General features: G+C 36.9%; 2 long non-coding RNA genes and 1 other non-coding gene across 3 annotated transcripts; 2 read left to right on the plus strand and 1 right to left on the minus strand.

The window, feature by feature from the left end:
* Positions 1-5,170: 5,170 nt before the first annotated feature.
* On the plus strand, positions 5,171-112,132 carry LOC141602688 (uncharacterized). The gene is made up of 3 exons (XR_012524612.1): positions 5,171-5,293; positions 111,743-111,949; positions 112,041-112,132. It is a non-coding gene; the product is annotated as an uncharacterized LOC141602688 (long non-coding RNA).
* LOC141603636 (small nucleolar RNA R71) lies at positions 61,677-61,785 on the minus strand. Its single transcript, XR_012525498.1, has one exon. It is a non-coding gene; the product is annotated as a small nucleolar RNA R71 (small nucleolar RNA).
* Positions 112,133-115,547: 3,415 nt separating the features above from the next.
* LOC141602689 (uncharacterized) lies at positions 115,548-116,095 on the plus strand. Its single transcript, XR_012524613.1, has 3 exons — positions 115,548-115,727; positions 115,833-115,940; positions 116,043-116,095. It is a non-coding gene; the product is annotated as an uncharacterized LOC141602689 (long non-coding RNA).
* The last annotated feature ends 28,084 nt before the right edge of the window (positions 116,096-144,179 follow it).

A 144,179-nucleotide genomic window follows, 5' to 3' on the forward strand; every position in this document is an offset into this window, starting at 1 on the left:
CTCTAAATTAAACCACGGAAATTAACATCGTCAGACCGGATACTCGGTCGAGTATAGAGTATACTCGGCCGAGTATACCTTACTCGGTCAAGTATTCCCAAACTCGGTTGGGTATTCTTGGACAGTAGCCTGACCAGAAATACATGACGCATTACTCGGCCGAGTAAGCCATATTCGGCCGAGTAATAGACTTAGAAAACCGTAGTATTACACCAAACATGAGTCGGTTCGGTTCCTAGTCCATTCGCACGAGTAGTGAAGGCTCTTGATACAAACATGAGTAAGCATCGTGGTATGGTTGACGTCAATTTTTATCCATCTTTGGATGCAAAAAGGAACTTGCGTCGTCCAGACGGGTCGATTGGTCGAATGGGTTGGGTTAAGCATATGAAGGCTGGCTAAAACGACCTAAGATGGTCCAATAATGAAAACTGACAACTGTCTCATATAAACTATTCCCTAACCTTGTTTAAGTTTCATCCTAGGTAACACTAGACTTAGTCTAAGTGTATCATCCCCAGCGGAGTCGCCAAACTAAGGACACAGCCACCCGCGAGTTGGTTTTGAGGCGGCGACACTTCTCCCACGGAACTCCTGCGCGAGGCCGAGGCACGTCATGGGCCGTTACCTATTTGTAAGGCATTAAAATAGGTGAAAGGTTTGACAAGCCTGCATTTGTGGAGTCGCCACCAATTTTCATGAAAAATTGGAACCGTTCGAATACTTCGCGTCATGTCAAGACACAAACTAGTGACATGAACACTAAGAAACTCGTTACCCTTAGAATTCTATGTCTAGAATGACTATCGTGATGCCAATGAACACGGATGTTCACAGAGATCTTGAGTAAGGGGTGAGGGTACATATTAGGAAGCTCGTTTATTTGAACACCTAATCCCGCCCGCCTCGATAGCGGCCTCTACTAATAATTAGGGAAGTTGTTTATATTTGATATGTCGTCAGTTGTATGCATGAAATGCATCATCCATAGATTAATCCTAGCATGTGAAATTAGACAAAGTCAGTGAACAAACAATTTAGCAATCAATTAGGTCAAAGTTGGAATTTAGATTCATTACATGTGAATTGTCAAGTAAGTAAATCATACAAGATAAATATGAAATATTATAAATTATAATGAAATTACAAGTGACAAACGATCTATGTTATAAACATGCTAAAATATTTTAGAAAAGAAACAAAAAAGATAAAAGAAATGAAGAAATGAAGAAATGAGGAAATTAAAAGAAAATAGGAAATAGAAAGAAATAAGGAAATTGGAAAAAATAAGGAAATTGGAAAAAATAAGGAAAGGAAATTGAAAAAAATAAGGAAATTGGAAAAAAAATAAGGAAATTGGAAAAAATAGGGAAATTGGAAAAAAATAAGGAAATTGGAAAAATAAGAAAATTGGAAAAATAAGGAAATTGGAAAAAAATAAGGAAATGGGATAAGCTTGATCATTTTACAATATTGACAAAGTAGTCTATATGAGTCATCATGCCCACCATTAATTTCTTTCAATGCAATATCTTTCATCTTGTACAAGGAGGAGTTAGGCATTTTCAGTCCATACCTCTTCATCAACAAGTCATTGCATGAATGGGCAGTAATTGCAGGGTTAGCTCTTATGTCTTCCATTAATTTCTTTGCCACTCATTTACCATTTGCCATTGGATTGTTGTTTCTGACACCATCACACCCATGCTCAGGATTTTTTTTTTCTTGATTGCCCATGTTTGTCCATCATTCAGAACACTTGAATGTATTCTCCATCCACAGTTTGCAGTAGCAGAATTTGCTGTATACCTATTACATTCAGCTTTCACCACCACCAAATTAAACCCTTCATGGACACAATAGTCTCTTAAAACATCCTTGAAATGGTCCTTGTCCAAGAATATTTGCCAAGGTTTCAATCTAATTGCCCCAAACACTTTGTTCTAATATAACTCACCATTTTTAAACAGTTTTGCATGGTATCCTCCATCCTCTTTATCTAGCCATCCTTCTTCCTCATATGGATTATAGTCATCATCAATGAACTCCAAGGTGGATATCACAACATTGTCCTGTTTCTCAAGGTCAGACAAACCCTGCTCATCATCAATCTCATCATCAAGCTCATCTTCAACAGATGGATTATAGGACCCATCACTATCTTCTCCATCAGAATCACAAGTCACTACTATCCTCAAACCCCTTGACCTAGAACCCCTTGTCACTCTTGAATTACTCTCTTGAGTCTCAATAGAAGTTTCTTTATATTTAGGGATATATACTCCTTTCCTCATAGTTGTTGTTCTGGGAATGTTACACTTTGAAACCTTAGATGAAGAAGCTTGAACAGTTGGAGGTGGTTTAAACCTGGGAGATGTCGTCCTAGTAGTAGTGGCTAGGGATGTCATAATAGGTTAAGCAAGCTCATTGGGTTGAACAGATCCCACAATAGGTGAAATAGGTGAAATGGGTTGATTGACTTGCCTTGTATTAAACCTTCCACTTCTCCTTTGTGAAATAACAACAGTAACATTGGACAATGGAATACACAACTCATCATCTTCTATTATTTGAATAGGTTCAATAAAGACAGCATCCTCTATTGTTTTAATAGGTTCAACAAACACAACATCTTCTAATTTATCAGGTTCAGGAATAGGTTTAGGGTCAGGTTTAGGAATAGGCTTTAACACACTTCTCTTACAAGGTATTTTTTCAGGCAACTACAACGCCCCTTTAACAACGCTTATTCACGAAAATCACCATAAGACGTTGTTTAAACGGATGGCGCAAATTTTACTAAAATTAATTACAACGGTTATGGTTAGATAACCGTTGTTATAAGTTTTAACAACGGGTCAAACATGCACAACCATTGTTAATAATTTGGCGCAAAGTTAGTGAAAAGTAATTAAAACGGTTATTTTTTAAACCCGTTGTTAATACTTTTTAACAACGGTTTTTTTAACAACCGTTGTCAATACTTTCCATACTATAAACCACACAAACACAGATCAGCTACAGACACAAACCTAACACAAACACAAACACAAACACAAACACAAACACAAACACAAACACAAACACAAACACAAACACAAACACAAACACAAACACAAACACAAACACAAACACAAACACAAACACAAACACAAACACAAACACAAACACAAACATACACTTTCTCATCGTCTCTTTCTCTCTTTCTCATCGTCGCTTTATCATCTCGCCGTCACTGTTGGTTTCATCGTCTCTTACTTTCTCTAATTATCAGGTAAATATGCATGGTTTAATTTAGGTTTTGTCATCTCAGTCATTATTTTCTTTTTCTAATTATTTCATTTGCATGTGTTTTTATCGATCATTATGTTATTTCTCTAAATATTATTCGCTTAATTAGTTTTGTCACTGTTGTTTTTCTGTGTTTATTAGCTTGTAAAACAAATTAAATAAAATAAAACAAAGAAAAAGCAAGATGATAGAGAGGAATAATGCATGATAAACTTAATTAATTAATATATATATATATATATATATATATATATATATATATATATATATATACATAAATTCAAAAACGAATTACATTGATAAAAATGCAATTCTTAGATATCTATAGAGAGTCTTATTCTCTTCTATGATATACATCCTCTCCTCCTTAGCTATTTAGAGGTTTCGTTCAGCAGTTGCTATATTGTCATATATCTGCAACAACTGCTGCTCTGTCAAGCCATTTTTTTGGCGTCCTTGAGTACGGATCGAGCATCCACAAGGTAGCTCCTGAAACTGTCCTCGATGTGGAGCAACCGGCGGATGAAACTATTTTTGTGCTCGGTCAGTAACTGTCTTACGGATGGTATCATTCATTTTGTTGATGAAGTTTGGAGTTTGTTTTAAAGATTTAGGGTTTGGAGTCTGTTTTAGCAGTTAGGGTTTGGAGATAGTGAGATAATGCAATGGTGGTTGAGATAATGCATGTATTTATACTAAGTAATGTGTCGTTTGAGTTGTTTTTTAATTAATATATGTTTAGGAAGTTGTGCCATCATATCTCTACTTCAAATCTTATAACCCTCTCATTCCATATATTGTCCATTCATATGCAGGGATGGTAGTAATAATGCATGCATCGGAATTATAACGGGCCATAATTATGCTTGCATCTAGTAATATTTAATATAATTTTTTTTTAAAAAAAAAAAACAACGGTTATTTAGAAAAACCCCGTTGTCTTTAGTTATAAGAACGGTTTTTTATACTGTAACCGTTGTTATAACTTTCCCACCAAAATTTAGTCACCCTTTCCACAATGGTTTTTTATACTTAAAACCGTTGTTAATAGTTTTCACAATGGGTTTCTTAAGAAAACCAACCGTTGTTAAAACCTTTAACAACGGATGCTTTAACAGCGTCCGCTTTTTTATATAACAACGATTTTTAACCGTTGTTATAGCCTGTATCTGTAGTAGTGTGATGTCCCCTGTTTTTTATTCTCTAAAGTCACCTCAACCTCATCAACATTATCTTATTTCTTATAAGACCTAACTTATCTTGCTATAAGAAGAACATGACAAAGTTTTACCTCAGAGCCAATCCATATATCAATTATTTTCTTCCCCTCTAACCTATTGAACATTTGCATAAGATCAGTGTCATCCCTTAACCACACTAATCTCATTGTATAGGAATATTTCAATGAAGGGTTTGTAGGCCATTCAATCTTTTCTGCTTCCACCTCATCAAACGTGTCGTTATAAAAATCAATAAGCAAGATCTTATCACTATCTTCAACTAAATCCTCAACAAAATTAGCCCTATAATGTAGTTTCAAGACAGTATTCTCCATACTGCATTCAAAATTCAACATTTACAAAGCTTCAGTTTAGAAAACATCATCAATAACATAATATGATCTAAACACTACTACAAATATGACCTTAGGAGACGAGGCATAAGGAACGAATTATTTCGCAACCATCTAAAATTTTCACCAATACTGCGTCCCAATTGTGATATAGAGATAGAAGACGGGTCCTTTTACCAACCGTCTTGGATATTTTAGAAAAAAACATGAGAAACTTAACCGGTCTAGAAAACCATAAACAGAGACGGTTTTCTATTTAATCGTCCTCCTTCTTCTTCATAATTTAGATATACACAACCTATATTCAAATTCGTTCTCAACTTTTCAATCACGCATCACTCAAACCCTAGCTAATTGAATTCTGCACACTCATCGGCCATTGCTCGTCCTTCACTGCGACATTCACCCTCATTCCAAGCACCAGCAATCGTACGCCCTGTTTCTGATCAACTATTGTTATCTTTCTTTCTTGTAAATTTTATGAATTACCCATTGATTAATTAATATTTGTCCATTTGATTTGGGTTTACTGCTCATTGAATTTGTTTGGTTTTGCTTCTCCTTGCTTAATCTTGCTTTATTTTTATATTAATCGTGATTTACTTGTATTTGTGGGTTTAGGATTTAATCCAATTTTTTATGATTTGTGTATAATCTCAGCCTTTATATGTTAATTTTTACATGACTCTCCTATTTGTTGCCCAAATTCCGTGTACCATTGAATGTTAATCCATCAACTACTGTTAGTCTTGTTAGTCTGGTACAGACAGTGAGCCTTTATGTTTTACGGAGTACACATAAACTAAGGATATTCTTGCTGAGGTTAGTGGGTCTTTTGAAAAAATAACCATTATAACAATAGTCAAAGTTAAATAAGAAAATTATATTATGTGGCCAAAGACTCTAATTTCGTCAATCAGAGTGTTATGATTCTTATCATTGTTTTTTTTCCTTGCATAATCAAAGTTTCTTATTTATGTTTTACGGAGTACAAAATCCTATAAAGATACTTAATTAACCATTTTCAAAGCAAGGCTAACATATAATTATTTATATAGTCGATTAGTCGTTCGTGTATAATTCGGGTAAGAAGAACCTATTTAACAACCTCAATAAAAAATTTATGTAATTTATGTGGAGTAAATATATGCAGTTTGAACGTTTGTTTAGGATGATTGTGGATAGTGGTTAAGAGCTTCTTTTTTGGTTTTCGCTATTTCAACCAGCCAAATAAAAGATCTAATCTTAAGATTGCTAATTTAAGCTATTTTAGTAGCTAATTAGAGAGGATGAAGGCCTTGTGGCTTGTGCAATTGTGTTCTATAAGGGCATCAAGAATAATGGACAAAAATCAATGGAGGACACGGAAATAAAATTTGATTTTCTTTAAGTTAAATGGATTAATCAATAGAATGGTCAGTTTGGGAATAAGTTTTACTACACGGATATTTTGGAAAATACTTTCTCTATAATGGTCATTTGGCGTTTTCCCCCTGGGTTCATGGGTTCAATTGAACCCCCATTGAAAAATATATTTACAATTTAGAAAACTAAACTGACAGTGAAAGCAACTAAGTGTAGTGGTAAAGATGAGAGTATTCTTCTCTAAGGTTGAGGGTGTCGAATCCCAGTAATTTTTTTTGCAATTTTCCTTTTTTAATTTGTTCTTTTCTTTAAATTCGTAAAAGTTCTCTTTGGCATTTATCGTTAAAACTTAACTTTTTAATTTCATTTTTACTTACCTATGAAATTTTGGGTTACCTTGTTTGAAATTTTACCATATAAAATATCCAAGTCATTTCATTTTATTGTCACTTCTCCTTTCTAAAATTTTTGCAAAATTTATTTCTACCGCAAAAACATCGTTGTCAAAACTTGAACTGCCATTATTCAACTCCTAAAAACGCCCCTGAGCGTGAGGTGAACCAACCTGGAGTCATTTCTAAAATAATTCACAACAACTTACTCCTTTGTCCCGATCATTGGTTTACCTAGCTTTGATTAATTACTCCGTTTAAATTTGTATATGGATAAATCTCATAATAAATTATTATTTCTATTACAAGACCTCATAATAAATTATGATTACCTTATTTAAGAATAAAAATTTTTAGGGCTTTTGTTTTCTATTACAAGACCTCATAATAAAAAGTTTAGAAGCCGAGTTGAATTTTCGAAATAGCTGAAATGGTGTACTAAATTTTTAGGTCTTTTGTTTTATTTCTTCTTTTAAGTATTAAGTATTTTGTTTTTGTGATGTTTTCTCGTTTTACATCATCTTGCTGCAGTTTTTTTGGGGTTATAGTGCATTTTTTCTGCTGTAGTCTGGTTTTTAGTTCTTCTTGCTGCTTTTTTTAGAATTAAAATGTTTTTTACTGCTGTTTTCGGATTTTTGAATTGTCTTGCTGCCTTTTTTTTGGATTAAAGTGTGTTTTTGCTACTGTTTTCTTGTTTTTGCATTGTCTTGATGCTGTTTTTGGGGTAAAAGCGTGTTTTTGCTGTTGTTTTCTTGTGTTTGAATTATCTTGCTGCTGTTTTTTTGGGGTTTAAGTCCCTTTTTGCTGCTATTTTCTGGTTTTTAAATCATCATGCTGTTGTTTTCTATCTTTTAAGTGCTTTTCGGCGCTGGTTTCTGTTTTATATTGTGGTTTTCCGGGGGGGGGGGGGGGGGTGTCAACGATGGGTTTAGGGTGACGTATAAGGACCTAATTTTCACAAGACTTCAATATATACCCTTGACGAGTTTCTAATGTGTTGTATGTACATGTTATGATTATATAGACGAATATGGCTCATACTTGGATGATTGGTGGTAAAAAAGGTGACCTAGAATATGATGTCGGGGTAGCTGAATTTTATGACTTCGTAAGAACGAATGTGAAAGACAAATCAAGTATGGAGTGCCCTTGTGATATGTGTCGGAATATTAGGTATATGAGTTTCGAAGATGTCAGAATACATTTAGAGAAGACAAATTTTAATCCAAAGTATAACCGTTGGATTTTCCATGGAGAATCAAAAATTATAGACCATATGGAAGAAAATGTAGATGTCCAATTTGGGGAGATTCAGAGAGAAACATTCTTGAGTGATGATGAAGATCCATATGAGTCTAATTCATCACTAGAAGGTTTAGGTTGTGAGAATTTTGAGTCTGGTGATGGGCGTGATGATATGTCGGATAAATCATGGGGAGATGTGTTCAGAGGTGATGAACAAGAAGGGAATATGTATGAAATTTTTGATGATATCCTAAACGAAACTGATGAAGATCCTGATGAAACTGATTTGGAGGATACAAGTGTTGTATTGGAGAAATTGAAAGATTCTGAAATGCCTTTGTATAGTAGTTGTAAGCACACAAAATTGGTAGCTATTGTTAAACTATATAATTTAAAAGCAACAAATGGATGGAGTGACAAAAGTTTCACTGACCTCCTGCAATTATTGAAGGACATGCTTCTCGAAGATAATGTACTTCCTAATCGTACATATGAGGCAAACAAGATACTTAGGGGGATTGACATAAAATATGAAAAGATCCATGCATGTCCTAATGATTGCATATTGTATCGCAACGAATATGCTAATCTCACTAATTGTCCAGTTTGTAAAGAATGGCGATACAAAAAGAAGGAGGGGATCCCAGCCAATGTTTTGTGGTTCTTTCCAATAATTCCTAGACTGATATGATTATTTGCGAATAAAGAAGATGCCAAATTGCTCACATGGCATAGAACATCAAAAGCAAATGATGGGAAGTTGAGACATCCGGCTGATGGGATAGATTGGAAATCTATTGATGCAAAATATCCCGAGTTTGGTAAAGAACCTAGAAATCTTCGCCTTGCACTCTCCACCGACGGGATGAATCCCTTTTGATATTTGAGTAGTTAACATAGTACTTGGCCGGTGTTTTTAGCTATTTATAATTTGCCTCCCTATCTTTACATGAAGCGAAAGTATTTGATGTTGTCTTTATTGATTTCTGGTCCTAAAGAACCTGGTAATGACATAGATGTCTACTTGGTGCCTCTTCTGGATGATTTGAGATTATTGTAGGATAAAGGAATAGAAGTCTTTGATGCCTACCAGAATAGTAATTTAATTTGAAAGCAATGTTACTATGTACTATTTCTGACTTTCCTGCGTATGGTAATCTATGTGGACATACTGTGCACGGGAAAGAGGCTTACCCCTTGTGCGGAGAAGATGTCGATTCTTGTTATTTGAAGTTTTCTCGCAAACAAGCGTATTTGGGATATCGTAGGTTCTTGGAAGATGGTCATTCATATCGTAAGCAACAAAAGGCGTTCAATGGAAAACCTGAACATCGATCCCCTCCTAAGATATTGACCGATCATGAAGTATATCAGAGAGTGAAAGATATAAAGATAACTTATGGCAAGAAGGGTTCTAAATTAGCGTCTCGTGGATATAAGAAGATGTCTCCTCTTTTTGAGCAACTTCCATATTTGTGTGACCTTTCTATAAGACATTGCTTAGATGTTATGCATATTGAGAAAAATGTCTGTGACAATATAATAAACACTCTTCTCAATGTTCCGAATAAGTCAAAAGACAACACATCGGCTAGGAAAGACATGGTGGATATGAAAATTAGACCCGAGTTGGCACCACAAGAAAAGGGAACACGATATTATTTGCCTCCGGCCGCTCATACACTTTCAAGAAAGGAGACAATAGAGTTTTGTGAGTGCTTGCGTGGTGTTAAAGTGCCTGAGGGATATTCTTCCAATATCAGCAGCCTTGTATCAATGAAATATCTAAGGCTTATTGGTTCAAAGTCTCACGATTATCATACTTTGATGCAACAATTACTACCAGTGGCTATACGGTCGATTTTACCTAAAAACGTTCGGTATGCCATCACTAGGTTATGCTTTTTCTTCAATTCCATATGCAATAAAGTGTTAGATCCCACTGAGTTAGAGTCTTTGGAAAAACTAATTGCCACTTCTCTTTGTCAATTAGAAATGTACTTTCCTCCTTCATTTTTCACAATAATGGTGCATTTAACTGTACACTTGGTTAGAGAAATCAAATATCTTGGCCCAGTTTATCTAAGGTATCAATATCCTTTTGAAAGATTAATGAAAGTGTACAAGGACTATAAATCTAATAGATATCGTCCTGAAGGGTGTATTGTTGAGCGTGCAATCACGGATGAAGCACTTTCGTATTGCTATACACACTTATCAAATTCTGAGTTACTTGGGGTTCCTAAGAATAGGCATAGTGAGTGGATGATGGGAAAAGGTCTTATAGGCATGTTCGTCGAGATATGACAACTGAGAAGTGGCATATAGCACATACATATGTTCTTCATAACGAGGAAGAGGTACAACCATACATTGAGGAGTACATGGTATATTTGAGGCAGATCCATCGAATTAAAACAAAGAAGTGGATCGCAAGTGAGCACAACAAGTCATTTAGAGTTTGGTTCAAGGTTCGAGTGATATAAGACTTGTAACAATATCCAGATTATATTTCTTCCAGATTATGGAGACTTTGTTTCGGGCCAAAGACTTGTGCATCGTCTTATAGTGGTTATGCCATTAATGGATGCACCTTTTACACTCGTGAGCAAGATGACTTGAGCACGATGCAAAATAGTGGGGTTTGTGTAGAGGCAGAAGCAAAGTATTTTGCTAGTTCAAAAGATAAGAATCCAGGTTTAAGTAAAATGCATTATTATGGAGATATTGAAGAGATTTGGGAGTTAGATTACACAGATTTTCTAATACCTATATTTGGATGCAAGTTGATTGAAAGTAATAATGGCGTTCGTAAGGATGAATTAGGATTCACCTTGGTAAATCTTAATAAGTTTGGTCATAAGGAAGATCCCTTTATAATAGGCACACAAGGGAAACAAGTGTTTTATGTCACCGACCCGTCGGATAAAAAGTGGTTAGTTGCTCTATCTGTAAGGTGTAGACCCACATTGGACAGTTGCGACGGCGATGTGGTATTTGAAGGCTTTGATCCTCATGTATCACGGTTAGATGATATGGATATAGTCGACCCTCCTAGTTTATACATCCGTGATGATCACGATGAAGGGATATGGATCACTACTGAGTCTACTTCAAAAAAACGCCCTCGCGGTTTTGATGCATGATAAGTATGATTTATTATTATTGTTATTACATGCTTTTATTCTAGTTTTACTATATATATATATATATATATATATATATATATTGTTGGAAAATGTGTCCTCAACAAAAGTGCGATCACATGATTTAATATCATAATAAATCTCATACTAAGAATACGTGAGGGATGATTCTTTATATAGTCAACTGATCGTCATTAATCGGTAATGATTGGCTAACTAGAGTTTCACATTACTGTCGTATGACGGTGGTGGTCAGTTGATCCCTTTAGGTCACACCTATAGGATGAGGCCCAAATAGGTGTTTAATTAATTGTATGCGATACAGATTGATTAATTCCTTAATTATGGGAGTGCGATTTTACGTCTTCTTGTAATGTGATTAAATAAGATTTAATTTAGTAATTAAGTGTTAAATTACTAAATTAGTTGAGGTTTTATATAAGTTTTGAGGTATAGGTAATTAGTTATTTAAAGTTACAAGAAGTTGTAATTTTAACTAACTAGTAATTATATGACCCATTATATATTGATATAATGGTAGTATACTACTCAAAAAGTGGAGTGTATATTATATTATTAATTGTAATATTTAAGTGTTAAATGATTATATTAATAATTAATTATGTAAGATAGTTAAACATATGACTTATAAGCATTTGTGGGACAAATGACAAAAGGCAAAAATGGACCAAAATGGTTTCATAATTCCGGCCAAAAGAGAGAGCAAAAGATGCTCCTTTTGTCTTTTGTTTATTTTGGTTAGAGTGTGATAGTGACATATCACATTAACTTTAATCATGCTAATTCTTACACTACTCTATCTACACTAAACAAATAAGTAAAAATAAAAGGAAAAGATTCCCCCCCCCCCATGCATCAAACCCACCGGTTTTGTGCTCTTCAAATAGAACATTTGTTGCTCAATTTTTCCTACTTGTATTTGCTTGTTTTCACTTCATCTTTCCTCACATGCAAAATCATAAAAGCACTCTAAAATACTAATAATCTGTAACTATTACTAGAGGTAGTAATAATAGAAATATTAGTAATATTAAGGTAACATTTCTACTACATATCTAGTTAATATTAGTAGGAATTTTTGGGATTAATCTTGGGTTCAACTTATTGGAGTGTCTTCTATACTTGGAGTCTTAGGAGGATCATCCATCATATTAAGCTAAAGAACAAGTGAAGGAAGGTCACCTTACTTGTGCCCATATTTTCGAACCAATAATCAATGTAAGGAACATTGTTTTTCTTATAAATCTCTTATTTTGTTATGCATGCACTAGATCTAAAGAACAAATAATTAACAAGTTAATTATTTCACTATTAGAGGAGTCTAATAATAGGTATATGAATCTAATAAGTGGTATCAGAGCATAAGGATGTTGCATGCATAATCGGTTATTGTTTTTCCGAGTTAAAAAGTTAACATATAAAACTAAAAATTTGTGATTTATAAGTATAAGCCACGAAATCATCATGCATGTTATATTTTATGGTCCTAAAATGTTTTCAGGTCATTTTTATGATTTATGAAATTTATTGCTCATTTTAATAATTTTTGTTCATTTTATTACATTTTTATGACTAAAATGGGAATTAAAATGCTAAAAATAGTTAAGCTAAGTCTATGACCTTAAAAATTTTATATGACCTCACATGCATATTTTACAAGTTGTATGTAAAATCTCATATTAATTGGATTAATATTGCATGATTTATGATTTTTATGAGATAAAAATGGATTAAAAGAGATTAAATGGTTAAAAATAGTTATATTTCGAATTGGGCATGAAATTTTAATATGTTGTTACATGCATAATTTACAGAGTGTATTTAAATTTCTAGATTAAATGATCTCATTTAGCATGATTTATGAATTTTTAGAGTAAAAATAGCATAAATAGTGACTATTTTGGCATAAATAGCTAAAACGTATTGCATGGCATGAGAAAATTATTTTAGGTTACATAAATATCCCACTAATCAGATATAAGGTTGTAAAAATTATTGGATTAATTTTTGGATACTTTAAATATTTTATGAGATAAAACCGATAAAATGCAACTATATTTTCTCAAAACTAATTCGAAAATTTTAGCCATGATTTTTGATATTATTAGTGTCATTGAATTATTCTAGAATGTTCAAAAATTTAAAATTCAAATTTTAAAAATTTTTATAATTTAATTTGGATTTATTTCATAAATATTATGATTGAAAGGTAAAAAATGAGAATAAAATTAAATCAAGTTGAATTATTGTCAAAAATTGAGTGATGACTAATTTTTGAGTCCTAAAAAGTGTTAGGATAATTAACTTGAGCTTAGATGTGATTTAAGTGTTAATTAGTGATTTTAAAAGGTTATTATCACGCATTTCCATAAAACCGGGTTATATGTACCACATAAGTTAAATAGGGTGATTTGGCACATCATTTGGCATGATAGGTACATATTATAATGCTGTATATTTCAATTGTTGAATGTTTTTATTTATATAATTTTGAATTATGTAATTTTGTCTTAGTATGGCCTTAATTTTAATCGATATTACCCGTAATGAAAGGGAATATTGATTTGGTTATAATTTAATGTGATTACATATCACTTTTATTTTATTATTATTTGTAATTATGGAGTATCTTCAAAGACGGTGCCATTCGGAAAGGTGATCCGACAAAGACGGAGTTCTTGGAAGGCGCGCCACTTGAAGATTCAAGGGACCAAAGGAGTTGGTTTCCGAATATGTAATAGATTATTAGATTTTCTATTTTAGGAAGGCCATACTAGGAATTTTTATTTATTGCTTAGCATTTCTTTTAATATGTTACATGCATTGCCAAATCGCCATAACTACACATGCATATCATATCGAATCATCGACCTTGTCAATTAAAATTATCGTAGTTCACTGCTTTGGTTCACTTAAAACGTGATAGATAATAAATTGACAAGACCTCTCACATATAATAATTGAGAAATAGCCTTACCAAATAGTAGAAACCATAAATCCCAATTTCATAAAGGAGTTAAGCCGGCTTCACAGTAATACAAACCTTGTTACGTTGGGTAAGTGGGTAATAAAATGTTATTACATCGAAATTTGGATTGAACTCAACGGAAGTATTCGTGACCGTAGTGGCATGTGTTCCGGGCTAAAGATGAGAATTAGAGTAATTTTTTATCAACCGAAAGTTCTAGATGTAGAATCGATTAAAAGGTTAATCCACCGAGTTATATTAATAAGGGATAACTCGGCTCACCGTACCCGTATTAATATGAATTTGGATCTCGGAATCATTTATATTAGTTGGGTGGAGGTCACTATATAAATGTTAAAACTTATTTAAAAATGTTTACAAGTTTGATTAAAATGACAAATGTTAATATTTCCTTTACCTCCATATTTGTAGTTGATATATATCACAATGGATCCATCACAAGAAACAACACCAATTACCATTGAGTCATGTCACAACTTGTTTGACGAAATTTGCTCCAACAACCACCCCGATACTACTAGAGAGCTTCATTTTGGGATCGGTTCTGATGGAAACCTCAATTTCATCACTTCCTCCATAACTCCTACTATAACTAGGCCTTGTGTGAATGCGTCCTGGTAGACCATGTCACTAAGTCTATGAGATCCCTATCTTTGGAAGAAAGGGATGCAAAAGTAAGTGGGAGTTCAAGCAAGCAAGTTCTTGCTACAAAAGGGAAATGGTTCAAGAGGAAGGGAAAGAAAAGGAGAAAAATCAACTATGGTAACAAAAGGACTAGTGGGACTAGTAGAGGAGCCAAAGTTGATGATGAATGCCATTATTGTCAAGGCATGGGACATTGGATGAGGAATTGCCCCATATATTTAGGAAATATAAGGGATGGACTTGTCATTCCACTTGGTAAAACTCCTTCTGAGATTTATGTTATTGATGTAAATTTCACTTCCACCACAACATGGGTACTAGATACTGGTTACGATTCTCACCTTTGTAATCATTTACAGAGGCTAAGAAACATGGAAAGGCTGAGCAAAGGCGATGTTGATCTCCGACATGGGAATGGAGCTAGGGTAGCGGCCACGTCCAAGGGTACTTATGTACTTGTTCTAGCAAATGGATTTGAGTTGTATTTGCATAACTGTTTTTATGTGCCTACTCTATCTAAGAACATTATTTCAGTTGCTATGTTAGACATAGAGGGCTTTAATTTTGCCATTAAGAACAATTATTGTACTATTTCTAGAAATGACTAGGTCATAGGCCGAGGTTCATCTATTAATGGCATTTATGTTCTAGAGACATCAAATTCAAAGAATGACATCTATAATATACAAACCAAGAAACTCACATCAAGTGATCCAAATGAGTCGTACATTTGTCATTGTCGATTAGGTCATATCAATGAGAATTGCATTAAAAGATTAGTTTCTACTAACGTGATTAATCCATTTGATTTCCAATCTTATGGTATACGCGAATCTTGCCTCCTAGGCAAAATGACTCGTAGTCCTTTTAGTAGTAAAGGGACACGAGCTAGTGATCTTTTGGGCCTTATACATACCGATGTGTGTGGACCAATGAGTGTCACCACTAGGGGTAATTATGATTACTTCATTACCTTCACCGATGATTTAAGCAGATATGGGTATATCTACTTAATGAAGTATAAGAGTGAAGCTTTTGAGAAATTTAAAGAATTTCCGAATGAAGTTGAGAACCAATTGAACAAATGGATAAAGACACTACGATCGGATCGTGGTGGAGAATATCTCAGTAATGAATTTGATTCACACTTGAAAGATTGTGGCATTGTGTCATAACTTACTCCACCAGGTACACCACAACTAAATGGTGTAGCCGAGAGGAGAAATCGAACCCTACTAGATATGGTTTGATCTATGATGAGTGAAACCGAGTTACCTGACTCGTTTTGGGGTTTTGCAATCCAAACCGCAATCAAATCATTGAATTATAGTCCATTAAAAGCAACCGAAAAGACACCATATGAGATGTGGAAAGGAAGGGTTCCTAATATATCCTACATGAAAGTTTGGGGATGTGATGCTTACGTCAAGGTAAAGACCAACAACAAGCTAGCCCCGCGATTCATAAAAATGCATCTGTAGGTTACCCTACCACCTCCCGAGGCTACTACTTCTACAAACCTCATGAAAACAAAGTGTTTGTGTCTTATGAGGTTGTCTTCTTAGAAAGTGATTTTATTTCTAAGAGACAAAGTGGGAGAAATTTTGAACTTAATGAAGTTCAAGAGACACAAACCGAAGTAGAGACAAATGGAGAAGCACGTGAAGACGTTCCTTCCTCATCTAATTCGAAAGTAATTCCTCAATTGAGGAGGTCGGGTTGAGAAATTCGCCATCCTGATAGATACGTGGGACTTATTGAAGAGGATGGGAGTCTTGATGTGTTGCTTCTAGAAAGCGACGAACCCGCCACCTACAAAACTGCAATCTCTAGTCCTGATGTGACTCATAATTGCGCACATTTAGTCCCTTAATTTAGCCTATTTTGCATACTATTATAACATTCCATAGCCATTTTATCCGTCAAAAGCTTTCTATTTTGCTTTCCTAGTGCATTTTGTATGTTTTGTAGGAAGGAAGATAATTCGGCGTAAATTCCTGTCTCCCGTGCATATTTGGAAGCTTTTTGATGATATTTGATGGACTAGTATGAAGAGGAGGCAAGAATAATGACCAAGGATGTAGGAATAAAGAGTATATAGAAGGATCATAGGGTTAAAAGTAAGGATGAAGAGAAGGAAGGCATTACAAGAAGAAATTGATCGGAAAAAAATTGAGAGTTGCTCCTTTGGCTCTGAAAGTATGCTAGATGAAACGGCGTCGCAAAATCAAGTGATCTAGGCTTTTGAATCACTCCAATAGGAGTCCGGATGAGAAAATGACGTCCGTTTTACAATCCGAGCTCAAATAAACAAGCTGTCCGCCAGGACGAGCGTCCCGAGACCCAATTCGCTCGTCTCCTGCAGGACGAGCGTCTCCCCTTCAAAGACGCTCGGATTGTTTGACAGACAAGAATGAAGAAGAACACTGCCTTAAGATCCGAGCATCCCGTGCATGATCTGCTCGTCTCCCCTACTACAGTCCGAGCGTCCCGACCCCCAATCCGCTCGGATTCCTGCCCAGTACAGCACGTCTCTTCCTTGTTCCGCTCGGGATGCACACATTTATGAAAGACTAGCAAAAAGGAGACTAGCATCTTCCTTGGAGAGGAGCACTTCCTCAACTCAACAATTAACATTGTTATTTACTAATCTACCCTTGCTTAACCTAATAATGCACTACTATATATACCCCATTTTTGTAATAATCAAAGGGGGCTTCCACATTAGAAACTCTTCTTAGAATAGATTAGGAGTAGATTAGAATAGATTATCCTTTAATCTTTCCACAAATTTCACATTAATCTTTCCTTAATTATTGTTCAAGTTTATTACTTTTGGGTAATTGAAAATTATTGGGTTATTATTGGAGGATTGACAACCCTTCATGAATCAATCAAGTTCTCTTCTTTTATTCTTTACTTTATTTTTTGGAATCATCTCAAGTTGGTATAATTCCTTTGCTATTTACTCTTTATTGTTTATTTCCTTAAGCTCTTATCATGTTTATACTTGTTGTAATGATTGACACCATTAAAGACATGTTTTTCATGATAATGATTGAGTAGTTTCTTAACTAGGATTAGTGGGCAATTAAGGGAGGTAAACATGGGGAATAATCATGCTTAATCCAATGTGTTTCCATCATTAAATTGCTAGTTTGTTGTAATGTCAACCTATGCACATGTTATGTTTGATGAAATGCTAAGCTTATGAATCCTTGCATTTACAACCATCTCTATCTATTTAACTTCACTTGTAAGATATAAACCAACTCGAGTCTTGTTAAACCATGCATAGAAGTGATTAGGAGGAAAATAAGTCGACTTGTAGGTGTTGTACAATCTAATCGATTCGGCTCCGGGACCCAACTCTTCCTAAGAACCGTAAGACATAAACCAACTCGGTTCCTTTGCAACAACAATTGCTTGCAACTTTGTGTAACACCGCCATTTATTTAGGAGCCTTTAGCTAGACATTCCCAAATAAATAGGACCGTTACCATCTCGGTTTCCCGATGTAGTGAATAACAAAGACCAACTCACCAAAGTACTTTAAATTAAAAACTTTAATGATTACATGTTTATTACAAATTAACCAACTAAAACTTAATATAAGATATTTACAACTCGCAGCGGAAAATAAATAAGTGATATAACTATATATGTGATCTAGACTTCATCTAAGGTTCCAAGTTTGGCTCTCATCCCAATGCTCCCAAGTCAGATAATCTTTGGTACCTGTCAAATCTGCTCCCCATAAAATGGTTCACCGCAGGTGTTCACGAATACGCAGTCAACCACGAGGTTGAGTAGGAATAACCAACAACAAGTCAAAGTGAATTGATATGATATATAATGCAAACACAATTGTGCTCATCACCCGAAACACCCGTTCATCCCGCCAATCCCTGGCCCGGGGTATTCATCCTTCCAACCGATGTTGAAGTATTCACCATCCCAACCGAAGTTGAGTTATTCATCATCCCAACCGAAATTGAGGTATTCACCATCCCAACCGAAGTTGAGGTATCCAATTATACACCATGCCAATTATAAAAACCATCTCAGACACGAGCTGAGGTATCCAATGCAAACGAAATTCCAATATAAATAATCAATAATAAACCATCCAATGATATATAATCCACATACATTAATCCATCCAATTTCACAATACTTTTATAAATTCCACAAACCAACAAAGACAAGACGAGTTTAGTAGTTATCCTACCTTTTTGAAGGGTTATATCCGTATAAGACCCTTTAAATTTAAGGATTATAACGTAAATTAAATATGCGATTATCCTCATAAAACATAAATACAATGAAACGTTAAAGATTAAGTAATCAACCTCGGGTCCTTTGTAGTGCGGCGTAAAGAACAGAAATCAACAGAGATTTCCTCCTAACTGTTGCACCCAAGATTTTCCGAGAAATGCCCTTGTGCTAGAATTAATCCTCTAATTGCCTTGCAATATTGAGAGGTTTGTTTTGTGAATTTTTGGTTAGATGAGAGATCTAGAATTTTGAGAGAGACAATTCCCAAAACCCTAATTTGTTTTAGCAAATGACAATTAGGTTAAGCAAAAGGAGAAACTCTCCTTTTGATCTCCTAATCTCGGCCAAACCGAGTGAGAGGAAGAGAAATGGGCTTTTCCATTTCCTCTTCACTTAAACTCGTGGTACGACCCGAAATGCGCTAAATGTATATGACACGGTTTAATTATAAATCGTCATCGGTTATCGGTTATTAAAGCATCAACTAATAATACGGATTAGTTGAATTATTAATACATGTCCGACAAAGACAATATTGTATAATAATATTCAATATACATTTAATTAAATATAAAACGCTTATATTCAAATTTACGAATTAACTGCTTAATTCGCCTTAGCCATTTTTATTTAATCCGTATTAAATAAAATATCTCAACATCACATTTTGACTTATTATTAGTCAAATAACTCGGACTAACTGGTTAGTCAAAATTGGCATCTACATGATGTATTTTCATCTTTTGTCACGTCTCTCAAACGTATCCTATAGGTGTGACTTTTAGGGACCAGTTGATCACCGCCATCTGTATGACAATAACGTCAAACATATCTAGCAAGCCAACCGTTATTGATAAACGTGGATCAACTGATAATAATACCAAAAGTATGCCCTTTGATCCTTTTAGAGATTTATAAGTCCTTGCACTAACTGTTAAGGACACCAACCCCAACAAGCTCCCACTTGTCCGTACAAGTGTATGTGCAATGACGTTATCCGCACTAACTGGAGGACACAAGCTCCAACAAACTCCCACTTGTCCGTACAAGTGTATGTGCGATAACCGATTCTCATATTCATTTAAAAATTTCTCCCACTCAATGTAAAACAATTTGCAGATCCGGATCCGCAAAGGTCGTATTTTACAATCGATCTGTATCAAGAGTGGTTTCCCCGACTAGAGAGTAACTTAACTGATAAAACGAATCCGTATCCGAGCATGGCCATGCATTTCGATTCTGACTCCTCGAGTGGCCCTGAGAAATATCGAGTACCTGATAAAGGCTGAATATTTCCTTCAACTCGACTCATTCCGATCTAAGCACAGCATGAAATGACCCAGAAAAAATCTACTTGGCCCCCTGTTACGGATGATCGTGAGAAAGAAACCAAAGTCACCCAAAATCTGCCGTAGTCTCAAGAGACAGTCGATAGTCAAAAGAATCGACTCTTAGGATCACCATGGAGGTCCTATCCACGACCGGGCAGCGAATGTTATAAAACATTTAGGACTCCACGTCGATGTCACAATGGTGTCCTACGAGATATCCGTATAACTCGCCTCTGTGATTGGTCAGTCAACCGGTTGACTTATGGCTCGTTGAACCCACCATCAACCAACGTCACAAAATAATTGCCAGAGTTATCAGCTCATGTGGGCAATTAAGGACAAAAATATAATGTTTGTTCAGTTCACTTTGTGGTGTTCAAAATTGTCGTACAATTCCACATGAAAAACAATATATATATAAATATCAAAACGATGATGTCGTATAGAGTACAAACGAGAATGAATCTAGTCCAGAAAAGGTACTACAACTCAGGAACACGTTTAATTCCCATGGAATTAACATGCCCTTCATGCTTATCTTGTCGTAATGGTTTAGTGAGAGGATCTGCTATGTTATCATCTGTAGCAATCTTTTCTATCACTACTTCCTTTTGCTCCACGTAATCTCGGATTAGATGAGCTTTCCGTTGTACATGTCTAGACTTGTTGCTAGACTTTGGTTCCTTAGCTTGGAAGATGGCACCACTATTGTCGCAATAGATGGTGATCGGGTCATTCGAACTAGGCACTACAGATAGTCCATGTAAGAATTGACGCATCCATATCGCTTCCTTTGTAGCTTCAGACGCGGCATAGTACTCGGACTCGTCGTAGAATTGTAATGATTTGTTTGGAACTCTTCCGGTGATCGCAGCGCCATTAAGAGTAAAGACGAATCCAGACTGAGATTTCGAGTCATCTCGATCCGTTTGGAAGCTAGCATCTGCGTAACCGGTTGCGCATAGCATTTGTTCGCCTCCATAAGTCAATGCCCAATCTTTAGTCCTCCGTAGGTACTTAAGAATGTTCTTGACACCATCCAATGTGATTCACCCGGATCTTTGTTGGAATCGACTTGTCATACTCAATGCATATGCCACGTCCGGACGTGTGCATATCATGGCATACATGATTGATCCTATAGCCGAAGCATAAGGAATCCGTGTCATGCGCTCTTTCTCTTCCGGTGTCTCTGGTGCCTGAGACTTGCTCAAATGCACCCCTGGAGCCATAGGAAGAAACCCCTTCTTGGAGTTAGTCATGCTGAATCTCTCTAGAACTTTTTCTATGTAAGACTCCTGACTGAGAGATAACATCCGACGTGATCTATCTCGATAGATACGGATGCCCAAAATTCTTTGTGCCTCACCCAGATCTTTCATCTGGAAATGGTTCTTCAACCATACTTTCACCGAAGTTAAGAGAGGTATGTCATTCCCAATCAGGAGTATGTCGTCAACATACAATATTAGGAAGACAATCTTGCTCCCACTCGACTTGATATATAGACATGGTTCCTCGACCGATCGAGTGAATCCATTTTCTTTTATCACTTGGTCGAAGCGATGATTCCAACTCCTTGATGCTTGCTTAAGTCCATAAATGGAACGCTTAAGCTTTCACACTTTCTTAGGATTTTGTGGATCGATGAAACCTTCGGGTTGTACCATGTACAACTCTTCCTCCAAAAAACCGTTTAAGAAGGCGTTTTTCACGTCCATTTGCCAAATTTCATAGTCATGAAAGGCGGCAATCGCTAAGATAATCCGAATGGAACGCAGCATGACTACGGGTGCAAAAATCTCATCGTAGTGCAAACCTGGCACTTGGGTGAAACCTTTAGCAACTAGTCGTGCTTTGTAGATATCTTTTGACCTTCCACGAATGCTTTATCTTGTAAAGCCATTTGCATTGAAGGGGACGAACCTTAGCAGGTAAGTCAACAAGATCCCACACGTTGTTCTCGTACATGGAGTCCATCTCGGATTGCATGGCCTCAAGCCATAGCTTTGAGTCAGAACTAGTCATAGCACCTTTATAGGTTGCGGGTTCACTACTCGTTAAGAGTAGAACGTCATCTATGTCATGTTCCTCGACCATACCAATGTATCTGTCCGAAGGAATAGAGACTCTTCCCGACCTCCTAGGTTCCTCAGGAATATTAACCGCAGCCGGGGTTGAAGGAACTGGTTCCTCCAATGGTTGCTCGGTACTTGGTTCTGGAATCTCCGACAGTTCGAAGGTTCTATCACTCTTTGCATTCTCGAGAAATTCCTTCTCTAAGAATGTCGCACTAGCCGCAACAAAAACACGTTGATCGGTTGGCGAATAAAAGTAATGACCAAGCGTTCCTTTAGGATAACCTATAAAGTATGTCTTGACCGATCGCGGGCCGAGCTTATCCTCGTGTCTCCACTTGACATAAGCCTCGCAGCCCCAAACCCGTATAAAGGACAAGTTAGGGACCGTTCCCTTCCATAGTTCATATGGAGTCTTGTCATGAGCTTTAGACGGACTTTGTTAAGTATTAGAGCGGCCGACATAAGAGCATAACCCCATAATGAATCAGGTAATACCGTGTGACTCATCATGGATCGAACCATATCAAGAAGTGTTCGATTTCTCCGTTCGGACACACCGTTCAACCGAGGTGTTCTGGTGGAGTTAGCGTAGGGCAATCCCACGAGTCCTTTAGGTGTTGATCAAACTCGTGAGAAAGATACTCGCCACCACGATCCGAACGTAGTGTTTTAATCTTTCTACCCAATAGGGTTCGCACCCTATTCTCGGTATTCCTTGAATTTCTCAAAGGATTCACTTTTGTGCTTCATTAAGTAGACATAGCCATATCTACTTAAATCGTCCGTGAAAGTGATGAAATACCTATAGCCTTCTCGTGCGGTGATTGACATAGGTCCACATACATCCGTGTGTATGAGTCCTAATAGGTCAGCAGCGCGCATTCCAACACCTTTGAAGGAAATTCGAGTCATCTTACCGATGAGACATGATTCACACGTGCCAAATGATTGAAAATCAAAGGCCGATATAACTCCATTCTTTATGAGCTGTTTTACGCGTTTCTCATTAATGTGTCCCATGCGGCAGTGCCATAGATACGTTTGATCTTTGTCACCAACCTTTAACTTTTTATTCATTACGTGTAATATTTATTTGTCCGATCTAAAACATAAATTCCATTCATGGAGACCGCCTTGTCAGTAAATCATATCGTGTAATGAGAAAATGCAAGTATTATTCTCTATTACAAATGAAAAACCAAGTTTGTCAAGTGCGTAAACCGAAATAATGTTTTTCGAAAGACTAGGTACATAATAGCAGTCATATAATGACAACTCAAATCCGCTAGGAAGCTGGATCACATATGTCCCCTTTGAGATGGCAGCCACTCTTGCTCCATTCCCAACACGCAGGTCCACCTCACCCTTTACGAGGGGTTCGATGTTTCGGAGCCCCTGCACATGATTACACAGATGAGAACCACAACCAGTATCAAGTACCCAAGTTCCGTAACTTGCGTGGTTAATCTCAATCATATGAATAAAAGTAGAAGAAGAAGAAGACATACCAACAGGTTTAACACGACCTGCTTTTAAGTCCTCATGATAAACAGGACATGTGCGTCTCCAATGCCCAGTCTTGTGGCAATGATGGCATTCCATGTTTTCATTCTTGCTCTTTGTCGCGCCTGATGAGTTACTCGACTCACCAGGACCACTCTTACCTGAACCCGACTTCTTAAACTTCGGTTTACCTACTGCTAGGTTTGCCTGAGCTTTGCCCTTACCCTTTCCTTTGTTTGTCACAACGAGAACATCTTGTTTCATGCTCCCACTGAACTTCATGTCCTTCTCGGTCTGTACGAGAAGGGAGTGCAGTTCATGGGGAGTTTTCTTCAAATCATTCATATAGTAATTCGCTCTAAAGAGCGCAAAACCATCGTGGAGTGAATGAAGCATGCGGTCGATCACAATGTTCTCGCTGATCTTACAATTAAAGGTCTCCAGCTTCTCGACATTCTCAATCATGCTGAGAATGTGTGGGCTAACTGGTTGGCCCTTCTGGAGTCTCGCATCAAAGAAGCGAGTGGTATGCTCATAGGTCACGATTCTCGGTGCTTTGGAGAATTCCTTAGTGAGCGTGGTGAAAATCTTGTTTGCACCATGGGCTATGAAGCGTTTCTGCAAATTGGGTTCCATTGCAAAAATGAGTACGTTTTTAATCGCACCCGCTTCCATACAGAAATCATTAAACTTGGTGATTTCAGCAGCTCTAGCCGTGGGACCTGGGTTTGCCGGGATGGGCTCTAATAGATATTTGAGCTTCCCGTCAGCAGTGGCAGCATTCCGTAATGCCGCCTCCCAGTCCGCGAAGTTTGATCCATCATTCTTCAGTCGAGTAGACTGATTCATCTGATTCATGAAGATCCGAAGCCAGGACTCATGGTCCAATGTGGCACTTGGCATTGGGTTATCAGTAGAACCAGCCATTTGTTATTAGCAGTTTAAAAATTCGTGATCTACACTGAAAAAGAAAGAAAAACAAAACGAAATAAGCAACTCATCGAGGTGATTTAAGTCTATTTAAAATTCATTTTAACATGTAGACTCTCGCACTTGCATAATTGATCTCCCTCAAGAATGATACAAGTGATCCCAAGACTCAATTTCCGTAAATTGATAAGCCAACTGTTTAGCTAATTCTTCCGTAAGAACTCTTGGTCGATAGATTTCCGTAAATCCTATCTATAGTCCACCATGATCACAGGATCGTACGAGTGACCATAGTGTTGAGATAAAATAGGTCAATCGGTTCCAACTTACCCGACGTAGAAGGGGTCATATTATGCCTACCGACGAAGAAGGGACTCATTGGAGTTTGACCTATAAAGACCGTTCTCAATTTTGGTTTATACGGGGAAGATCCCATCAACTAAATTATAATTCATATTAAGTGAACGAAAAACTAGCGTCTGCGTGAATGAATTAATTTGGGTGATGGCTTAAAAATCCTGTGACATGAGAATGTCAAAGAAAACTAACTCGTGACCTCTATATGTGTCAGTTTTCATGCAATAATTAGGTGGTTTGGTTTTTAGGCGGAATATGATGCATATTATCGTTACGAAAAATAAATAAATGAATGTAATACGTAAAAAAAAATTCCTAGTGTGGCCTATCCTAATAAAAAGAACATAAAACAACTTTGGAATCCACCGTTGGACCCGAGAAGCTTGTCTTGATGTTCCATCTTGATCCATGTAGCGGGAGTGAGCATTCGGTCTCCATCTTTGGTCTTCTCAAAAATTACATTTAAAATTACAAAATATAAACCTATTTACATTCTAATTAAAAACTGTAATTACAAGTGAAAAATCCAAAACGGAGATACGAGATCTCAAAATACAACCAAGACCGTGTTCCATCATTACGGTAACACGTTCTACTAAGGCCACACTAAGTTACAACTGATTGTAAAATTAAATACGTAATAAAAGGCATTCACAAGCATTCAAAATTAACGATAAATAAAAATGCATCAACTAAAAACAAATTCATTCGTGACATAATTCCGTAATTATGTTAAATTTATCCAAACCACCTTTTAATGATTAAAATTCATGTGATAAAACCGCTTCTATCATTTAATTTTAATCAAATACAATCCGTTACTTTAAATACGCTTTAAAATAACTTAATGGTACGTGTGTGAACCGTTTCACAATCATAGCGAGTGTACAATATCCGTATAATGTACATTTTATGGCCAAAAGAGAATTTTTAGACAAAAAGAGTAAAATTCAAAACTGCCAAAACAAAATCCCTCGATCCAGGGACAAAAGTGCTCGATCGAGGAATTAAAGGGCTCGATCGACTGAACTGCTAGTCGATCGAGAGGTATTCTAATCAGGAAGTACTCGGTCGACAGAACTGGTGGTCGATCGAGGACTTTTATCAGCAATACTGCTCGATCGAGTACGAGGACTTCTCGATCGAGCAGTGGGGTTTTAAAAGTGGTCGATCGAGTACAGCAAGGACTCGATCGAGTAACAACAAGACAGAAAAACCTCTCGATCGATTGAAAACTTGGTCGATCGAGAACAAAAGTTTCTGGAAAACAGAAAACCCTCGTGAAAACAGTTTTGTCGAAACAAAACAATTTCAATTTTGATCAAAAACGCATAAAATCAATTTTATAATTTGACAAAACTTGACATATTATTATAATCTCCGTATAAAATAACAATATGTAAAAGAACAAAACGGAAAAAGTGAATCAACCGTGTAAAACATGTCACGGTTTCAACAAAAAACGCAAACATCCGTGTATACAAGGCACGGATTTCGAGACAAAAGCAACTGTTTCAAAACCGTTTTATGAAAAACACATAGAAAAATTTACGTGGCCTGTCTCTGATACCACTTGAAGGGTTATATCCGTATAAGACCCTTTAAATTTAAGGATTATAACGTAAATTAAATATGCGATTATCGTCATAAAACATAAATACAATGAAACGTTAAAGATTAAGTAATCAACCTCGGGTCCTTTGTAGTGCGGCGTAAAGAACAGAAATCAACTGAGATTTCCTCCTAATTGTTGCACCCAAGATTGTCCGAGAAATGCCCTTGTGCTAGAATTAATCCTCTAATTGCCTTGCAATATTGAGAGGATTGTTTTGTGAATTTTTGGTTAGATGAGAGATCTAGAATTTTGAGAGAGACAATTCCCAAAACCCTAATTTGTTTTAGCAAATGACAATTAGGTTAAGCAAAAGGAGAAACTCTCTTTTGATCTCCTAATCTCGGCCAAACCGAGTGAGAGGAAGAGAAATGGGCTTTTCCATTTCCTCTTCACTTAAACTCGTGGTACGACCCGAAATGCGCTAAATGTATATGACACGGTTTAATTATAAATCGTCATCGGTTATCGGTTATTAAAGCATCAACTAATAATACGGATTAGTTGAATTATTAATACATGTCCGACAAAGACAATATTGTATAATAATATTCAATATACATTTAATTAAATATAAAACGCTTATATTCAATTTTACGAATTAACTGCTTAATTCGCCTTAGCCATTTTTATTTAATCCGTATTAAATAAAATATCTCAACATCACATTTTGACTTATTATTAGTCAAATAACTCGGACTAACTGGTTAGTCAAAATTGGCATCTACATGACTGTATTTTCATACTGTCACGTCTCTCAAACGTATCATATAGGTGTGACTTTTAGGGACCAGTTGATCACCGCCATCTGTATGACAATAACGTCAAACTTATCTAGCAAGCCAACCGTTATTGATATACGTGGATCAACTGATAATAATACCAAAAGTATGCCCTTTGATCCTTTTAGAGATTTATAAGTCCTTGCACTAACTGTTAAGGACACAAGCAATCAAAATTGATTCTTTACCAATTCATAACTTACATAACATAATTATGTACAATTACTATATAACCAATAATCAACCAACTAATCATGCACTTATCCTATGCCCATCAATTCATAATCCTTTTGACAACTTCAATGCTAAATCTCTAATTCTACCGTTTTACAGCAATGTTCAGTCTCGCTATAAAATTCATAATTAATTCATCAAAAATCAAAACGATGCAAGACCAGTGAGGTTGGAACCCTAAGAAACATATCTACAATTCTTTTGAAATAGACTTTCTTCAAATTCCAGATTTATCAGGGGTTTCTTGAAGGAATCATAAATACTGACGAATTCCGTCGCATAAAAAGTATTGACCTCTAAAATAAGTTTAACAAATCCTTTTCAAGTGAAACAAAAGCCTAACATCATCTATACTCTCCAACTTTAATGTTTGCAAAAGACGCAACTCAATTTCAATTTATAAATTAGGTTTGCAAAATAAACTTTAGACCACTAGTGCATTCGCGGATTCTCAGTCGACATGTTCATAACGAATTTATTCTGGAAAATCTACACGTTCAATTGCTACGGAATTTTATTGGCATGAACAAAACTTGAAAATAACCTAAGTCTATTCTTTACGTTTTTGAAGACAACGACGATAGTCTGGTAGTTCGTTTAAGACAACTTACAGATTTATTGAATTGCTGTAACTTTATTCTAAATATTGAAAGATTAAAGATGAACTTACAAAATAAAAGATGATGAACTTCTCTTGTTTTTTTCCCTTTTAATTCTCTCTCTCTCTCTCTCTCTCTCTCTCTTTTATGTGATATTATGAGTTTTTATATGAAATAAGGATTTATGGTTAGGTTAGCCTTGCTTATATACTAGTAAGGTAGTATTATTTTAGGAAAGTTTCTCTCTATTATTATTATACTAGTCTTACCATAAGTAGGAGTACCATACATCTCTTTTACTAATTTAATTATTAAGATATTAATATAATTATTATTACTTTCCCCATATTATTATTATTTCCATATTATTTATTATTAATTCCCGATATAAATTCCCGATCACACCCATACTATACTAAAAAATTTCGGTCCATATAATAATGGCACACGGCCCAAAGCACAAATATAAGCTAAGACCAATTCCCGACTTGGATGCTTAATTTATTATTTAATTAACGTCTTACCTATACTTATTATTAGAAATGTCTTTAATCAATTATTAATGTGCATAAATTATTCTCAGAAATTATTATCAAAATACGGGGTATTACAGTTTTCCCCCCTTAAAGTGAACTTCGTCCCGAAGTTCGTCTATAACTACTACAACAACACCTATAAACATCCACACAACTGAGCACTATCCAACTGATGATAACACAATTATCCTTTTACGTTTATCAACCACACCAATCTTATCACAAGGTATCACAACAATAACTCAAAACATTCGTAGTATTACATTCCTTCCCCCTAAAAATAAACTTCGTCCTCGAAGTTCGAGATAACAACCAACGGAAATAATTAGACCATTTATCACCAGAACATATAATACACATTGTAACATAAGATGACTATTATTTTCAACAGAACATCGATTGATGGCATAATTAATTTTAAACAGCAAAACCACATTGTATAGTATATTCGAACCAATCTTTATTTAAACTCAACTACTTTACTTAACTACCGACGAATACATTGCCAGACTAAATAATAATCTATAACAAAATACGCCTAATTATTTAGTATAATGATCACTTAAGCCAATGAGGTACTATCTACCCTTCCTTCATAATTGATTTAATTTTATTTTTCATTCCTTTTAATCCGTACCTAACGTCATCTAACTTAAGCATGGATGCAATTATCGTGAACATATATATGGCTTAGGGCAACACATTCCGCATATCACTAGACATGTTATTCTACTTCACATAATTGACAAAATCAAATATAATGTTCAAGAGATCAAAAACAAAACTTGTTATACATTTTACATGTTATAACTTCTAACAATCTTCAAGGCTAGGAAAACACGTCATAACTCCTAACAATCAATAATACATAATAACATAACTACTTATTGAGAACATATAATTTTTAAAAAAATACAGAAAGTTAATAAACCATGAGAAAAAGAATGAAGGCCAAAGCTCATAAGATCAATTTATAATGCATTTTACAAACTACTTGGTCGAAACAGAAATTTTACAGCAACTTGTCAGAAACTTAGGTCAACTTGTAAAAATCACTATTAATTGTCAAAAATTTAAATTGCGATGTGGCTTATCAATTTGAAAACTTACATGAGTCTATTAAACAATGGAGTTAGAATTATAATAAATCATTAAGTATTTTGTAAATGACAATTTTAACAAAAACATGGGGCGAAATTATAACTGTACAGGAATATTCCGATCAGTGCCCATTAAAATATTTATTTCTCCTAAACCGTATATTATTTGAACATGATACCAGTGGCATATGAAAGCTAACTCACAAAGGTATCACACATAAAACTCTCGGGCATGAATTTTAAACAAACAGTAAATGGCAGCAAAAACAATCAAGGGTAAAAATCTTGTGAAATCAACCAAAATCGCATTCTTCACAATTTTACACAACAATTAATACCTCACATGCTTAATCATATTCACTCCTTCCACATACTTCCTCATATCAACATGCTTAAAAAAATGCTTAAAAGAAATCATGTCACACCCCACCTCCGTAAAATAAGGTTACGCCCCCGTAACCGCAACCATTAATGACAACAATACGCAACCAAGACAAACAAAATTCCTAAGAGAAATATACTATATTCATTTTAAATTACCCCACACTCTCAAGTATTCTCTCAAGGTTCCCGGTTCAAAATTGGAAGGGCCAAGGTACGAATTAAGGCTAGCTTCTTAACCGCACTAAGAGGGGCTCCTAACAGTTTCTACCCGGGGTTCATTTTATTTAGATACATCCTAAGTTCATTTTTATTCATTGGTTAGGCCTGAGGATCGTTTTGCTCTGATACCACTTTGTAACACCCCCATTTATTTAGGACCCTTTAGCTAGACATTCCCAAATAAATAGGACCGTTACCATCTCGGTTTCCCACGGTAGTAAATAACAAATACCAACTCACCAATGTACTTTAAATTAAAAACTTTAATGATTACATGTTTATTACAAATTAACCAACTAAAACTTAATAGATATTTACAACTCGCAGCGGAAAATAAATAAGTGATATAACTATATATGTGATCTAGACTTCATCTAAGGTTCCAAGTTTGGCCCTCATCCCAATGCTCCCAAGTCAGCTAATCTTTGGTACCTGTTAAATCTGCTCCCCATAAAACGGTTCACCGCAGGTGTTCGCGAATACACAGTCAACCATGAGGTTGAGTAGGAATAACCAACAACAAGTCAAAGTTAAATGATATGATATATAATGCATACATAATTGTGCTCATCACCCGAAACACCCGTTCATCCCGCCAATCCCTGGCCCGGGCCGGGGTATTCATCATTCCAACCGAAGTTGAAGTATTCACCATCCCAACCGAAGTTGAGGTATTCATCATCCCAACCGAAGTTGAGGTATTCACCATCCCAACCGAAGTTGAGGTATCCAATTATACACCATGCTAGTTATAAAAACCATCTCAGGCACGAGTTGAGGTATCCAATGCAAACGAAATTCCAATATAAATAATCAATAATAAACAATCCAATGATATATAATCCACATCCATTAATCCATCCAATTTCACAATACTTTTATAAATTCCACAAACCAACAAAGACAAGACGAGTTAGTAGTTATCCTACCTTTTCGCAAATCTTCGAGTCGCGCGAGTCACACAAGCAATCAAAATTGATTCTTTACCAATTCATAACCTACATAACATAATTATGTACAATTACTATATAACCAATAATCAACAAACTAATCATGCACTTATCCTATGCCCATCACGTCCTAATCCTTTTAACAACTTCAATGCTAAATCTCTAATTCTACCGTTTTACAGCACTGTTCAGTCTCGCTATAAAATTCATAATTAATTCATCAAAAATCAAAATGATGCAAGACCAGTAAGGTTGGAACCCTAAGATACATATCTACAATTATTGTGAAATAGACTTTCTTCAAATTCCAGACTTATCAGGGATTTCTTGTAGGAATCATAAATACTGACGAATTTCGTCGCATAAAAAGTATTGACCTCTAAAATAAGTTTAACAAATCCTTTTCAAGTGAAATAAAATCCTAACATCATCTAAACTCTCCAATTTTAATGTTTGCAAAAGACTCACCTCAATTTCAATTTATAAATTAGGTTTGCTAAATAAACTTTAGACCACTAGTGCATTCGCGGATTCTCAGTCGACATGTTCATAACGAATTTATTCTGGAAAATCTACACGTTCATTAGCTACGGAATTTTATAGGCATCAAAAAGACTTGAAAATAACCTAAGTCTATTATTTAAGTTTTTGAAGACAACGACTTTAAGATAGTCTGGTAGTTCGTTTATAACAACTTACAGATTTATTGAATTGCTGTAACTTTATTCTAAACATTGAAAGATTAAAGATGAACTTACAAAATAAAAGATGATGAACTTCTCTTCTTTTTTTCCCTTTTAATTCTCTCTCTCTCTCTCTCTCTCTCTCTCTCTCTCTCTCTCTCTCTCTCTCTCTCTCTCTCTCTTTTTTATGTGATATTATGAGTTTTTATGTGGAATAAGGATTTATGGTTAGGTTAGGAAAGTTTCTCTATATTATTATTATACTAGTCTTACCATAAGTAGGATTACCATACATCTCTTTTACTAATATAATTATTAAGATATTAATATAATTATTATTACTTTCCCCATATTATTATTATTATTATTATTATTTCCATATTATTTATTATTAATTCCCGATATAAATTCCCGATCACACCCATACTATACTAATAAATTTTGGTCCATATATTAATGGCACACGGCCCAAAGCACAAATATAAGCTAAGCCCAATTCCCGACTTGGATGCTTAATTTATTATTTAAATAACGTCTTACCTATACTTATTATTAGAAATGTCTTTAATCAATTATTAATGTACATAAATTATTCTCAGAAATTATTATCAAAATACGGGGTATTACACTTTGTGAACATGTTCGTATGATCAACTCCCATGTATCCCCTATGACCCCATGATATCCTAGCATAAATTGAGATAGATAGACTTAGAACCCAAAGCACACCGTCCCATGGATCGACCTCGACTTACCGCTAACTAGTTGTTTGTTGAGAATTATAAATGTGTTTGATTGGATGTGTGATGACCAACTCTTTGTCCATCAAAATGGAGCCATTGCCGGGGATGGTGTTATGTGATTAAGTTCTTACTTGTTTGTCTATTTTGATTGTGCTTTCACCTTGAGGAACTTGTTCCTCAAGGTTCGTTCTTACCGTTTTTGTGTAGTTTCCATGCTTGTAGTTGTTTCCTTGTCTTAGCTATGATGGCTCAAGACTTGACATATGGATTATGTGGTAGATTCTTTGAGTATGACTATGCGTACGGGGAGTTTGAGAAGCAAGTCAACACAAACCTACCTTACTGCTCATACAATGAAAATCATAACTACTACCCCAACTTTTCCCACCAAAATCACCACATCCAATATCCACAACAACCACCCACCCAATACCCACTTCATAATGAGCTTCAATTGCCACAATACAACCACTTTCACACCTACACACAACAAAAAGATGAACTCGTTCAAAATATGATTCTCTAAATGATGGGAGATCAACAAAACTTCTTCAACCAAATGCTAGAGGAGAGCCAAAAGAGGGACAATGTTCTTCAAGGCATTGTTACCCAAGGTGAGGAATTGGAGATTCAAATTGCCCAAATGAAAGAATCCCAAGCAATCACTCCCCACCACTCCTTCGATATTGATAATAAATGTGAATCTGAAGTAGTAACCTTTGATATAGAAAATGAGAAGTGGGAAGAGCCAACCTCTTTGAGCTCTTGTGAGTATGAAAGTGTGGTATTTGATGAAGAAGATATGAGGTTGAGTAATCCAAATACTCTTAACCTTTGTGAGTATGAGGGTGTGACTTTTGATGTGGACATTAAGGTGTTGGAGAAAGAGTTAATGAAGAGGAGTGAAGCCCCTATCTATGATTCGTATGAAGATAGCGATGATGACAAGCCTAAGGAAGGAGATTATACGGAATATGTGTCTTACAAGGACTTATGTAATGAAGAAGAGGAATGGAGTTGTGATATTGCTTCACTTGAGGATCCCATCCTTGAGAAGTTTGAGGTATGCTTCCATGAGGAAGATGGATGTCTCTTTCCTATTGACCATGAAGACCTTTTCGCAACTACCATGGAACCTGTGATTATTGGAGATGATATGGTGGACCTTCTCCAAAAGGTCAAAACATCATATAAAGGGTACTTGGTGGAAAAGCTCAAGAACAAACTTGCGAATGAACTTACTTGTAGATATTTGGCACCGACAATTTCAGCTCCAAAGGTACCCCGTCATCAATTCCATGAGAATTCTCCTTCTACTCTTGAAGGATTGATAAATCCAAATGCTATCATCACCACCAAAATTGGAGGAGAAGGTGGTGAGTTTAAGTCTCCGAACGAATATGAACCATACTTCATACCTTATGTTGACGAAAATCATGGACTTGTTGGTTTGAAGCATTTCAAAGGCTCAAGTGCTAAGGGCAAGGTGAATGAGAGAGTAAGTGGCAAGCTACCTTGGCCAAGCTTTATTTTGAATTGGAACAAACCATATTTATGCTTATTTGAGGATTGTGCCCAAGCATTTGACCGGTTATTGAGAGCATTGAGCAACATGGACAACATCAATAACCATGGCAACAAGGAATGAATGTGGTGGAGTCCTCCCTCAAACCACCATTTGTAAGATATCCTTTCCTTTGACTTTGCATTACATTTACACTTGCATTTATTATATCCATATAAATTTAGCTTGCATTTGTATTATATTTCATGTTGCATTTACATTAGTTAGTTCATATAGTATAGTTGCATTGTAATATATCTCACATGGTTCATGTAGCTAGTTGCATATAGACTAGAACTCATGCATAGTCACTAATGACCAAACCTATTCTTTTCTACACTAGAAATAGTGCTTAAATCGGTTTTGGGAGGTGTGATCATAGGTGACCATAGTTTACTAAAAATCATGCATCATTTAGTATAATCTAGATTGCATTCATTTGTTATATATGTCATATAGAATTGCATTTAGTTAGAGAATGCATTCATTCATATCATTGCATTTAATAAAAAATCCAAAAAACATGTACTTTCTTTTTCATTCCTACTCCTACATGTACATTTAGGACAATGTCCAAAATAAAGTGGGGGATGGGAATTTATATTCCAAAATGCATAAAAAATGAGAAATTTTTAAATATACAAAAACGTGTCTTTTTATTTCATAAACAAAACACATAAAAATTTCAAAAATTTCAAAAATCCAAAAACATGTTCATTTCCTTTGTAGTGTAGTCTTGTATATATTGTCTTGTATATATATTGTGTTTGTTCATCCTTTTTCACATTGATTGACTACGCCACATCCGAGACATGAGGATATAGAAGACCGCATGGTATGATATTTCCAATCTCCTTTTTCCTGTTTATGTTAATGACTATGTGACTTTATTTTGATTGATGCGGTAAAAACAATGTGATTATAGGATTGTATCTAGATTATTTGGCATACTAGTTGGTAGAATCATATGCATTAGGATGTATAAAAGTTAGTTGATTCATGGCATATAGTTGCATTTAGGAAAAATTTTGTGAAAACATCTATTTGGGAAGCTTGACAAGTGTATATAAGACCCTTGTAGATGCTTTTTCTTCTTAAGACTTTGCTTGTTAGAATACTTGTAAAACACCCTAGGATGTTGATACGTGCATATTCTATACACTTTATTTGCAGTTTTGGCACGTATTTCCATGCGTATTTGTTAGCTTTAAGCTATTATTTCTCCCGAAACGGTTTACTTTGCATTTTCTATGATTTATTGTAGGAATGAGTGGAAGTAAGCTAAATCAAGCCTAAATCGTCCTCCGGAGGCAACATCAGGGAAGCTTGGAAGAAGGGAGTTCGGATTCACTCACCTTGGGATGCGTGCAATGGAGTGAAGAGCTGATTTGAAGAGAGAAAGAAGCCACTACACAGCTCAGTTGGTCGATCGACCAACATCACCGTCGATCGACCAAGGAATTTCATCAGACGCTACTGTACAGCACTCAGCAGTCGATCGACTGTGCCCCTTAGTCGATCGACCAAGCCGCGCAGCTGAGATTTATTTTTCGTGTTAAGACTTTTAAAAGCCCAATTTGTAATTAACTTTTGGCATCGTTTATCAGTAGAACGCAGCTACAATTTTAGGTTATGCTTTTGATTATTCAGAAACACAAGTTTTAGATCTAGTTTTGGGAGAGACGACGGAATTCGAATCTCAATACTTTTGTTCATCAATCCTTAGTAAGCTTTAATTCAATTTACTTCTTCTTTTATTTCTTGTTAATTCAATTCTTGTTTTTACTAGTTTTTATTCAAGTATTTCAGTTTTATTCTTCTATCTTAAATTCAATTTTAATTATGTCAATTTCATTGTATGTCTTTAATTTTGCAATTGTTATAGTTTTAATTATGCGTAGCTAAATTTTATTGATTGGGAACGAGGTGAGCCATGGCATAAATTACGGTCGATTTATTAGTGTGACATTCTTTCGTATCGATCTTGTTGTCTTTTGATAAACCTTTTTACTAGATTGAAAGATTAGTAATTTAAATTATCATTAGATTGGAATTTCCTTTGAGCGAAAGCTTTGAGAAATTCTTGGGAACTAGAAGACCGTAAGGTTAATTTGAGCATTGATCGAAAGGCTTGCTCATATTCCCTGAGACCGTATTATAGGACCTCTGCTACCTTATTGACCTGACCTTAGCCATGGTGAACCGAAGTTCCCGATCTCTCTTTTATCTTGTTGAGAAATTTCATATTTAGCAATTAGTCATTAGAATCAACCAAATTCAAAACCCCCATTTAATTGTTACTTTTATAGACTGAAAATAGCAAACAAAATTGATCTTGTCTCTCTGTGGTTCGACCCTTAATATCACTAGCTATAGTTTTAGTTTGGAATTATAAATTTAATTTTGATACAAAACGACGGTATCAAATTTTGGCGCCGTTGCCGGGGAGACGGTGTAATTCTGTTTGCTTTATTTTTAGTTTATTTTTCTTGTCTCAAGGAACTTTGGTTCCTTGAGGCCGTTGCTTACCTTTGCTTCTAGTTGTAACACCCCGTATTTTGGACCGTTATTTTATTGCGAAAGTAATTTATTAATCAAGTTGAATTTAATATTAATGTATTTGAAGTAATAATAATTCAATGAAATATAATTCTATTATATTTTGAAGTAAAGTATTTATTTTGATAGTTTCGAAATGTTTAAAAATAGTTTAAACCATGTAAAACCTTTTATTTCGAAATAAGGGCATATCGGGAAAAATGGCAATTCTTTTGAAAATTGGGCAAACGATTTTGGAAATGGGTCATATGAGTACTCAATCTTCTTGTAATCTCGTGTTTAAGAACTTTGGCATTGTCGGAATTTGTATTTGACAAACGGTTCTAATTATCGTCGAAACGAGCCAAAACCGACTAATGAAATTCCGCCAAATCCCGCTCCTCTTTCTCCTTTCTCGGCACACCTCCTCTTCCTCCTTCCCATTCCTTCCTAGAACTTCCTTTGTTCTTCTTTTGTGCCTCTTGACCGAAATCCAAAAAAAAAAAAAAAAAAAAAAAAAATCTTACAATCGTAATTTCATCATAACTTCTTCGTTTCTAGTCCGATTTTCGCAAAATTTATATTTTCGGAATCCTCTCTTCAAGATCTACATCCTAGTATGTTTTAATTTCAGTTTTCATTATGTTGATTTAAGATGATTTTGGGGCATAATTCGGTTTTAGTGATTATTGTTGTGTTTTTGTTGTTTTTAATAGGTGAAGATTATGAGGATGATATAGGGGACTCCTATATAGTAGAGGATGATGGGTAGCTACTGTTTTTAGGGTTTTCTCAAGGGTTATTTGCCTTTTTCTAGCTTAAGGTAACATATTTCGAGTTACTCGACGATTAAATGTCACATTCTTTGCTTTTTGTATGATTTTTGTGAAGGTTATTTGAGTAGTTTATTTCACATGAAAATATAGGTTAAATTCATGTCTTTTGTATGTTAAGTTCACTTATTAGTATGGAAATGAAATGGGAATGATTAATTGATGCTTCAGACGATGTTAAACTGAACAAAAATGGAAAAATGGAGGGTTTGGGGTGGCGGCCAGCAGGCCCAGGCAGGGCCCACGACAGGGCCCTGGGTTGGCCCGGGTTGGCCCGTTGCTTGTTTCGCGGTTTTTCATGCATTATTTGTCGTTTCGGGTTTATTAATGTTATATTTAGTATAAGTAACAAATGGGCAATCTTTTGAAATGAATCATTTTAGTAGGAAATATAATGTTGATGGTAAAATTATGTTTATATTGGTAGTTGCACATATTAGGATAGGTTATGATATGAAATTGTAAAGAATAGGCTTAAAATGAATTTTATAGCGATAATTGCAATGTTTTGGTGATTAAGCCGAAAACTGAGCCTTGGTCCCTTTGACTGAATCGATGTCAGTCAACTGTGTGATTGGTCAGCCGCGATTTAACCCGTACCTGTCGCAGGACTGGGGTTGCGGGTAAAAATTCGGTTGAATGGAAATTATTGTGAAAAATGGATAATTGGCCTTATTCTTGTTTTAGGCCATTTATTATGTTTTTAGTTCACATGTGTTTTTTTTTTGGTGTAAGGTTAGAAATTCTCATTAAGCTCATAAACAAACTACTACAAACACTACAATTCATAAAACAAGGATAAATCAATCATATTTGAATTGATTTTATCCAAGTTTCATCACCAACTCTTTTAGTACATTTGAGCCAATACATAGTACGAAATTTGAGAATGCTACTAATATGTTGAATGGCTACATCAGGATGCATAACACACCCATTGAGTCTTGCACAATTCCGCTGAATCCATACAGTATAGAAAACGGCATGGATCCAAGCAGTAGTAACCCATTTCTTCACCTTAGCCCAAGGTTTGGAGGAAATCCATCCAAGAACATTAACAGCAGGCAGGGAAATCTTCAATTTGCTGCTCAGTAATTGCATCAGTCTTCGTGTATACACACATTGACTAAATAAGTGTGCATGAGTCTCAGTAGCAGCACCACACAGACAACAAGCTGCATCAGGAGAGACTCCAAGTTGGAAGAGCCTATCCTTGAGCAGTAAAGCTTCACGAGTTATCAGCTAGTTAATGAACATGTGCTTGGGAACAGACCAGGAATTCCAGACAGTATGCTCCCAATGGACCACAGGCTGCTTCTTCCTGATCCAATTATATCCACTAGCAGGTGTGTAATCATGAGAACTAGGCAACCATTGACCAGAGGGGGAGAAAGCCAACTCAAACTTCTGCCTAACTCTAGAAATGGTTTTCCAGCTCCAAGGAGTATCAGTTTTTGGAGTATAAACATGCCAGTGAACTCCTTTCATATACACATGATGAACCCACTGAACCCACAAGCTATCAGGCTTTGTATAGATCCACCAAGATAACTTGCAAATAGCAGCAAGGTTCCATGCATAACTATTCCTAATCCCTAAACCACCTTCACTTTTAGGGACACAAACTTTCTCCCATCCAACCAAGGGAACTCTCATATATTCAGTAGAACCATCCCACAGATAGTTCCTACATAGAGCATCAATTTTATTCAAGACCCCCTTGGGAATAATAAAGATTGTTGCCCAATAGGTATAAAGAGTAGTGAGGACAGCATTCACCAGAGTTAGCCTGCCTGAATAAGAGAGCTTCTTAGCAGCATACCCTCGAATTCTATCAGTGACTTTTTCAATGAGGCAAGCATAATCTTTGACAGGGACTCTACCAGCAGAAATAGGTACTCCCAAGTACTTAAATGGCAAAGACCCTTCACTGAATCCAGAAACTTGCATAATATCAGCTTTGACACTAGAAGAAACACCATTAAAATAAATATTGGACTTCATGGTGTTCATCTGCAGACCAGTGGCCACAGAGAAAGTTGCAAAGGCTCTCAAGAGAATCATTATGGAAGTTATATCACCCTTGGAAAACAATAGAAGATCATCAGCAAACATTAGGTGAGAAATTTTGAGGTGACTGCAGAGAGGATGATACTTGAAAGGCATAGTAGTGGTCACATGCTTAAGAATCCTACTCAAATATTCCATTGTGATAGTAAACAGCAAGGGTGAAATGGGATCACCCTGCCTTAGTCCTTTTGCTCCTTTAAAGTAACCAAAATTCTCTCCATTGAGAACCAGAGAGTAGGAAGCAGATCTAATACAAACCATGACTAGCTTAATAAACTTGTCAGGGAACTGCAAAGCAATGAGCATATGTTCTACAAAATCCCAATGCACAGAATCATATGCTTTCTTTAAATCAATTTTCATCAGACATCTAGGGGAGATAGATTTTCTATTGTAGAATCTGACAAGGTCTTGACAAATTAAGATATTCTCAACTATACTCCTGCCTTTGACAAAACCACCCTGACTCTTATCAATGATGTCAGGCAACACAGCAGCTAATCTAGTACACAAAATCTTAGAAATAGCTTTATAAAGAACATTACAGCAGGAGATGGGTCTAAATTGAGTGACATTTTGGGGGATTTCAATTTTTGGTATAAGAGTGATGAAGGTATGGTTCACTTGCTGCAAAAGCTTGCCAGTGTGAAAAAAGTCCAAAATAGCATTACATACCTCCTCTCCAAGGATAGGCCATGCATCTTTAAAGAATGCACTTGAAAAACCATCAGGCCCAGGGGCCTTATGAGTAGGAATAGAAAAAATGGCCTCCTTGATTTCTTTTCGAGTAACAGGTGACAAGAGTATGGCAATATGCTCTTGAGAGCAAACGGGCCCCAATTCAACAACACTAGTACTGACAGTAGTGACAGTTCCAGTTTTACCAAGAAGCTCCTCATAGTATTGCAAGAAAGCATTTTGGATATCACTCCCATTAGAATGTGCAACACAATTAATATCTTCAATAAGGAATATCTTATTCCTAACACTCTTACTTTTCAAAAGACTATGGAAATACTTGGTGTTATTGTCACCTTGATTAACCCAAGTAGCTTTAGTTTTCTGCATAAGGAAACTGTCACAAGCAATCTGCAAGTTCCTATAGATGTTAGCAGCTTCTTTTTCTTGAATAATGAGATCATGATTAGCAGGGCAAATCTTTAGTTGATCTTGAATGTTAGACAAAATTTTCCAGGCATGAACAGTGCTATTCTCAATATCACCAAAAAGATGCTTATTAAGTGCTTTCAAAGGATATTTCAAACTCTTCAATTTCATGACAACTTGAAACATTCTAGTTCCCTGCCAGACTTTATTCCAGTAAAGAGCCACACAAGTATGGAATTCTGGAACCTGACTCCACATGTTGTAATATTTAAAACTTTTCCTCCCTGCTGTTTGATTGGTAGCATCCTGAATAATGCAGGGGGAGTATGATCAAAAAGACCTTCATTGTAGAAATGAGCATGAGAAGAAGGTCTCCACTGAAGCCATTCACTGTTAACAAGAACTCTATCCAGCCTGGAATAAACTCTAGTCTGAGGGTCCTGCTTGTTATTCCAGGTGTAAAAGGAACCAACAGCAGGGCTATCCACTAGATGACAATGATCAATACAGGCCTGGAAATCCACCATTTCTTCTTCAGTTGTTTGACCCCCCAATCTTTCAGAAGGGCTCAATACACAATTAAAATCTCCACAAAGAATCCAAGGAATATGAATTCCACTTGAAAGCAGGTTCAAATCATGCCAAAGAGCCTTCCTTCCAGCAGTGTCATTAAAGGCATAAATCATGGAACAATAGAAATGGAATTTTGTACTAATCTCAGTAATCTCCATATGAATGAGCTGAGCACTATAATGGACAAAATGGACATGAAAAATGCTAGGATTCCAGAGCACCCAGACTCTTCCTCCAATGTGACAAGAAGTGTTAGTAGACACAGACCAACCATCACATACATTAGTTCTAACAGCATTTAGAGACAAAGGTTTTACCTTTGTCTCAAGGAGCCCAAATAAACCCACCTGATGAGAATGTAGGAACCATTTAACTTGTTTTTGTTTAGATGGATTATTCAGGCCCCTAATGTTCCAGAAACCAAGATTATGCATTACTCCCAGGAGGGAGTAACACACTACCAATTGTACCAATCCCCACCCTGTTAGTATTACCAGTCAAAGCAGTGCCAATCCCAGGTTTGGGAGTTGCATTATTCAAAGCATCCTGGAAAGTATATTGACTGAGGTGAGTATTGGTTTTTCCTGCTCTAATAATTTCCTGCCTGCTTATAGTGATAGGTGGTTTTGCAGGAGTTTGAACTTGACTGTAAGTACCATCCTTAGACCAAGTAACCTGCAACTTATGCTGGACTTCCTCAGGGGTCCTAGTCCCAGCAGGGGTCACAGGTAGTATGACTACAGGAGCCACAGACTTAGCTGGTTGTGGAGTGGGCACAATGACAGTGGGTGAGTTAACAGTCACAACAGGAGCAGTGGTCTTTTTTGGGATCCACTGTTGTTGAACAGGTTTCTCAGTTGATTTTGGTTTAGGTTTCCTGCATTTCTCACTCTCATGACCAATACCCCCACACACAGAGCATGAAATTGGTTGCCATTCACACTCAACCACAATCTTAACTATGTTACCATCTTCATCAAGGAATTTAACAAAAGTAGGTAACTTTTTACCAAAGGGTACTTCAAGTAACACACGGGCAAAACCAAGACGAGTTTTTTCCATAGTAGAAACATCACTGCGTATGTACTTACCCAAAAGTCCTGCAATTTTTGGGAGACACTTACCCCAGAATTTTAAAGGTAAGTTCATCAGTTTAAACCACACAGGGACAGCTTTCACATCATCCTTTGTTAATTCAACATTCTCAGTCTAGTTTCTCACAATAAGGGGCTTATTATCAAACAAAAAATGACCTTGCCTGAGAACAGCATCCTTACTCTGTACAGACTGAAAACGAACCAGGAAAATACCACTGGGTAGGAAGGATACCTTATCAATGGGATAGTTCGTCCAGATACGCCTGATAAACCCCTCAACAACATCCAAAGGGGGATTCGCACCTAGGATGAAGCAGTAAACAGAGGGCTTCCAGAAATTAAGCTCTTCCTGAATATCCTCTCTAGTAACCTGCATCAAATCCTTAGGTTCCTCCTCTATAGTCGCTAAAGTTGCTTTCTTTCTCTTACCCTGAACCAACCATGCTTCACCACTTTCATTGATTTCAACCGATTCAAGGTCAAAAGGAGCCAAACCAGTAATTTCATTAACGTTCTTCGTTTTAGTAGCAGTTGATGCAGAAGGACCAGTTTTCTTTTGATTATTTATAACAGGAGATGAAGATTTAGACATGTTTTTGGTGTTTTGTGTAGATTTATTTGCAGAATTTGAGGTGGACGCAGTAGCTCGCATCATTATTGCAGTAGAAAACGGCGCACAAAAAACCTAGCAAATCTTCCTATTTTTCAGAGCTTTCTCTCTCTCTAGTTTCTCTCTCTTCATTATGAGTGGAAGTTGTTTTAATAGAGCTAGTTAATCAAGTACCTGAATTTCACATGTGTTTTTGGTTGAATTGAATGGTTTCTTATATTGTAGAAACGGCCTTAGATCCCCTGAAACCTTTAATATTGTTAATAGTGCTTGAAATGGAATTGGTATTGAATTCTTCTTGCAGGTTGTTGTGTTTGTCATAGATAGGTCTTTATAGTCTTTGACGAGTATATGTTCACTGCTTAATAGCCTTTGTGTTCCTGACTTGGTGGGATTATATCCAATTTGGGGCATGACCTCGTTACTTATTTTGATAGTAAGTGGTCAGCTTAAGTACTAGCCAACCCTTTGGTGGACTCCTTAGGGTACTCACTTTGTTTTAGAAAAATTGTGAGTCTTGGGTGCGGTGGTGTGTATCCGCATGTCTAGGTCTGCGCAGATTTTAGGCTAGGGTTGTGTTGTGTCTTGGCCATGTTTTGATAGAACCTCTGAGCCAAGATACCGGTTCGATTACCTTCCCTACCTCGTGGTATAGACTTGAGTTACAGAGTGACTATTGACCGTACTAAGAACTTATGCCTGTCTTTGATATATTGTCCTTTCTTGTATGGTGATTTTTTGAGTTGTAATAGGTGAGATGCAAGCCGGTTACAATTGATAAAGTTTGGATTACTGCTTGTTATATGTTTCACATGATAGTTTAATTTGGTCAGTTTAGTGTTCATATGTTAGAATACTTGATATCTAGATTATTTGTGATGTTGTTTACATGTTACATTACATGTTACATTAAATATGACATTTCGTGGCTGGGAGGACTCGAAGTTACTCCCCACTGAATTGTGGCTTTCGTGTTTGTATAAAATGCGATTGACAGGTTGATTATGATTAGATGGGGTCACAGACGAGCTAGTGAGCAAAAGAACCTTGGACTTAGTTTGGTTATTTTGTAGTAAACCTTTAAACATTTGGTTGTGTTTATATTTTGAAGGGACATATGTCTCCCTCTCTTACTTTGGTTTGTATCACGTTATTCTCGTGACTTTAGTTATGTTATGTAAATTAGTGTGTTATTATTTGCAGGTTTTGGCACTCTTCATTTGGAAGTGTTTGTGATTGGTTTAGAAAAGTTTTTGAAATTACAGGTTTTATCTAGTTGAACCAATTACAAACATACCCTGTCAGTTTTTCTGTAGAATTTACGTGTTTATTTATCGCTAAAAATGAGGGTGTCACAGTTGGTATTAGAGCTTGTTGCTCCCGACGCACGTTTGTGCACCCCACTTAAAATCACTTGACCTTTAAGTAATAAACTTGAGAGATGGGTAGGATGGGTAGATTTAGGATTTCATGTGGTAGCCTGTTTGTGGTTGCTAATTGTTAGGTACTAATTAAATTCTCTCTTTTGCAAGATGGCTCCACCAAGGAGAGTTGATGATGCTATTTTACTAGCTCTTACTCAAATCCTCCAAAACCAACAAAATCAGCAGAATCAACAAGCTCCTCCTCCTCCTCCGCCACTTGAGGGTACTCCAGGCACCTATACTTGGGTGGCTAATCAATTAACCCGAAACAACACTCCCACTTATGGTTGAGAAATTGATCCAATTGCTCTTGCGGGGTGGTTTCGAGAGTTAGAGAAAAGCTTCACTTTGTATGATGTCAAGAAGGAAGATAAGGTGAAGCTGGCATCTCACTTCCTAGTACGAGAAGCAGATCGATGGTGGGCTATGACTGGGCCTACTGTTTCAGCTGAACCGGGTTTTGACTGGGAACGTTTCAAGGAGTTAGTGGAGGCCCGATTCTATCCGCAAGAACTTAAACAGCAGAAGTTGAAGGAATTCATGGAGTTAAAGCAAGGACGCCTTCCTGTTCAGGCCTTCACTGATAAATACAACGAGTTGGCTCATTATGCTACTAGATTGGTGAAGGATGACAATGAAAAAGCCTTCTTTTATCTTGAAAAGCTCTCTCCTAAAATCAAAAGCATGGTCCGCCGAGACTCCACTAGCTTTGTTTCAATTTACAATGATGCTTTGTGGGCTGAGAATTCATTGAAAGAGATTGAAAATGAAGCTCGTGCAACCAGTTCCAGTCTTGGCAAGAGGCCTTTATATCCATCTTCTGGGCCCTATACTCCTTCACCCAGATTCATCTCTTCTCCCTCTGACTCAAACAAGAGGAGATTTGTTCCTACTATGCAAGTTAACCGGGGTGGTCAATCTTCAGCCTTTAACAACAATAAAGGTGCTAAAGACCGAGTGTGCTATAACTGCAAGAAACCAGCACATCCTGGTAAATGCTTCGTTGATCGTATCATATGCTTTTCTTGCAACAAACCGGGCCACAAGGCTAATGTTTGCCCGGAGAAGAAGGTGACGGCTCCTACTACTCCTGCTGCCCCTGAGAGGCCGAAAGGCCGGATGTTTGTCATGAGTCGAGCAGAAGCTGAGGCACAGCTGATATCATTACTGGTACATTTTCTGTTTTTGATGTTCCTTGTTTGGTACTATTTGATACGGGCGCCTCTTTATCTTTTATTTCAATGAAACTCTCCGATAAGTTATCACTTGAATCATCACATGAAGAAAGCACATCTATATCCTTACCCTCTGGTGATGTCTTTTCCTGTTCTAAAATCTATCCGGGAGTTCCTATATCTATCGCGGGATCTATATTTCCAGCAAATCTCTTCCGATTTCCGCTTGAAGAATTTGATGTCATTTTGGGCATGGATTGGTTACATACTTACCATGCTCGATTTGAATGTCGGGATCAGAAAATAATTCTTACAAGCCCTTCCGGTCACCGTGTGTCTTATCAAGTGGTTAAAAGACAAACCGGTGCTAAATTAATTTCTGCTATGAAGTTTGTCAGTGCAATGAAAAAGGGTTATCAAGCCTTCTTGTGTATGGTGACTCCTTCATATTCTTCCTCTCTGCCTCCTAAACAGAATGTTCCTGTGGTATGTGATTTTCCCGATGTTTTTCCTGATGAGCTACCGGGAATTCCTCCTGAAAGAGAAGTGGAATTTACTATTGATCTTATTCCTGGTACCGGCCCTATTGCTAAAACTCCTTATAGGCTGGCACCGTCTGAAATGAAAGAGCTGAAGACTCAGCTGGATGATTTGATTGCCAAAGGTTTTATCCGACCTAGCTCTTCACCTTGGGGTGCTCCTGTTCTCTTTGTAAGAAAGAAGGATGGATCTATGCGGTTATGCATAGATTATCGTGAACTTAACCGGGTTACTATCAAGAATAAATATCCTCTTCCTAGAATTGATGATCTTTTCGACCAACTCCGAGGTGCTTCCACTTTTTCAAAAATTGACCTTCGTTCGGGCTATCATCAAATTCCAGTCCGAGAAGCTGACATTCCTAAAACCGCTTTCAGTACGAGATATGGTCATTTCGAGTTTACAGTGATGCCATTCGGATTGACCAATGCTCCAGCAGTATTCATGGATCAGATGAACCGTACTTTCAGAGAACACCTTGACAAATGCGTTGTGGTGTTCATTGATGACATCCTGATCTATTCTAAATCTGAAGAAGAACATGCCAAACACCTTCATGCTATTTTGGGGATTCTGCGCCGTGAAAAATGGTATGCTAAATTCTCTAAGTGTGAATTCTGGTTATCTAAAGTGACCTTCCTTGGGCATGTCATTTCGAAAGAGGGCGTTATGGTAGATCCTGCCAAAATTGAAGCCGTTGTTAATTGGAAAAGTCAGACCAATGTTTCTGAAATCCGTAGTTTCCTTGGCTTGGCGGGTTACTATCGGCGGTTTGTGAAGGATTTTTCAAAGATTGTTAGGCCGATGACTCAGTTGCTGAAGAAAGAGTCCAAATTTGTGTGGTCTGAGGAGTGTGAAAATGCCTTCTAGGAATTGAAAAAGAGGTTGACTACCGCTCCGGTGTTGACCTTACCTGAAGAAGGAGCGGACTTTGATGTTTATTGTGATGCTTCTTGAAAGAAATGTAGATTCATATACATGTTAACATACTCATATATGTTAAAATTAATTTGTCATAAAATTAAATATGGATTTTATGCATGCAAACATTAAAATAAAATAAGGAAGAAACATTGTTCTTACAATGGATTTTCGGTTTAAATGGGCACAAAAGAAATCTCCTTTTCTTTTGTTCTTGAGCTTTTCCTTTTGGATGAACAAAGATCCAAGTGTAGGATCTCTCCCTAAGCTTTATACCCAAGGCTTACTCTTAATTAAAATTAATATCATAAGATCTAGTACAATATTAATTTAGTAGAAAAATGACCCAAAATAATTTGGTATTTTGATCCCCAAAAACCGGTTGGGAGAGAATAGGAGAGGAAGTATTTTTATCTTTCTAAAATCTTATTTTTGATGAGTTGAAATGAATGAATTAAAACACACATTAGCATATGGTGTTTAACAAAAATTAAGACAAAAATCCATTTTGCCTTTTCTTTTGTGGAGCCGTGTAGAAGGGGAGAGGAGGAAGAAAAAGATCCAATGCATGCCCTTGTTTGCCTTCACAATGCAAACTAGGGTTGCATGCTACTAAAGTAAGTAATTATTGTGTTTTCCACTAATAATACAAACACAATATTTAGCTTATTTCTCCTCCAATTTTCGGCACATGGATAATATGGTATCCATTTTATTTTTGTCAATTTTGTCTTATGTCACATGTCATATGTCACACAAATTTGTTATGCATTTTTAACGTATTAAAAATCAACGTATTAGTAAAAATACGTCATATACAAAATCGACTTAGTAATTCATAATTACTTGTACCAAAATATTTTATCGTTTATAAATCGCATTTATAATAATTCATTCAAATTTAATTGTTTCCTTAAACAATAATTTCATCCGAGTAATGATACAATTCGATTACTCGGATCGTATCTCATTTAATCACATTTCAATTTGATACGTAAATTTTACTTCCAAAATCGTCCGTCAATTTTTCAAGTAATTTAATTAACTCGTAACATTATACGATTAATTAAATAATCAATTAAGAGTATTGCCCTATAGGTATGACCTAGGGGGTCAATTGATCACCACCGTCACACACGACGCAGTAGTAATGTCAAACTCTAGTCACCAATCATTACCGATATATGTTGACCAGTTGACAGTAACAAAATTACTTCCCAATTGTATTCTTTAAAATGAGATTTAATAATGATATTTAAATCACATGATCGCACTATTGTTGAGGACACATTTCCCAACAATCTCCCACTTGTCCTCGACAAGTGTGCGTCACCAATTCTCTTGTCCTATTACTATCTCCCACTCAATGCAAGGTGTCTTTTTGGTCGTACTTGCAAGTGATCATATCGAGAGTGGTTTCCTCGATCTGGAGAATAACTGATTGACCGGATTTATCCACTCGGGATACCTTCCGAGCGTGGCCACGCATTTCCAATTCATTACTCCTCGAGTGGCCCCGAGATATTGTTATAACCCCGACAAGGGGATGGACAATTCCTATCGCACTCATTCCCTTCGACTAGCCACACCATCATAACCCAAAATATGCCCATTTGACCCCATTTACGAAGGTCGTAGTAACACAAATCAAAGTTAATCAGAATCGAGCCATCTTAGGTGAATAGTCTTTAGTCAAAAGAATCGACTCATTAGAATACTATAGCAGCTCTCGCCACGACCAGGCTATATAAATTTGCCAGAACTCTATAAGCGGTCATAAGGCCCGACAAGGTGTTCCTAACATCTGCCTATGTGATCGACTAGTCATCTCACATGACTGTATGGCACTTGAACTTGCCATCAATCGCATCACACTCTAGTCACTTCGAGACGTCACCTCATATAAGTGACTATGGGCGAATACAATGTTAATCCGTGTTCACTTTAACGGGGTTCAATTGTCTCCACAACCCGTTTGGATGTAACAAAGTATAATAAAAGAGTTTTAAAAATAAAACTCGAACGACAAATGCGATTATCACACATGTATAGTCAATGCCTGATTACTATTTCATGTTCTATAATCTAATTTGATCTTGTACATAGTTGTTCATTTCAATTCAATTGAAATAACATGACTCATCATGTTTTAGCCTTTGAGAAGGCTTTGGTTAGTAGGTTTTATCAACTTCTTGTACCTTACTCAACCTTACTACATACTCGTTTTCCTTTGTAATGTATACATTTGCATTACAAAACTTTTCGAGTACGTGTCGAGATCCAATCAAGACATAGGTCCTCTAGCCTAAGAATAGCTCCCACTGTTTTCACAGTGTGCGGGACTCATCCTTCTTGCACATCTCATGATCGCAAGTGTACTCAATTTCCGTTATAAATATCTCTCATTGTTCTTTATTGCCTAGAACGATTCTAGAAAATCTACTTCTTAATTATCATATCCACAATGGTATCTTAACCATCCTAATGTGTTTTGATTATGGTTTTGTCGGAAACCATGCGCAACCTCAATTGTCAATTGTCACTTGTGTAACACACTTACACAAAATTGCATCATAAACACTTTGCTTTACTTCCTTAATACTTCTACAAGCACTTAAGGGTAATCTTTATCACTTACTTGGTAAAGATTACTTAAATTCGATTTTGAAACAATTCATCATACTCAAAGTATATGAAGTGTTATACATCATTACTCTTTTAATTGATCCGGCAGCGGAAGCAAATGGAATCAATCAAATATGTTCAATTTAATTGAACTAGTCATGAATCTTATCAACATAAGACTTCTTACTGACGCTAGTATCATGTGGATTTATCTTCATAAATCTGGATATTAAAGATGTATTATAATACTCCAAAAGTCTTAAATCATTCTCAATGATCAATATGTCATCCACATATCGGACTAATTAAAATTTCCGTAACTCCCACTAAACTCCATGTATAAACACAACTTCTCGACTTATCGAGAAATGTTTTATCACATGATCAAAATGTTGATTCTAACTCATTGATGTCCTACTTAAGACCCTCTCTTAAGTTTCACATTATCTTAGGATTGCAAGAATCTTCAAAACTCAAGACATGTATTGAATACATTCCTTCTAATTGAAGAAGTGGGTTTTAGATTCACTTGCTATGTAGATCCCTAAGAAGATCCAAATAGACTTAATCATTTCAATTAGTGCAAAACCCTTTGCAACCAATCTTGCTTTGAAATATCTCTTTATTAGCGCAAAACCCTTTGTCACTAATCAAGTCTTGAAATCTCTCTTTATTAGTGCAAAACCCTTTGCAACTAATCAAGCCTTTTTTTTTTTTTTTTTTTTTTTTTTTTTTTTTTTTTTTTTTTTTCGGATCTTCATGGCTCTAAGCCTTGTATTGAGTTGTGACTTGAACACTCTTATGTGAGTCATATGCTCATTACTTCTTGAATCAAACAATTTCTTTGTAAGTTATAAGCTCTTTACTTTCTTAAAAGTAGCATGAATTCATCATTTTTAACAAGTGATGAATTTAACCTCCTAGGTTATAAAGAAACAACATCTTACACAAAACGTTTCATGTAGCCAAGAAAGACCAGTTTCTTGCGACATAACATTCTTTGTGGCTCTTGAATAAATTCTCCCACTCTGTCTTCTAAAAATAAACTTGTATTTTAGAAAGACAGCTTCACGAGCCGCAAACCCGTCGTACTCGTGATAATTGAAAAGGGAAAAATGAGCATTTGTTTCTTGTGAAAACTTACAACCATGGTATCCTTACCATTTCATATCTCATATGATTCGATTTAGTGGAAAATAAATTAGACAAAATGATAAATTCCCCAAAAGGATCAAGTAACTCAAAGTAACTTGATTGAAGTCCAAACCATATCAAATAGCGTTTGAATTCATATCCAACCACACATTATTCCATAATGCGTGTTTAAGAGAGATTAATTTGTGATACTATATCACATTTCCTTTGGCTTATGTCAAAGTCTTCACTTTGATAATCCCATCACGACTAAATCGTGATTCCTTGAACTTTTGAACTTCTTCAAAAATTTCTCTATTTACCTTATTAAGTGAACACACACTAGTGTCAACTTAAATCGTTGGTAAAAGAAAATGATCAACCTATTTTGGATCAATGATTTATAACCTCGATCTCCTTTTCAACCAAAAGGCACGAGACATCTTGCTTTGAATACAAGATACGCATATACCATTAACAATCTAATGGTTTCAAGAGTACTCGATAACTCTTTGCGTTCATCATTCCAAAATTTTAAGGTTTAATCTTGGGTTACCAATTTTGAGTCTTGCATCATCTTCATGATATATTATTCTAGTTTGGTTTAGAATATAATCACCTTGATAATGGGCTAGCCATACATCAAATCGTGGTGTATAGGGTCACAAAAGTGAAACCTCTTTTGTATCGTAACAAGTTTATATTCTTATTTAGAGTTTATGCACTTAATAGTCATAATTAAGTACAACTTTAAATCCAAAAACTAGATTGAGTACACAATTACTCTATCTCTCGACATTATTGTTGCTAGTCGTCATATTCTAATCATCCTATGTATCAAGTACAATGATGAAAACCTCCACTGGTTTCTAATATTGACGGAGTAATACTAGCAAAATTTATGTTTAATCAAATAAACATTTAAAGAAGAAGGTTCAATTAGATGTCCCACAACTAACTTGTTGATTCTTCAATAATTTGGGGTAGTTTCCTTTCTCGTGTCTAACATTTAAGACAATGGAAACTTTATCGGTCGGGATTGATAGGTTTAGTATCGTCATTCTCAACAACTTTACCTTTAACATTACCTTGTATCAATTCCATTATAATCTTTACTTCTTGAACCTCGTTCTCGTCTTAACGGTTTAAGAGAATGCTCCCACTTAATTCAATGAGTCTTTGCTTTGAGAAGCAAAATTGAATTCATGAAGATTCACTCTTCATTTGTTCGTTTTAGTCTTAAAACTTTCATTGAAGTGGTTGCGTTATTTTGGTCAATTACTTAATTTCGACAAAACTAATTACCAAAACAATTTATCGCTTCAAGGTACTTAATTCATTTAAGTACATGAAAAATAATCCATTGTAAGTAGATGTGTTAGTCAAGAATCAAAAACCTGTTTGATAATGAATAACTTTAATCTATACTCTTAACAAGAGATCCTTAGCAATGGTTCGTTTGAGGTTTTAGAAGCAAATTCAAATTTTGTCTTTAGTTACGATGTTTTAATGGAGATTTGAATCAAAAACGAAATGATATCGTATATGAATTGTGGTAAAGAAATAGAACAATATAATAACGGAATGGTGGAAAACTTAACATTTATCGTTTTATTAATACTTGAAAAACAAGTAAAGCATTTACATAGTGACCTCTACCCAACTATGATAAATGATTCCAAGACCCAAATTCATATCGACTTAGGCACGGGGTAGCCGATGAAACCTTCATCAATATAACTCGGTGGATTAACCTTTTAATCGATTCTACTTTTAGAACTCTCGGTCGATAAAATTACTCTAATATTTATCTATAGCCCAAAACACATCAACAAGGGCACGGGGTAGCCGATGAAACCCTTATCAATTACTTTTGTTGAGTTCAATCCAAATTTCGAATAAATGTGTCCATTATCCAAACCCATATTAACTTAGGCACGGGGTAGCCGATGAAACCCTCATCAACATGAATTCGGTGGATTAGACATTTATCACCCACTTCCCCTACGTAACAAGGTTTGTACCCCGGGGTAGCCGAGTGCACTCCCTCGCGAAATAGGTTTTCATGGTTTCTACTATTTGGTAAGGCTATGTCTCAATTAATTGTTTTAGCGAGAGGTCATGTCAATTTATTATCTATCACGTTTTAAGTGAACTAAAGCGGTGAACTACGATAATTCTAATTGACACGGTCGATGAACTCGATAAGATAAAAATGCATGTTTTAGTTATGGCGATTTAGCGATGCATGTGACATAAAATAAAATGCAATGCAAGCATAAAGATAAATAAATCCTAGTATGGCCTTTCCTAAAAAATAGAAAAACTATTTAACTATTACATATTCGGAAACCAACTCCATTGGTCCCTTGAACTTCGGTTGTGGCACGCATCTCTAGGTAACACCGTCTTTATGTATCGCCATTCTTGAAGTAATCCGTCTTTTGGAACTCCGGAATAAATAAAATTACATAATAAATTACATAATTTCCTATTATACATTTGTAACTAAAATAAAATAAATCTATTAAATTACAAAACGGTGATACGAGATCACAATAAAATTACAACCGAATCGATATTCCCATACATTTCGGGAAATATCAATTAAAATCTAAGGCCATACTAAGTAAAATTACATAATTCAAAATTACATAAATTAAAATTATGACAATCATAAAGAAAATGCAGCATTATATTATGTATGAACATGCTCAATTTTATGCTAAATCGCCTTTTAATTAGCCAATATCGTATATTACTCGGTTTTTACGGATTTGCGTGATTTCAACATTTTATAATCACAAAAATGCACAAACTCATATTTATGCATAAGTTAATTACCCTAACCTCTTAGGACTCAAAATATAGTCTCCACTAGTAATTTGACCATAATTAACTTTTATTTACAAAATTGTTCATAAATGGACAAAAATTACAAAAATAAGCTATTAAACTTCAAATAAATCCAAAAATTTCAAATAAATTCAAAATTTGAAATTTAAATTCATGAACATTCTGGAAAAATTCCATGACACTCATAATGTTCAAAATCTTAGGTTAAAAATTTCGAAATTTTTCCGGAAAAACAATGTTGCGGTTTATCGATATTTAATAAAATAATCATAAAAACATGGAAAAATTATTTTCATTAACTTTTCAATTTTAGATCTGAAAAATATAATAAAATGCAACATTAGACGTTTTTCCTAAGTCATAGGTTATGTTTTATTAATTTTCAACTAATAATGTCACTATTTATGCCATTTTTCTTCAAAAATTCATAAATCATGCTAAAAGGCTTCTTTATAGCCAATTATTTTACACACATCTTGTAAAATTGCATGTGACAACATATTAATTTTCTATGACCAGATTCGAAATTTAACTCATATTAACCTATTTTTCTCTTAAATCCGAATTTAATGATGAAAAATCCATTTTCCGAGCATAACAAGTCCAAAAATTATGAAAATTTACAGGTTATCTCAAAATAATATATGTGACAACATATCCAAAAACCAAGTGAAAATTCGAAGTATAGCTAATTTTCGACCAAAAATGACATTTTTACTCATAAAATCACATTTAAATGCCATTATTGTTAAATATGAACAATAAAAATCCGAAAAATTAACCAAAAAATCCTAAAACACTTTAGGACCAGAAATATTAACATGCATGTAATTATTTCGTGATATATCATAATAACACAAATTTTTCAAGTTTTATTTTGTTATTCATATAACTCGGAAAAACTTTTAACCAATTTGCATGCAAACAACCGTGGCTCATGATACCGATTGAAAGAAATGTAGATTCATATACATGTTAACATACTCATATATGTTAAAATTAATTTGTCATAAAATTAAATATGGATTTTATGCATGCAAACATTAAAATAAAATAAGGAAGAAACATTGTTCTTACAATGGATTTTCGGTTTAAATGGGCACAAAAGAAATCTCCTTTTCTTTTGTTCTTGAGCTTTTCCTTTTGGATGAACAAAGATCCAAGTGTAGGATCTCTCCCTAAGCTTTATACCCAAGGCTTACTCTTAATTAAAATTAATATCATAAGATCTAGTACAATATTAATTTAGTAGAAAAATGACCCAAAATAATTTGGTATTTTGATCCCCAAAAACCGGTTGGGAGAGAATAGGAGAGGAAGTATTTTTATCTTTCTAAAATCTTATTTTTGATGAGTTGAAATGAATGAATTAAAACACACATTAGCATATGGTGTTTAACAAAAATTAAGACAAAAATCCATTTTGCCTTTTCTTTTGTGGAGCCGTGTAGAAGGGGAGAGGAGGAAGAAAAAGATCCAATGCATGCCCTTGTTTGCCTTCACAATGCAAACTAGGGTTGCATGCTACTAAAGTAAGTAATTATTGTGTTTTCCACTAATAATACAAACACAATATTTAGCTTATTTCTCCTCCAATTTTCGGCACATGGATAATATGGTATCCATTTTATTTTTGTCAATTTTGTCTTATGTCACATGTCATATGTCACACAAATTTGTTATGCATTTTTAACGTATTAAAAATCAACGTATTAGTAAAAATACGTCATATACAAAATCGACTTAGTAATTCATAATTACTTGTACCAAAATATTTTATCGTTTATAAATCGCATTTATAATAATTCATTCAAATTTAATTGTTTCCTTAAACAATAATTTCATCCGAGTAATGATACAATTCGATTACTCAGACCGTATCTCATTTAATCACATTTCAATTTGATACGTAAATTTTACTTCCAAAATCGTCCGTCAATTTTTCAAGTAATTTAATTAACTCGTAACATTATACGATTAATTAAATAATCAATTAAGAGTATTGCCCTATAGGTATGACCTAGGGGGTCAACTGATCACCACCGTCACACGACAGTAATGTCAAACTCTAGTCAGCCAATCATTACCGATATATGTTGACCAGTTGACAGTAACAAAATTACTTCCCAATTGTATTCTTTAAAATGAGATTTAATAATGATATTTAAATCACATGATCGCACTATTGTTGAGGACACATTTCCCAACACTTCTAAGCATGGTATAGGTTGTGTCTTGATGCAAAAAGGGAAAGTCATTGCGTATGCCTCTCGACAGCTTAGAGTTCATGAAGTTAACTACCCGACTCATGATCTTGAATTAGCTGCGGTGGTGCATGCTTTGAAGATTTGGAGACACTACCTCATTGGAGTCCATTGCAACATCTACACCGACCACAAAAGTCTGAAATACCTCTTTACCCAAAAAGATCTGAACATGAGGCAAAGAAGATGGTTAGAATTGGTGAATGACTATGATCCGATCTTTTATCACGAAGGAAAAGCTAATGTGGTGGCTGATGCTCTTAGCAGAAAATCCTGTCATTCTTTGAATTCTTTTCGGGAACTACCTCCTGAACTTGCTTTAGAACTTCAAAAATTGGGAATAAGCCTTGTAAAAAGGGGCTCTAATCATCTTAATGCCATGTCAGCCGAACCTGACTTCTACCGTGAGATCCGTGCTTGCCTTCCTGATGATCCTACTTTCAAATCCATCCGAGCTAAAATTCAACTTGGGCAAGCTAAGGATTGTAAGATTGATGATGGGTATCTTCGTTATCATGGTAGAATCTATGTTCCGAGTGCAGCCGATTTGAGAAAAAGAGTTCTTGATGAAGCACACCTCTCTCCTTACTCCATTCATCCGGGAGGTACCAAAATGTACAAAGATTTGAGATTACAATTCTGGTGGCCTAGGATGAAGATTGAAGTTATGGAGTATGTCAGTAAATGCCTCACCTGCCAGAAAGTAAAGATAGAGCATCAAAAGCCCGGGGGTTTGCTTCAACCCTTGGATGTTCCTCTTTGGAAATGGGAGTCTATTTCCATGGATTTTGTGATGGCTTTACCTAGGACTTCCACTGGGAAGAATGCTGTTTGGGTGGTTGCGGACCGATTGACTAAGTGTGCTCGGTTTATTCCTATCAAAGAGACCTGGAGATTAGAAGTTCTAGCTGGTGCCTATGTGAATGAAGTAGTGCGCTATCATGGGGTTCCTAAAGATATAGTTTCAGATCGAGACCCTCGATTTTGTTCTCGTTTCTGGACTGCATTACAGGAGGCCTTGGGTAGTAAACTATTGATGAGCACTGCTTTTCACGCCGCCACTGATGGTCAAACCGAGAGAACAATTCAAACTTTAGAGGATCTTCTTCGTGCCTGTGCCTTAGATTTCCAAACTTCCTGGGAGAAATGTTTACCTGTGGTTGAGTTCTCTTACAATAACAGCTTTCAAGCCTCCATTAAAATGGCATCATATGAAGCTCTGTACGGTAGAAAATGCCGTACTCCAGTCTGTTGGGATCAAACCCAAAATGTTCCAATGTTAGGACCTGATTTGGTGACTGAGTCCATTGAACAAGTTAAAATCATTCGGGAGCGGATGAAAGCCGCTCAGGACCGTCAAAAATCATATGCTGATGTCCGTCGTCGACCACTTTCTTTTGAGGTTGATGATCAAGTATTCCTTAAAGTGTCACCTATGAAAGGGGTGAAACGGTTTGGCGTAAAAGGGAAGCTGAGCCCTAAATATATTGGACCTTTCCGGGTGATTGAAAAGATTGGTCCTGCTGCTTACCGTTTAGAATTGCCCCCAAATCTGAGCAAGGTTCACAATGTCTTCCATGTTTCTCAATTGAGGAAGTACATTAGTGACCCTAGCCATATCATCCAAGAAGAGATTCCTGAATTGGAGCCTAACTTGGCGGTTGAAGAAAGGCCAATTCGGATTCTTGAAAAAGCCAACAAGCAACTTAGGAGCAAGGTCGTACCTCTAGTCCGTGTTCTTTGGCGTTGTGGAAATGTCGAAGAAGAGACTTGGGAGACTGAAGCTTCTATGTTAGCTAAATATCCTGAATTATTCTCGTAAGGTATTCCTTTTTCTTACTCTTTTTCCGCGTTACTAAGCCGTATTTAATCATAATTTGTAAAGATATTATTCTTATTATAGAATTTTAAACTAAAAATTTTGAAAGGCTTTTATGATTTTTAATGGTTTTAACATTAATGAGTGTTAAATCTCGTTATTGGTGACGTCCCAATAATGGGTTTTCTCATTTATTGGTGTAGAAATATTTTTTATATCTTGATATGAAATATGGATGTTCTTGTCTGATCAACAAGAGTATCATCGTTTCATTGAAAAGATACCTATATTTTTCCTATGATTATATTATTAAGATGTTGTTTACTATAATTTCTCCTTCTAAGTTTCGAGGACGAAACTTTTTAAAAGGATGGGTGATTGTAACACCCCGTAATTTCGGACCGTTATTTTATTGCGAAAGTAATTTATTAATCAAGTTGAATTTAATATTAATGTATTTGAAGTAATAATAATTCAATGAAATATAATTCTATTATATTTTGAAGTAAAGTATTTATTTTGATAGTTTCGAAATGTTTAAAAATAGTTTAAACCATGTAAAAACCTTTAATTTCGAAATAAGGGCATATCGGGAAAAATGGCAATTCTTTTGAAAATTAGGCAAACGATTTTGGAAATGGGTCATATGAGTACTCAATCTTCTTGTAATCTCGTGTTTAAGAACTTTGGCATTGTCGGAATTTGTATTTGACAAACGGTTCTAACTATTGTCGAAACGAGCCAAAACCGACTAATGAAATTCCGCCAAATCCCGCTCCTCTTTTTTCTTTCTCGGCACACCTCCTCTTCCTCCTTCCCATTCCTTCCTAGAACTTCCTTTGTTCTTATTTTGTGCCTCTTGACCGAAATCCAAAAAAAAAAAAAAAAAATAATCTTACAATCGTAATTTCATCATAACTTCTTCCTTTCTAGTCCGATTTTCGCAAAATTTATATTTTCGGAATCCTCTCTTCACGATCTACATCCTAGTATGTTTTAATTTCAGTTTTCATTATGTTGATTTAAGATGATTTTGGGGCATAATTTCGGTTTTAGTGATTATTGTTGTGTTTTTGTTGTTTTTAATAGGTGAAGATTATGAGGATGATATAGGGGACTCCTATATAGTAGAGGATGATGGGTAGCTACTGTTTTTAGGGGTTTCTCAAGGGTTATTTGCCTTTTTCTAGCTTAAGGTAACATATTTCGAGTTACTCGACGATTAAATGTCACATTCTTTGCTTTTTGTATGATTTTTGTGAAGGTTATTTGAGTAGTTTATTTCACATGAAAATATAGGTTAAATTCATGTCTTTTGTATGTTAAGTTCACTTATTAGTATGGAAATGAAATGGGAATGATTAATTGATGCTTCAGACGATGTTAAACTGAACAAAAATGGAAAAATGGAGGGTTTGGGGTGGCGGCCAAAGAGTCAAAGAGCCGGGAAGGCCCAGCAGCCCACGACAGGCCCTGTGTTGGCCCGGGTTGGCCCGTTGCTTGTTTTGCGGTTTTTCATGCATTATTTGTCGTTTCGGGTTTATTAATGTTTTATTTAGTATAAGTAACAAATGGGCAATCTTTTGAAATGAATCATTTTAGTAGTAAATATAATGTTGATGGTAAAATTATGTTTATATTGGTAATTGCACATATTAGGATAGGTTATGATATGAAATTGTAAAGAATAGGCTTAAAATGAATTTTATAGCGATAATTGCAATGTTTTGGTGATTAAGCCGAAAACTGAGCCTTGGTCCCTTTGACTGAATCGATGTCAGTCAACTGTGTGATTGGTCAGCCGCGATTTAACCCGTATCTGTCGCAGGACTGGGGTTGCGAGTAAAAATTCGGTTGAATGGAAATTATTGTGAAAAATGGATAATTGGCCTTATTCTTGTTTTAGGCCATTTATTATGTTTTTAGTTCACATGTGTTTTTGGTTGAATTGAATGGTTTCTTATATTGTAGAAACGGCCTTAGATCCCCTGAAACCTTTAATATTGTTAATATTGCTTGAAATGGAATTGGTATTGAATTCTTCTTGCAGGTTGTTGTGTTTGTCATAGATAGGTCTTTATAGTCTTTGACGAGTATATGTTCACTGCTTAATAGCCTTTGTGTTCCTGACTTGGTGGGATTATATCCAATTTGGGGCATGACCTCGTTACTTATTTTGATAGTAAGTGGTCAGCTTAAGTACTAGCCATCCCTTTGGTGGACTCCTTAGGGTACTCACTTTGTTTTAGAAAAATTGTGAGTCTTGGGTGCGGTGGTGTGTATCCGCATGTCTAGGTCTACGCAGATTTTAGGTTAGGGTTGTGTTGTGTCTTGGCCATGTTTTGATAGAACCTCTGAGCCAAGATACCGGTTCGATTACCTTCCCTACCTCGTGGTATAGACTCGAGTTACAGAGTGACTATTGACTATACTAAGAACTTATGCCTGTCTTTGATATATTGTCCTTTCTTGTATGGTGATTTTATGAGTTGTAATAGGTGAGATGCAAGCCGGTTACAATTGATAAAGTTTGGATTACTGCTTGTTATATGTTTCACATGATAGTTTAATTTGGTCAGTTTAGTGTTCATATGTTAGAATACTTGATATCTAGATTATTTGTGATGTTGTTTACATGTTACATTAAATATGACATTTCGTGGCTGGGAGGACTCGAAGTTACTCCCCACTGAATTGTGGCTTTCGTGTTTGTATAAAATGCGATTGACAGGTTGATGATGATTAGATGGGGCACAGACGAGCTAGTGAGCAAAAGAACCTTGGACTTAGTTTGGTTATTTTGTAGTAAACCTTTAAACATTTGGTTGTGTTTATATTTTGAAGGGACATATGTCTCTCTCTCTCTTACTTTGGTTTGTATCACGTTATTCTCGTGACTTTAGTTATGTTATGTAAATTAGTGTGTTAGTATTTGCAGGTTTTGGCACTCTTCATTTGGAAGTGTTTGTGATTGTTTTAGAAAAGTTTTTGAAATTACAGGTTTTATCTAGTTGAACCAATTACAAACATACCCTGTCAGTTTTTCTGTAGAATTTACGTGTTTATTTATCGCTAAAAATGAGGGTGTCACACTAGTTTTGCTTTTGCACAGTTAGAAGATAGGTTTTTGAGAGGAAGGCTTGAGTACTCTCAGTTTTGCGAACAAGACTACGATATATGACAATCTTCAACCAAAAGAGCACCACCTTCCAAAGGGGCACGTGTTGCCTACCCTTACTACCGGTAACTTCGAATTTCGTTCCTCTTATATCGATATAGTGGAGCGAAATCAGTTTGCTGGTCTGCCGGATGAGGATCCTTTGAAGCATATGGAAATTTTCACATACTACTGCTGTTCCATACCTATACCAGCTGGGGTGACTCAGGATGAAGTAAAGGGGGTGATGTTCTTATACTCCTTGAAGGATTCGGCGCGAGATTGGTACCGCTACCTTGATAGGGTAGCAGCTGGAGTCACAGATTGGACATCTCTAGCATTAGCCTTTTACAAGAAATACTTCCCACTCGCAAAGACTGATGCCTTGAGAAGTAAAATTACAAATTTCCAGCAAGGACCTGATGAGGGCTTTTGTGAAGCATGGGGACGTTTCAAAAGTTTGGTCCGAGCTGTCCCTCACCATGGTTTCCAGCAGTGGTACCTTTGCAACTTATTCTACAATTCCTTGTATGATGATTACAAGGTCATCCTGGATGCAGTTGCGAATGGTAGGTTCCAAAATAATACCGGTCAGAATAAAGGTTGGAATACTATTGAGGAGATGGTGGTCCATAGAGCTGAGTTTGGGAGTTCACGTGGAAAATAACGAAAGCAAAGTGATGAAATGAGTGCCGTTGTGACACTCATTACTTCTATTACTGCCCGTCTCGAGAAGCTCGAGGCCTCTGAAGCTTCCAAGGAACGAGTTGAAATTCATGTCCATAATTCAGATGAGACCGCGAAATTGAGAGAAATGGTCCAAACTCTTTTGGTTCAAGTGGCGAAAATAGAAGCAGCCGGGATTGAGTCCTCAAAGAATTTTGTGAAGCAATTGGAGAATATAGAGGCTAAGCAAGTCGCCAATTCTTCAAGCAAAGGTGAAGGGCCAATTGAAACGATCAATGCCATTAATCTCAGAAGTGGCATCTCTTATGAAGGTCCCGATAAGCCAAGAGGAGACTCGGAAAATGATGAAGAGGCTAGTTTAAATTCTGGTGGGAGAACGAGTTTTATTGCCAGTACTACCAGTCGATCGACCAACAACACCAGTCGATCGACTGGGGTGTCAGATAAAAAAGTTTCTGATCAGAAACTATTCACACCCAGCATAAGCAGTCGATCGACCAACATTGCCAGTCGATCGAGCTGACGAAGAAGTTTCTGTCCAGGAACTGTTCACGCCCAGCTAGAGTGGTCGATCGACTGTGACCAATGGTCGATCGACTGGGATTCCAGCGCAGGATGCAAATCCGTCAACTAGTTTGCATGATTCTACACTTATTGATGATTTGACGGACGTTTTAAACTTACGGAAGATGAAGGTTACTGATCCTACGGCCAGTGTTGCAGTCCCGTATCCAGAGCGTTTAAAGAATACTAAGCTGGAGCGCAAGTTTGGTAAGTTTTTGGAGATGGTCCAGAATCTCGAGGTAACAATTCCTTTCACTGATCTAATTACCCAGGTACCCTTTTACGCTAAATTTATGAAAGACATTCTGAATCGTAAGAGAAATTTTCGTGATGATGGTAATGTTGCTTTTGTGGAAGAATGTAATGCTCTTTCGCAAATTAATATACCACCTAAATTAAAGGACCCGGGTAGTTTTTCAATTCCTTGCACTATAGGTAACCACGAAATTGGAAAGGCCCTTTGTGATTTAGGGGCCAGCGTCAGTGTCATGCCATATTCCGTTTGCGAAAGGTTAGATATTGGTAGACTTAAGGTGACCGATATTACCGTTCAGATGGCAAACAAATCGACTCAGAGACCTATAGGAGTTCTAGAGGATGTACCCGTTCGAGTGGGAAAGTTTTTTATCCCTGTCGATTTCATTGTTTTGGACATTGCAGAGGACAGTCAGATACATATGATTTTAGGTAGACCATTTTTACATACAACTGGAGCTGTAATAGATGTCAAACGCGGAATCATTACCTTAGAGGTAGGGGATGACACCATTGAGTCCAGTCTTGCTCGTAAGGCGACTGAACCTGCTGATGATGATACGTGTTATTCCATTGATATTGTTGACGAGGATGTTAGTTATATTTGGAGGGAATCCTTAGCCAAGGATCCCTTAGCTGATCTAACTAGTTCAGATGAGTGTGCAGGAAATACAGCGGAGAATGCCGAGGAGCCAGGTGCTTTGGTAGCCTCAATGGAAAGCTACGAGCTCACAGAGGAAGAAGATGAGATGCTCTTGAGCCTGGCCAATGAGAATTTGGTAAACACCTGCTATTCCATTGAAGCTGATTCCGTTTGCGCTGTAGAGGTAAAGGTGCCTGAGCGTAAGCCACTTCCTCCTAATCTGAAGTATGTTTTTCTAGATGATACTGAGAGCAAGACCAGCCTATTGTTAGTGCTAAGCTTAATGATGACCAGCTGTCTGCTTTGATGTGTGTGCTTAAGAAAAATAGGAAGGCTCTAGGTTACTCTTTGGATGATATAAAGGGCATCAGCCCTGATATTTGTATGCACAGGATAGAGCTGGAGGAAGGCCACAAGCCTTACAGACAGGGTCAAAGCAAGTTTAACCCGAAGATGCAGGAAGTTGTTATGGTTGAGGTGATGAAACTACTCGATGCAGGTATTATTTATACAGTTGGCAACTCCTAGTGGGTTAGCCCAGTTCAGGTAGTTCCGAAGAAAGGAGGGACTACCGTGGTTAAAAATGATAAAAATGAATTAATACCAACACGAGTTGTGACAGGGTGGCGGATGTGCATTGATTATAGACAGTTGAATGCCTCCACCAAGAAAGACCATTTCCCCCTCCCTTTTGTTGACCAAATGACTGAAAGACTTGCCTCTAACAATTTTTTCTGTTTTCTAGACGGATATTCAGGGTTCTTTCAGATCCCTATTCATCCAGATGATCAGAGTAAGACCACTTTTACATGTCCACGGTGTGTTTTTGCATACCGTAGAATGCATTTTGGATTGTGTAACGCCCCTGCTACCTTTCAGAGGTGCATGATGGGGATTTTTTCTGATTATATAGAGAACATTATGGAGGTATTTATGGATGATTTCTCAGTTTATGGTAATGACTTTGATCGTTGTTTAGCTAACCTTGATAAAGTCATGCAGCGCTGTATTGATGTTAATCTTGTTTTAAACTGGGAAAAGTGTCAGTTTATGGTCAATGAGGGAGTTGTGTTAGGGCATCTGATTTCTGATAAAGGTATACATGTTGACAAAGCAAAAGTGCAGGTGATTGAGCAATTGCCTCCTCCCGTGAATGTTAAAGGAGTGAGGAGTTTCCTTGGTCACGCTGGTTTCTATCCGCGTTTCATTAAAGGATTTTTCAAAAATTGCTAAACCACTTACACAATTGCTCCTTATGGATGATGTCTTTGAGTTTACTGATGAGTGCCTTTCAGCTTTTAACAGGTTAAAGGAGGCTCTAGTTTCTGCACCTATCATTCAGCCACCTGATTGGGATCTCCCATTTGAGATTATGTGTGATGCCAACGATTATGAGATCGGTGCAGTTTTGGGACAGCGGAAGAATAAAGCTTTGAATGCCATATACTTTGCGAGCCGAACTCTGGATGAGGCTCAAGTCAATTATTATACCACTGAGAAGGAGTTTTTAGCTGTAGTTTTTGCCTTAGACAAATTTCGGTCTTATTTGTTAGGTTCTAAGGTAATCGTTTTATCGACCATGCAAATCAAGACTCTCTTTCTCAAGAAGGATGCAAAGCCGAGGCTTTTGAGGTGGATACTCCTTTTGCAGGAGTTTGATTTGGAGATCAAAGATAAGAAAGGGGCAGAGAATGTGGTGGCTGACCATTTATCTCGCCCTGCGGTGTGTGTAAAGGGAGGATTCGTTACCTATTAATGATTCTTTTCCCGATGAGAGTCTGTTAGCTATTACTACTTCGGTGGTCTTATCGACCTCCGTGGTTTCTTGATTTTGCTAACTTTTCTTTGTGACAGGTAGGATACCACCCGAGCTTTCATGGCGCGAGGAAGAAGCGGTTCGCTTATGATGCTAGACAATACTTTTGGGATGATCCTTATGTTTTCAAGGAATGCGCAGACGGTCTTATCCGGAGATGTGTGCCTCAATGGGAGGTGAAGGATATCCTAGAAGCTTGCCACTCTTCTGCCTATGGTGGTCACCATGGTCCGTCCCGGACTATAGCAAAGGTACTCCAATCTGATTTCTATTGGCCAACTTTGCATGCAGATAGTCGCAATTTTGTTGCTGAGTGCGATGCTTGTCAAAGATCGGGGAATATTTCCAAGAGACATGAGATGCCACAGGTAGGCATTCTTGAGGTTGAGATTTTCGATGTCTGGGGCATTGATTATCAAGGACCTTTTCCGAGCAGTCAAGGTAATAAATATATCCTCGTAGCTGTAGATTATGTGTCCAAATGGGTAGAAGCTATTGCTACTCCCCATTGCGATGCGAAGGCCGTGATTAAACTGTTTAAAAAGAATATTTTCCCTCGTTTTGGTGTCCCTAGGGTTGTCATTAGCGATGGGGGAATGCATTTCAAAGAGAAACAACTTAGTGCTTTATTGACTAAATTCAGTGTCCAACATCGTAGAGGTTTGGGGTATCATCCCCAAACTAGTGGTTAGGTTGAGGTTTCTAACAGAGAATTGAAAGAAGTCTTAGCTAAATTTATTTCTAAATCACGGAAAGATTGGAGTCTTAAGTTAGATGATGTCTTATGGGCTTATAGGACCGCGTTTAAAACGCCAATCGGGATGTGACCATACCGATTGATTTATGGTAAGACATGTCATTTGCCTGTTGAGTTAGAGCGTAAGTCTTGGTGGTCTATATGTGATTTGAATTTGGATCCTAATCTCTCTCATGAGAAACGCATGACACAGCTGAATGAGCTGGAGGAATTTAGGCTGCTGGCCTATGACAATGTTAGGATCTACAAGGAGAAAACAAAGCGCTGGCACGACCAGAGAATTATTAAGCGCGAGTTTCATATTGGCGATAAGGTACTCCTTTTTAATGCCCGTATCCGTTTATTTCTGGTAAGTGAAATCCGGTGGATCGGCCCTTATACGGTCACAAAGAAGCGATTTACAAAGTTCGGATCAATTGAACTGGAGACCTCTGCTGGAGAAAGGTTCAAAGTTAATGGCCAATATGTGAAGCATTATCACGGAACAGAATAATTTGTTGGGAAAGTCGAGGATTTGTACTTCGACCCGTTATCGGATGATGTAAAGTGAGGTAAAAAGGTCGTGCGTGACCTCTTAAACCAGCGCTAACCGGGAGGCAACCCGGCTTGTAAATATTTTTGTAATTAGGAATTTAATGGTTTTATTTCTTTTAATTCGCATTAGGACCATTAGCTTGTTTCTTTTTAATTTGCAATTTCTTGGTTTGAAAAAAAATGTGCGCCTTTGATAATTTTTTGCAGGAATATATTTTATGCAAAGTGCATAAAATTAGAGGAAAAGACAAAGAAATTTAAGTTGGCAAGCAATTTTTAACGTAATTAAGAATAATTGCCAGCGCAAGCAGTCGATCGACCGTGTTCATCAGTCGATCGACTGAGGAGAAAAGTCCAGAATCTGTTTTAAGTGAAGACTGGTCGATCGATCGGGTCAGGTGGTCGATCGACCACAGCACGAGTCCAGATTGCATTTTAATAAGGGAGTCTTCCTTCTTTTCTCATTCATTCATTCATATTCATAAAATCAAAAAATCAGAGGACAAACCCTATTTTCTTCCCCTTCCTTGCGATTTTCTTGCTAATCCATCCCTTCATCTCGATTTTTTCTTGCTTAATCTTCAAGTTCTCGTCAAAGGTATGTCTGTAATCTTATTTCCATCCTTTAAACTTGATTCTTGCTGCACTGTCATGCCAAATTTTCGAGCATTGTCCCTTTGAAACGGAAAAATCGATTTGGGATAATCGGTTTAGGGGTTGATTTCTTGTCGTTTTTATGCTTTAATTGCTTTTTTCTACCCCTTTCCCTTGATTTTCGAAACAAATTAGCAACTAGGAGGTGTTTAATGCAATTTTTCCCCAAATTTTCGAAACCCTAATTCGGTTTCCAACTTCTGATTGTTGGTTAAGGTTTCATAAATTGATGTTGTTAATGGCCAATATGTGAAGCATTATCACGGAACAGAAGAATTTGTTGGGAAAGTCGAGGATTTGTACTTCGACCCATTATCGGATGATGTAAAGTGAGGTAAAAAGGTCGTGCGGGACCTCTTAAACCAGCGCTAACCGGGAGGCAACCCGGCTTGTAAATATTTTTGTAATTAGGAATTTAATGGTTTTATTTCTTTTAATTCGCATTAGGACCTTTAGCTTGTTTCTTTTTAATTTGCAATTTCTTGGTTTGAAAAAATATGTGCGCCTTTGATAATTTTTTGCAGGAATATATTTTATGCAAAGTGCGTAAAATTAGAGGAAAAGACAAAGCAATTTAAGTTGGCAAGCAATTTTTAACGTAATTAAGACTAATTGCCAGCGCAAGCAGTCGATCGACCGTGTTCATCAGTCGATCGACTGAGGAGAAAAGTCCAGAATCTGTTTTAAGTGAAGACTGGTCGATCGACCAGGTCAGGTGGTCGATCGACCACAGCGCAAGTCCAGATTGCATTTTAATAAGGGAGTCTTCCTTCTTTTCTCATTCATTCATTCATATTCATAAAATCAAAAAATCAGAGGACAAACCCTATTTTCTTCCCCTTCCTTGCGATTTTCTTGCTAATCCATCTCTTCATCTCGATTTTTTCTTGCTTAATCTTCAAGTTCTCGTCAAAGGTATGTCTGTAATCTTATTTCCATCCTTTAAACTTGATTCTCGCTGCACTGTCATGCCAAATTTTCGAGCATTGTCCCTTTGAGACGGAAAAATCGATTTGGGATAATCGGTTTAGGGGTTGATTTCTTGTCGTTTTTATGCTTTAATTGCTTTTTTCTACCCCTTTCCCTTGATTTTCGAAACAAATTAGCAACTAGGAGGTGTTTAATGCAATTATTCCCCAAATTTTCGAAACCCTAATTCGGTTTCCAACTTCTGATTGTTGGTTAGGGTTTCATAAATTGATGTTGTTAATGGTTATGGGAATCTAGTTGTTAATTTTGTTCATTTTGTAGGATGCCTAGATGACAAAGGGAAAGCAGGCGATGTACGCGGGTCAGTCTAGTCAGGGAGCTCCCAAGCGGCCGTGAGGTCCGCCATTGATGATCGAGGCAACTACGGATAGTCTACCTGACTATCCGCAGGTTATTTTTTCTAATTCTACTCAGCGAGCCAAGTTCGCTCTTTTTGTCGCGAGAATGAAAGTAACAGCCACCCGATTTCTTCACAAACCTACTTTAGAGAAATTAGGCTATTATGAGTCTGTTGTGTCCCTGCTAAATGGGACAGGAATGACGGGTCTAGTGGACATGGCTGAGTTCACTTATTACATTTTGACCTTTGAATTTTTCTCGTCCTATGCTTTTGACCAGGCTTCTTTAGAAGCCAACAGGAGTAACCCTTGCATTTCTTTTCGGCTTTTCAATGTCAACTACTCCCTGACATTAGCCGACTTTGCTGGATTTTTGGGTCTTTATTTCGACGGTAACACCTCGGAAACTTCTGATGTTCACCGAGTCATGTGGTCTTGCATTAGTGACTGGAACGGGCTTAGGAGGACGGGCACTTCCGTCCACTTGCCCCCTTTTCGCTATTTTCTACGGCTAATGGGTAATACCATTTTTGGCCGTAAAGAGTCAAATAATGTGAATAACATTGAACTGTCTATCTTGGCGGGCTATCTGAACATTAAAAGTCGGTTAGCCCGTATCTATAACATCGCTTTTTTGACTGCCGCTCACTTTCAGTCTATAAGTGAGGGCACTTTGGCCACTATTGCTTGTGGCGGGTTGGTGACGCGTATCGCCAACCGTCTAGTTATACTTTTCCCTCGAGAGGAGGCCCCCATTGACCCTGACCTACGTTTCATGGATCTTGCCTATGCGAGGTCTGTGAAGTGGGTCGATTGACGGAGTCGATGGAAGATTGATTCTTTCATCTGCGACCCCATCCCTGTCCTTGGCCTCTCTCCTATCCCGCCCCCTACCACTGTTTCGGGGGCAGCTCGCCCGCCCTTGCCTAGCTACAGGCTCCCTATTAGGGCGGGCACCACTACTGCTAGCACCTCGAGGAGAGCTCGTGCCTCCTCTTCACATGCACCCTCTTCCACCACTCTTGCTCCCACCGGTTACCCGGCCACTTTCCGACCACCTACACCTTTGGTTATCCCTCCGGTCATGGACCAAAGAGGGATGTCACGTGTGTTGAGTGATTTGTGCAGGAGCTTTGATCAGCACCGACTAGACACTGCCTTGGCCCTGTACCCCGTCTACGAGGAGTACGGTCGTGGAGGGATGCTCCCACAGGGTGTCTGGACTCACCCGTCTTTCTTTGTCCCTCCGGTGGGCGGTTACCCTCAGCCTGCCAGGAGACCTCCTCCCACGACTACTACTGCCGCTGCTGCTGAGGAGGAGGAGGAGGAGAGCGATTCGGGGTCTGGAGAGTCTAGTGGTTCCGAGTACGACGGTGGCGATTAGATGCTTGTGACCTCCCCGTTTTTGGCTGGTTTGGGGAGGTCGTCTTTTGTGAGTTTCTGAACCCTCTTTCTTAGTTTCCCTTTATTTTGTTGTGCTTTTATTCTTCCCTATTTCTGCTGGTGATTTGCTGCTGAGCACAATGGGGGCATTGTGCGTTTTGGTTTGGGCAGGGTATTTGCATATGTCTTTTGCATCTGCATTTGTTTTTTATTGCATTTCAGTCACACGTTTATTGCATTTCAGCTTGCATTTGCTTTTCCATTCAAAAAAAAAATTTTTACAAAAACAAAGAAAAAATTGAAAAAATTCATAAAAAAATAAAAAATATCACGTTTACTTTTGCATATAGTCGAGTCGGATTGGAGTTTATTAATGATGACATTGCACTATTAGTCAAATATGCCATTCCTTGCCTTTTCACAGCTGCTTAGCGAGAATTAAAAGTGATTTCTCAAATTTTGTTGTGGAATTTACTTCGGGTTATTAGACTTGACTCATTACTTTTGGCAAACTACTTATACTTTCTGAGATATAGAGCCTATAACTGGTGACATTCATGACCGGTTAATTTAGGATTGAGAGTAGTACTCCCTTCATTTCATGTTTTGCCCGTGTATGAGTTTTGATTGCTTATTGCCTATACGCATTGGTTTGTGGTCGGTATTACATGTTTTGAGAACTATTGCATCTTCCCCTTTCTCATTTTTGCCCCACTTAACTCCACTATAAGCCATATCTGTCAGTTGCCCTAAACTACATCCCATACTTAGCTTACCATCGTGCCAAGCTAGGTAGTAGTAGAGGAATTTGTCGAATTATAGCAGTTTTGGTTCGTTTCTGCACTGTTGGAGTGGGTATTCATGAGAATTGCTGGTAATGTGTCAGCCTGGAAAAGGAGAAAATCAGGAGAGAAAAAGTAAGAAAGAAAAAACTCAGAAGAAATGAAAAAAAAAAGAGAAGAAGCTGATCTGGGCAGAGGGCACTAGAATTGCAGGGGTGGTCGATCGACTGCTATTTCTGGTCGATCGACTGCCCATTCCAGAAAAGGAAAATGAAAAAAACAAACAGAAAGAATGAAAAAAAAAAAGAAAAGAATTTGAAAAAAATAATAAGAAAAATCTCGGCGGAGTTGAGAATAAACCTCATGTGCTTATTTTATGATTTGGAGGTGTCGGTTTTTGGGATAGTGTGTTGCCTAGACTTTTAAAGGCATTGTTTATTTTTCTAGTTGGAAGAACGGGATGCGGTTTCTGATGGTTTGTTAGGTACTAGCATGGCTCTTACCCTCACATTTCCATACTTGTTTTGCCCTTTCTTTCCCACTTAACCTCACATATCCAAATTTTGCAATAGTTCGGCATGTAATAGTCCTTGACGGTGGTTATGCGTGTGTACGGTAGCTAGAATCATTATTCATACTAGTCAAGCATACATGTTTTGTCGGTCGCAGTCTAGGTGAGAGTCTGTATTTTCTTCCCTCTCTTTTACATATATTCTTACCATTTGCTTTGCTGAGAGAAGAGTGACCCGGGAGAGTCCAAATTTATGAGTCTTGCAAGGTCGAACACCCGATTTAATTCCATGATATGCATAAATTTGTTCACTTGATTTGAGCTTTGCGGTAGTTGACTATGTGCATTAAACGGTTTGGCATTGATTTGTAGTTGGCTCTGAGGTATACTCCTTTCCATTAGGTTTTTATATGGGTCATAGTGCTTGCTTGGGGACAAGCAAGGTTTGGTTTGGGGAGATTTGATACGTGCATATTCTATACACTTTATTTGCAGTTTTGGCACGTATTTCCATGCGTATTTGTTAGCTTTAAGCTATTATTTCTCCCGAAACGGTTTACTTTGCATTTTCTATGATTTATTGTAGGAATGAGTGGAAGTAAGCTAAATCAAGCCTAAATCGTCCTCCGGAGGCAACATCAGGGAAGCTTGGAAGAAGGGAGTTCGGATTCACTCACCTTGGGATGCGTGCAATGGAGTGAAGAGCTGATTTGAAGAGAGAAAGAAGCCACTACACAGCTCAGTTGGTCGATCGACCAACATCACCGTCGATCGACCAAGGAATTTCATCAGACGCTACTGTACAGCACTCAACAGTCGATCGACTGTGCCCCTTAGTCGATCGACCAAGCCGCGCAGCTGAGATTTATTTTTCGTGTTAGACTTTTAAAAGCCCAATTTGTAATTAACTTTTGGCATCGTTTATCAGTAGAACGCAGCTACAATTTTAGGTTATGCTTTTGATTATTCAGAAACACAAGTTTTAGATCTAGTTTTGGGAGAGACGACAGAATTCGAATCTCAATACTTTTGTTCATCAATCCTTAGTAAGCTTTAATTCAATTTACTTCTTCTTTTATTTCTTGTTAATTCAATTCTTGTTTTTACTAGTTTTTATTCAAGTATTTCAGTTTTATTCTTCTATCTTAAATTCAATTTTAATTATGTCAATTTCATTGTATGTCTTTAATTTTGCAATTGTTATAGTTTTAATTATGCGTAGCTAAATTTTATTGATTGGGAACGAGGTGAGCCATGGCATAAATTAGGGTCGATTTATTAGTGTGACATTCTTTCGTATCGATCTTGTTGTCTTTTGATAAACCTTTTTACTAGATTGAAAGATTAGTAATTTAAATTATCATTAGATTGGAATTTCCTTTGAGCGAAAGCTTTGAGAAATTCTTGGGAACTAGAAGACCGTAAGGTTAATTTGAGCATTGATCGAAAGGCTTGCTCATATTCCCTGAGACCGTATTATAGGACCTCTGCTACCTTATTGACCTGACCTTAGCCATTGTGAACCGAAGTTCCCGATCTCTCTTTTATCTTGTTGAGAAATTTCATATTTAGCAATTAGTCATTAGAATCAACCAAATTAAAAACCCCCATTTAATTGTTACTTTTATAGAGTGAAAATAGCAAACAAAATTGATCTTGTCTCTCTGTGGTTCGACCCTTACTATCACTAGCTATAGTTTTAGTTTGGAATTATAAATTTAATTTTGATACAAAACGACGGTATCAGATGTGTCATTCTAGTATCCTTTGACCCATGGATTAAGGCCTAGTCAAGAGTACCTTGTGGTGTGATAACTCCTTGGCTACCGTTTATTCCAAGGTGACCCTTGAAAGCATGTAACCATCATCCATATTCTACCACATTTTGTCATCAAAAAGGGAATGGGCACAAAAATAGTTTGAAATTTGAGTTCAAGAATTGAAATGAAAAGTTGAAAAAGTTTGCAAAATGCATCAAAAGAAAAGAGGAGTAAAATTAGACTCCTATGCTTCAAATATAAGAACCCTCCCTACAAATGGAGTGACTTTGAAAATGTTCAAAAAGAAATGCAAATGTTGAAAAATTGTTAAGTATTGAAATGCCAAAAATAAAAAAGATATGGCAAAAGAAAATGTCCTCAAAATGTCAAATGCCACAAATTGGGGGGAAAAACAAACAACAAAAGCAAACTCCCATATGAAACTCAAAATCTATTGATCCCTTTTCCATCGAATCCACTTTTGTGCATGGTAAAGAGGGGACGACCCTTCTTCTTGTCTAGGCAAAAAGGGGAATTCCACGATCCTCCAGTGTTTCTAACACCATAGCGAGTCTATTCTTGACAAAAGTATTTAACGATTGAGGACAAAGGTACCCTAGCTTGACACAACATGGAGGTGATTTATTGGTATCCTTCTAGGCTTAGTAGTTTGAAGAAACCATATCTACAATGGAATGTGTACCCTTAGATTGCTTCCCCTTTAGATAATTTTCGCCACTTAGATGAGGAAAGTGGCTATTCAATTTTGTAGATGTATCCATTACTTGTTTTGTGTGCTTAATGCTTGGATGTGTCGCCATTTTGGCAATACCCACCTTGCCTTGCAAGAAGGCATCCTACCTCATGGTTGTCTTGTTGTGAGTTGAAGGGGCGGAGTGAGACTCGCTAATTGTCTCACATCGGCTATATTATTAGGATAGTTTAAATAATGGTCTAGTTTTTGTCACCTCTTTACTCGGGACGAGTCAATGTTCAGTTTGGGGATATTTGATGTGACTCATAATTGCGCACATTTAGTCTTCTAATTGAGCCTATTTTGCATACTATTATAACATACCATAGCCATTTTATCCGTCAAATGCTTTCTATTTTGCTTTCCTTGTGCATTTCGTATGTTTTGTAGGAAGGAAGATAATTAGGCGTAATTTCCCATCTCCCGTGCATATTTGGAAGCTTTTTTATGATATTGGATGGACTAGTATGAAGAGGAGGCAAGAATGATGACCAAGGATGTAATAATAAAGAGTATATAGAAGGATCATAGGGTTAAAAATAAGGATGAAGAGAAGGAAGGCATTACAAGAAGAAATTGCTCGGAACAAAACTGAGCGTTGCCCCTTTGGCTCTGAACGTATGCTAGATGAAACGGCGTCGAAAAATCAAGTGATATAGGCTTTTGAATCACTCCAATAGGAGTACGGATGAGAAAATGACGTCCGTTTTACAATCCGAGCTCAAATAGACAAGCTGTCCGCCAGGACGAGCGTCCCGAGACCCAATCCGCTCGTCTCCTGCAGGACGAGCGTCTCCCCTTCAAAGACGCTCGGATTGTTTGACAGACAAGAATGAAGAAAAACACTGCCTTAAGATCCGAGCGTCCCGTGCTTGATCCGCTCGTCTCCCCCTGCTACTGTCCGAGCGTCCCGACCCCCAATCCGCTCGGATTCCTGACCAGTAAAGCACGTCTCTTCCTTGTTCCACTCGGGATGCACACATTTTTGAAAGACTAGCAAAAAGGAGAATAGCATCTTCCTTGGAGAGGAGCACTTCCTCAACTCAACAATCAACATTGTTATTTACTAATCTACCCTTACTTAACCTAATGATGCACTACTATATATATCCCATTCTTGTAATAATCAAAGGGGGCTTCCACATTAGAAAATTTTCTTAGAATAGATTAGGAGTAGATTAGAATAGATTATCCTTTAATCTTTCCACAAATTTCACATTAATCTTTCCTTAATTATTGTTCAAGTTTATTATTTTTGGGTAATTGAAGATTATTGGGTTATTATTGGAAGATTGACAACTCTTCAACAATCAATCAAGTTCTCTTCTTTTATTCTTTGCTTTATTTTTTGGAATCATCTCAAGTTGGTATAATTCCTTTCCTCTTTACTCTTTATTGTTTATTTCCTTAAGCTCTTATCATTTTTATACTTGTTGTAATGATTGACACCATTAATGACATGTTTTCCATGATAATGAGTGAGTAGTTTCTTAACTAGGATTAGTGGGCAATTAAGGGAGGTAAACATAGGGAATAATCATGCTTAATCCAATATATTTCCATAATTAAATTGCTAGTTTGTTGTAATGTCAACCTATGCACATGTTATGTTTGATGAAATGCTAAGCCTATGAATCCTTGCATTTACAACCATCTCTTATCTATTCAACTTCACTTATAAGATATAAACCAACTCGAGTCTTGTTAGACCATGCATAGAAGTAATTAGGAGGAAAGTAAGTCGACTTGTAGGTGTTGTACAATCTAATCGATTCGGCTCAGGGACCCAACTTTTCCTAAGAACCGTAAGACATAAACCAACTCGGTTCCTTTACAACAACAATTGCTTGCAACTTTGTGAACATGTTCGTATAATCAACTCCCATTTATCCCCTATGACCCCATGATATCCTAGCATAAATTGAGATAGATAGACTTAAAACCCAAAGCACACCATCCCATGGATCGACCTCGACTTACCGCTAACTAGTTGTTTTTTGAGAATTATAAATGTGTTTGATTGGATGTGTGACGACCAACTCTTTGTCCATCAAGTCCTAATTCAGCTTTATGGCTTCAAGCCATGGAATCCGAAATTAGTTCTATGCATGAAAATCAAGTTTGGAACTTGGTGGATTTGCCTGAAGGAGTGAGACCTCTTCAATTCAAATGGATCTTCAAAATAAAGAATGGCATAGAAGGATATGATGATGTCAACAAGGCTAGGCTAGTTGCGAAGGGTTTTACCCAAGTTCAGGGTCTTTACTATGATGAAACCGTTGCCTCTGTAGCCATGCTAAGTGATGTGACAAATATTTGAGCATATTTAGTCCCCGAATTAGCCTTGTTCCTATGCGTTTTAGTGCATATTTGGGTCATTTACTATATTTAGTCCTTTGTTTTGCATATTCTTTGAGGTTTTATTTCCTTGGTAGGAGAGGAGTGCAAACCTTGCATTTTCATGGCAAAATAGAGTTAAATTGATCGAATCTAATGACCAAGCATCAAAGTGAAGACAAGACTAGAAGGCCTATGCAAATAATTTAGTAGATGGGAAATGATGAAGAAGATCCTTGCATCTCCGACAAGATCCTTGAGGATTGTTGGAAGAAGAAAAGAAGGAAAGAAGAAAAAGCTTGCTGGACTGGAATCCGCCGGTCGCAGCATCGGGACGCTCGTCCAAGAGCTGTACAATCCAAGCGTCCCACCTTCCTGGCCGCTCGTCTTCCACTTGCACAATTCGCTCGTCCCGACCCTTTGGCCGCTCGGATTGTCATCTAGTGCTGCACGGCTTCTCCTTGTTCCACTCGGGATGCGCATATTTTTGAAAGACTAGCAAAAAGGAGACTCGCATCTTTCTTCGAGAGGAGCATTTCCTTAACTTTTATTAAGGGACTTAATCGTCATTTAAGCCCTTAGTACCCTTAATTTATGTACCTAATCCCCATTATAAATACCCCATTGTACTATTTAGATTACCATGTTCTTCTTATCAATCCTTAATATAGTTTATATTCTTCTAATCTCTCTTTAATCTTGTAATCAACTTTTAATTAAGCATTAATACAAATCTCATTTCCTTAATTTCTCTATTGTTCATCCTTTATTTTGGGTAATTGAAGATTATTTGGGGTTTATTTGGAGGATTGACAACCTTCCAATCATTCATCAAGTACTTCTATTATTCTCTGCTTATTATTTTGGAATCATGATTAGGTATAATTCACTTAATCCCTTTTTAACTATTGTTAATCATCTTCATTTATTCATCATGTTTTGCTTTGTTAGTATGATTGACAACCTTGCTAGCATGTTAAACTTGATAATGAGTGAGTAGTTTCCTTAACTAGAGTTAATGGGGAATTAGGGGAAACCAACATGGGGATTGATTCATGCTTAATCTAATATGCTTTCATAATTAATTTACTTGCTTGTTGTGATTTCAACTTATGCACATGTTATGTTTGATGAAATGCGAGTCTATGAATCCTTGAATTTTTTACCCATCACTTATCTTTTCAATGAGACTTGTAAGATATAAACCAACTCGAGTCTCATTAGACCATCCATATTATTCGATAGGGAGGATTAAGTTGACTTGTAGGTGTTGTACAATCTAATCGATTCGGCTCCGGGACCCAAACCTTCCTAGGGATTGTAAGATATACACTAACTCGATCCCATCACAACAATAATTCCTTGTATCTAGTTGAAAACATGTTTATATGATCAAATCCCATGAATCCCCTATGAACCCATGACACCCTAGTGCTTTTAATCAATTGTTTACATCTCATTTTAATCACATTGCTTGTTTATTTACATTGCTATTTAGTGGAGCATATATTTTGCAACTTACGATGATTTGAGTGGATTAAATTCAGAATAAATATGAACAATAAAAACTGAAGTTTTTGTCCATAAGAACAATAAACAAACAAGAAGAAAGATTGTTTTTGTGAGACGGATTTTCTGATTTTAATGAACAAGTAAATGTAAAGATATGAAAGACTTAATCTTCCTACTTAATCTAGCCACACAGGTCGAGATTAAGGTTACTCCACAAAGGTAGTAAGCTCCACGAAGGAAGACGGGTTTTTGCACAAAGCAAGGTTTTTTCATTTATCAAATTCTATCCTTTACAATCGATGGTGAAGCCTTTATATAGGCAAATAAAATCGAAATCCTAAGAAAGATAAGAACCATCCAAGGGTTGAGAACTAACTAGTACAATGTGTTAATAAACTAACAATAAAGATAAATCTTGGAGAGCAAGGTGAGTTGTTATTGGTTGCTTCAAGGCCTCCTCTTTTGTCCTCCAGTGTAGGATAGTTGGTGAGCTTTATTTGGCAGCTCAAGGTCTCTGAAATAAGGTGTAGGAATCAGTATTTGTCGAGGTCAAGGACAGGTGCAGCTGTAGTAGTAGAAGGAGGAGCAACAATCCAAAAACAGGACCACTATGATGTCGCTTTCACATGCTCAGGTTATGTTGGTTGCATTTATCACTTCAAAAAGGCCTTCTTTCACCTAAACATTGATTCATACCATCATAGATTCATCATATGATCATTTACCATCCTTGAATGTGCACCTTAAGGCTTAAAAGATAGTCTGAAAAGCCCTTGTTGCATACAAGTGTCAGTTAGGTCGTTCCAAAAACATTCTGGAATCAGACCTATCTTGCAGATTCTATATCTCGCTCCTTAGGATGAATTAGAATGCCCCATAGGTACCAAATGAAAGCTAAACGAGTTAGCTTTCATCTCAAAACAAGAATCAGTTGAAAATATTAGCTGAATCTCGAGTTATGATCGCTTGAGTACTAGCAGGTCAGGCCTGCAATGATCAGCATTCAGCCGTGTTCCAGCAGGAACTTTGAGGTGTCATATCTCTCTGCTAGAGTTGAACCAATGTATGAGCCATATACCAAAAGAAAGCTAATTGAGTTAGCTACCACCTCCAAAAACAATTACCCCAAGGTGTTTCTTGGTTTGGGAGATATGATCCGTTTAGTACTGACAGGTCAGAACTGCTGCAGTTGAAACAAGAAATCGTGCCAGTCTTTGAGAGCTTACTGAGGAAAATCCACACGGTGAAACTTGACCATTCCAAGTCCATGAGAAAGATGTCATTCTCAAGATTTTATACATATAAAGAACATAATTTTTGACCTAGTAAAACTCAAGATATGGAGCAAACAAAAAGACCATAATTCTGCAATCAAAACAGAAATGCTATGTTGATGTTCTTTGCTTTAAGTAATTTCTTTCTTGGATTGTCATTATCATTTTCCCTTTAATTGATCACAAAAATGGCATGCCCATATTTGAACTCCTGTTGCAAATCCCCTTTCTTCAAAAGAATTTGCCTCAAATTCCGTTTGATCAAAAACCATAACCAACATCAACTCCTTTAATTATTGAAAGCATGTAAATCCTAATTTTTCTATGATGTACCCCTTGAAGCCATTCAGAAAAATTCTCATTAGGGTATGAAAATGAACGACCCTAGTTTGTAGCTCCTGCTGCAAACCCCCCAACTTGAAAGAATTTGACCTCAAATTTGATAAACAAAATCAATATAAAGGACCTATGAACCATCATCTTTGCTTTAAGCTCATTAGTGCCCAGCCATAGGAGATTGTATACATAAAATTTGGCTCCCTTACTCAGCTGCAACTTCAGGGGTGGTTCATTGTCAATTCCACCCGGATCAAACACCAACATGGTGTACCTAGGGGTAATGACAACAACAACCAGTACACCACACCCAAACCCAAGGCTGTAACACACCTTAAGATATATCAGCTCAACTCCTTTGCTTCTTACATGCTTGGGTTCCTTCCTTACTTCAAGTACATGAATATCTAATGCATTGCATTCAGAATACTCAAGTGGTCCACGCAACAGTTCCCTTTGGTGATACACAAGTTCAAACGTGCATGATTTCAGATTTTGTGGCACAATGGAATTATTGAAATGAGTGAGCCATGAAAAGGGCCTATCACAAATGGGTTTTTGCTTTGTTATTTCAGAATTATGCCCAACACTCAAGGAAAGAATATCACATATCACTTCATTATTACTGAAGTATGTGCTTCGGATAGCTCCAATGCCATATTTAAAAAGCATTTCCTTTGATTCACCCTCTTCACTATAGTCCTTAAATTTTGAATGCAATTCCGGAATATAATCTTGAGCCCAATGGCCTGACTCACGCCTCTGGAAAGTTTCACAAATACCAAATGACAGTTCAGTCATGAGGGACGTTCCAGAAACTATACTCTCTTCGGGTTTCATGGAGGTAGCACCTATAGACTCCACCAAAACACCCCCCAACTTGCCCTTAAGGTCATATGTTATTGCAACAAGTAGGTCACTAGTCTTACTGAAGTATTTAGCATAGACCTTAACTCCATTAATCAATTTTTCAGCATACATAGCTAGAACACACATCACATTTTTTTTTGGTGAAATGGTAAGTAATATATTAGCTCAAAACAACAAGATACATCATCATAGGCATCGCATACTCTAACTAGGACATGTAACCCCTAATTAGAGCTGAATGCTTCTCTTTCATCTCTGAACTAACATTACAATTAAGCCTATTACAAACCACATACTTAACATTCTGCACAATCACCCCAGGTCTCTTCATATAGTGCTCATGAAGGCTGACATTCCGAGCCTGCCAAATCTGGTAAATGAGGACGCAAATAGCAGCTCCAACAATGTGTTTCTTCAAGAGAGGACGCATTCTACACTTAGTCCACCACTGCAACGGTAATTGCCTGGGGAATTTGGATCCTGACCAATTGGACACCAGTTGAAGACAACATCTACTGTACCCACACTCAAAAAACAAGTGAGGGTGTGACTCAGTATCATTCTCACATAGCACACAACTGGTATCAAGGCAAACTCCACGTCTCCTCAATTTATCTCTGGTGAGAAGCCTACCTTGAGCAGCTACCCAAGCAATAACATTGTGTTTACTCATGCCATACCTAGTCCAAACTAGAGCTCTCCATTGGGTCTTAGCATGATCATTCTGCAGCCAAGAATACCCAGCCTGGATAGAGTACGTAGAAGCAGTACCCCAGCCATTCTGACTGAACCCCAGATGCATCCTATCCTTCACCCAACAAATTCTTTTCCAAGCCCAACTCGCACTAGCAGGAGGTTGATACGTCCACTAATCCATTTGCTTTATATAAATGTTGTGCACCCACTTTACCCACATGTGGTCCTTCTTAGTAGCTATCCACCACACATACTTACAAATAACAGCTATGTTCCAAAGTTCAGAGTTAAGGATACCCAAACCTCCAAACTCCTTGGCTTTACAAACCTTAGACCAGGCCACAGGAGGAGACTTTTCATAAGTACTATGACCCTGCCACAAAAAATTTCTACAGATATCATCAATTTGCTTGAGCACTTTCTTAGGAAGCAGGAAAATCCTAGCCCATTAGTTATGCAGTTGTGTAAGGACCGCCTGCACCAATGTCAGTCTCCCACCATAGGAAAGCTTCCTTGCACCCAATGCCCTTATTCTGCACACCACTCTCTCCACCAACACAGCACAATCAAGCACACTAAGTTTTTTTGTTGCAATTGGGACACCTAGATACCTGAAAGGCAATTTAGCCAGCTGCATACCAGTCCTAGCAATGAGCATAGCCTGAGCTGCTGGGTCCACTCTATTCAGAAAGACATTAGACTTCCCAACATTCATTTTAAGCTCAGAACCTTTAGAGAAAACATCAAAGCTATTGAGCAAGATATCCACAGAAGTTAAATTGCCATGACAGAATAACAGGAGGTCGTCTGCAAAGCACATATGTGAAAGCTTGGATTTCTTACAAAGAGAATGAAACTTAAACCCCTGAACCTCCTGAGTCACACAAATGATTCTACTGAGATACTCCATGCATAAGGTAAAGAGGAGAGGGGACATGGGGTCCCCTTGCCTCAACCCTCTCCTACCCTTAAAGAAACCAAAAATTCCCCCATTAAGAGACAGAGAGAAAGTGGGTGAGCACACACATTCCATAACTCTGCTGATAAACAAATCAGGGAACCCCAAAGCCTCCATCATACCCCTAACAAAAGACCATTCTATAGAGTCGTATGCCTTCTGCAAGTCAATCTTCATCAAAATTCTTGGAGAGCAGCTCTTACGTTTGTACAGTTTGACAAGATCCTGGCACACAAGAATGTTCTCCACTATATCCCTATTCTTCACAAAGGCGCTCTGATTAACACTCACCAAGTCAGGTAAGACCAAACTTAGTCTATTACAAAGCAACTTTGTGATGCATTTATAAACCACGTTACAGCACGCAATGGGTCTAAACTGAGCCACCTGGGTAGGCAACTCAACTTTGGGTATCAAAGTCAGAATGGTATGGTTCACCTGCTTTAATAACTTCCCAGTGTTGAAAAAATCCATCACTGCTGCAATAACAGAATCCCCTACAACCCCCCACGCATCCTTGAAAAATTGGCTTGAAAAACCATCAGGCCCAGCAGCTTTGCTTCCAGGAATAGAGAACATAGCTTCTTTTATTTCAGGCCCTGTAACTGATCGTAAAAGCCCAGATAAATGAGATGGCTGGACCACCTTCCCAACAGTCACCAGAGGAGCCTAGACCTTCTCAACTTCTTGAGCAGTCCCAAGCAGATCCTTGTAAAACAACTCAAAGGCTTTAGCCACACCTGCAGGATCAGAATGCAGCACACCCTCCATATCAGTGATCTGAAACACTTTATTACTGGCTCTTCTCTTCTTAATAACTGAGTGGAAATAGGCAGAGTTATCCTCCCCCTCCAACACCCAATGCAGATTAGCTTTCTGACTTAGGAACAGCTACTTAGCTTTTAAAAGTTTTTGGACCTCCTGACTAGCCACCTTCTCATTTTCATTCAAACAAGCATCATTAGGATTTCTGTTAAGCTGCTCCTGAATACAAAAAAGAGCTTTTTCAGCAACATGGAAAGTATGCTCAATATTATGGAAACCCTCCTTATTTAACCCTTTCAAAGGCCTCTTCAGGTTTTTTAATTTCACCACCATTTGATACATACAAGTGCCAGGTACCTGCTGCTGCCACACTCTCTGTACCAACATCTGAAACTCCTCATCCAGAGACCACATATTAAAGTACCTGAAAGCCTTGGGTCTACTAACAGGCCTATCCCTCAAGCTAATAATGCAAGGGGAATGGTCATATAAACCCGCAGGCAGAAAATTGGCCACACTATCAGGATAATCAAGCATCCAATCATCATTATGCAACACCCTATCAATCCTACTAAAAACTCTGGTCCCTACATCATGTTTGTTGTTCCACGTAAAAAAAGCCCCCACAGTTTTCATAGTTTGAAGATTACTCCTATTACAAGTATCTTGGAAATGCTTGATCTCAGCCCAACTAATATCTGTACCAATCCTCTCATCAGGGTACAACACATTGTTAAAATCCCCATGAACCATCCAAGGACCCTTCCCCCAATGAGCATACTTAAGAATAGAGCTCCAAAGATCCTTCCTATCAGCCAACTTGTTAAAGCCATACACTACTGTCAGCTTAAACTTAAGCCCCCTCACATTATCAGTCACCTCAGAGAAGATACTTTGAGCAGTAACATCAAAAATATTGATAGTAAACAAACTAGGATTCCACATCAGCCAAATCCTCCCACCTTTATGACTAGAATTATTCGTACAAATAGACTAATCACTACAAATATTATTATGCACCTTATTCCACCTACTACACCTAACCCTAGTCTCAAGAAGGCTAAATAATCCAACATTATTCTTGTGAAGAAACCATCTAATGTCCTTCTGTTTTGTTAGACTATTTAACCCTCTTACGTTCCAAAAACCAAGATTAACCATTGTCAAGGGTTGGTATCACAGCCCCCTACCATCCAATTTCCTGAGAGACCTCTGCACAGCTGCATTCAGAGAATCCATAAAGGACAAACCAGGCAATACACTTGATGTACTCGCAATATCAGGCCCTTGCCTTGAGAACCTGGTAAACACTCTAGCAGGTGTAGGCAAAGTGGATTTGTCCTTACCAGGAGGGGGTACAGGAGTAACCACAGAAGAGCTCACCTGCACAACTACAGGGGTAGTAGAAGTAGGGGAGGTATTCTGGCCAACTACCTTAACAGGAGTTTTCCTGGCAACCGGCTTGGTTACCACAGGCTGGGTTGCCATAGGCTTGGGTACCATAGGCTTCCAAACCCGTCTAGGAACCTTCTGTTGCTGCCCCCTACCTTGTTCCAAAGAATGCCCAATTCCATTTCACTTCCCACAGGTAATGGGCAAGCATTCATACTCCAATCTGACAGACTGTTCTTTAGCAGATTCATCCAAAAACTCAATCACCTTAGGAAAATTCTGACCCATTTCCACCTCCACCAAGAGCCGAGGAAAGCTCAGAAAATTCCTGTTGGCAGTGTTAGCATCACATTTAAGAAATTTGCCCAAGGGAGCAATGATCTTCCTAAGACACCGTTCACCCCAGAACTTAATATCCAGTTCATGAATCTTAACCCAAATTGGGATTTGCTTAACATCATGTTTAACCAAGCAAGAGTCAGGAAGCCATTCCTTGATGATAACAGGCTTACTGTCAAACATTAAGGGGCCATAATCCAAAGCCTTCTTCTGATGTTCCTTTGTCTTAAAGCGAACCAGAAATATACCATTCGTCATGAATGATATCTTGTCAATATCAAACCCAGCCCAAACCCTCTTTAGAAATCCATTAACAACAGACCAGGGAGGTCGCGCCCCCAAAATATATCCATAAACAGCCGTAGACCAAAAATTGATCTCACCTGACACATCCTCTATCGAGATTTGAGGTTTCCTGGAATTGGACGAGGAAGACTCAGCACCCTTCCCTTTGCGACTCCGAGAAACTTCACTCCAATCACCATCAGCAGTCACTTGTTCACCATCAACAATTTCCTGTTCTGCAATCAAATCCTGAGTGATCTGATCATCTAAAGTAGTATCAATTATCGTATTTTTGTGTTTTTGTGAATTTTTGGGATTATTATTGTGTTTTTTAGGTCGAGCCATTGCGTCGGGAAACCCTAGAACACGAGAATTGGAGACGTATCCTCTCTCTACCTTCTCTCATCCCTCAAGACCAACACACATCACATTAGACGACTCATTTGCCTCAATATTTATCCAACAAGCAATTTCTGAATATAAGCTACTGTAAAGATTGATTCTTTTCAGAATGCCACCTTGGTTCACTTTTTCCAACTTAGTTTTTAAATCAAGCATGAATGATTTCGTAATAAAGTTGTTCTTCACAACAGATCTCAATCTTCGCTCATGTTTCATTTTACTCATCACACTATTCTTATTTGGAGGAGTAATATCATTGAACCAAAGTAGTGCATTATTTCTCAAGCATGAAACAACCAGTTCACTTTTCCTTTTTACATAAATATGGATGCTCTCAAAGGAGCGCACTCAACTCCATATAACCATGAAATAACAGTTCTACTGTCAACACAACAACGAAGGGGAAGTGGAACCTTTTACCTCTATCTCTAAGGACGGGAGAAGGCTTAAAGTGCACCTCCATGTGAGTGTCAATAGGAAACATTATTGTGAATGATTGTACTTCATCGTGGCCTTTAATCACCGCATTCAAATCATCATCAAAAACAGCGGGAAGCTCGGGATTGAAGCAAACATCACCCTTCTCATGAACATAATCAGTAAACAATGAAGACACCATTTCAACAAGGAAAGGAAGGGCCTTTGTAGGTGTAAAGCTACTGACTTGATGTTACTCTAAGAAAATGAAGTCTATACTTTGTTGTGAGTAAAGAAAGGAAAACAAATTTCAGAAATCAAGTTTCCAAGATAAGGATTTCAGGAATGGTATTTGAACAAAATAACGATTTTTTTGTGTTTAAAACCACTGAACTAAGTAACCTAGGCTCTGATTACCAATTTGGAGCATATATTTTGCAACTTACGATGATTTGAATGGATTAAATTCAGAATAAATATGAACAATAAAAACTGAAGTTTTTGTCCATAAGAACAATAAACAAACAAGGAGAAAGATTGTTTTTGTGAGACGGATTTTCTGATTTTAATGAACAAGTAAATGTAAAGATATGAAAGACTTAATCTTCCTACTTAATCTAGCCACACAGGTCGAGATTAAGGTTACTCCACAAAGGTAGTAAGCTCCACGAAGGAAGACGGGTTTTTGCACAAAGCAAGGTTTTTTCTTTTATCAAATTCTATCCTTTACAATCGATGGTGAAGCCTTTATATAGGCAAATAAAACCAAAATCCTAAGCAAGATAAGAACCATCCAAGGGTTGAGAACTAACTAGTACAATGTGTTAATAAACTAACAATAAAGATAAATCTTGGAGAGCAAGGTGAGTTGTTATTGGTTGCTTCAAGGCCTCCTCTTTTGTCCTCCAGTGTAGGATAGTTGGTGAGCTTTATTTGGCAGCTCAAGGTCTCTGAAATGAGGTGTAGGAATCAGTATTTGTCGAGGTCAAGGACATGTGCAGCTGTAGTAGTAGAAGGAGGAGCAACAATCCAAAAACAGGACCACTATGATGTCGCTTTCACATGCTCAGGTTATGTTGGTTGCATTTATCACTTCAAAAAGGCCTTCTTTCACCTAAACTTTGATTCATACCTTCATAGGGTCATCATATGATCATTTACCATCCTTGAATGTGCACCTTAAGGCTTAAAATATAGTCTGAAAAGCCCTTGTTGCATACAAGTGTCAGTCAGGTCGTTCCAAAAACATTCTGGAATCAGACCTATCTTGCAGATTCTATATCTCGCTCCTTAGGATGAATTAGAATGCCCCATAGGTACCAAATGAAAGCTAAACGAGTTAGATTTCACCTCAAACAAGAATCAGTTGAAAACATTAGCGGAATCTCGAGATATGATCGCTTGAGTACTACCAGGTCAGGCCTGCAATGATCAGCATTCAACCGTGTTCCAGCAGGAACTTTGAGGTGTCATATCTCTCTGCTAGAGTTGAACCAATGTATGAGCCATATACCAAAAGAAAGCTAATTGAGTTAGCTACCACCTCCAAAATCAATTACCCCAAGGTGTTTCTTGGTTTGGGAGATATGATCCGTTTAGTACTGACAGGTCAGAACTGCTGCAACTGAAACAAGAAATCGTGCCAGTCTTTGAGAGCTTACTGAGGAAAATCCACACGGTGAAACTTGACCATTCCAAGTCCATGAGAAAGATGACATTCTCAAGATTTTATACATATAAAGAACATAATTTTTAACCAAGTAAAACTCAAGATATGGAGCAAACAAAAAGACCATAATTCTGCAATCAAAACAGAAATGCTATGTTGATGTTCTTTGCTTTAAGTAATTTCTTTCTTGGATTGTCATTATCATTTTCCCTTTAATTGATCACAAAAATGGCATGCCCATATTTGAACTCCTGTTGCATTTAGTTTAGTGATGTTCTTATCTCAACCCAAATTGTGACACCCTTAGACACCACTACTTGCAATCGAAAATACTACATCAATACCCGTCCCTTGGGATCCAACCTTTACTTACCTCTTTACTAATAGTATAGTAGTTTGTGAAGTTATAAATATTGTTTTGGTCTAGGTGCTCCTAACGACAAGTAACTGAAAACTAAGTCCGACCTAAAATGGCGCCGTTGCCAGGGACGGTGTTAACTTGATTTGATTTTCTTTGCTTGTTATTAGTTGTGTCTTTCTTTGCCTTGGGGAAGTAAAACTCCTCAAGGTTTGTTCTAATTGTTTTCGAGTTGTTTGATATTTTGCATGTCTAGAAGATCACAAGGTAACTTGTTACCCATTGATCACGAAATTGAAAGGGCTTTGACAACCAATAGAAGACTTGCTAGAAACACTTTGAGAGGTATTAGTGAAGTTGTAGATATTCATCCAAGTACTATTGAGTTCATCAACCCTTTTGCAAGAGAAGGTGAGGAGAACCCAACACAAAATCAACCACAAAATCAACCCACAATGCCTAAGTTTTCATCACATTCCGTACTAACCGAGGAGAACCTACCCATTGGTACTCCCACACCACAACACTTAACCAGAAATTTCATTGCAAAATCCGCATTTATCCAATTAGTTGAAAGAAGCCAATTTGGGGGGATGCCTAGTGAAGACCTTTATTCTCACATGGAGACTTTTTGTGACTATTGTGATGCGATTTCACAAACCGGAGTGACTCAAGACTAAATTCGATGGGTCTTATTTCCATTTTCTCTAATTGGTACCGCAAAACAATGGTTAGAGAGCCTTGATAAGGCTACTCTTAGAATAGACTCTTGGAAAAAGTTGGCTCTAGCTTTCTACAAAAAGTTCTATGGATAAGCTTGAAGAAGCCTCAAAATCAAACTTGGAACAAGATTGAAGAAAAGGTGGTCCATAATTCACAATATAGTAGACCTCGCAAGGCTACTAGAGGAGGAAAGCATGAAGTGGACTCTATTACCCAATTAGGTGCTCAACTTAGTGCTCATATTGATACCATCAACTTGAAGTTTGAAAAGGCTATGGATAAGCTTGAAGAAGCCTCAAAATCACCAAAGCAACATGTTAATGGCATGGTGGCATCTTCATCAATCCCAAGTGGAATATGTGAGAATTGTGGAACTTTGGGACATGACCAAAGTGAATGCAGGGGAACAAGTGAGCAAGTGAATGCTTTTCAAGCATACAAGAGTGGTACCCCTTATTCCAACTATTACAATGAAAACACCAAATTCCATCCAAATCTCTCATACAAAAGCCAAAATGTTCAAAACCCTCAACCAACATACACCCCACCTCCAATGAGAAACCAAAATCAAAGACCCTTTTACAACCAAAACCAAGGTTACCAAAATGAAACTCCATACAATTAACAAAATGACCAAGGTTTTGATGTTCAAAAAGCGGTTCTCCAAATGCAAAAGAATCAACAAGAATTTTTCACTCAAATGGAAAAAGATAGACAAGAAAAAGATATCACCATCAACAACATCCTAGCCCACACAAAAATGTTCGAAACTAAAATGACCCAACTAACATCTTCGAGCTCTCAAAGACAAAAGGGGCAATTACCACCTCAAAGTAATCCTCCAAGACTTGAATCGGTTAGTGCCCTCCACTTGAGGAGTGGTACAAGATATGAAGGGCTAAAGAAGCAAGTTAAGGATGACATTGTGGAGGCTAGCGACAAGGAAGGAGTTGTGCAAAACTCTAGGGAAGAAGAACACACCAATCAAGAAGTTTCATGGAAGAATGAAGAAAAGTCCAAAGAAAAGGTGCCCATTGTGATTAGACTTCCATTCCCGAGTCGTCAAGCTAAGCCTAAGTTTGATGACCAACTTGGAAAAATTCATGGAGATTGTGAAGAATTTAGAAGTCTCGATTCCATTCACGGAATTGATCAATCACGTTACGGCCTATGCAAAGTACATGAAGGACATCCTTACAAAGAAGATATCAATCCGGAAGCTTGAGACTATTGCCTTCACTAAGGTGAGTAGTGCCATCCTTCAAGGTAGTTCACCTCCAAAGCTCAAGGATCCGGGAAGTTTCTCCATTCCATGCACTATTGGTGACACTACAATCAACAAAGCTTTATGTGACCTTGGGGCTAGTGTTAGTGTCATGCCATATTCGGTAAGCAAGAGGCTAGGAATGGGAGAACTCCAATGCACCAACATCACGCTTCAAATGGCGGATAGATAAACAAAGACACCTTTAGGGGTATGGGAAGATGTTCCCGTGAGAATTGGCAAATTCTTCATCCCGGTGGATTTCGTTATTGTTAACATAGAAGAAGACTCCAACATTCCTATTATCTTAGGAAGACCTTTCTTGCACACCGCGGGAGCGCTGATCGATGTGAAGCATGGAGAGCTCACTCTTGAAGTAGGAGATAAAACCATCGCTTTCAATCTTGACAAGACTATGAGAGCTCCCCGATTGCATGAGCCATGTTTTATGGTTGATCAGTATAGCCGGAAAGATGAAAGCAAGAAGTTAGAATTTCAATGGAAAAAGAAAGTGGATGATGCTCCATCAAAAGAGCAAGGAAATAGCAACAACGAGAGCTTGAAAAGCTCACCCATGACAAGTGAAGAAGAAGGCCTCATTGGCCAAGACAAGAAAGAAGGAGAGTTGTCTTTATCAACTCAAGACATTTTTAGTGATCAAGTAGCCGAAGTATGCGGTCTTTGGGATGATGAGTTTGAAGGGATATTCAATCCCTATATTGGTAATGCTATGACCCAAGAAGATCATGGAGAACAACAAGTGAAAAGGTCTATTGAGGATCTTTATCATGATAATGAACAAGCTTTCGACTACTTCTTCAAGGCGTTGAGTAACATCAACAACACCTTGAACATGCCCCCTTGACATCTCACATTGTATGAGAGTTTGGTGGAGTCCTCCCTAAACCACCATTAGTAAATATTCTAACTTTCTAACTTGTATTTCAATTATTATATTGCATTTTTGTCATTTTTGGATTTACATTTTTATGCCTTGATCAAGATTTTCATCATTTTGAGAGAAGTGAGGGAGGGACTTATGAGTTTATTAATGTGTAGTGCTTTGCCTTAGTGTGGGGATATCAATTTCCTAGGCTATTCATGCCTTTGTAGTGCCCCTACAATGAAGAACACAAGAATTAAAGAATGAAATGACACGGGTTACGAAGCACCCACGGATGGACTTGAATCCGTGTGGTCAAGGAAGAATCCGAGCGGCCCGAGGGACAATCCGCTCGTCTTGAAGGAACCCAAGCGTCCAAGTCATCAGACGCTCGTCTGGTGAAGCTGCAGAAAATACATTTTGGGTCTGACTGAGAATCCGAGCGTCCCAGCCAGGAATCCGATCGTCTCAGTCAGGACGGTCGTCCAACAAGAAAGACGCTCGTCTTTTTGCTGCCAAAATCTGGGATTTTTCCCTGGAAAGGAATCCGAGCGTCCTAAGCAAAAGACGCTCGTCTGAGATCAGGAATCCGCTCGTCTTTCTTGCGGTCCGCTCGTCCCATGGCGTCTTTATCTGAACCCACATTCTGAAGAATCTGAGCGTCCCGACACTAGGTCCGCTCGTCTCCCTCTGCAATTCAAAACCAACGGGTATTTTAAAAACCCTCCTTTCCCATTCATTCTCATTACTTCAAAACACAAACACTACCCACAACCCTCATCCTCTCCATCAACATAAACCAATTTCCTCAACCAAAATCAACCAAATCAAATCCAAACTTCCTCAAAACAAAAATTAATCACTCATTTAGCAATAACAAGTGATTCAAACACCAAAATCTTCAAGTTTTGAGTCGATTTTTAGGATAGAAGGTAACATTCATTCATCCTAAATAGATTTGGGGATTACTAGAAATTGAAGATTTCAATCTTTCATTGGTGTAACTAAGCAAAGGAGAATGGCAAGAACAAAAGGTGGAAACAAGGCACCCCAAAAGAAGACACTTTCCAAGAGGCAACAAGCTCTTCAAGCAAAACAAGTATCAAAGGAATTAGTAATCCATAATGCAATGTTGGAGGTTCAAGAACAAAGTCCTCCTATAGAAGCTACTACTTCTACAACTCCGGTCATTGAACAATTATCCAATTATCCGGAGGTAATTTTCACTTCCGACTCCCATAGGAAGAAGTTTATTCTCTTTGATAAGAAAACCATCATGTCTACTAAGTTTATTTGTGAAGATGCATTGTCAAAATTGGGTGTCCTTAAGCAAACTAAGACCTTTTTCGAGTCTATTGGGTTGAGTAAATTGTTTAAAATGCAAGAATTGACATACTCCTCCCTCACCTTGGAATTTTTGAGTTCTTTGAAAGTCACAAGGGTGGAGACTCGAACCATCATCGAGGTTCGTCTTGAAAATGTTGGTAGATGCTTATCTTATGATGAATTGGGTAAGATATTTGGACTTAGTGATAGCCCGACATATACAAAGACACCTATCAAGTATGACCCCGCTCCTCTTTGGATGACGATTTCCGGAAGGAAATTCACACGTTTTCATGATTGTCGTGCTCTCTTAGTCCACCATCCGGGCATTAGAGTGTGTCATAAGGTCATTGGGAATACTTTGATAGCTAGGAATGGATTCTTCTTGAGTCGGCTTTGAACATTGGGAGAGAATTTACCAAGCCATACAATGCTTTACGACTTTTGGTTGATCGACGGCTTAATGTTGATTGTGGCAAAGAAGGCACGGCCTTTATTACCAATGGAGGATTAGTTACCTATTTGGCTAAGCATTTTAACCGGGATTTCAACAAGAACAACACTTATGCACCGGTAAAAGGAGGCCATCTTATCGATTTGCCCACCATGGTTCAAAAGTTTAAATGGGTCAAGAACGACACTCTGGACAACAAATATGGGTTGTTGACAAATGAAGCTAGATCCTTCACTTTGCCTAGAAAAATTTTCCGATTGAATGTTCATCGACCGAACTACCTTCTCCCACTCTCCGAAGAGACCGAATACATCATTCAACACCAAGGGGAAGAAGTTGCCGAGCCCTCCTCCTCCATTATCACCCCACCTTACCCATTTGATTACCACGAGTTCAACCCCGAAAATGCCAAAGCGGGAAATGATTACTTGACTCTACTAATGAGGGAAATGCATAAACAAGCTTACAATGATAGAGTTGATACTTAAAAGGCGCAATATCCGCCCCTCCTACATATGCGAGGCAAGAACTTCTCGATCCATCTTGTCCTTTACCTAGTTGGGCGGATAGGGAAGTATTCTTTCCTAGCACTTCTAGTGGTGGTAGACCGGGTGAAGAGGAGATGGTTGTTGATGAGAGTGGTGACCAAGAAGGTGAAGATGAAGAAGTTCAAGAAGAAGAGGAAAGTGAGGAAGAACAAGAAAGTGAAAGTGAGAGTGGACATGATTCCACATCCATGGAGGTTGATAATGCCTCAAGTGAGGAAGATGATGATGATGTTGACACGATCGGTGAGGACTAGCAAACTTTTGGAGGTCCTACATTCTTACACCTCCTTTATGGTTTGTCTACTTCTCTTGTTTTTATTTTAGCTTGATCATTTTGTGGAGTCCTAGAAACTTAGAGGACTAACACCTTGGCTTCATTAACGTGTTCATTTTTATTGTTCCCGACTTTTAAAATCCAAAATGACAATTTTAGTTTCATGCATTGCATTTTATGTGCATGAACTCCCCGAAATTTTTGACATTAGAAATAGTGTCTATTTTGGTTTGGGGAAGTTTATGCATATGCATTGGGAGCTAATCTAAATTATGCTCTCCACCGTAACAAAAACACATGCATCATGTAGTGTAGTTTGCATTTAGTTTAGAAATCATGCATATTCATGTAAATTGCATAATTTCCTATCGTATTGGCCATTGAGGACAATGCCCATACTAGTGTGGGGACGGGAAATTCTAACTTGACTTTTATACAAAATCCAAAAAAAAATTAAAATTTTCGTAAAATCTAAAAAATTTGAAAAATTGAAAATCCAAAAACAAGTTCATTTCCTTTATAGTGTAGTCTTGTATATATTGTTTTGTATATATTGTGTTTGTTCATCCTTGTTCACATTGATCGACTACGCCACATCCGAGACATGAGGATATTGAAGACCGCATGGTATGATCTTTCCAATCTCCTTTTTCCTTTTTATGTTAATGACTATGTGGCTTTATTTTGATTGATGCGGTATAAATAATGTGAATCTAGGACTTACATTTAGATTATTTGACATACTAGTTGGTAGAAGCATATGCATTAGGATGTATATATGTTAGTTGCATCATGGCATATAGTTTCCATGTTAGGACATTTTGCGAAACCGTCTATTTGGGAAGCTTCACAAGTGTATATAGGCCTTAGTAGATGCTTTTTCTTCTTAAGACTTTGGTTGTTAGAATACTTGTAAAACACCCTAGGATGTGTCATGCTAGTATCCTTTGACCCATGGATTAAGGCCTAGTCAAGAGTACCTTGTGCTGTGATAACTCCTTGGCTACCGTTTATTCCAAGGTGACCCTTAAACCATGCGTCTATCATCAATGTTCTACCACATTTTGTCATCAAAGGGAATGGGCACAAAAATTGTACCAAATTTGGGTTCAAGAAATGAAATGAAAAGTTAAAAAAGTTTGCAATTGCATCAAATGAAAAGAGGAGCAAAAATAGACTCTTAAAGCTTCAAATATAAGCACCCTCCCTACAAATGGGGTGACTTTGAAAATGTTCAAAAGAAATGCAAAGAAAAGTTGAAAATTGTCAAGTATTGAAACGCCAAAAATCAAAAAGACATGGCAAAACAAAGTGTTCTCAAATGTTATATGCCACAAGAAGTTGGGGGGGAAAACAACAACAAAGCAAACTCCCAACTGAAACTCAAATACTATTGATCCCTTTATCCATCGTATCCACTTTTGTGCATGGTAGAGAGGGGACGACCCTTCTTCTTGTCTAGGCAAGGAGGGGAATTCCGCGATCCTCCAGTGTTTCTAACAGCATAGGGAGTCTATTCTTGACGAAATAATTTAACGATTGAGGACAAAGGTACCCTAACTTGACACGACTTGGAGGTGATTTATCAGTATCCTTTTAGGCTTAGTTGTTTGAAGAAACCATATCTATGAAGGAGTGTGTACCCTTGAATTGCTTCCCGTTTAGATCATTTCCGCCACTTAGATGAGGAAAGTGGCTACTCTTTTGTAGATGCATCCATTACTTGTTTTGTGTGCTTTAATGATTGGATGTGTCGCCATTTTGGCAAGACCCACCTTGCCTTGCAAGAAGGCATCCTACCTAATGTGGTTGTCTTGTTGGGAGTTGAAGGGGCGGAGTGAGTGTAATACCCCGTAATTTAATAATAATTTATGAGAATAATTTATGTAATTTAAATAAATAATTAATGGCATTTCTAATAATAAGTTGTGAATAAGACGTTAATTAAATAATTAAATAGGTAAGCAGGTCGGAAATTGGGCTTAGCTAATAATAAGGCATTGGGCCGTGTGCTATAATTGTATGGATATATTTTAATTGCTTAGTACGAGTAGCAGTCAGGAATTAATAATAATATATTATGGAAATAATAATATGTGAAGGTGATAATAATTATAATATTAATTATCCTAATAATATTGGTGATATAATAGAATTACTAAAGGAAGTATGTATTAATCTTACTTGTGGAAAGACCAATATAATAATAATAATAATAATAATAATAATAATAATAATAATAATAATAATAATAATAATAATAATAATAATAATAATAATAATAATAATAATAATAATAATAATAATAATAATAATAATAATAATAATAATAATAATAATAATAATAATAATAATAATAATAATAATAATAATAATAATAATAATAAAATTTATAATGGTAATAATAATTGTATAATAGTAATAAGGTAATAGTAATAGTTTCCTAATTGGTATCTCATACACCCAAACATAGACTATAAATACGTAATAAATCTGAAAATAATTCATAAAAGAAGAAGGAAGAGATCTAAAAGAAAGAAGAAAAGAATTAAGGAAGAGAAAAGCAAAGGAATTAATTTTATTATCGGCTCAAGGTAATTCTTTAAGACCATCTTATGTATATACTTTACGATATTATAAGTTGTTATCTAGATCACCATAGATCAGGCCGTAAGTATCGTTGTGACCGTGGATGACCAAGGATCACCGTTGACCTTATTTGACCACTGTTGACTGACGGGAGAGGGCGGTTTCAGGCGGGTTTTCAAGGGTGGTTGAAGAGGGTATACAATATATGGTTATACGGATTTTGACCCACGAAAATCGTCTAAATGGACCTGGGCTAAGATGGGTTGACACCAGGGGTGATAGTCGACCACTTTGTGGTGGCCTTTGGTGGTTGTTTCTGGTGTTTTGCGCGGTGGTTGCCGGAATTACGAGTTTAGGGCAAGGGTGTTGTTTAGCGGTTTTATACCTTTTTCGAGACTTGCTTGGCTTGAACTTGGGTTGGTTGGGTTCGTGGGGGTTAGTCGGTTCCATAGGTGACAGTGGGATGGTCTGGGATGGTGGTTGGTGATGGCGGTGGTTAGAAGACCGTAAAACAGGGGATTTGGACTAGGTCGTTTTGTCGTGTCAGGTCGTGGGACATTCTAGGTAGCGGTGGTAGGTGCTGCTTCCACCGTGGGGAAGGGAGACCACGGTGGTGGCCACGGCTATCATGGTGGTGCTGGTGGTAGGCGTGTTGGGTGTGTTTGAGTTGTGTGTGTCGGGTTTTCGGGGATGGTCTAGGGCGTGTATGTGCGGGTTGCAGGGGGTGTGTTAACAGGTGCTAGGAGGCAGTCGGGATTTGCCATGGTGCAGGCTAGGGCGTGGCTGGTTTGGGGGGTATTTACGGTGGCTATAGGTGTCATGATAGGTGGGTGTTGGACACGGTTTTGCCGTGAAGTGCGAGGAGGGAGTTGTGTTTGTCTGCACGTATTGCCACGGGTAAATAGGTGTGAGTGGCTAATTCTATTTGTTTATTGAGACGGTTATTTACGTAATGCTAATTCATACGGAATTAATTAATTAAATTATAATTTGAATAATTAATAAAGTAATTAGTTTGGGTGATTGTGTCGTGTTGCAGTCGGGTTTTGTAATTGAAGCGGGTTTAAACATAGTAATAGTAAATAAAAAATTAAATTGAATAAATAATAATTAAAGTGTGATAATAAATAATTGAATTGAATTATAATATTTTTATTAGGTGACGGTTGTGAAGAATTATAATCGGATCGGATTTGCTTTATTTATTGGATTGCTTGAGCTGCTTAATTGGAATTGCTTATCAGGTAGGGATAAATCCTACTCAACTTTTACTCGATAATGTTTGTTGGATGATTTATATTAAAGTGAATTGATCATATGAGAATTGTGTTGGTTGATATCGTTGAAATTGTTGGAGGGGAGAATTATATTGTAGATGTTGGTTGGATTAGTTATGATGGAGTTACTGTTATTGCATTGGTTATTCAGTTTAATACTGGCAGACATCCCTTCGTGGTGATGTAGATTATTATTGCGGTTATATTGGCAGACGTCGTGTAAGAGCCTTCGGGTGACGTATTTCAGATTTATTCTGGCAGACGATTTTAAATCGTGATTACTCGAGGCAGGCCCCAGATTGTTCTGCAGGTTATCTGGTGGATATTTAATCAACTATATGTTGAGGCAGACATTACCTTTTGGTAATGTAGTGTGTGTTTACTCACCTTCGGGTTGAGGCTGCCCCGGCCAGGAATTGGTGGGATGATTAGTGTAACGAGTAAGTAAAGGAAAGGAGCACGTTGTCAGGGGGTTGTGCAATGAAAAAGGAATTTGGATTATTTATCGTATGTTTTTGTTGTTAGTATTTATTCCTACTCAACCTCGTGGTTGACAGTGTATTCGTGAACACCTGCGGTGAACCGTTTTATGGGGAGCAGATTTGACAGGTACCAAAGATTAGCTGACTCGGGAGCATTGGGATGAGAGCTTGACTTGTACCGTAGTTGAAGTCTAGATCACATAGAATAATTACATCACTTTGTTTATTTCCGCTGCGAGTTGTATTCTATTTCATATTAAGTTAGTTGGTTAAATTGTAAAACATATGTAATCATTAAAGTTTTTATTTAAAGTACTTTGGTGAGTTGGACTTTGTTATCTACTACCTCGGAAAACCGAGATGGTAACAGTATAATTTATTTGGGAATGTCTAGTTAAAGGCTCCCGAATAAATGGGGGTGTTACAATGTGGTATCAGAGCAAAACGATTCTCAGGCCTAACTAATATTAATGAGCAATAATGAATTTAGGATGTGTCTAATAAAATGAACCCCGGGTAGAAACTGTTAGGTGCCCCTCTTAGTGCGGTTAAGAAGGCGCCCTTAATTCTTACCATGGCCCTCTCAGTTTTGAACCGGGAACCTTGAGAGAATACTTGAGAGTATGGGGAGATTTAAAAGGAATATTGCTTATTTTGTCTTGAAAGTTTTGTTGCCTTGTTTGAATGTTGTTTCATTAATGATTGTGGTTACGGGGACGTAACTTTGCTTCTAGGGAGAGGGGATGTGATATAATTTTAAGCATTTGTATAAGCATGTGGGTATAAGAAAATATGTTGGCATGTATGTGGGAGGTGTATTTATGATTAACATGAGAAGTATTATGGAATTTGATGTAATTGTGACGAATGTGATCTTGGTTGATTTCTCGTAATTTTATCCTTGATTGTTTTTGCTGACATTTCCTGCCTGTTTAGAATCCGTATTTGAAACTTTTATGTATAATAGCCTTATGAGTTAGCTTTCATATGCCACTGGTCTCATATTCAAATAATATACAGTTTAGGAGAAATAAATATTTTAGTGGACATTGGTCAGAATATTCCTGTACAGTGATGTTTTTGGGCCATGTTTTTGTAAAATTTGCCATTTAAAAACTACGTAATTATTTGTTATAATTCCAATGCCACTGTTTAATAGACTCGTATATGTTTATAAATGGATAAGCCACGTTGCAAGATAAATTTTTGAAAATTAATAGTGAGTTTTACAAGTTGACCGAAGTTTCTGACAAGTTGCTGTAAAATTTATGTTTCGACCAAACAATTTGTAAAATGCATTATAAATTGGCCTTATGAGTTTTTGACTTGATTCTTTCGCTCATGATTTAGTAACTCTCTTTATTTAAAAAAAAAGTATAATTTTCAAGAACTAATTATGTTGTTAATTATTTATGATTTTTAGTTATAACATGTTTTCCTTAGTCTTGAACAAATGAAAGTTTTTGTTTCTTGATATTTTAATATTGTGATTTGTGTGAAGTAGATTACAATGTCTAGTGATATGCGGAATGTGTTTCCCTAAGCCTATATATATATATGTTCACATTAAATGTAAACATGTCTAAGTTAGATATCATTATGAAGAAAAGGTTAAACTAAACAATTATGCGTATTTTGTTATGGATTATTATTTAGACTGGCAATGTAATCGTCGATAGTTGAAGTAATTAGTTGAAGTATAAATTAAAATTAGTTCGAATATCGTATATGGTTGGTTTTGCTATTTAGAAGTAAATGAAAGATTTTGTATTCATTTAACCATTAATTAGTGCTGGAAATGAAAGTTGTTTTATATTACAATGTATGCTTTATGTTTTATGGCATTACGATAATGATTTGATTGTTCCTATGGCTGATATTCCGAACTTCGGGGACGAAGTTTATTTTTAGGGGGAAGGAATGTAATACTACGAATGTCTGAGTTATTGTTGTGATACTCTGTGATAATCGTAAATGGATGATTGTGTTGGATGGTACTTAGTTATGAGAATGTTTATAGGTGTTGTGGTGATAGTTGTGGGCGAACTTCGGGACGAAGTTCATTTTAAGGGGGAAAGACTGTAATACCCCGTAATTTAATAATAATTTATGAGAATAATTTATGTAATTTAAATAAATAATTAATGGCATTTCTAATAATAAGTTGTGAATAAGACGTTAATTAAATAATTAAATAATTAAATAATTAAATAAGTAAGCAGGTCGGAAATTGCGCTTAGCTAATAATAAGGCATTGGGCCGTGTGCTATAATTGTATGGATAGATTTTAATTACTTCGTACGAGTAGAAGTCGGGAATTAATAATAATATATTATGGAAATAATAATATGTGAAGGTGATAATAATTATAATATTAATTATCCTAATAATATTGGTGATATAATAGAATTAGTAAAGGAAGTATGTATTAATCTTACTTGTGGAAAGACCAATATAATAATAATAATAATAATAATAATAATAATAATAATAATAATAATAATAATAATAATAATAATAATAATAATAATAATAATAATAATAATAATAATAATAATAATAATAATAATAATAATAATAATAATAATAATAATAATAATAATAATAATAATAATAATAATAATAATAATAATAATAATAATAATAATAATAATAATAATAATAATAATAATAATAATAATAAAATTTATAATGGTAATAATAATTGTATAATAGTAATAAGGTAATAGTAATAGTTTCCTAATTGGTATCTCATACACCCAAACATAGACTATAAATACGTAATAAATCTGAAAATAATTCATAAAAGAAGAAGGAAGAGATCTAAAAGAAAGAAGAAAAGAATTAAGGAAGAGAAAAGCAAAGGAATTAATTTTATTATCGGCTCAAGGTAATTCTTTAAGACCGTCTTATGTATATACTTTGCGATATTTAACTTGTTATCTAGATCACCATAGATCAGGCCGTAAGTATCGTTGTGACCGTGGATGACCAAGGATCACCGTTGACCTTATTTGACCACTGTTGACTGACGGGAGAGGGCGGTTTCAGGCGGGTTTTCAAGGGTGGTTGAAGAGGGTATACAATATATGGTTCTACGGATTTTGACCCACGAAACTCGTCTAAATGGACCTGGGCTAGGATGGGTTGACACCAGGGGTGATAGTCGACCACTTTGTGGTGGCCTTTGGTGGTTGTTTCTGGTGTTTTGCGCGGTGGTTGCCGGAATTACGAGTTTAGGGCAAGGGTGTTGTTTAGCGGTTTTATACCTTTTTCGAGACTTTCTTGTCTTGAACCTGGGTTGGTTGGGTTCGTGGGGGTTAGTCGGTTCCATAGGTGGCAGTGGGATGGTCTGGGATGGTGGTTGGTGGTGGTGGGGGTCAGAAGACCGTAAAACAGGGGATTTGGACTGGGTCGTTTTGTCGTGTCAGGTCGTGGGACGTTCTGGGTAGCGGTGGTAGGTGGTGCTTCCACCGTGGGGTAAGGGAGACCACGGTGGTGGCCACGGCTATCATGGTGGTGCTGGTGGTAGGCGTGTTGGGTGTGTTTGAGTTGTGTGTGTCGGGTTTTCGGGGATGGTCTAGGGCGTGTATGCGTTGCAGGGGGTGTGTTAACAGGTGCTAGGAGGCTGTCGGGATTTGCCATGGTGCAGGCTAGGGCGTGGCTGGTTTGGGGGGTATTTACGGTGGCTATATGTGTCATGATAGGTGGGTGTTGGTGAGGGGTTGGACACGGTTTTGCCGTGAAGTGCGAGGAGGGAGTTGTGTTTGTCTGCACGTATTGCCACGGGTAAATAGGTGTGAGTGGCTAATTCTATTTGTTTATTGAGACGGTTTTTTACGTAATGCTAAGTCATACGGAATTAATTAATTAAATTATAATTTGAATAATTAATAAAGTAATTAGTTTGGGTGATTGTGTCGTGTTGCAGTCGGGTTTTGTAATTGAAGCGGATTTGAACATAGTAATAGTAAATAAAGAATTAAATTGAATAAATAATAATTAAAGTGTGATAATAAATAATTGAATTGAATTATAATATTTTTATTAGGTGACGGTTGTGAAGAATTATAATCGGATCGGATTTGCTTTATTTATTGGATTGCTTGAGCTGCTTAATTGGAATTGCTTATCAGGTAGGGATAAATCCTACTCAACTTTTACTCGATAATGTTTGTTGGATGATTTATATTAAAGTGAATTGATCATATGAGAATTGTGTTGGTTGATATCGTTGAAATTGTTGGAGGGGAGAATTATATTGTAGATGTTGGTTGGATTAGTTATGATGGAGTTACTGTTATTGCATTGGTTATTCAGTTTAATACTGGCAGACATCCCTTCGTGGTGATGTAGATTATTATTGCGGTTATATTGGCAGACGTCGTGTAAGAGCCTTCGGGTGACGTATTTCAGATTTATTCTGGCAGACGATTTTAAATCGTGATTACTCGAGGCAGGCCCCAGATTGGTCTGCAGGCCATCTGGTGGATATTTAATCAACTATATGTTAAGGCAGACATTACCTTTTGGTAATGTAGTGTGTGTTTACTCACCTTCGGGTTGAGGCTGCCCCGGCCAGGGATTGGTGGGATGATTAGTGTAACGAGTAAGTAAAGGAAAGGAGCACGTTGTCAGGGGGTTGTGCAATGAAAAAGGAAATTTGATTATTTATCGTATGTTTTTGTTGTTAGTATTTATTCCTACTCAACCTCGTGGTTGACAGTGTATTCGTGAACACCTGCGGTGAACCGTTTTATGGGGAGCAGATTTGACAGGTACCAAAGATTAGCTGACTCGGGAGCATTGGGATGAGAGCTTGACTTGGACCGTAGTTGAAGTCTAGATCACATAGAATAATTACATCACTTTGTTTATTTCCGCTGCGAGTTGTATTGTATTTCATATTAAGTTAGTTGGTTAAATTGTAAAACATATGTAATCATTAAAGTTTTTATTTAAAGTACTTTGGTGAGTTGGACTTTGTTATCTACTACCTCGGGAAACCGAGATGGTAACAGTCTTATTTATTTGGGAATGTCTAGTTAAAGCTCCCGAATAAATGGGAGTGTTACAGTGAGACCCGCTAATTGACTCATATCGGCTATATTAGTAGGATAGTTTATATAAGGGTCCTAGTTTTTGTCACCTCTTTACTCGGGACGAGCAAAGGTTCGGTTTGGGGATATTTGATGTGACCAATATTTGTGCATATTTAGTCCTCGAAATAGCCTCGTTCCTATGCTTTTTAGTGCAAATTTGGGTCATTTACTATCTTTAGTCCTTTGTTTTGCATATTTTTTGAGGTTTTGTTTCCTTGGTAGGAGAGGAGTGCAAACCTTGCATTTTCATGGCAAAATAGAGCTAAATTGATCGAATTTAATGACCAAGCATCAAAGTGAAGACAAGACTAGAAGGCATATGTAACTAATGTAGTAGATGGGCAATGATGAAGAAGAACCTTGCATCTCCGACAAGATCCTTGAGGATTGTTGGAAGAAGAAAAGAAGGAAAGAAGAAAAAGCTTGATGGACTGGAATCCGCCCGTCGCAGCATCGGGACGCTCGTCCAAGAGCTGCACAATCCGAGCGTCCCACCTTCCTGGCCGCTCGTCATCCACCTGCACAATCAACTCGTCCCGACCCTTTGGCCGCTCGGATTGTCATCCAGTGCAGCACGGCTTCTCCTTGTTCCACTCGGGATGCGCATATTTTTGAAAGACTAGCAAAAAGGAGACTCACATCTTTCTTCGAGAGGAGCATTTCCTCAACTTTTCTTAAGGGACTTAATCGTCATTTAAGCCCTTAGTAACCCTAATTTATGTACCTAATCCCCACTATAAATACCCCATTGTACTAATTAGATTATCATGTTCTTCTTATCAATCCTTAATATAGTTTATATTCTTCTAATCTCTCTTTAATCTGGTAATCAACTTTTAATTAAGCATTAATACAAATCTCATTTCCTTAATTTCTCTATTGTTCATCCTTTATTTTGGGTAATTGAAGATTATTTGGGGTTTATTTGGAGGATTGACTACCTTCCAATCATTCATCAAGTACTTCTATTATTCTCTGCTTATTATTTTGGAATCATTATTAGGTATAATTCTCTTAATTCCTTTTTAATTATTGTTAATCATCTTCATTTATTCATCATGTTTTGCTTTGTTAGTATGATTGACAACCTTGCTAGCATGTTAAACTTGATAATGAGTGAGTAGTTTCCTTAACTAGGGTTAATGGGGAATTAGGGGAAACCAACACGGGGATTGATTCATGCTTAATCTAATATGCTTTCATAATTAATTTTCTTGCTTGTTGTGATTTCAACTTATGCACATGTAATATTTGATGAAATGCGAGCCTATGAATCCTTGCATTTTTTCACCTATCACTTATCTTTTCAATGAGACTTGTAAGACATAAACCAACTCGAGTCTCATTAGACCATGAATATTGTTAGATAGGGAGGATTAAATCAACTTGTAGGTGTTGTACAATTTTATCGATTCGGCTCCGGGACCCAAACCTTCCTAGGGATTGTAAGATATACACTAACTCGATCCCATCACAACAATAATTGCTTGCATCTAGTTGAAAACATGTTTGTATGATCAAATCCCATGAATCCCCTATGAACCCATGACACCCTAGTGCTTTTAATCAATTGTTTACATCTCATTTTAATGATCTTGCTTATTTATTTACATTGCTATTTAGTTTAGTGATCTTCTTATCTCAACCCAAATTGTGATGCCCTTAGACACCACTACTTGCAATCGAAAATCCTACATCAATACCCGTCCCTTGGGATCCGACCTTTACTTACCTCTTTACTAATAGTAGAGTAGTTTGTGAAGTTATAAATATTGTTTTGGTCTAGCTAGGTGCTCCTAACGACAAGTAACCGAAAACTAAGTTCGAGACCACTAAGATCCATTCGGATATTGTTAGCGATTGCTTCACTTCATGACTATGAAATATGGCAAATGGATGTAAAGACCGCTTTTCTAAATGGGCATTTAGAACAGGAGGTGTACATGTTACAACCTAAAGGTTTTGTAGATCCGATAAATCCTAACAAAGTATACAAGCTTAAGAGATCCATTTATGTTCTTAAGCAAGCATCTAGAAGCTGGAATCATCGATTCAATCATGTTCTAATAGAAAATGGTTTTACTCGAAGTGTTGAGAACCATGTTTATACATGAAGTTCAGTGGGAGCAATGTTGTGTTCCTAATATTGTATGTGGATTACATACTACTTATTGGAAATGATATTCCAATGTTATCCTCCGTCAAGGAGTATTTGGGAAATTATTTCAAAATGAAGGATTTAGGAGAAGCACAACGCATACTAGGTATCCGGATATATAGAGATAGACCCAAAAGCATATTGGCATTGAGTCAAGAATATTGTATTGAAAAGATTCTTCGATGTTTCAGCATGGACAAGTCTAAGAGTGGCTTAATTCCTATGGGTAGTGGAATCATTTTAAGCAAGTCTCAATCTCCTTCCAAACCCGATGATGTTAAACGCATGAAGTTGATTCCTTATGCTTCCGCTGTTGGATCAATCATGTATGCCATGATATGCACTCGTCCGGATGTCTCATATGCTTTAAGCATGACTAGTAGATATCAAGAGAATCCAGGTGAGAGTCACTGGATAGCTGTGAAGAATATCCTTAAGTACTTGCGAAGGACTAAGGATTCTATCTTAGTGTTTGGAGGTGACTCCGAGTTATGTGTTAAGGGTTACACAGACTCGAGCTTTCAAACAGATAGAGATAATATTAAATGCCAGGCTTGATTTATATACATGCTCAATGGTGGTGCCATAAGCTGGAGAAGTTTCAAAGAAGCTGTGATTGCGGATTCTACTACGGAGGCTGAGTACGTTGCAGCATCAGAAGCTGCCAAGGAAGCCGTGTGGATTAGGCATTTCATAGAAGGGCTAAAGGTAGTTCCCACCACCAAAGATCCTATCACGATCTTCTGTGACAATAGTGGGGCGATCTTTCAAGCTAAAGAACCCAAGTCTAGCAATAAGTCTAGACACGTACTTAGAAAATTTCATGTAATCAGGGATTTCATTGAAAGAAAGGAAGTAGCGATTTGTAAGGTTGGAACAGATGACAACATAGCTGATCCATTGACCAAACCTTTATCGCAAACAAAGCATGACCATCATGTTGTATCCATGGGTCTAAGGCGTTTGCCAAATTTGTATTAAATTATGAGATATGAGATGAAAAATCTGAGTTTTTGGTTCATATATGCTAATCACATTTGTCGTTTGAGTTTATTTATACAAACTCGTTTATTTATAACCTTGTTCTATCCAAATGGGTTGTAGAGAAAAATTGAACCCCATCAAAGTGAACTGGATTAATATGGTATTCGCCCCTAGTTACTGATATAAGGTGACATCTCGAAGTGACTAGAGTGTGATGTGATTGATGGCAAGTTCAAGTGCCATAGAGTCATATGGGATGACTAGTCGATCACATAGGTAGAATGTATGGGATACTCTGTCGGACAGTGACCGCTTATAGAGTTCTGGTCATTCACAAAGCCTGGTCGTGGCAAGAGCTACTATAGTATTCTTATGAGTCAATTCTTTTGACTAGAGACTATTCGCCCAAGTTGGCACAAATTTCTGATTAGCTTTGATATATATACTGTGCGATTTCGTAAATGAGGTCAAACTGGGTATATTTTGGGTTATGATGAACGGTGGCTGAACAAAGGGAATAGTGCGGTATGCGTTTTCCACCCCTGTCAGGGTTGTTTGAAATCTTAAGGCCACTCGAGGAGTAGTTAACTGGAAATGCACGGTCACGCTCGGAAGGTATCTATGGCACATAATTCCGGTCAGACAGTTACTGTCCAGATCGAGGAAACCACTCAAGATATGATCAAGTGTAAGTACGACCTGCAAGACATCTTGCATTGAGTGGGAGATTGTAATAGGACAAGAGAATTGGTAACGCAGACTTGTCTCGGACAAGTGGGAGATTGTTGGAAAATGTGCCCTCAACAATAGTGCGATCACATGATTTAATATCATAATTAATTCACATACTAAGAATATGTGAGGGATGATTCTTTATATAGTCAACTGATCGTCATTAATCGGTAATGATTGGCTAACTAGAGTTTGACATTACTGTCGTATGACGGTGGTGGTCAGTTGATCCTTTTAGGTCACACCTATAGGATGAGGCCCAAATAGATGTTTAATTAATTGTATGCGATACAGATTGATTAATTGCTTAATTATGGGAGTGCGATTTCACATCTTATTGTAATATGATTAAATAAGATTTAATTTAGTAATTAAGTGTTAAATTACTAAATTAGTTGAGGTTTTATATATGTTTTGAGGTATAGGTAATTAGTTATTTAAAGTTACAAGAAGTTGTAATTTTAAATAACTATTAATTATAGGACCCATTATATGTTGATATAATGGTAGTATACTACTCAAAAAGTGGAGTGAATATTATATTATTAATTGTAATATTTAAGTGTAAAATGATTATATTAATAATTAATTATGTAAGATAGTTAAACATATGACTTATAAGCATTTGTGGGACAAATGACAAAAGGCAAAAATGGACCAAAATGGTTCCATAATTCCGGCCAAAAGAGAGAGCAAAAGATGCTCCTTTTGTCTTTTGTTTATTTTGGTTAGAGTGTGATAGTGACATATCACATAAACTTTAATCATGCTAATTCTTACACTACTCTACCTACACTAAACAAATAAGTAAAAACAAAAGGAAAAGATTCCCCCCATGCATCAAACCCACCGGTTTTGTGCTCTTCAAATAGTGCATTTGTTGCTCAATTTTTTCTACTTGTTTTTGCTTGTTTTCACTTCATCTTTCCTCACATGCAAAATCATAAAAGCACTCTAAAATACTAATACTCTCCAACTATTACTAGAGGTAGTAATAATAGAAATATTAGTAATATTAAGGTAAAATTTCTACTACATATCTAGTTAATATTAGTAGGAATTTTTGGGATTAATCTTGGATGCAACTTATTGGAGTGTCTTCTATACTTGGAGTCTTAGAAGGATCATCCATCATATTAAGCTCAAGAACAAGTGAAGGAAGGTGACCTTACTTGTGCCCATATTTTCGAACCAATAATCAATGTAAGTAACATTGTTTTTCTTATAAATCTCTTATTTTGTTATGCATGCACTAGATCTAAAGAACAAATAATTAACAAGCTAATTAGTTCACTATTAGAGGAGTCTAATAATAGGTATATGAACCTAACATATATGTACTATCATTTATTTTATTTTATTTTTTGCTAAAATGTAAGATCTTATATATATATATATATATAAAACTGGGTTGAAATGATGTGGATGCGCCACGTGTCAACCTAGCATTAAATACAAGTATTAATTACAGCTGAACATTAAATATAAACATAATAAATGTTGTATAAATCTCAGCAAAATATATTATAATTTAATAAATTTTATCATAAAATTAAATTAAATAATTATGGTGATTTGATACTAAATTTATTAAAAAATTATTTTGATATAAATTCTAAAACGTGAATAAATACGTTCATTGCTAAAAATGCTTCAAATTGAGTATAATTTTCATTATATTTATTGAAATATTTTTATTTGTAGAGATGATTAAAGTCAGTGTCTCATAATGTTTTATGTTTACGTAAAAAGATATTTTGAGAAAGTTATAAAACTTAAACCATTAAATCTTAAGAAAAATATATTTGGAAGAGTCATTGTATTTCTTAAAAACATAACTTAAAAAACTACTAAAACATAAGTTTTTAAGTGGGAATGAAAAAACATATATTGCGAAAAACTGAATATATGTGAGATTTTGATAGGTTTAAATAGTGTGATAACGAGTATGTATGTACACAGTGATCGCGAGTGCATTTAATAATCAAAACAAAAGTAATGATTATAAAATAATATAGCATTATAAACGACATGAAAAAGTAGAAAAAACGTTATATTTTTCTTTAATATATTCAATTAAAATATGTATACGTCGAGTATAAATATTAATCGTGACTAGCTAAATATTACTTTTAGTTAAATATTTTATATGTTATCTTCTAAATACTCAAAAAATATTATTTAAGAAAGTTTAACCTATTTTATTTACAGGTAAACTCTTAAATATCATTTATATATAGTTGTTTAAAAATACAAAAGGTGCAATTCTTATATATATGTTTGACACATAACACGTGTAAGACACAATGAAAACATTTGAATAAGTTGAGTTTGAATTATATAGGTTTGATACATAAATATCACACGTTATACATAAAAAACTAAAAATTATATAAAATTATATTCACATTATTTTGAACAAATATTAATTGATTTAGAACATAGCGTATAGTGAAATGATATAATTTGAGAACTCAATGTTGATTGTTGCATTATTCGAATAAATTTTATTTTAATTAATATGATATTTGATCAGTCATAAAATAATTTATAAAAATTGATCATGCATAATTGATTATCACTTATTAGTTTTAATTAAAACGGTATGTACTTTATTTTAAAACATTGAAGTTAAACCTAAAAAATTAAATTTGAGAAAAATTGATTTATTTTTATTTATAGTTAAAAATATTAAAGGTCATATATAAATTATGTTATTTTTCTTCAATTATAATAATAAAATTTTAAAACAGGCAGCGCGAAGCGCGGGATACTACCTAGTATATTATAAAGAAGAATAATTACAAAATAGGGAACTTAAGAAATGCTCATGAGAGCATCATTTAGTTCCTCCCATCAGGTATCAAAAACTCTAACCAAAATATGAGCTATATAGCAAGATATAGATCAATACAAATCACCTCTCATCTTAAGATTAAGATATCAATGGACTGTACTGATTCTCCTTAGCCAATTAGCATCAGATGCGTGGACTGGATTCCTAGTCAAATGCAGGCACCTAACACTCATCACTCTCCTGATTTCAGCAACAATGTATTCTGGTCTATGGATTTTGTATTCCAATCTACACTCATTCCTTTGTTTCCAAATGCCATAACACAAGCACTCACCACAGCTTTCAGCATTCTCTTCCTCAATCTGAAAAGTCTGCATTTAAGGACCCATTACATGGTGTATATTCTAACCATGTTCAGGCGAAGCCATTCACTTATCCCTCCCATCACCCTCCTGCTATAAGCACAGTCAAAGAACAAATGCTGCACAGTTTCATCCTCTTGTTCACAGACGCAGCACAGAGATGAGTCACTCACCCCAATTCTCTTCAGCTTATGTCTAGTATTTAGAGCATTCATATACACTAACCAGGCAATAAACCTATGTTTAGGTACTGCCCAATTATGCCAGACCAAATGGGACCACTCCACCTTAGGTCTAACAATCCTTATCAGGCTGTATCCATCTCTAATCTTATCAGCTCCTCTTTTCCACTGATGCTATTAAATGCATAAATGAAAGTCATATAGAACTGACTATTATCAGTTGTGGGTGTAGCTTCCAAATGAATGAATTGAGCTGAAAAATCCAGGAAGTTCAGGCTATATTGCTGGGGGTTCCAGACAACCCATATTCTCCCCTTTTGTGGTGACTGGAATTGGTTGTAATACACCATCCATATGAAAATTATTAATAACTTTATTATTATCTCCTGGCTTGATCTTGGTTTCAAGCAAGGCAAACAAACCTACTTTATTCTTATTCAAAAGATGAAGAATTGTACGTTGCTTATTTATGTTATTCATGCCTCGTACATTCCAAAATCCGAATTTAAAAAGGCTATTCATCATCAAATTATAAACTTTCACTCCTTACTACCCTTATACCTGCCTTAGGAACCTTATTGCCATTCAGAATCTGCTTATAAGTAGGTTGTTGTACTCCCTGTGAACTATTAACAGATTGAAAATTTTGATTCTGAGGAGTAATTATCTCCTTACTCCTTGACTCCCCCTTATCTGCTGGTGTCCCTGCAGTAGCATCCTCAACTATGGGCACTATACGCTGACTGTTATTAGCCGCTGGTTGGTTATCCTGCAACTGATTCTTTTTAACCGGTTGCCTCATCTGTTTGATCATTGGCTTCCTTTGGACTTGAGATTTAACTCTTCTGCATTGCTGTCTCATGACCATAACCCTTACACTTGGAGCATATTATCAGTTTCCATTCGTATTCTACTGATATCTCCATAAGTCTCCCTACCTCATCCTTGAATTTGATAGTTTCATGGAATTGTTGCCCTACCTGCAATTCTACCATTACCCTCGTAAAGCCTAACCTAGTACGATGTCTAACCTAGTACGTACTATCATTTATTTAATTTAGCAATTTTAATGAGATTGTTATTTATTATGTTCAGGTTACGTGATGGGCCCGTAAAGACGTAAACGAAGTCGGAAGAACCCCTCTGATGGTGAGGCAAGCGGAAAGAAGAGGAGATATTCTCACAGGAGTCGAACAGTGTTAGATATGACTGCAAAAGCTCTTAAAGATTAAAAACCCATTAAACTTGAGTGGGATAAAGAAGATAAGTTGCCAACAGGAAAATATGCATCTATGTTTAGTTCATGGATTGGTGTGACTATTCGAGGGAACGTTAGTTGCACACTGAACTCTTGGGATGAGGTGGATCAACCGACGTTAGACCTTATGCTGAGTGAACTCACGGTATGTTTTTTTTCCCAATTTAAGGAGGAGGAGGAGGGTATACACGCCATTAGTTCAACACATGAAAATCAATACATATAATCTTGGCCTTGATACTCTTTGCTCAGAAATGAGCATATTTTCGTGCAAAAATATTAATGTTCACATGCGAGTGCCATTACAGAACAATTTACGCTTCAACACAAATTTGGAGTAGTTTAGCATAATAACTTCTGTATTAGATATCAGGAATTCTTGTGTTATAATAATTTCTCGGCCCCTAGTTGTGTCTTTCAAAAAATATGGATCTAATAATATACTACAAGAGACACCTTATACAGTTCTGGAAGGATGGTGGAAATAACATTTGACAGGGAAATGAGATTAATAAAAGTAGTTGTTCTGACCTTGGAAGAAATTGTTGGAAGCATGGCATTATGTTCACGTACTACCTTTCCTTCCCGCCAAAAGGTTAAGTTTGCTCGTGGAAGCAAAAGTCCTTGATCTGTACACATGCACATGACATCTGGACCAAATTTCTCTATGAATAAACCAAAATTATAAGTCACAAAGTGAAAGAACAAATACACACCAGAATTATTTTTTTAAAAAGCAGAGGCTCACAGACTCGGTAAAGTGTAGAAGCTTAGACATTTGTTTGAGGGTCATGGCATGGAGGCTTAAAAAACAGAGACCTTTCACTTTGATAAATATTTGGAGCGTGTTTCTTTTGCTCTAACTGATCTAATGTCTAAAGCAGCAGTGACTTTATCTCCTCAAATGTTCATTATACCATTTTTACTTCATTTCAATGATGTGCTCATAATGAATCTATATTTATAGACACCCAAATCAAGAGCTGATGAATATCGTTTGTTGTATATTTTAGGGTGCTTTCAATGTCATTGAAGAGTGTCACGATTGGTGTCTCCACAAGTTGGCTGATTTATGGAGAAAGTGGAAATGTACCTTGGTTCGTGAGTGGATGTATGATGAGACGGGAGTTATCCAAATGACACCACCATCCTTGTATAAGAATATAACGCAAGAGGAGTGGAACATGTTTGTGTCATCTCACTCTACTGAAGCATTTAAGGTAATATTTACTCTTTTTTTAATACACATTAATTATTTTATGATAATATAGTATCTGAAACTATTTTCTTTCTATATACTTATTTTATAAGGCAATAAGTGCAAAGAACAAGGAGAATGCTGCTAAAAGAAGAGGAACATACTATGGCTCTCGAGCAGGATATTGAGGGCTTCAAGTTAAAGTCATAAGTTATTTGTATTTGTTTAATATTGATACTAACTTGTAAGTTAAAATTTGACGTTAATTATCATGAACTCTATTGTTTTTGTTAGAAAAAAGATTTAGCTGCCAAGGGAAAACAAGTGGAAAAAGTCGATCGATATTTAACCTGGCTCAGGGCTCACAAGTCTGACAAAGGGGACATGACTGATTATGTTAAAGAAATCTCTTTGAAAATTGTAAGTTCAAGATGTTTCCAATTTAGCATCTTTTTAATTGTTACTATAGTGAATTTATACTGCATATTCGAACTCTTTTTTGTGATTATGTTATCCGAACTCTTCGTTGCCCATCACACTAGCTTCTCCCAGCGCCATAAAATCATCAGTCAACTCTCCAGACTGTCCGAACACCTTCCACTACCACTGTCCCTTAAAAACTTTTGTACTTGATTTACATAAAAACTCTGATCAACAATCTCTTTGAAATTGCAATACATGTACTTGAGCTTCTTCAAAATGCCGAAACAAACATATTGTCTATGGTGTAACTGATGTTTGCTTAACTGTTGATTGTGTGAAATTGCAGTTTATAGAATTATTGTTTGTCTTTATAATGTGCAATGTCTCTTCAAAATTCATGAGAGACATCATTGGCTGGAAATTCATGCTATATAACTGTAGAAACTGAGGCTCGGGTTGGAACATTTACTGTTTTGTTTTCATTTTGTTGATTTATGGTTTGATGCATATAAAACATGGTTTATGAAGCAAATAATCGATTAAGTACAGTGTTATTTCAGAACATTTACTGTTTTGTTTTCATATTCTGAGTCTTTAGGTTTGCATTTTGATGTAGGTGTATAGAATGTGCTGCCTCTCAATTTCAGGATGTTGTACAGTCAGAAATACTACCGTTACTTGGATGTAACTTTTTACCAAAGTTCCATGTTTGTGTTAATTAGGGAGTTGGTGCTGCTAGCTTAGTCAGTTTTTCTTTTCGTGGATGCGAATGGGATATCAGATCTGATCCCTAATTTTCACCTTCCTGTGTGCAGTTTTGATGTTGAAAACAGGTAACTTGCTTTTTGTTGGTAGAAAAACTTGAAAATGTATTCCTATTCTTTTGTAGGAAGCACTAGAAAAGGATGTTGAGGTTGGTGTATTTGTGCCTGAAGGACGGGAAGACATACTTGCTAGGGCGATAGGCAAGCCTGAGCATCCTGGTCGTGTGCGAGGAGTTCCTCAAGGTATATGCATAACTGAGTATTTTGGGTAGGGACCAAGAAAGCCGACACGAGAAGAGTTGTACGAGAGGATAAATTGCATTCAAAAGCAAATTGATGACATAGAAAAGATGAAAGCGATGATGATGCATTTTTGGTAAACTGGTGAGAAACCAAGTCCTGAAGTATTAGATGATTTAATGAAGGGGGTATCTATGAGTACCGAGGGATCGAGAAATTCTGCATCTATTTAAGGGTCTCATAGTCAATCACTACAACAGAACGAAGAGTCATCACTGCCACTCCGAGAGGAGATACCCCAAGAGGAGACACCCCAAGAGGAGACACTCCGAGAGGAGGTTTATCGTACACCCAAGACCATTATTCCAAAGATTCCTGGCCCATCACCAAAGCAGGTTATTCTATAAGCTTTTCATTTAAGACCCTATTTTCAAAGTAAATGAAAGTAGTTTGAAATTATGTTTTATCATAAATGTTCAGGTCTGGAAAGCTTGTGTACTATCATTGTCAAGGGAATCACCAAAGATAGTGGCTTCAGGATCGGTATACCTATCAAGTAAGGACGAAATTGTTTCTGTTCATGGCATCGCCCTTCGTGATGGTTTTACAAAAGTATCAATCATGGAGGTCTATTCTGGGTCGGAAAATGCTGATTTACCCGTGCCTATTGATGATATGATGACATTGATTCATGCTAAGGGATCATTTGTTCAGTGACCGCAAAGTCATATTCATAGTCCTGATAAGGTAATTAATATATGTACTATAATAATATAAAATACATTGACATTTATGACGTGTATCCACTTATTTATGCTAATTTGAATAAATATGAAAAGAATTATCAAGGAGAAGAAGCATTAGCAATGAAGTCCAAGCCTCAAAAGGTTTCGCCCTTGATTCGGCCAAACACTTTCCTTGGTATAAAAGTTAGCCGTGAGTTTAAGCAAAAACATAGGACCATGGATTTGAAGTTATTAGAAACTGAGGCTCAGGTTTTAAAGACAAGCGGGACAATGATCAACGTTGAGATTGATGAACATATATTACACAATAAACATATTTGCAACCTTAGTTATGAGGAGCTTGTTCATTTGTTGGATGAAGATGAGATTGGTGCCTCTCACATTACTCTTTTTATAAGGTTCTCTGTTTGTGCTGAGATCTCGGCATGGACTTTATCTTTGTGCTGACTTGTGGTTGTTGGAAGTTTTCTAGCCCTTTGGAATTAATGTTTATTTGACTGGTTGTTCAAAGACTTGTTTTTTTTTCCCATCTAAACAATTAATTAGATGTGTTAATGATTTGTTATGTTGAAGACTGTATTTGAACATGGTTTAGGTTCAAGTAGCCATAAAGTTCAGCTAGCTATTATGTAGCTATGGTTGGAATTTATCTGATTTGATTTTGTTCATGTATGCATCTCTAATAGTAACACTTAGCTAACCAAAATTTATCTTCCGCTCTGGCAACTTGCGAGATTTAGCTTTTCACTAAGGGAAAAATGTACATTGTTATCAGGAGTCTTTTATAGTTTTAGGGTTTCTGCTACTGCTTAGTCCTTTTTTTATTGGAATCTCTACACGACACCTTTTTTAAGATAGCGGAATGTAGAAGGCTTCAAAATGTCGTCTGGCCTTATTTTTAGGCAGGTGGATGAGTGAATGTAGTGGAACGGTTGTAAGGGTATTTTGATATTTTTAGAGTGACTTTATTTCCATTTAGGGAAAAGTGGTTAAGTGGTTTGAATGACTCAGAAGAAAAATATAGCGACTCCGTTGATCACATGTTTTCTTATGTTCCTTGAATGAATCAGAAGTAAAATATAGTGAATCCCTTGAATGAAGTATTTTCTTATGTTTTCCCTTCAACTCCTTTTTTATAAGATTTCCTCTCTGTATATACTTGATAGTATTCTTTCTACTCTACTATCAGGTAGAATGCTGTTTGAAAGCTCTTTGCCATAGAATATAATCTTTGTGAAGACTTACGTTGCTCTAGGTTACTTTCTCTAGAGCACCAGTGTTTCATCATTCATGAAGTGTTTTGGTATTACATTTTGTGTGGAGTCATGGATGAATTAAACACTTCTATGAAACTTAATACCCTAAACCTCAAACAGTTTGGTTTCTTGTAATTAGTTTACTGTTTACTCTCTTCATTCCATTGACTTTCTTATTGTGGTTGGTACTTGAGTGAACTTACCGAGACTATGCAAAATACCAATTCATATGGATTCTTGTGCCCACATACATTGTCCCCGTATTCAAGTGTCGAGGATGAAAATTAGCGATCCGATTATATTGCTAGGGCCATGACATGTACTAGATGTGGTAGAGGTCGGAAACTTATATTTGCTCCATATGTCGAGGGGTAAATATAAACTTCTTTTCAAAGTATTATTATTGGTGATTATCTTATTTTTTGCCCACAATTAAGTTGATATCTTAATTGTTTTTTTTTCTCCATAACTCATAGTGAACATTGGATGTTGGGTGTGATCAATCCGGCTCAAAGTATAGTTTATTGGTGTGATCCTGCTGGATATGAGGAGCCTCGTCAATTTTTCGTGAATACAATTTCTAAGTATGTTCAATGTATATGTAATCTTTTTTTTTCTATTATGCTTCAAATTATCATTTCATTTTCTAAAACGGAATAAATTTATCAACCTATCTATATATACAGGGCCTTTGATAAAAGGAACTCAATTAATCCACTTGCTGAATATGAAGCCAAAGAGGTTGTTTGGAAAACGATTAGGGTACTTCTTGTGTGTCAATACTTTAGTGTCTTAACATACTTAAGTTATGGTTTCTCTTAGCTAGCACCTAATAAAACCAATAACTAGTTTTGCCTGAGTCATTTGTCGAGAAAATTGGGGTCACTAATAACAATACCTGGAGCCATCATACTACCTTTGTATATCACCTCCCCTTGACCACCATAATATATACCTAATCCATATGGTGAATGTGACCTATATGAAGTGCCTATTCCCCTGCCTCTTCCCTTTGCTCTCTTTGCAGCAGCAGCCTCTAACCATGAAGTACATGTATTACCTTCATTAGTCCCGACCCTTGTAGCTTCCTTGTTGCGTCTAGTCACCCTAACATACTTGTAGCTAATTTGTCTATGCGAGAGATTTTGAAGGTCCCTGAATTTTCATTATCAAATCTTATTAAGTCTAGTGTGTATTGGTTGTTTGGCCGTTTCTCTTATTAAGTATAGTGTGTATGTATTTATAATATGAGCTTCTATTTTAGTGCCCTACGCAGCCCATAGGTAGTGTCTTATGTGGATACTATATTTGTCGATACATGCTGGAGATCATCAGAGGAAGATATGTTAGCATTATTCTGAATGTATGTTTTTGTTTCTTTATTTAAATTGTTACAATCTATTTGTTTACTTTCATTTAGACGTCATGCATAGAATTTTCCTAACAATATTTTTGTAAATACGTTTTCAGTTCATGCTTAAAGCTCCCAAGACATATGCATTTGAACAAATTGATGAAGTGAGGGATATATGGGCTAACTTTGCACTACAATTTAAGCCGAAGATAAGCGATCATGAAGTTTAATTAGCTTAAGTAGTTTTTTGTTTGCTTTACTTGTGTCGTAAGAGAATATTGATCAACTTACATACATTTATGTACGCTTATTGAAAACTTGTGCTAGCTATAATTTGTGGATCGAAGGTGCATGTTGACGTTAATGGAGTATTTGGAGATTTTTTTGGTATAACATATTGCAGGATTTAGCCATTATTGTAAGCTATATACCTGGGTAGATTAAAATAAAATTTTGTATATTAAAAAAAATTAACAGGTACAAAGACGTCGGTTCATTAACATCCGGGCTCTATTAGGTTAAAAATATAGCCGTTGGTAAAAATTGGAACGCGGGAAGTTTTAATAAAGAGAACGGTTGGAGTGGTAGAAAGAGAACGAGAAAGGAGCACGGTTTCATAGTTAACCGCTCTAAAAGGGTGTACAAAAGAAGACGGTTATAAATTGAACCATCCTATTTAAGTTAGCTAAAGAGCATGGTTAAAATATCAGAAACCGTCTTAGGAAAAGAGAACGGCCAGTGGGAGCACGATTCCGTTCATCATATGAGAATGGTTTTCAACCGTCTTCTTTCCTATGTTTTGTAGTGAAAATAGCAAAGGATCTATGATTTGAACTTAAAAGATTGCAACTTTGCTAAATTAAAGCATAATAAAATATAAAAACACCATCAATAACAATAAATTAAACCCAAAAGATAGGGAAAACATCTTACCTTTAAAATCACGGATGATGAACGATGGAATTTTGAGTTTATTGCTTCTTGATGATAACAGATGAAATTTTGAGGCAGAAACCCTAATTTTTTAACTTGTCGTTAGGAGCACCTAGACCAAAACAATATTTATAACTTCACAAACAACTCTACTATTAGCAAAGAGGCAAGTAAAGGTTGGATCCCAAGGGACGGGTATTGATGTAGGATTTGCGATTGCAAGTAGCGGTGTCTAGGGGTGTCACAATTTGGGTTGAGATAAGAAGATCACTAAACTAAATAACAAATAAAGTAAACAAGCAAGATGACTAAAATGAGATGTAAACAATTGATTAAAAGCACTAGGGTGTCATAGGGTCATATGGGATTCATAGGAACTGATCATACAAACATATTCTCAAATTATAAGCAAGCAATTGTTGTTGTGATAGGATCGAGTTGGTTTATATCTTACAATCCTAGGAAGGTTTGGGTCCCGGAGCCGAATCGAGTAGATTGTACAACACCTACAAGTCGACTTAATCCTCCCTACTCAACTATATGCATGGTCTAATGAGACTCGAGTTGGTTTATATCTTACAAGTCTCATTGAAAAGGTAAGTGATGGGTAAAAAAATGCAAGGATTCATAGGCTTGCATTTCATCAAACATAACATGTGCATAAGTTGAGATCACAACAAGCAAGCAAATAAATTATGAAAACATATTAAGTTAAGCATGAATCATCCCCCATGTTGGTTTTCCCTAATTACCCATTAACCCTAGTTAAGGGAACTACTCACTCATTATCAAGTTTAACTTGTTAATAAGGTTTTCAATCATATTAACAAAGCAGAACATGATGAATAAATGAAGATGATTAACAATGATTAAAAAGGGATTAAGAGAGTTATACCTAATGATGATTCCAAAATAATAATGCAAATAATAAAAGAAGTACTTGATGATTGATGGAAGGTTGTCAATCTCCCAATAAACCCAAATAATCTTCAATTACCCATAATAAAAGATGAACAAAAGAGAGATTACGGAAATGAGATTTGTATTAATATTTGATTAGAAGTTGATTACAAGATTAAGAAGAGATTAGAATGATATAAACTACACTAAAGATTGATAAGAAGAACATGATAACCTAATTAGACTAATGGGGTATTTATAGTGGGGAATAGGTGCACAAATTAGGGTTACTAAGGGCTTAAATGACGATTAAGTCCTTGAGGAATCGCTCCTCTCAAGAAAAGATGCGGGTCTCCTTTTTGCTAGTCTTCCAAAAATATACGCATCTTCATTGGAGAGAAGAAGGGGACGTGTTGTCCTGTAACAAAATCCAGGCGTCCGAGGGTCGGGACGAGCGGATTCTCAGGTGGCTGGACGAGCGGCCTTCAAGGTTGGACGCTCGGATTCTGGCAGTCTTGGACGGGCGTCCCGATTGGTTGGACGAGCGGATCTTGTCCCAGCCTTCCTTTTTCTTCTTTTTTTCTTTCTTCTTCCAACAATCCTTCGGGATCTTGTCGGGGATGCAAGGATCTTCTTCATCATTTCCCATCTACTATAATATGTACAAAGGCCTTCTAGTCTTGTCTTCCCTTTGATACTTGGTCATTAAAATCGATCAATTTAGCTCTATTTTACCATGAAAATGCAAGGTTTGCACTCCTCTCCTACCAAGGAAACAAAACCTCAAAGAATATGCAAAACAAAGGACTAAAGATAGTAAATGACCCAAATATGCACTAAAAAAACATAGGAACGAGGCTAATTCTAGGACTAAATATCCTCAAATATTGGTCACATCAAATATCCCCAAACCGAACCTTTGCGCGTCCCGAGTAAAGAGGTGACAAAAACTAGGACCCTTACTTAAAATATCCTACTAATATAGCCGACATGAGACAATTAGCGCGTCTCACTCCGCCCCTTCAACTCACAACAAGACAACCATGAGGTAGGATGCCTTCTTGAAAGGCAAGGTGGGTCTTGCCAAAATGGCGACACATCCAAGCATTAAAGCACACAAGATCAAGTAATGGATGCATCTACAAAAGAATAGCCACTTTCCTCATCTAAGTGGTGAAAATTATCTAAAGGGGAAGCAATTCAAGGGTTGACACTCCTTCATAGATATGGTTTCTTCAAACTACTAAGCCTAGAAGGGTACCAATAAATCACCTCCAAGTTGTGTCAAGCTAGGGTACCTATGTCCTCAATCGTTAAATTCTTTTGTCAAGAATAGACTCCCTATGGTGTTAGAAACACTGGAGGATCGCGGAATTCCCCCTCTTGCCTAGACAAGAAGAAGGGTCGTCCCCTCTCTACCATGCACAAAAGTGGATACGATGGAAAAAGGGATCGATAGTATTTGAGTTTCATTTGGGAGTTTGCTTTTGTTGTTGTTTTTCCCCCTAATTTCTTGTGGCATTTGACATTTTAGAACATTTTCTTTCTGCCATTTCTTTTTATTTTCGGCATTTCAATACTTGACAACTTTTCAACCTTTTGCATTTTCTTTTGAACATTTTCAAAGTCGCCCCAATTAGTAACGAGGATGCCTTACATTTGAAGTATAGGAGTTTTCATTTTTGTTACTCCTCTTTTCTTTTGATGCAATTGCAAACTTTTTCTTTTCTTTTCTTTCCATTTCTTGAACTCAATTTTTGAACAATTTTTGTTTTGTGCCCATTTCCTTTGATGACAAAATGTATGGTAGAATATGGATGAATGATGGTTGCATGGTTTCAAGGGTCACCTTGGAATAAACGGTAGCCAAGGAGTTATCACACCACAAGGTACTCTTGACTAGGCCTTAATCCATGGGTCAAAGGATACTAGCATGACACATCCTAGGGTGTTTTACAGGTATTCTAACAAGCAAAGTCTTAAGAAGAAAAAGCATCTACTAGGGCCTATATACACTTGTCAAGCTTCCCAAATATATGGTTTCACAAAATTTTTCTAACATGCAAATTACATGCCATGATGCAACTAACAAATATACATCCTAATGCATATGTTTCTACTAACTAGTATGTCATATAAACTAAATGAAATCCTAAATTCACATTGTTTATACCGCATCAATCAAAATAAAGCTACATAGTCATTAACATAGAGAGGAAAAAGGAGATTGGAAAGATCATACCATGCGGTCTTCTATATCCTCATGTCTCGGATGTGGCGTAGTCGATCAATGTGAACAAGGATGAACAAACATAATATATACAAAACAATATATACAAGTCTACACTAAGAAGGAATGAACATGTTTTTTGATTTTTTCAATTTTTCAAGTTTTTTGGATTTTTCGAAATTTTTGATTTTTTTGGATTTTGAATAAAAGTTAAGTTAGAATTTCCCATCCCCACACTAGTATGGGCTTTGTCCACAATGGCCAATACGATAGGAAATTATGCAATGAATATGCATAATTTCTAAACTAAATGCAAATTACACTAAGCTACACTACATGATGCATGTGTTTTTGTTATGGCAGAGAGCATAATTTTAATTAGCTCCCAATGCATATGCTTGGACTTCCCCAAACCAAAATAGACATTATTTCTAACGTCTTGAATTTCGGGGTAGTTAATGGACATGGAATGCAATGCATGAAACTACAAATTGTCATTTTGGATTTTACAAGTTGGGAACAAAGATAAAGAACACCTTAATGAAGCCAAGGTGTTAGTCCTCCAATGTTGCTAGGACTCCACAAAATAAATGATCAAGATAAAATAAAAACAAGGGAAGTAGACAATCCATAATGGAGGTGTAAGAATGTAGGAGCCTCCAAAGTTTGCTAATCTTCACCCATCGTATCACCATCATCATCATCCTCATATCTTGAGGTATCATCAACTTCCATAAATGTGGAATCATGTCCACTCTCACTTTCACTTTCTTGTTCTTCCTCACTTTCCTCTTCCTCTTCATGAGCTTCTTCTTCTTGAACCTCTTCTTCTTGAGCACCACCCTCTTCAACAACCATCTCCTTTCCACCCGGTCTACTACCACTAGGAATGCTAGGAAAGAATACTTCCCTATCCGCCCAACTAGGCAAAGGACAAGACGGATCAAGAAGTCCTTGCCTAGCTAGATGTAGGAGGGGCGGATATTGGGCTTTGTAAGCATCCACTCTATCATTGTAAGATTGCTTGTGCATTTCCCTCATGAGTAGTGTCAAGTAATTATTTCCCACTTCGACGTCCTTGGGTTTGAACTCTCGGTATTCAAATGGGTAAGGTGGGGTAATAATGGAGGAGGAGGGCTCGGTAATTTCGCCTCTTTGTTGTTGAATGATATACTCGGTCTCTTCGGAGAGTGGAAGAAGGTAGTTCGGTCGGTGAACATTCAATCGGCAAATTTTGGAAGGCAAGGTGAAAGATATAGCTTCATTGGTTAACCACCCATATTTGTCGTCAAGAGTGTCGTGCTTGACCCACTTGAACTTGTGAATCATGATGTCCATATCAACAAGATGGCCTCCTTTAACCGACACATAGGTGTTGTTTTTGTTGAAATCCCGGTTAAAATGCTTAGCCAAATGGGTAACTAGTCCTCCATTTACAATAAAAGCGGTGCCTTCTTTGCCACAATCGACATTAAGCCATCATTCAACCAAAAGTCTTAGAGCATTATATGGCATTGTAAATTCCCTTCCTATGTTCTAGGCCGACTCAAGAGGAATACAATCGAGTTTGGTAAGGTGATTAGTGCCATTTCTAGCTATCAAAGTATTCCCAATGACCTTATGCCATAATCTAATGCCTCGATGGTGGACTAATAGAGCATGACAATCATGAAAACGCACGAATTTCTTCCCGGAAATTGCCATCCAAAGAGGAGCGGGGTCATACTTGATAGGAGTCTTGATATATTTTGGGTCATCACTAAGGCCTAATATCTTACCCAATTCGCCATAAGTTATGCGTCTATCAACATTTTCAAGACGAAACTCGATGTTGGTTCGAGTCTCCACCCTTGTGACTTTCAAAGAACTTAAAAATTCCAAGGTGAGGGAGGAGTATGTCAATTCCTTCATTGTAAACAATTTACCCAATCCCATAGACTTAAAGAAGGTTTTGGTTTGTTCAAGAACACCCAATTTTGACAATGCATCTTCAAAAATAAACTTAGTAGGCATGATGGTTTTCTTAGCAAAGAGAATGAATTTCTCCCTATGAGAGTCGGAAGTGAAAGTTACCTCCGGATAATTGGATAATTGCTCAATGACAGGAGTTGTTGATGTTGTAGCGTCCATAGGGGGACCTTGTTGAACCTCCAACCTTGCCTCATGGACTACCAATGCCTTAGACAATTGTTTTGCTTGAAGAGCTTGTTTCCTTTTTGAAAGTGTCTTCTTTGGGGGTGCCTTGTTACCTCCTTTAGTTCTTGCCATTCTCCTTTGCTTGATTACACCAATAAAAGATTGAAATCTTCAATTGTTAGTGATACCCAAATCGATTTAGGATGAATGTTGTTTTGTATCCTAAAAATCGACTTGAGGATTTTGGTGTTTGAATCACTTGTTGTTGCAAAAGGAGTGATTAATTTTTGTTGTGAGGAAGTTTGGATTTGATTTTGTTGAATTTGGTTGAGGAAATTTGGTTTTGTTGATGGAGAGGATGAGGGTTTTTGGGGTTTTTGAGTTTTGGGTAGTGTTTGAATGTAGAAGAAATGAGAATGAATGAGGGAAGAGGGTCAAAAAGACCCGTTATATTTGAAAACGCAGCAGAGGACGAGCGACTTTGTCATCGGGACGGGCGGATTCTGCAATATTTAACCCAGGAAAAGACGCCACAGGACGAGCGTCCTGCTTCTAAGATGAGCGGATTCTTCTTTCAGGGACGAGCGTCTTTCTGAAGCGACTGTCGGATTCCTTTTTAGAGAATTTTCCAAACTTTGCTACTGAAAAAGACGAGCGTCTTTTGTGAAGGACGACCGTCCAAAATGAGACGAGCGGATTCTCAGTTGAGACGCTCGGATTCTCTTACAGACCCTTGTTTTGTATTCTGCAGCTCTACTAGATGAGCGTCTGGTGATATTGGCCGCTCGAATTCTTCAGGACGAGCGGATTGTCCGTTTGGACGCTCGGATTCCTCCTTGACCACACGGATTCAGGTCCATCCGTGGGTACTACATAACCCGTATCATTTTCATTCTTCAATTCTCGTGTTCTTCATTGTAGGGGCACTACAAAGGCATGAATAGCCGAGACAATTGCTATCCCCATACTAAGGTAAAGCACTACACGTCAATAAAATCATAATTCCCTCCCTCACTTCTCTCAAAATGATGAATATCTTGATCAAGGCACAAAAATATAAACCCAAAAATGACAAAAATGGAATGTAAAAATTGAAATGCAAGTTAGGGAGTTAGAATATTTACAAATGGTGGTTTAGGGAGGACTCTACCAAACTCTCCTTTTGTTGATTTCTTCAAGGGTGAGGAGGCCCGAGGTAGGTGACCTCGACCTCTCCAATGAATGTTCCGTCATAATATGGCTTCAGTCTTTGGCCATTGACCTTGAACTTGCTTCCGTCTTCTGATTTGATCTCAAAGTCTCCATACTTGCCTACCTCGGTAATCACATAAGGACCCATCCATCTAGAGTTCAACTTCTCGGGGAAGAGTCGATATCGGGAATTTAATAGAAGGACTTTATCTCCCTTGTTGCTTGATCCTCTTGTCATGAAGCAACTTTGTCCTTTCCTTGTAGATCTTTGCGTTTTCATAAAATTGTAGTCGGAATTCTTTCAACTCTTGGATTTGTATCATCCTTCTTTGACCACTTAATTTGAGATCAAGGTTGAGAGCTTTGATCGCCCAAAAAGCTTTGTATTCTAACTCAATTGGCAAGTGGCATGTTTTCCCGTAGACAAGTTTGTAAGGGGAAGCTCCTATGGGAGTCTTATAAGCCATCCTATAAGCCCAAAGAGCGTCATCAAGCTTCATGCTCCAATCTTTACGAGTCTTGTTTACAACTTTCTCAAGAATTTGCTTGATCTCTCTATTTGAAACTTCAACTTGACCGCTTGTTTGAGGATGGTATTCTAAGCCGGTTCTATGTTGAACCCCATATTTGGTCAAAAGGGATGCGAGCTTCTTTTCATGAAAATGCGTTCCTCCATCACTTATCATTGCTCTAGGAACTCCGAATCTTAGGAAGATTATCTTCTTGAAGAGCTTGGTGACCGTTTTTGCATCATCGGTTGGGGTGGCAATTGTCTCCACCCATTTTGAGACGTAGTCTATGGCCACAAGGATATATTTGTTTCCCTTGGATTGTTAGAATTCATTAATCTCATTAGTATACATATTCATAGTATGATAGTTTAATTTAGTCATAAAATTAAAACAAGATCTTATGCATGCAAACATAAAACAAAGTAGAGAATAAATCGTCACTTCTTACATTGGTGTTTCGGATTTATTGGGCACCAACAACTTCTCCTACTTGTTAGTTCTTGAGCTTTCCAACAATGGATGAACTAAGATTCAAACTAGAATGTCTCCCAAAAGTTTATACCCAAGGAATACCCTTAATGACTAATATTATTATAAGCTAGTAATAATACTAATCTTACTTAAAATTTGGACACAAAAATGGTGTTTTTGTTCTCTTGTATTTCGGTCAAGAGAAGAGGATTTTGTGAGCTTTCTTTCTCTAAAATTATTTCACAAATGTAGAGAGTTGATCAATATTTTCTCACACTAGAAAATAGATGATAAAGTAGTGAATTATTATAGAGGAAAACCCTTGGCTTCACTCATGCAAAAACCGTTTGGAGGGGGGGGAGGGGGGGGGGGGGGAGTATTTGAGGCCAATGCATGCAAAAGTTGCTCTTCTCAAAAGCTATAGGGTTGCATGGCTATGAGTAGAGTATAATTATTACGTTTCCAATTAAAATAAACAACACAATAAAAACTCTCATACTCCCTCCATTTTCGGCACACACACATAAAATGAGAGGTCCATTTTATTTTGTCATTTGTCAATTTTGTCATGTGTCACATGTTACACCATAATGTATTTTTAACATATTAAAAATCAACATATTAATAAAATATGTCACATACAAAATTTAACTAGTAATTTTTGATTACTTGTACCAAAATGGTTTATCAAATTATAAATTACAACGTCTTGTATTTATAATAAATTATTCATTAAATTTCAATTGTTTCGTAAACAATAATTTTATCTAAGTAATAAAACAATTCGATTACTTAGACCGTATCTAATTTAATCGAATTACAATAAGACACGTTAACTTTACTCACAAAATCATCCGTCAGTTTTAAGCAATTTAATTAACTCGTATCGGCATACGATTAATTAAATAATCAATTAAGAGTATTTCCCTATCGGTATGACCTAAGGGGATCAACATAACACCACCGTCACACGGCAGTAATGTCAAACTCTAGTCAGCCAATCATTATCGATATGTGTGGACCAGTTGACTGTAAAAATATTACTTCCCACATGTATTCTTAAATATGAGATTTAAATATGTGATCATCATGATCTACAATTGTGATCGCATTATTGTCGGGGACACTTACTCCAACAATCTCCCACTTGTCCTCGACAAGTGTGCGTCACCAATTCTCTTGTCCTATTACTATCTCCCACTCAATCCAAGGTGTCTTTCGGGTTGTACTTGCAAGTGATCATATCGAGAGTGGTTTCCTCGATCTGGAGAACAACTGATTGACCAAAATTATCTACCATAGATACCTTCCGAGCGTGGCCACGCATTTCCAGTTCATTACTCCTCGAGTAGCCCTGAGATATTGTTATAACCTTGACAAGGGGGTGGACAATTCCTATCGCACTATTCCCTTCGACTAGCCACACCCATCATAACCCAAAATATGCCCATTTGACCCCATTTACGAAGGCCGCAGTAACATAAATCAAAGTTAATCTGAAATTGTGCCACCTTAGGCGAACAGTCTTTAGATAAAAGAATCGACTCATTAGAATACTATAGTAGCTCTCACCACGACCAGGCTATATAAATTTGCCAGAACACTATAAGCGGTCATAAGGCCCGACAAAGTATTCCTAACAGTCTGCCTATGTGATCGACTAGTCATCTCATATGACTCTATGGCACTTAAACTTGCCATCAATCGCATCACACTCTAGTTACTTCGAGACGTCACCTCATACAAGTGACTATGGGCGATTAATATGTCAATTTAATTCACTTTAATGGGGTTCAATCTTGTCTCCACAACCCATTTGAATATGACAAAGTAATGAAAAATAAAAGACAAATGTGATTATGCATATGAACAAATAAAACAACTCTTTTATTTCATATCAAAATCTAACATAAAACTGGCATGCGTTTAAGTCTCATGAACGCAACATGTCCATCATGCTTAGCCTGCGATAAAGGCTTGGTGAGCGGATCAGCTATGTTATCATCCGTTCCAACCTTACATATCGCAATTTCCTTTCTTTCAATGAAATCTCTAATTACATGTTATTTTCTAAGTACATGTCTAGATCTATTACTAGACTTTGGCTCTTTAGCTTGGAAGATCGTCCCACTATTATCACAATAGAGAGTGATGGGATCATTGGCGGTAGGTACTACTCTTATACCTTCCGTGAATTGCATGATCCATAGAGCTTCCTTGGCAGCTTCTGATGCTGCAATGTACTCAGCCTCCGTTGTTGAATCCGCAGTCACCGCTTCCTTGAAGCTTCTCCAGCTAACAACACCACCATTGAACATGAAAACAAAACCAGCTTGTGATTTCATGTCATCTCTATCCGTTTGAAAACTTGAGTCTGTGTAACCATTAACACGGAGCTCGGTGTCTCCTCCAAACACTAAGATAGAATCCTTAGTTCTTCTCAAGTACTTAAGGATGTTCTTGACGGCTATCCAGTGTCTCTCACCTGGATTTCCTTGATATCTACTCGTCATGCTCAAGGCATACGAGACATCAGGACGTGTGCGATCCAACGGCGGAAGCATAAAGGATCAACTTCATGCGTTCAACATCATGGGGTTCGGTGGGCGATTGAGACTTGCTCAATATTGTCCCACTTACCATAGGTACCAATCCCCTTTTGGATTTATCCATACTAAAACGTCGAAGAATCTTATCAACATAAGATTCTTGACCTAGTGCCAATATCCTCTTGGATCTATCTTTATGGATCCGAATACCTAATATGCGTTGTGCCTCTCCTAAATCCTTCATTTGGAAGTGGTTACCTAACCACTTCTTAACAGAAGACAACATCGGAATGTCATTTCCAATGAGTAGTATGTCATCGACATACAAGATTAGGAACACAACATTCCTCCCACTAAATTTCATGTATAAACATGGTTCCTCAACACTACGAGTGAAACCATTCTCTTTTATCACATGATCGAATCGATCATTCCAACTTCTTGATGCTTACTTAAGTCCATAAATGCATCTCTTAAGTTTACATACTTTGTTAGGATTTTTAGAATCAACAAAACCTTCGGGTTGTATCATGTACACCTCCTCTTCTAAATGCCCATTTAGAAAAGTGGTTTTGACATCCATCTGCCATATTTCATAATCATGAAATGCGGCAATCGCTAACAAAATCTGTATGGATCTTAGCATGGCTACGGGGGCAAAGGATTCATCATAATGAAGACCTTGGACTTGGGTAAATCCTTTTGCCACTAGCCTAGCTTTGTAGACATCATCATGTCCTTCTATGCCATTCTTGACCTTGAAAATCCATTTGCATTGAAGAGGTCTTGCCCCTTCAGGCAAATCCACCAAGTTCCAAACTTGGTTTTCATGCATAGAATCCATCTCGGACTTCATGGCTTCAAGCCATAAGGAGGAATTGGGACTAGAGATTGCGGCTTTGTAGGTGGCGGGCTCGTCACTTTCTAAAAGCAACACATCGAGTGTTCCATCTTCTTCGATAAGTCCAACATATCGAACGGGATGGCGAGAAACTAGGCCCGTTCTTCTAAGTATAGGAGGGACAACCATGCTAGACGACGAAGGAACATCTTCTTACGTCTCTACCTCGGTTTGTGGCTCTTGAACTTCATCAAGTTCAAAATTTCTCCCAATCTGTCTCTTAGAAATAAAATCTCTTTCTAAGAAGACAGGCTCGCAAGACACAAACACTTTGTTTTCTTGAGGTTTATAGATGTGATAACCTTTTGAGGCGGTAGAATATCCTACAAAGATGCATTTTTCAGATCGTGGGGCTAGCTTGTTGTCACTTTTAACTTTGACATAAGCATCACAACCCCAAATTTTCAAATAGGATAGAACTGGAACTTTTCCTCTACATATCTCATATGGAGTCTTTTCGATTGCTTTGGTAGGACTAATGTTCAAAGATTTCATTGCGGTTTGGATCGCAAATCCCCAAAACGAGTTTGGTAGCTCGGTTTGACTCATCATTGATCGAACCATATCAAGTAGGGTTCGATTTCTCCTTTCGGCAACACCATTGAGTTGTGGTGTTCCGGGTGGATATAGTTGTGATATTAAGCCACAACCTTTCAAGTGTGAATCGAATTCATGGCTAAGATATTCTCCACCACGATTGGATCGTAGTGCTTTTATCTTTTTGTTCAATTGGTTCTCTACTTCATTTTGAAATTCCTTGAATTTCTCAAAAGCTTCACTCTTATGCTTCATTAAATAGATATACCCATATCTACTCAAGTCGTCGGTGAAGGTTATGAAGTAGTCATAATTTCCTCGAGCGGTGATACTCATTGGTCCACACACATCGGTACGTATGATTCCCAATAGTTCACTAGCTCGTGTTCCTTTACCGCTAAAAGGATTACAAGTCATCTTGCCAAGAAGACAATATTCGCATGTTCCATATGATTGATAATCAATTGGTGTAATCACATTAGTTGAAATTAATCTTTTGATGCGATTCTCGTTTATATGACCTAATCGACAATGCCAAATGAACGATTCATTTGGATCACTTGATTTGAGTTTCTTTGATTGAATGTTGTAGATGTCATTAGTTGGATTCGAGGTTTCTAAAATGTAAATGCCATTAATGGAAGGAGCTTGGCCTATAACCAAGTCGTTCCTTGAAATAATACAACGATTGTTTTTAATGACAAAACAAAAACCGTTCATGTCTAACATGGCGATTGAAATAATGTTTTTAGAAAGTGTAGTCGCATAAAAACAATTATGTAAATACAACTCAAATCCATTAGGCAAAGCCAATACATAAGTTCCCTTGGATTCGACCGCTACTCGAGCTCCATTTCCAAGGCGTAGATCCACATCTCCTTTGCTAAGCCTCTTCACGTCTGTTAGCCCCTGTAAATGATTACAAAGGTGAGAACCACAACCGGCATCCAATACCCATGTCGTAGCGGAAGTATAATTTAAATCAATAACATAAATTTCCTTAGGAATTTTACCTTTTGGAACGATGATTCCTTCCCTTATATTTCGCAAATATATAGGACAATTCCTAAGCCAATGTCCCATGCCATAGCAATAATGGCATTCATCTTTAACTTGCTTGAAGTTTTTCCCTTTCTTTCCCTTTTTCTTGAACCTTTTGCCCTTAGAAGCAAGAGCTTGATTGCTTGAGCTCCCACTAGTTTTGGCATCTTTCTCTTCCAAAGATAAAGAACCTATAGATTTTATGAGGCGGTTTTCTTGAGACCGGCTCACAAGAGATCTTGTAGTAGTAGGTGGTCTAGAAGAAGTGATGAAGTTTAGGTTTCCATCCGAACCTATCCCAAAATGAAGTTCTCTAGTAGTGTCGAAATCATTGTTGAAGCAAACGTCGTCAAAAACATTATGGCAAGACTCAATAGTCATCGGTGTAGTAGCGTTTGATGGATTCATTGTAATGAACTACAAGTATGGAGGAAAAGGAAATATTAACATTTGTCTTTTTAATCATACTTGTAAATAATTTAACAAGATATGAGCATTTATATAGTGACCTCTACCTAACTATTATAAATGATTCCAAGATCCAAATTCATATTAACTTGGGCACGCTTTGGCGATACAACCCTCATCAATATAACTCGGTGGATTGACTCTTTAATCGATTCTACTTTTAGAACTCTTGGTCGATAAAATTACATTAATATTTATCTTTAGCCCAAAACACATCCGGCTATGGTCGAGAATACTTTTGTTGAGTACAACCCAAATTTCGAATAAATGTGTCCATGATCCAAATTCACATTAACTTGGGCACGCTTTGGGGATACAACCCTCATCAACATGAATTCGGTGGATAGACATTTATCACCCACTTCCCCTACGTAACAAGGTTTGTACCCCGGTTTGGCCGAGCGCACTCCCTCACGAAATAGGTTTTCATGGTTTCTAATTTTTGGTAAGGCTAAGTCTCAATTGTTTATTTAGCGAGAGATCATGTCAATTTATTATCTATCATGTTTTAAGTGAACTATAGCGGTGAACTACGATAATTGTAATTGACACGGTCGATAAACTCGATTTAAAATGCATGTTTAGTTATGGCGATTTAGCGATGCATGCGACATATAAATAAAATGCAAAGCATAAAAATAAAATCCTAGTATGGCCTTCCTAAAAATGTAAATCTAATAAACTATTACAAATTCGGAAACCAACTCCTTTGGTCCCTTGAACTTCGGTCTTGGCACGCATCTCGAGGTAACACCGTCTTCATGGAAACTCCGGGAAATGACAAATAATAAATAAAAATTACATAATTTCCTGTTATACATTTGTAATAAAAATAAATCTATTAAATTACAAAACGGTGTTACGAGATCACAATAATTACAACCGAATCGACATTCCCATACATTTCGGGTAATACCAATTAAAAACTAAGGCCATACTAAGTAAAATTACATAATTCAAAATTTATATAAAATAAAAATATGACAATCATAAATAAAATGAATAATTATAATATGTACAAACATGCTAAATTTTATGCTAAATCGTCTTTTAAGAGCCAATATCGAATAATTTATCAGTTTTTATGGATTTGCGTGATTATAACTTGTTAAAATCACAATAATTACATAAATTCATATTTATGTACAAGTTAATTACCCTAACCATCTTAGGACTCAAAACATAGTCTCCACTAATATTTTGACAATAATTCAACTTGATTTCTTAATATTGTTCATTATGGACCAAAAATACATAATTATGCTATAAACTTCAAATTAAATTATAAAAATTTCAAATAACTCAAAAATTTGAAATTTAAACTCATGAACATTCTGGAAGAATACCATGACACTCATAATATTCAAAACTTAGGTTAAATATTTCGAAAAAATATCGAGAAAAACAATGTTGCGGTTTATCAGTTTTAACAAATATGACCATTAAAATATGAGAAAATTTATTTTCATCAACTTTTCACTTTTAGATCTGAAATATATGATAAAATGCAACATGTGAGGTTTTTATTTAGTTATGAAATATGTTTTAGCATTATATACTAAATAAAGTCACTATTTATTGTATTTTTATTCAAAAATTCATAAATTATGCTAAAGGAGTCCAGTACCTCTAAGATTTTTACACACACTGAGTAAAAATTCATATGACAACATATTAAATTTCCATGACCAGATTCGAAATATAACTCATATTAACCTAATAAACCCTTTAAATTCGATTTAAGCTTATAAAATCCATATTTCATGCAAAATAACTTAGTTTATCACGAGATTTAACATGCCATCAGTAGATAATATATGTGGAAACATATCCAAAAACCACTGAAAAATTCAAAGTTTAGCTTTTTTTCGTCCAAAAATGACATTTTTCTCATAAAAATCACATTTTAATGCCAATAATATATAAAATGAACAATAAAATCCATAAATAAACCAAAATATCCCAAATACATTTTCGGACCAGAAACTTTAACATGCAAAGTGATTTCGTCATATATCATAATAAACACAAAATTACAAGTTTTATTTGTTAATAAGACTAACTCGGAAAAACAATAAACCGATTTGCATGCAAACAACCTAAGGCTCATGATACCACTTGTTAGAATTCATTAATCTCATTAGTATACATATTCATAGTATGATAGTCTAATTTAGACATAAAATTAAAACAAGATCTTATGCATGCAAACATAAAACAAAGTAGAGAAGAAATCGTCACTTCTTACATTGGTGTTTCGGATTTATTGGGCACCAACAAGATCTCCTACTTGTTAGTTCTTGAGCTTTCCAACAATGGATGAACTAAGATTCAAATTAGAATCTCTCCCAAAAGTTTATACCCAAGGAACACCCTTAATGACTAATATTATTATGAGCTAGTAATAATACTAATCCTACTTAAAATTTGGACACAAAAATGGTGTTTTTGTTCTCTTGTATTTCGGTCAAGAGAGGAGGATTTTGTGATCTTTCTTTATCCAAAATTATTTCACAAATATAGAGAGTTGATCAATATTTTCTTACACTAGAAAATAGATGATAAAGTAGTGAATTATTATAGAGGAAAACCCTTGGCTTCACTCATGCAAAAACCGGTTGGAGGGGGGAGTATTTGAGGCCAATGCATGCAAAATTTGCTCTTCTCAAAAGCTATAGGGTTGCATGGCTATGAGTAGAGTATAATTATTATGTTTCCAATTAAAATAAACAACACAATATAAACTCTCATACTCCCTCCATTTTTGGCACATACACATAAAATTAGAGGTCCATTTTATTTTGTCATTTGTCAATTTTGTCATGTGTCACATGTTACATGACATGTTACATGACATGTTACACCATAATGTATTTTTAACATATTAAAATCAACATATTAATAAAATATGTCACATACAAAATTTAACTAGTAATTCTTGATTACTTGTACCAAAATGGTTTATCAAATTATAAATTACAACGTCTTGTATTTATAATAAATTATTCATTCAATTTCAATTGTTTCGACCGGATCGCTTTAGGTCGGTCGGTTTCGTCTCGGTAAGGGTATCGAAACGATTAGAGATGTTCGGAGTCACCACCAAGCATTTGTGGGATGCCTGGAACCCGTTCGAATTCCACTTTATACCTCGGTCAAATCGAAGCACAAAGCAGCGTTTGACATAAGTACTAAAGATAAGGAAATCGTCCCTCTTTATCATCTTATCTCTAGAATGACTCTCGTACGCCATGCATAAGGTCGTCCACTATCCAAAGTTTCTGAGTAAGAGGTGAAGGTACGTATTGGGAAGCCCTTTAATCAGACACCCAATCCCGCCCGAGGTAGCGGCCTCTACTGATCGATCTTGGTTGGTTGAATGCAAAAGTTAATAAAACGGTTTAAATGCATGAATGCGCATCCAATAATTTAAACCTGACATGTGAGAGCTTTCTAAGTCGGTTGATTTCATCCAAGTACCAAGTATAAGATGTCGAGTTGGATTAATGATTGATTTGCATGCAAGACGGAAATTAAACATCCATTTACCGTATTAGGTTTAGGGTGCATAACGTGATCCATTTGTCTTAGTAAGGCATTTTGCAAATATGATTTTGAATAGTCATCTGATCCGTCCTATATCCGGGCTAATCGGAGTCGGGATCGTCCTACACTAATGCTGGAAGGGGACATGCCCTATACCAGACGGCTACATAAGGCGCGAGCCAGCCGACGGTGTAAAAGGGCCTCTCCTGGTTCTGAAAATGAGAAAGAAAAGGCCTGCTTGAGGCGCGGGTCAGTCTACGGTTATATGCCGTGTTCTGACCTTTTGAAAACGTTATAAAACGTGTTGAAAAATGGGTGTTTGAACCCGATTTGATTTGAAAAGGGTCGTTTAGACCGCATTTGTTGTTTTGAAGAACTAGACACGAATAATCATCATTATTGTGATAATAATCGGTGTCGGGTTCGACTTTGATAAACTTGACATGAATAGTTTTGAAAATGATTATGAACTAATTGTTTTAAGTTCATTTGAATGTAATTAGTCCATATTCATCATCGTACCCGGGTTAAAATCTGGCATGGTATGTAGAACCAAGGATGACTTTGTATTGATGACTAATATATTTAGTTTGGAAATGTAAAGAAATGAAATAAAAGGCTTTAAAATACCTTTTAAATGTCATTAACCAAATATTATCACCGAAACACGGATTCAACCATCATGGTATGAGGAACCAAGGGTGAAAAATGTTTTATGGTTAAAAAAAATAAAATGAAATAAAAAGGGTTTGAAAATATTTGAAATGGTAAAAACCGATTACAAATATGAAAATAAATTGAAGGGAAATGACGAGAACAAACACTGTTGATCTCTGACCTGGACACCCCATTTAGGCGCGGGCAAGCCTGCAACCTAAGGGGCTTCTGTCTCAGGCCAAAAATCAGTTTTGGCTTGTTTATCCCATGTTTTGGTTCATGTTATGCACGTTTTAGGATGTTAAAGTCATGAAACAAATAAAAGCATGATAAAAAGAGTATTTTTACACCCTCATACTTACATATTTGGTTATGGCGAGTGACCGACGTAAGTGTAACAACTCGTTTGGTTGGAAAAAACTCGGTTTAAAATCGTTTTGGTAAGTAAAAAGAGTGTTTTAAGTTTAGTGACGGTGTAGTGGTCGAAGTGGTCGGTCAAGTAATTTAATGAACGATGACGGTACCAAACAATGTGTAAGGCTTGTATTTAAGATCGGTAGGTCGTAAATACGCGTCGGATTATGACTTAAAGAAGTCGAGTCGATAATTTTTAGGGAGAAAAGAGGGGGCAGACGCTCGCGTAAGTCTTAAATGGGGGCATTTGAGGGGTATTTATAGGGAAATGAGTGGTTGTGTGAGTTTTGAGCGACGTGGCCACCTGGGCTGCTCAAAGAGGCGCGAGCCACGTCGCGGGTCTTCGAGGTGTGTTGTCGCTTTCACACAAACGCAATCATAATTTGTTCTATGCTAGGTTTTGTAGTCATATGTTTGGTACTTGACCAAACATAAATCCGGGAAAACTTAAGGTAGAAGGTTTGAAATGTTTTGTTTTTGGTGGTTGACTCGGTTTGACTCGTTGTTGGAGTCGGGATTTGAATTTTTGAGTCGGTTTTTGGTCCGGTGTCGGTTTTGACTCTAGTTAGTGTCATTGCGACCCCGTCGTCGTGCATTAAACACTCCAGGTATTTTTGAAAAGTTTTGACAAGTTTTATTTTCGAAATCGTTTTAAGTTTTCCGACGTAAAGTTGTACACAAACTATCGATCAAACGCCGCGATTCCAAAACATGTTATAGTCCGATAATCATCGGGTATTTGTTGGAGTCTCAGCAGATACTGGGTATCTACAGAGACCCCACTTTGACTAAGGCTTGGACAGGGCAAAAGTCAAAGTAGAGCCCCCAGGTCAATCGAAGATTACAACCTGGAGACCCAAGCGACGTCGAGGCGGTTCGAAAGGATTCGGGCGAAGGACCTGCCGTCGGGAAGGGCGACGCCGAGGCGACTCGAGGGTACGAGTCAAGGACCTATCGTCGGGAACAGTTTAGAGTCTGTTGACTATCCGTATGGGTCGTTTAAAGTCCGTTAGACTACAAGTGAAGGCTCGACAGCCATAAGAAGGAGTCATATCTGAGGCATCTTCGGATATGTCCTTGCGTGTTTGCGGACAAAGGCTCGCCAGCTGTGACAAGGAGTTCCACCCGAGGCGTCTTCGGGATATGTCCTTGGGTGTATGCGGACAAAGGCTCGCCAGCTGTGACAAGGAGTTGTACCCGAGGCATCTTCGGGATATGTCCTTGGGTGTATGCGGACAAAGGCTCGCCAGCTATGGTGCGTAGTAAGGCTCGCCAGCCATGGCGCGTAGTAAGGCTCGCCAGCCATGGCGCGTAGTAAAGCTCGCCAGCCATGGCGGTTGGTTAATGGACCGTGAGAATAGCCGCGTCAAATGGGCTAGTTTTGAAAGTAGCGAACTCGTGATACCGCCGTGAAAATAGCGAATTTTGAATTTCACTATCAATGTTGTTGAAATAAGCGGGTTCCGCGAGGAAGCCCCTGTTGGTATTTGAAGGAATAGTGAATTTGAACTTCCACTACTCGTTTGTTTGAATTTGCAGTGGCGGTCTTGATCGCCGTTTGTTTGAATTTTGAAGGCAATAACAAATTTTAAATTTTGCTATCACGTTTGGAGTGACGGTTTATGTGCCGCCGTTGACATGTGACGGAAATAGTGAATTTGGAGTCTTCACTATTGATTGAAGTGACGGTTTATGTGCCGCCATTGACATTTGATGGAAATAGTGAATTTGGAATCTTCACTATTGATTGAAGTGACGGTTTATGTGCCGCCATTGACATTTAATGGAAATAGTGAATTTGGAATCTTCACTATTGATTGAAGTGACAGTTTATGTGCCGCCGTTGACATTTGGTGGTGAAAATAGTGGAATTTAATTTTCCACCATTATTTTGGAAATGACGGTTTTAATTGCCGTCGTTTGAAGAAATAGCGAATTTTGAATTTTCACTTTGAATTTTCACTATTATTTTTGAAATTGGAGAAAATGGCGAATTTTGAATTTTCACTATTATTTTTGAAATTGGCGGTTTTGATCGCCGTTTATTTGAAATTTTTGAAAATAGCGAAGTTGAATTTTCACTATTTGTTTTTGTCTTTGAGAGAATGACGATTTTTGATATCCTCAATGAAAATTTGAAGTTTGTTATGTGGAAATTGGGCTAAAGCCCAAAATTCGCTGAAAGAGCAAGGAGAGGCCTGGTTTAGGCGCGAGCCACCTGGCGAACCAAGGGGGCTTCTGTTGGACCATATAGCTTATATGTTTATGTTTTGATGATGTCAAGGTGTTTTACATTTTATATACTTGTTGCGTGTAATCGTTTGTTGAGTATCTTAGAACTAACCTATTACGAGCAACAAAGAGGATTGTGACAATTGCATGAGAAGTTCAAACCTTCGTTCAAGATCAAACAATTCAAGATTCATTCAAGTATCATGTGAAGACGAAGTTCGTTTAAAGATTAAACAAGCTTGGATGATGACGTAGCCTATACTCGAAGATCTCCTTGAAGATTAGAATAGTATTGGTGATTATCTCATAATGGTAATCAAGAATGAGTTTCTTGATTAGTAAAGTTATAGCTTTGCAGCTATAACCTTACTAGTAAAAGAGCTCAATGTTATAGCTCTTCTACTATAACATTGAAATGCTGAGTTTTTATACACGACTTATAAATGTTTCGAAAATTGTTTTATAATTGTTTAAAGTTTATCTTAAATGTTTTAATGAAAGTATTTATTTAATAAAGCCCGGTTTAGTGAGGAGTCCGGTTTTATGGTAAGCGTTAATTGGTGGTTATGTTGGATCAACTTATGGGTTGGACCTTACTACTAATTAGGGTTTCCATATAGCCTCTCTTAAAACCTAAATTCTAGTTATATATTAAGATTAGGGTTTGGACGATTCACGAGCTTATGGGCCGTGATATGTCGTGTTGCCTAAGAGATATTAGGTAAAGATTTTATTCTATAATAAGATCTTTACATATCTTGTATATCTTACTTAATATATTTGTTTATGGTAAAAGATATTCTTGATTTAGGAAATCTTATCATAATCTTAGAATTTATAGTAAAGATAATATTTAGAAAGATTATATTCTATCTCTTTGAATATTCTTTATTATCTTTTAAGACTTTTAGGAAAGAGATAATAAGAAGATATAATTTGTAATTATATCTTATTATTTCGGCTATTAGGGTTTGTGTAGAAACCGTGTAGCCTACCTCTTCCTTGCCTATAAATACTTTGCTATTTACAACATCTATGTGAGAGACCTTAAGCATAAAAATTGTTTTCATATTTAGAAAAGCAAACCGTGTGTTTTAAGCAGAAAAACCGATTTGCAATTTTGAAAGGTCGTGTGTCACAAAACTCGCATACTCGTTCTTCATTTATCGTTATAAGATAATAGTGCTTAGTTGATTTCTTAACTTGTTCATTAACGTGAACCTTTGTTAGAATCATTAGTGATTTCTTATTAGCGTAAGTTAGTCACTCGAGTATTTAACGGTACTCATTGAGTTACAGCTAGAGTTAGTTGTACGAGTTGGATTAGTAAATTTGTAATCCGTAGAAAGGTACTAAATTTATTAATCGAGAATAGTGGACGTAGGTTTCAACTTATGAAACTGAACCACTTCAAAAATCCGTGTGTCTCTTATTGTTTCGTTCTTTCGTTTATTTTGCTTACAATCGTTAGTTGATTAGTTAAAGTTTAATCAATAAACTTTAAATAATCAATTACATACGCACAATCGAAAAAGCTTTAAAAAGTTTTAAATCCTCAATTCACCCCCCCTCTTGAGTATTTTGGATCAATAGACTCTTCAATTGGTATCAGAGCCTCGTGCTCTTGATTGCCTAACCGCAAAGAGGCTGATCTATCTTGTTTTTCATTTATCTTATCGTTTTATATTCCGCTGCCTATCACGTGATAAATGGATTCCAAATATCTCAAGTGTCCCGTCTTTGATGGGAAGAATTACGGATTGTGGAAAAACATGATGACTCACTATGTGAAAGGACACGATTGGGAGTGCTGGAGGATTATTCAAAACGGACCGCACAAAATTCTTGTGGCATCCGAGGAAGGCACTACCTATGAAAAGAAAGAAGAGGACTATGTCGAGGCCGACTACAAGAAGGCCGAGAAAAACTCCAAAGCAATAAGTCTTCTGCAGAACGGAATGACTTCCACTGAGTTTGATCGGTTCTCTTCATGCTCCACGGCCAAGGAGATATGGGATGGGCTCGAATTAGCTTATGAAGGTACTTCCATTGTTAGGAAGCACCGAATTGATTTGCTTATGCAAAAATATGAGCTATTCATCATGGAGCCTAATGAGTCTCTAGATAGTATGTCCGCAAGGTTTTCAAGTATAATAAATGAATTAAAAAACCTAGGTAGGAAATTCAGTACCGAGGACATTGCTAGAAAGGTTCTTAGGAGCCTTACTAAGAAGTGGTGTGCTAAGGTCACCGCAATGGAGGAATCACGAGATCTTGAAACCTTATCCTATCAAGAACCCATTGGTGCTCTCATGGCCCATGAAATTACTCTTAACAAAGACGACGCTGAACCAAGTTGCAATAAGAGTATGGCCTTGAAGAGCGAAGAAGTGGACTCTGATCTAGAGGATGAAACTGTCTTGTTTGCACGACGTTTTAAAAATTAAATTTTTCGAAATAAACAAACAAAATCATCCTATAACAACAATAACAACAAGTCATTCAACAAAAAGGTTAATGACTCAAAGTCGTCCTTCGCAAATAGAGGTTGCTTCAAGTGTGGAGAATCCGGACATATGATCAAGGATTGTCCAACATGGGAGAAGATAAAGGACAAGACGAACCGTGAGAAGACAAAGAGAGAATTCAAGCAAGTTATGATGGCTTCGTGTTGGGGAGACCTTGACTCAGAAGATGACGAGGAATCTGAAGACGACGAAGTTGCAAACCTTTGTCTCAGCAGTGTGAGTCTTGACCTAATCTCCGACAGTGACGATGAAAGCACAAATTCTCATTCAAACTATTGCTTTCTTGGAGAATCAGACGAAGACGACGATGAAGAGGTAAGTTATCTTGAGGTTAAGAAACGTGTTAGGAAATTATCTAAAAGTGCTTTAATTGAATTCTTTGAACAATCTCTTGATAAGTGTCACGAACAGGATTTGGAATTAAAAGATCTAAAGGAACAGATTCTCGAAATCGCGGAAGAGAATCATACTCTCAAGACTAAAGCTAAGAAGTTGAAATCTAAAGTTATAGCTGAGAAAGCTACAATATTAGATTCTACTATGGCTGAAAAGAAGGAATTAGAGTCCAAAGTTATAGCTAATGAAGCTATAACTTCCGACCTAAAGCTTCACATCAAGCACCTTCAAGCCAAAGTTATAGCTAATGAAGCTATAACTTTAGAACTTAGAAAAGTCAAAGAACTCTTGGAAACTAAGGTCACTTCTAATGAAGAAGTGATCTTGGATCAAAAGAAAGAGCTAGATTCTCTTTCAAAGCAATTGAAAGAATCTAAGACCGATATGATCAATGTTAAGAAACACCACACCGATGTTGTGTTTATTCTTAACAAACGATTCCAAGACTTTCGTGATAACTTTAAAAAGGACAATGATGTAGATCACACGAAATGTCAAGAGGAAATTAAAACCCTAAAAGACCTACTCCTACACGCTAGAAAGGTCCATGACAAGTGGGAAGGTAGCACAAAAGTCCTAAACTTCCTAACCGAACAATCTGACAATAATATGAAGATGGGGTTAGGACATGAGTGCTACAGCCGTAGAGATCACTCTAAATGCAAATCAACACCTTCGGATTTTGATTTTAGAAAAAGGAAGTATGCTGATCATCCTGAATATTTGATTTGCAATTACTGTGGTCATACGGGTCATATCCAAATCAATTGTGTCAAAAAGGCTCATGATTTACGAAAAAATGCCGAACATGCCAAAACTGTTGACACAGTTGTCGAGGATAAGGAAACCCCCACTAACGAACCTAATGAAGAAAGGAACAATAAATTCCGTTGGTTCTATGACATGGCCTTTGACTACTCTAAGAAACCTAGTACTTCACAAAGCCCTTGTAGATCTCAACCCAGTAAACCTATTCGCAAGGAAAATAGTCAAGAGAGACCTAGAGAAATTCCTAGACCTAGAGAAAACCCTAACCCTAGAACTCCTCCCAAACCAAATAAACCTAAGATTAGAAAAACGGTCATTAGACGTGTTTGGGTTCGAAAGGATTTAGTGTTTAGAGTAACTAATCATAAGGGACCCAACTTAGCTTGGGTACCTAAAAACTGTATCTAATCCTTTCTGCAGGAAGAAGTGAAAGAAAACAATCAATGGTATCTTGACAGTGGATGCTCAAGACACATGACCGGAGATAAGAATCTATTTCTTTCACTCAAGCCCTTCAACGGAGGAAAAGTGACGTTCGGGGATAACAAAAAGGGAAAGGTTATTGGCGTTGGCAAAATCGGAATTTCTAAATCTCACGCAATAAGTGACGTTTACCTCGTGGATGGTCTTAAACACAATTTGCTAAGCATATCTCAATTATGCGACAAAGGTAACAAAGTAGTTTTTCATACTGATAGTTGTCGCATTATTATTGAAGGAACTAGCAACGTTATTCTTGAAGGCCACCGAAAAAGGAATGTTTATATGGTGTATTTAAATGCTGTGCCTACTAACTCCTTTTCATGCATGAAAGTTACACTTGATGATCCTTGTTTATGGCATAAACGGTTTGGTCACATTAGCTCACTAACCTTGAACAAACTCAAAAAGTGGGACTTGGTTGAGGAATTACCTAAGATCAAGTTTGACCAAGAAAAGATGTGTGACACGTGTGCAAGGTGTAAACAAGTAAGATCATCATTCAAACCAAAAAGAGTAGTAAGCACAAATCAAGCCTTGGAACTAGTACACATGGATTTATGTGGACCTATGAAGGTAAGGAGTAGAGGAGGATCTAGGTACGTCTTTGTTCTTGTGGATGACTACTCAAGGTATGTATGGCCTATCTTTCTTCATTCAAAAGACGAAACTTTTGATGAATTTGATTGTCTTATGAAACGTGTTCAAAATAAGTATAAGACTAATCTTGTATCTATTCGTATGGATCATGGCACCGAATTTGACAACCAAACTTTTATAGAATATTGTAGAGTTAATGGTGTAGGACATAACTTTTCTGCACCAAGAACTCCTCAACAAAACGGTGTTGTTGAACGTATGAATAGAACTTTAAAAGATATGGCACGTACAATGCTTTTGTGTAGTGGTTTACCTCGTAACTTTTGGGCTGAAGCCATTAGTACTTCTTGCTACATCCATAATCGTGCCATGATCCGACCTATCCTTAAGAAAATCCCCTACGAACTCCTGAGAGGTCGAAAACCTAATATCTCCCATCTTCGCTGTTTTGGGAGTAAATGTTTTGTACATAATAACGGTAAGAACCGTTTAAGTAAATTCGACCCTAGGAGTGACGAGGCGATTTTTATAGGATATTCAGATCATAGCAAGGCTTACAAAGTCTACAATAAGAGAACTCTTTGTATTGAAGAAAGTGTCCACGTTATCTTTGATGAAGATAACGTGTTCGATAAGCCTTTACAGGATGAGGAAGAAGATTTGGATGAACCCGACTTTCGTCTTTCAAGAGACGATCCCCCGGATTTGGAATTAGAGGATAATGAAATTGAGGGAATAAACGATGAACTTAATCGTTCCTCAAAAGATAAAAAAGGAGAAAGGCAAAGTTATAGTTGATGATACTATATCATTGACTCAAGATAAGAACTCCCAAACCAATGTTATAGATGATGTTACTGTAACATTGAATTCAAATCAAGGTGTTGAGTCCGAGGTTATAATCGGCTCAAATACAACACCCAAATTGGATTCAGGGGGAACTCTCTCTAATTCCGAATCAAATGAAGTTGAGTCAAGCTCAAATAACGAGGAAGAACCAAGCACTTCGACGAAGTGGAAATACAAGAACTCACACCCCATGGACAATATTCTTGGAAATATTAAGAAGGGTGTTCAAACAAGACGTTCCTTGAACAATTTCTGCTCTTTCTACTCCTTCCTATCCATGATCGAACCAAAGAACATCAATGAAGCTCTTGCTGAATCAGATTGGATTATAGCTATGCAAGAAGAGCTACAAATGATTAAAGAAACAAGGTTTGGCATTTAGTTCCTAGACCAAAAGATCGTACAGTCATTGGAACTCGGTGGGTCTTCAGGAACAAATTAGATGATGCCGGAGTCATTGTCAGAAACAAAGCAATATTGGTGGTCCAAGGGTATAATCAACAAGAAGGAATTGATTATGACGAGACCTTCGCACCTGTTTCTCGTCTTGAAGCTATTAGACTTCTGATAGCATTCGCCGCACACAAGGGAATGAAGCTCTTCCAGATGGACGTCAAGACGGCATTCTTGAATAGATATTTACAAGAGGAAGTCTTCGTTGAACAACCCCCTGGTTTTAAGAATATCAAATTTGAGGATCACGTTTTCAAATTAGATAAAGCTCTATACGGATTGAAGCAAGCACCTGGATACCCGTCGTTGTGAGTACCAAAGATAAAATTTATAATCTCCTATTAAGACTAACCTAGGCTAGTGGTAACAGGGTCGAACCACAAGGAGGCAGTTGTAAACTTTAGTTGATTTATGTTCAGTCTGAGGTAACTATTATGGGGGTTGATTTGAATTGGTCTATAGCTAATAACAATAAAAAGAAAATAAACTAAAAATACGATTTCAACAGATAAAAGAAGGGTACTAGGATGGTCGGGTCATTATAGCTTCGGCGGCAGCAAACTAAGTCGGTCTGAATCAAACACAGGTAAGGCGGGAAATAAGAGGTCCTCTCGGTCCACTCCTAACAAATAGCATCTCTCGATCTCGCTATAGGTCCCTAATGTCACTAATACTAA

Source organism: Silene latifolia, chromosome 9 (genome assembly GCF_048544455.1).
Source record: "Silene latifolia isolate original U9 population chromosome 9, ASM4854445v1, whole genome shotgun sequence".
In the NCBI taxonomy this organism is placed as follows: domain Eukaryota; kingdom Viridiplantae; phylum Streptophyta; class Magnoliopsida; order Caryophyllales; family Caryophyllaceae; genus Silene; species Silene latifolia.